We start from the raw sequence: 144,179 nt of genomic DNA, 5'->3' as shown, positions 1-144,179 counted from the left end.
GGTGGCAGGCACTGACCTGTTGTGCTGATAATCTCTACCTCTCCTTCTTCCACCTCTCCTTCTTCCACATCTACCTCCTCCACATGCTGAGGTTGGTGGTGTTTTTCATGTCTGTGCTTCCTTGCCTCCTCCGAATGGTGTCCTCCCATTCTTCTATCCCCTAATAAAATACAATTAAAGGTATACTCAGCACACAGATATTGTAGGGCAGAAATTGAAAACATTGCTTGGAAGTAGGGTACAATTGTCTGTTTGGGATCATTCCTAAAATCATCACCTTTTTGTTTCTAAGGTTCCCCAAGCTAGAAAACTGACGCTTTTAGTCAAAGTGACACACATGGAGGCGCCCCAAAGTATCCTTTGTGTAATACCCTAATAAAAAAGGTTGTTTAGGGGGACACACAGGTGCTCCTGAGTCCAGATGTGTAACCAGCTGCTTATTATCCTCTCCTTTACACTGTGAATGAATCTGGTTTGCATTTCACATTCTAGTAAGTTCGAACAAACACATCTTGACAACAATGTTAATAAACATTGTTTTACGCCAAATAGGCATGACCACGTGGGGTTTTCCAGGATCTGTGAAAAACATCGGATTTTGGAGGAACGATGTTTACTATGAACGTAAAAATACTACACTTTGGCCACTAACTTGAAAGTGGCCATGTTCAAAAGTACAACCAGGCCAAACAAGCACATGGATAAAAAAATGCAAATATATAATATAGAAAATTCAAAAAAAACACATGATAAATACGTACTTTTGTCAATAATTTTCTTGATCTTCCTATACTGCTCCGACTCCCGCAATTTCAGGTCAGACCACCTTTTACGGAGCTGCTCCTTGGACCTCGTGACCCCAAATTTATCGTAAAGACTCCTCGCCACTTTGTCCATTATTTGGGCCTTCCTCCGATTAGGGGTGTGGTATGGGCCATGATCGCCATCGTAATCTTTCCTCCGCAGTATGTCCACCATCTCCACCATCTCTTCAAGTGACATATTTGTGGCTTTGTATCGTCTGGGCCTGGATCGGGACATTCCCGCCTCCGACCTTTCCTCACTGCCATATTGTCGTTTTACACTGAGAAGGGGCGTGGAATAGAGGAAAAGGTCCGTCATGGGTGGGCGAAGAGGGCAGCATTTCACGCATGCGCTGGATATATAAGGAGAACGACGTGACTACGTTTGTTACACGGAGTAAGGACGAGCCGAAGTGCCGACTGACTGAAATGAAGGTAAAAATTAAAATGGGGCCAGCAGTGGCCTATATATACTTGAGTCATGATATCAAGGCAGGGATGGCTTGTTTATGTTGATTGGACCCTTGACCAATTTAATCTACAATATATATATATATGCAAGATTCAAAAACAGATTATTTTACTGTGTGTCAGATCAGGCAATGATTGTGATTGTTGGACAGAGGTAATTAAGCAGTGTATCATCTCATCAATGCAGAGGGGCATGATATACACATGAATGGTGCCTTGATGAATGCTCTCATTACTTTTGCATATGAATGCCGCTTATTTATTTAGATGTAAACACAGGGTCTGCAGGTAAATCATCATTACACAACAATGGAGCAGAGCTGGGCAGCATTTAGTGGCAGCAGTAGACACTGTGTTTAAAGGTCTAGATTGTGATAAGATAAGGACAATTTAAGCTGACCTAGTGTTTATATGTTTTTGGTCTTATCTTCTAGAAATTTACAGTATGGATAAATTACGTGAGCCTGAAAATATGATGAGGTTCACCGAAAAATACAGAGAACTCAGAAACCTGTGGAAGATTAAAAACAAGCATTATTATAACAACAATGTTAGAAGGGCAACAATTGAGCAGTTGGTCATTTATATGCAGACATAGATCCCAGAGATAGATTCCACCAAGATAAACAAAAAAATAAATAACATCAGGAATGCTTACAAGAAGCGATTTAAAGAGGTCTGCGCTTCTCGGAGGTCAGGAGCAGCAGCAGACCAAGTACAGGAGCCAAAGCTGTGGTACTACAAACAGCTCCGTTTTCTAGACGATCAGATAGAGGCCAGAGAATCACTTTCCAGTCTTCCTTCCACCCTTCCCTCCACCGTTCCCTCCAGCGTTCCTTCCACCGTTCCACCCACCCCTGCAGAGGGTGCCGAGGAGCAGGCTGAGATTGAAGAGCCAGATCTGAACATCTTCAGTCAGGTATAGTAGTTTACAACATATTTCTTGGCCTCAAATTATTGTTGGTTTAACGAGATGTTTTTTGAACCTAAATGAAAGCTTGAAACCAAAAAAAAAGTCGTGGGCAGAAATTATTGTGACAGGGATGCCAACTGCAGGGGTCAGAATGAGAGTCTGTTCAATGTAAAATAAAACATTCTAATTGCAACAGTCATGAGCTTTTTAAATGTACGTGATTGATGAAGCAAAAAATACAGGAAGAGCTCAGCCAAGAGGAGGAGGCTCCGGAATGTGGCAGCCAGGAGGAGGAAGGGGTGAGTGGCAGACAAGAGGAGGCTGGGCCAAGTGGCAGTCAGCAGGTGCCCAGGCCCAGTGGGAGCACTGAATCACAGGTGCCTCATCTCCAGATGTGACCAACAAGACCTAAACGCATGTCCCAGCTGGAGGAGGAGTCTCTGTAGGTCATAAGGAAGGCAGCTGCAATCATGAAAGCACCCTTTAACCTTGTAGAGGGCTATAGCTGCTACCTTGCAGACCAGCTGCAGAGAATGGAGGAAGGACAACGGGCACTGGCAGAAGATCTTTTTGCCTCTGTGATTCAGAGGGGAAGAAGGGGCCTGCTGACTGAGACCACACACCTCAGTGACCTGGCCCAGCCTTCTCTTCCTCCTCCTTCTCCTCCTCCTGCTGCCACATTCTCACCACCAGTGCCACAGCCTGCAAGGGGCTGTGGAGGGAGCTGTGGAAGGAACGCTGCAGGGAAGCGTGGAGGTTGTTGTTGGAGTACCACAGCTTAGGGACATGTATGACATCTGCTGCTGCCCCTGATTTCTGTGATTTGGGGACCAGATTGTGATCCCAATTAGAGGGACTCCTCATGTTATTTATTTTGTTGTTTATCATGGTGAAATCTGCCTTTGGGGTCCAAAGTCTGCATATATTTGTCTGATTGCTCAATTGTTGCCCTTCATCTTTAATTTTTTGGTCCAGAATAAATGGAGATTTAATTTAAGTTAAATACTTGTCTATGTTTTTCTGGTGAATAGCCATAAAACATTTCAGAAATACAATGTGTAATTAACAAAGGACACAACCACCTTGAGGGGGGAAAAATAAAAAATAAAATGTTGTGATAACTTGATAAAAAAAAATATCACCTGAAAAAAAAGGAGATGTGGAAAGCAAATTATTAGGGAGATCTGGCTTTTTTTTTAAAAAAAATTTTTTTCATGAAATCACAAGCAAAAATTAAAAGAAGTCAGTATGTGAGAACTCTGTCTAAATACCATCAGCAAAACAACGCCTTTATTCTAGCAATAGAACGAAGAAAAAAATGTGCTGCAATAAACAAGGCATTAATTTAAAAAATTTAGAATGTGCCATCTCCATAACAAACGCTAGTTTTACCAGAACGAGCGCTCCCGTCCCCTAATTTAGTCTGAGCATGCATGGATTTTTAACCGATGGACGTGCCTAAAGACAATAGTTTTTTTCCTATCGGTTAGTTAACCATCAGATAATTTTAAAACAAGTTCCTAGTTTTTTAACCGATGGATAAAAAACCAATGGGGCCCACACTCGATCGGTTAGTCTGATGAAAACGGTCCATCAGAGCTCTTTTATCAGACAAACCGATCGTGTGTACGCGGCATAACTCTGTTGACACAGAAACTGTTTTTTTTTTGTAGCCATACCCTCAGCAAGGAGGGTATCGGAATTGGCGGCTCTTTCGTGTAAAGAACCGTATATGATTATTCATGAAGACAGGGTGGTGCTGCGTCCTCACCCAACTTTCTTACCTAAGGTGGTTTCAGGTTTTCATCTGTCCTACCGTCTTTTTTTTCCAGATCCGCAGTCTACAGAGAAAGAGAGTTTACACTCTCTAGATGTTGTTTAGAGCTGTAAAGGTTTATCTGCAAGCTACAGCTCAGATAAGGAAGACTGATTGTATATTCATTTTGCCACAAAGCCCAAAAATCCACTATTGCAAGGTGGATTCAACAAGTCATTATTCAGGCCTGTGGTATAGAAAAGAACATCCCTCCTTTTCAGGTGAAAGCGCACTCGACTAGAGCAGTTGGTGCTTCATGGGCAGTGCATCACCAGGCCTCCATGGCTCCGATCTGCAAGGCTGCTACTTGGTCTTCGGTCCAAACATTTACTAAATTCTACCAGGTAGATGTGAAAGGTTACGAGGATGCCGCTTTCGGGCGTAGTGTGCTGCAGGTGGCAGTATAGATCCTCTGGCTAAATGGCGGCCTTATTCAGATCTGTGTCTCCCTCCCTCAATTTTAGCATTGCTATGGGACATCCCATTAAGAAATTAAGGCTCTGTGTCCCGTGATGTATGATCAAGAAAATAGGATTTTTAACACAGCTTACCTGTAAAATCCTGTTCTTGGGAATACATCACGGGACACAGAGCTCCCACCCCTCTTTCGAGTTAAATGTGGAACACTTATTGCTTTGATACAAATCTGAGGTACTCTCGATTTGGGAGGGATTTTATAGGGGAGGAAATCCATTTTAATTGGGTTTTCCAGTGTCCAATCACCTGTGGTGACTACATAATCCATTATGCTTGTTACATGTATTGGACCCGGACCGCTCTACTGTATTGGTAGACCTTTCCCCTTCTATACCTGTTCCTCCCTCTTCTCTGCCTGGCCCTTTGGGTGTGCGTGTTCTACTGCCGACACTCACTGGCATCACACCTACTAGGATCTTAGACACGCTGCCACCAATGCTTCTCTCTTTCACCCCTCTTCTATTTTCGTGTTACGTCTTCTTCTATCTGTTAGCCTCGTACACACGATAGGTTAACCAGAGGACAACGCTCTGATGGACCGTTTTCAGGGCTGCCATCAGGAATTATGGGGCCCCTTACACAGCTTCAGGCATGGGCCCCCTGGAGAAGAGAACCGGTGGGGGGGGTTCTGGCACCTGAAATTGAGAAGCGGGGAGGCTGCCATGAATTGAGAAGCGGGGGGCCTATTACAAAAAATTAGAAATAAAGAAAAATATTTACAAAAAGGGGGGGTAGCCATCTGGGGCCCTGGGGACCTCCGACTGGGCCTTTTAATAAAAAGAAAAAAAGAAAAAATATATATATAAAAAATATATATTTAAATATATTTATTTTTAAAAAGGGGGGTTGCCATCTGGGGCCCTGGGGACCTCTGGGCCCTTTAATAAAAAAAAATATATATATATATATATATATATATATATATATATATATATATATATATATATATATATATATATATATATATATATATATACACAATTTTTTTTTTGAAAAATAAATTACAAAAAAGGGGGGTTGCCATCCGGGACCTCTGGGCCCTTTAATAAAATAATAATAATAATAATAATAATATATATATATATATATATATATATAATATATATATATATATATATATATATATATATATATATATATATATATATATATATAAAAAAATAAAAGAAATAAAAAAATATATAAAAAATTAGGGGTTGTCATCCAGGGCCCTGGGCATCTCCCTTTAATAATGTATTAAAAATATATTAAAAAAATATATATTTTTTTATAAAAAATAAATAAAAAAAAGGGGTATTGCCATCTGGGGCCCTGTGGGCCTCCGGCCCCCTAAAAAAAAAAAAGGGGGGTTGCCATACGGGCCCCTGGGGACCTCCGGGCCCCTTACAGGTGTACTGACTGTACCCCCCTGATGGCGGCCCTGACCGTTTTTATCGGTCAAAACCGATCGTGTGTGGGCCCCATAGGTTATTTAACCATCGGCTAAAAAAAAAGCCAACTTGCTTTAATTTTAACCGATGTATTCCTAACCGATGGGAATAAAACGATCGTTAGTAGGCACAGCCATCGGTTAAAAATCCACGCATGCTCAGATGCAAGTCGATGCATGCTTGGAAGCATTGAACTTCTTTTTTCCCTGTTCGTCTTTCAGGACAGGTACTGTAGAGAGACACAGGCTCCTCCCCTCTTAGGAAACACCGCCTTCCAATTAAGGATTTAAGCCTCATCCTCCCTCAGCTCCTCAGTTTATGGTGTTTCCTCCGGCAGGAGACACCGCTGGGGCCGAGAGCCAGACAGCTGGGGAGGCTGGGGCTATGTTTTCTGAGGAGGGGGTCCTGGACTCTCTATTTCTCAGTCCTGCAACTACCTGATTGAGCTAGGGAGCTCTAAAAATCGAAGGTACCTGTTGCGCTGCGTGCCTCGGCGTTCTTGGGGAAGTATTCGACCGAGGAGGTCCTTTTCCTTTCGTCCAGGGGGGCGCTGCAGGCGGCGTGTCGGCTCCCTGTGTAATCACACAGTTAGGTCAGGAGCTGAGACCGGCCGGATGACGGGTGACGTCAGATCCAGAAGGGGCGGGCACTTCCACCGGATACGCGTCTTCTAGGCCCAGACGCGGAAGGGGATAAGGACCACACGCTAGGCTGGTGCGGCCTACGCTTTTCAGCCGTGGGGACGGTATTCGGAGCGTGTCCATCGACCACAGCCTAGACCGGAGATGTCGGAAGCAGAGGCTTCACACGCGCCTCCGGAGGACAGCAGCACCAGCCACTCTAAGGTAGGAACCCTGGGGTGGTGTTCTTTTACCTTCTTTCAGCTTCACTGGTGTTATTCTCCTGGTGGTCGGGGGGTGAGGTAGTGTGTCCCTTGGTGATGGTTGGCTGGGGAAAACACTCCTGGTGGTTTGCTGCTTTTAACGCTGATAGCCTCTCATACCTGCTCTTGCTTTTTACTGTGTTTTACAGAAATCCACAGAAAAATTGGGTCATAGCTCCAAGAAGAGGTGTCCTTCCTGTAAAACTTCTTTAGGAGAGACCTGGAACAAAGCACTGTGCAGACACTGTATTGAGGGGTTAATCAGGGAGAAAGAGGCAGAGCAGGGTTCTGAGCTAGCAACTACAGTGAAAGAGCTTACCAGCACTTTTCAATCTTTTAAGAATCTGTTTGCTGGTTTTCAGTTGCCACAGAGTAGCCCTTCTCCAGTGCAGCAGGTTATTCCACCTAGTCCTGTGGTACTTCCCTCCGTAAGTGGAGAGAACCCAGAGGACTTCAGAGAGGACACTGAGGAAGAGCGAGATAGTGCCGCTTCTGACTCCCAAGGGGAGTCTGAGGGGGAAGGGAAGGAGGGTGAACCCTCAAGGAATTCCCGATACAAACTTTCCCTTGAAGAAGTGGATGACCTCTTAGGGGCAATCCACGCTACGTTGGGGATCCCTGAAGAGAAAAAAGCACTATCGCTCCATGACAGAATGTTCATGGACTTAGGGGAACAAAAGAAAAGAGTATTCCCGGTCCATGAGGTCTTGGTCCAGACCATCAAAAAAGAGTGGCAGGATCCGGAAAGGAAACCCTTCTTTTCAAATGCCTTGAAGCGAAGATTTCCCTTTTCTGAGGAAGAAGCCCTAGTTTGGAACAAAGTTCCCAAATTAGATGCGGCATTCTCACAGGTGTCCAGACACACTGACTTGGCGTTTGAAGACATGGGGGTGCTTTCAGACCCCATGGACAGAAGAATGAATTCACTTCTGAAGAAATCATGGGATTCTTCACAGGGGAATCTCAAGCCTGCCATGGCAGCTACAGTGGTAGCTCGCAACATGGAACATTGGCTCACGCAATTGAAAGCGCACATTGAAGCGGGGACACCCAAAGAAACTGTTCTGGCCTCCTTTCCTACATTACTGAATGGGGTAGCGTATCTAGCAGACGCATCAGCAGAATCTATACGCATGTCTGCGCGCTCTGCGGCCTTGTCCAATTCGGCAAGGAGAGCCTTATGGCTCAAGACATGGCAAGGGGATAGCGCATCTAAGGTTAAATTGTGCGGTATTCCCCTCACAGGAGACCTGCTGTTTGGACCAGGTTTGGAGGCTGTTCTTGACCGAACAGCCGACAAAAAGAAAGCCTTTCCCATAAAGAAAAAGTTTGGGGGACAGGCAAAGAAGAAGTTCTGGTCCCAGAAGAAAGTAGAAACCCCTAAACCAGAAGGGAAAAGGAAGTTTTGGGGGCCGAAAGGTAAGGGGCGCGGAGCAGCGATTTTTCGTGCTCCTGAACAGCCCCAAAAACCACAATGACGAAGTCAAAGTGGGAGGAAGATTGGGGGCCTTTCTCCCACAATGGGAAATGATCACCAGCAATCAGTTTGTGCTGGGGATCATAAGGCGAAAATACAAATTGGAATTCTCAAAGCCTCCCCCGTTAAGACTTTTGATCACCGAGCTACCAAAATGCAAGGATAAATCATTAGCTCTTCTTTCCTCCCTTCAGGAGTTGGAGGATCAGGAGGTAGTGGTTCGGGTCCCGACAGAAGAGACAGGCAGGGGCTTATATTCCCACATTTTTGTGGTTCGCAAACCATCAGGGAAGTTCAGACTTATACTGAATCTGAAGCCCCTGAATCTCTCGGTCACTTACAAAAGATTCCGGATGGATTCAATTTACTCAGTAAGGACCCTTCTCCCCCCCAATTGCTTTATGGCATCAATAGATCTGAAGGATGCCTATTTGCACATCCCTATAGCAGAGGGTTATCAGAAGTTTCTGAGATTGGCAGTAAGGTCCAAGGAAGGGACATTTCACCTTCAGTTCAAAGCCCTTCCCTTCAGTTCAAAGCCCTTCCCTTCGGGCTCTCCTCTTCCCCCCCCGCATCTTCACCAAAGTTATGGTGGAGGTCTTGGCGTTCCTTCGTCTCAGAGGGATCTCAGTGATAGCGTACCTGGACGACCTGTTACTGTTTGCAGGGTCACCGGAACAGCAGTCCCAGGATCTCCGGGTAACAAGAGAGGTCCTGGAAAGCCTGGGATGGCTTTTGAATCTGGAGAAATCCAGTCTAGTGCCATCTCAAAGGGTCACCTTCCTGGGGTACGAACTGGACTCAACCAGACAGATGGTCTTTCTCCCAGCAGAAAAAATACAAAAAGTAGACAGGGCAATGCTACTCCTTCAGGGCAGCTCTCAGCTCACAATAAGGAAAGCCATGTCAGCCTTGGGTCTTCTAACTTCCACACTTCCGGCGGTACAGTGGGCAGGGTTGCATTTTCGTCCCTTACAACTTTACATCTTAAGTGTCTGGGATCGCAACCCAGGGTCCCTGGATGCTCTAATTTCAGTACCGATTCAGGTCAAGAGAGCCCTCTGGTGGTGGAGGAAGGGGGCGAACCTGTTACAAGGGCTGGAGTGGATTTGTCCAATATCCAGGACAGTAACAACAGACGCCAGTGGCACAGGATGGGGAGCACATCTGAATTCTTCTCTGATGCAGGGTACCTGGAAAATAGAGGACTCAAAGAGATCCTCGAATTGGAGGGAGCTGAAGGCTATAGATCTGGCCCTCAGAGCCTTTCAAAGAGATCTTCAGGGTCATCATGTCCGAATCCGTTCGGACAATTCCTCCGCAGTTGCCTATATCAACAGGCAGGGGGGCACCAGGAGCCAGTCTTTGTGGAAGCTGACAGAGTCCATCCTCAAATGGGCAGAGACCAACATTCTGTCTCTTTCTGCGATTCATCTGAGGGGGGAGCAGAATCAAGTCGCAGATTTCCCCAGCAGGAAAAAGCTGAGGGAGGGCGATTGGGTCCTGAACCAAGAGGTTTACGAAGTGATCACTCAAAGGTGGGGAATACCGGAGGTGGATCTGTTCGCCTCAAGGGGAAATACCAAGACACAGCTATTTTTTTCCCTGAACAGGTGGGACGGAGCACTAGGGGTGGATGCTTTAGCACAGACCTGGCAGTTCGTCAGGTGTTATGCCTTCCCCCCTCCGGTTCTGATTCCAGCAGTCTTGAGAAAGCTGCAAGGGGAAAACACAATGCTGATTCTGATTGCACCCCATTGGCCCAGGAGACCATGGTTTTCCATCCTGAAGAGTCTATCAGTAGAACCTCCTTGGATTTTGCCAATCCGGGAAGATCTTCTTACTCAGGGTCCAGTCTGCTGTCCACAGGTGGAGAGGTGGAACCTAGCAGCCTAGCTTCTGAGGAGGAGCTGCTAAAAGGCAAGGGCTTTTCAGAACGACTAATAGCAACCCTTCTAAGCTGCAGGAAGAAGGAGACGCAAGCAATCTATCTTAAAGTTTGGAAGCGTTTTAACAACTGGTGCTTGGAAAGCTCTTTCAAGGTTCATAGCTCGGTAGCAGTATTAGAATTTCTGCAGGCAGGAGCAGACAAGGGGCTGGCCATTAGCACGCTGAAGGGTCAGGTCTCAGCTTTGAGTGTTTTCCTGGAAAGACAGTTAGCGTCTGACCCATGGGTTTCTAGGTTTTTTAAGGCCTTGAGTAGAAGAAGACCAGTTAGAGCCCCTAACTTCCCAGTATGGGATCTTTCATTAGTTCTACAGGCTCTTACAGAGGAACCGTTTGAGCTGCTTGAGAGTAGTACTTTAGAGGTGATCACACTCAAGACGTTGTTCTTGGTAGCGATCACCACCGCTAGAAGAGTGAGTGAACTCGAAGCCCTGTCAATTAGGGCGCCCTTTTTTCAGATTTTTCCAGACCGCATTATTTTTAAGACGGATCCGGCCTTTTTACCGAAGGTATCTTCTAATTTTCATTGAAGTCAAGAAATTACATTGCCTTTTTTTTGTTTGAATCCTGTGAGAGAACAGGAACACAAATTTCACAGTTTAGATGTAAGGAGGTGTGTCCTACAATACTTAAATAGCACAGAGCAGGTCAGGAAAACTGATTCTCTTTTTGTTTTATTTTCGGGGTCCAAAAAGGGGTCCAGAGCCTCTAGGCGCACGATAGCCAGATGGTTAAGATCGGCCATTATTCAGGCATATGTATCTAAGGGGGTGGAGCCTCCACAGGGTATTAAGGCACATTCCACCAGGGCTGTAGCAGCTTCACAGGCAGAGTGTGCTGGTGCTTCCCCGGAGCAGATCTGTAAGGCTGCAACATGGTCTAGTTTCTCGACTTTTGTGAAACACTACAGACTGGACCTGCTTTTGACCAAGGATCAAGCCTTTGGACGCAAAGTACTACAAGCAGTGGTCCCACCCTAGGGTAAGGTGCTCGCTTATCCTCTTTACAGTACCTGTCCTGAAAGACGAACAGGGAAAATTGGGGTTACTTACCGGTAACATCCCTTTTCCAGGAGTCTTTCAGGACAGCACTGGTACCCACCCTTTTTTTCTAGGGGTATTTCTGGAAAACTCATCATACAAGGCCGTCAGGTAAGATGAAAAGTGATATTTGTTTGACGTGTTCTTGTGTCTCCCCAGCTGGCCGGAGGTACTCTGGAAAAACTGAGGAGCTGAGGGAGGATGAGGCTTAAATCCTTAATTGGAAGGCAGTGTTTCCTAAGAGGGGAGGAGCCTGTGTCTCTCTACAGTACCTGTCCTGAAAGACTCCTGGAAAAGGGATGTTACCGGTAAGTAACCCCAATTTTTCAGCACGTCGTTGTGTTTTACGTCACCACGTTCTGACATGATCAGTTTTTTAACCAATGGTGTGTAGGCGCGACGGACCATCAGTCAGCTTCATCGGTTTACCGATGACAACGGTCCATCAGACCGTTCTCATCGGATGGACTGATCGTGTGTACGAGGCTTTACATTTGCTAATGGTATCGTCTCTTATCTCCATCCACATTCTATGATGGGTTCACTTCTCGATTTCTATATCACAACCACATTCATAATCCATCTACATGAACCTCAGACCCCACTCGTCCCTGACGAAACTGTGTTGTTCGGATGTTTGTTAATCCATATGTACTATGTACTTTTGTTCATGTACGTACTTGGCTTTCCTTTTAATTACCATCAAATGAATTGACAAGAGAAATGTCTGTGCTATCAGCAAATGGATTGGGGACAGTAAAAGAAGGGGAGGATCAAACAGCCTTTTTACACAATGTTCAGGATTAACCCCTTAGGTTCCACAGTATAACAAGTATACTTTACTGCATATAAAGACTGATTTTACTGTTGTGGGTTTAGTAACACTTTAATAGCCATGGAAATCTAATATTTACTGTTTAGAAATACGAGATACACAATAATATATAAAAACAATTCTACACGTGGCACATAAATTATTATTTGGCAGAAGATGACCATGCTACTGAGAGGTTATACAAAGACATTACTTCTTTCTGGCAGTACAAATGCAGCAAATAAGCCCTGGTGAAATCAATGCTTTTTCTATCATGAAGACCTGGATCAACTCTGTCATGCAAACATACTGATGAGAAACAGTCATTGAAATCAATACAATAATCCCTTGTTAGCCCGAGGAACAAGATGATGCATTGCTGTGTATGCTATTATGAAAAGGATTTCCACATTTTCAAATATCTCTGACATTTACTTGTTATTTGTGTACAATATATGTGGCTATATCACGTTCTATATACAAACATACTGGGCACAGATGCTATAATATTGTTGTTATTATTATTATTATTATACAGAATTTATTTAGCGCCGACAGTTTGCGCAGCACTTTACAATAGTAGGGCAGACAATACAATTAAAATACAATTAAATACAGGAAGAATCAGAGGGCCCTGCTCCTTAGAGCTTACAATCTAGGAATATGTTATGTAACAGTACAAATGTATTATGTAATCCATATGAATTCTTTACATACTTGTCCAGGGATGGACTGGGACAAAAATATTCAGCCATTCATTCACTGTAATCACAGTGGGGGACAGCTTAATTCTAAAACATGACAGTTATTGTCCTAATTAATTTGCAACCGTGCCTTACCCCTCCAGCTGAGACCACCTGAGCCTAGCCGAGGCCACCTGAGCAAACCCCCCCCCCAGCACAGTCCATCCGAGCACAGCCTATCCGAGTACAGACGATTCCGCCTGAACACAGCCGAGCCTGTCCAAGCACAGCCCACACGAGCACACGCGCCGTAGCACAGCCGAGCCCATCCGAGCACAGCTCACCTGAGCACAGCCAAGCCCGTCTGAGCACAGCCCGCCGAGCACAGTCGAGCCTGTCCGAGCACAGCCCGCTCAAGCACAGCTGAGCTGAGACCGGCCTTGGCCCGAGCCCAGCCGAGTAGAGGTGAGCCAAGACCGCCCCTGGCCAGTAACTTTTTGCTGCTATATGGAGTTGACCTCCCCCAGCCAAGTACACCCCATAACTGGCGTCAGCCGCTGCCTAGTCCACCCCATAAGCCACTGGGGAATGTCTTTGTGCAGGAGGCAGGAGGCAGGACTCGGGAGGGGAGGGGGCGGCTTTCACTGAAACTGCCTGTCACCAAAACTGGTCCACTGAGTCATCGGCCCACAGGGAAACTCCCGATAGTCCCAATGGCCAAGTACATGCCTGTACTTGTCTTATACTGTTTAACCTTTTCCCTGTTGCCCTGTGCTCCACTTCTAACCCAAGGGGACCTGTTCATTTTTATAATATTTTATTTTCAAATGAATAGTTAATTTAGGCTCACGGGTGTGATTGTGCCCTTCGCGTGTTAATGCGCTATAGTACACTAACATGCTAAGGGCGCAATCACACCAGTGAACCAAAATGAAATATTCACACCAAAATAAAATATTATGAACATGAACAGGTCCCTGAGGTTAGAAGTGGAGCACAGGACAAGAACAGTGTACCAACAAACAAAATGTGCATGGCCATATTATAGGTAGTTATGGGGTTCACATGTGTACTTTATTTGTGTGTGTGTGTGTGGGGGGGGGGGGGGGTGGGGGGTATTTAACCAGTTTCCAAAGGTCAAAGACATATATGCAGTGGTAGAGTGGGCTCCAATGCCAAATTAACACACACATGCATCCATGGGGGAGCTGCTCTTCTTTGCTGAGAATGCACTCACTGCATGCTCCTAGCACAGTGATTGAGCTGTCACAGGCAGTTTACGGTCAGGAGCTTTTAATCATGACCAATATGACAGCCAATCACAGAGTTCACATGCTGGAGAAGCCCACCTTTGCCTTGCCAGAACTTTTTAAAGTAACTGTAACTGTAAGCACAAATATGTACTGTAAGTGCACACACTGGCTGAAATGTTATGCTAAATAAGCAATTAGTCCATAAGTAGTTCAAGGGTTAATCATGGCAGATCAATAGCGGCTGCTGTCCTCAGAGAGCTGGCTCTGTGATTGGCAAGAAGAAGGTAGAGAAGGAAACGCTACCTGAGTGTAGTACTTAAGACAGCTTTAATGGAGCGGATCCTGTGGCCATCAGGAAGAAGCTGGGGCCGGCCAGGGGAGGACTCCACAGAGGGAGAAGGGTTGGATGGGCTGGCTACACGCTCAGAGCTACTGCTCCTTCTATTGGCCTAGGGTGGAAGTGTCTGCATGGTGCTATTTATATGCTGGTACTTTGGGACAATACCTCCCAGCGCCGACCATAACGAGCATAGAAACAGGCATTATAGCTGGGCAATGTAAAGTAAAGAAAATATGAAATGTATAAATACAAATAAACTGGATATTTGAAAGTATATAAGAGATAAGAGTACTTTATCACTAAAACCTGTATGGATCTTAAGCTATGGTACTTACTATGACTGTAGATCAAAAATAGGTGATTTCTGCTATAAAGGAAGGAACGAGGGAATATTAATTGGTAGATTATACAACATACATATAAATATACATATATGTACATGTACCCATACATGCATGCGCAGGAGGACACGCACATGTACATACACATGCGGATAAAGGATAAAAGCACATGCACATACGTGTGCGTAACCGTGGACTCACATCTGCGCATGCATGCACACACAAACCTGTGTCATGGGAATATGCAAGACGGAATACATCCATTGGGGGGATATCATGGGCAAACAAGGAGACTCATAACAATGTATGCCCCCCACCAGTGTTAAAGCACCCAAAGAATAGATCCAATATGTTTCCTGCTGGCATAAGCGTTTGTATCGCTCGGACACAGGGTATGTAGCTGGGATGGACTCAATTACCCACACACCAAGGCCAACCGTGGATTGGTTGTGGTGTATAAGGAAGTGTTTAGGGACGCTATAATGATCACGGCCCTTTTCAATGAAGCACCTACGTTCACCAAAGTGTGCCTTAAGTGCTCTGATGGTTCTGCCAACATAAAATAGTCCACAGGGACAGGTAAGACACTATATGACAGTCTGTGGAACAGTTATAGAATTATTTTAAGATGTACTTCTTTCCTTTGACAGCAAATGTTTTTTGGCCATGATGTACAAGCTGGCAGGTTAAACTGTTTTTTTTTTGCATTGGTACATCCCTTTGAGTGGGATAAGAACAGGTTGTGATAAAATGGGTTGAAAAGACTTAAATTTGCTGGGTGCAATTTTGCTTTTTATATTTTAGATTTTGTATATGCCACTTTGGGTTTGGTGTCAACTGTGGCCCTAAGATGGGGATCTTCTGGTAGGATAGACCAGTGTGCCGCTAGTATTTTTTAAATTTTTCTATATTTATTATGAAATCGTGTAATGAATCTTGTTGGTGCTTTGATGGCAGATGTTGCGATACGAGAGACTGTGGGTAAGTTACAGTAGTTGTTGAAGGCCTCATCTACGAGAGAGGTAGGGATTTTTTTTTAAGTAGTTCCACGTGGATGTTGAAGTAAGAGTCTCTAGTGCAATTTCTATGCAATTGTCAAAACTGGCTTTGAGGGATATAACTGACCCACCTGGGTTGGTGGCAGCTATCGTACTGTATAAAAGAATTGCCTTCAGTGGGTTTAATAAAATTCTTTGCGTATATTGTTCCATTGTCAAGTTCATATGTTGTAATTAGGGTTGAGCGAACCCGAACTGTAAAGTTCGGGTTCGGTACGGACTTTGGGTTTTTCCCGAACCCGGACCCGAATAATTGAAAAAAGTTCAGGTCCGGGATCGGAGTTCGGGAAAAAAAATGTGCGGAGGTCCCCGCAAATTCAATAACCAGACCCTTTAGGTCTGGTATGGATATTAAGGGGAACCCCGCCGTCAATTTAAAACAAAAATGACATGGGTCTCATCCCCACAACCCTTGCCCGGTGGTTGTGGGGGTCTGCGGGCGGGAAGTTTATCAGAATCTGGAAGACCCCTTTAACAAAGGGGACCCCCAGATCCTGACCCCCCCCCCCCCGTGTGAAATGGTAATGGGGTACACTGTACCTCTGGAAAAAGGTGGAGTTGCGCTAACAAATATAATAATGGTGTTTATCCCGTAAATAAGGGAAAAATATATAAAAAAAATCAGTGATGAAGAAAAAAAAAATTTTCAATAATAAAAACTGAAGAGTCTTAAGATAAAAATGTGATAACTGAAAAAATCATAAAGTCATTTCTGTGACCAATCAAGTACATAAACAACTTGTTCAAAAAATAGTGAAGATCTGGAATGAAGACAAACAATGGGCATGGATCCCAACTTTCTGGTATTGATGACCCTTACCAGATAAATAGATCCTTATGGATCAGGCCAAGCAAGCAGCCACACAACTGGACTGCACAGGGGATCAGAATCTTTAGGATCTTCCCAATGGTTCTCCAGCAGAATCTCAGAGCCCTAGGAATGGCTAACGCAAACAGCAAATGAAGTGTGTGCAGCAGGAGAGGGACTCATCAGATCGATCCTCAAGCAGATATTCAGGTGGTAAATACGCATGTGGAAGAGAACTCACAATAGTGTGACATCATTTAGGGATTTATTGAATAAAAAAGTAATGCACTTACAGCATGGATGAAAACAATCAGCATAAAACAGTTCCGGCCGGTAATGGAACGAATTCCTCACTCGCGGTGACGTCACGTATACCCCGTGAACAAGTCTGATTGGACGAAACGTTGGGAGGAGGCGTGCTGACGTCACCGCGAGTGAGGAATTTGTTCCATTACCGGCCGGAACTGTTTTATGCTGATTGTTTTCATCCATGCTGTAAGTGCATTACTTTTTTATTCAATAAATCCCTAAATGATGTCACACTATTGTGAGTTCTCTTCCACATGCGTATTTACCACCTGAATATCTGCTTGAGGATGGATCTGATGAGTCCCTCTCCTGCTGCACACACTTCATTTGCTGTTTGCGTTAGCCATTCCTAGGGCTCTGAGATTCTGCTGGAGAACCATTGGGAAGATCCTAAAGATTCTGATCCCCTGTGCAGTCCAGTTGTGTGGCTGCTTGCTTGGCCTGATCCATAAGGATCTATTTATCTGGTAAGGGTCATCAATACCAGAAAGTTGGGATCCATGCCCATTGTTTGTCTTCATTCCAGATCTTCACTATTTTTTGAACAAGTTGTTTATGTACTTGATTGGTCACAGAAATGACTTTATGATTTTTTCAGTTATCACATTTTTATCTTAAGACTCTTCAGTTTTTATTATTGAAAAATTTTTTTTTTCTTCATGACTGATTTTTTTATATATTTTTCCCTTATTTACGGGATAAACACCATTATTATATTTGTTAGCGCAACTCCACCTTTTTCCATTGTTCACTTTTGTTTGTATAAACATTTGAGTTTGCAGCTGTATATTTTTTCACTTGATAAGCGCACTATTTTCCCTTTTGATATACACTGTACCTCTACCATTTCACGAAGGAAGTGAAAAGTATTGTAAAAAAAACACACTGACACCGTAGAAAAAAGTCCTTTATTAATAAAAAAAAAAAAAAAAACTCCAGCGCTGAAAAATCCACTCGTTCCCGGCTTCCAGCGTTGTCCTCATCCTGCGACGGTGATCTCCCGCGATGAGAAGATCCTGCGGTGTCCATGTCATCTTCGATCCATCGCTGAGAAGATCCATCTGGAGCGCAGCATCCCCGACCTCCTCATCGCCGGACACAGCCCAGCGGAATGACGCGCTGGGGCTGTGTGACATTACTTATATAGAAGAGGCAGGGGCACCCGTCACGTGACCCCGCCCCCTCTGACGTACCCTCTGCTACGTCACTGGCGAAGCCCGGCTTCCCTCTTTTTGGGCTTCCCCAGTGACGTAGCAGAGGGTACGTCAGAGGGGGCGGGGTCACGTGACGGGTGCCCCTGCCTCCTCTATATAAGTAATGTCACAGAGCCCCAGCGCGTCATTCCGCTGGGCTGTGTCCGGCGATGAGGAGGTCGGGGATGCTGCGCTCCGGATGGATCGAAGATGACCCGGACGCCGCAGGATCTTCTCATCGCGGGAGATCACCGTCGCAGGATGAGGACAACGCTGGAAGCCGGGAATGAGTGCATTTTTCAGTTTTTTTTAATAAAGGACTTTATTCTACGGTGTCAGTGTGTTTTTTTACAATACTTTTCACTTCCTTCGTGAAATGGTAGAGGTACAGTGTACCCCATTACCATTTCACACAGGGGGGGGGTCAGAATCTGGGGGTCCCCTTTGTTAAAGGGGTCTTCCAGATTCTGATAAACCTCCCGCCCGCAGACCCCCACAACCACCGGGCAAGTGTTGTGGGGATGAGACCCTTGTCCCCATCAACATGGGGACATCCTCCCCATGTTGAGGGCATGTGGCCTGATGCGGTTCAGGAGAGGGGGGGGCCGCACTCTGTCCCCCCCTCTTTTCTGCGGCCGGCCAGGTCAACGTGCTCGGATAATGGGTCTGGTTATGGATATTTAGGGGGAACCGCATGTCATTTTTGTTTTAAATTGACGGCGGGGTTCCCCTTAATATCCATACCAGACCTGAAGGGTCTGGTTATGGATATTTACCGGGAACCGCACGTCATTTTTTTTTTTAATTGACGGCGGGGTTCCCCATAATATCCATACCAGACCTAAAGGGTCTGGTTATTGAATTTGCGGGGACCTCCGCACATTTTTTTTTCTGAAAGTTCGTGTCCCATTGACTACAATGGGGTTCGGGGTTCGGGTTCCCGAACCCAAACTTTTTTTTTAAAGTTCGGGTTCGGACCCGAACCCGAACATCCAGGTGTCCGCTCAACTCTAGTTGTAATACAACTAAAGCATTTGCTCTCATGTGATATTAGGCCACAGTCATATACAGTCTAATACTTAATACATCAAATGCATACAACTTTGGTAGACAGAATGTCCAGTAAAAAGAAAATAATGTACCGTTACTTTATTATTATAGATCAATACTGCTATTTTGTTTTATTATTATTATTATTATACAGGATTTGTATAGCACCAACAGTTTGTGCAGCGCTTTACAACATGAGGACAGACAGTACACTTACAATACAAATCAATCCATGAGGGATCAGAAGGCCCTGCTCATTAGCGCTTACAATCTAGAAGGGATGGTCAAGTAGAACACAAGGTAATAACTGTGGGTGGTAAGCTCATGGAGAAAATGAAAATACAGTTATTAGGTGTGGGTAGGGTAGGCTTCTCTGAAGCGTAGGGTTTTCAGAGATCGTCTAAAAGCTAATAGAGTAGGAGATAAGCAGACAGATTGGGGTAAGGCATTCCATAGGATTGGAGAGGCTCTGGAAAAGACCTGGAGGCGAGCATGGGAGGAGGCGACGAGGGGGCTAGAAAGAGCAGGAGGTCTTGAGAGGAATGAAGAGAACAAGTATGTTGGCATTTAGAGACTAGGCTAGTGATGTAGCTAGTGATAAGCTGCACCTTATTTTCGAAGATAAGTGAACATTCATATTGCTAGGTGCACAGTCCAAAATCCTTTGCTGATGAAGAAGGTAAGGCTGTGCCTTTGAAACACATTTCACGTTTCACGATTGGCCAGACAGTGTGTGTGGCTACACACAGCCCAGGGGCGGACTGAACATTGAGGCACTCGGGCACTGTCCGAGGGCCCCATGCCACTAGGGGGCCCCACCAGGGTTGCCAGGCTCAGTAAAACCAGGGACAGTATGTAAAAATCTGTGTTTTTTTTACATCTGTCCCTGATATGTCTGAAACCGACATGCTTTTGATATGAAAATCCTGAGATTTTAGCTGCCCTGCCTCTGCACTGCCTCCTAGCATGGTGGCCATCTGTAAGCCCAGGGGTCCCATAATCTTCTATCGCCTGGGGGCCCCATGAGTTGTCAGTCCGCCCCTGACACAGCCGATCTCTCCATGAGGCTTACCGAGGCTAACACACAACACTCGTGGATCCCTCAATAGAGACCTCCTGTGATCCTGTGACACTGCGTGTTGCAAATAGCATAAATATATGAATTTTGACCATTCTCTGATTCCAGTCAAACAAGCCAGGATGCCCCCCCCCCCCCTGCAGGAATGCAATATGTTACACTCGACTCCAAGAAGTCTAGGAAAAGACATCTGTTAGGCAATCTCCACAAACGAAAGACATTGATTAGGTCAACAAACTCACAAGGATCAAAGGAACAAAGGAATTTCATTCGGTATTGGAGATGGTATGGTCAAGATTGTCCCCAGTGGCTAGGTAGGGAAGGACAATTAATAACAAGGAAATAGTCACGGAAGTGCAATGATTGGGTGAGTGTCAAATGGGCGGCAATGGGTGTGTGCTTGAAGGGTGGATGGATAAAACTGAATTGCAGTGGGTAAAAATTATCTTTCCACATCATGAGTTCAGCCAAGGAGGATAGCAGCTTTTTAGTATACTTAATATCTTATTTGCCAGTATCGTGTTAGGCCATAGATATTTTCTGTTAGAGCATTGTTTATTATGCAATAGATATTCTCTGTTAGAGCATTGTTTATTATGCAATAGACATTTTCTGTTAGAATAAATATAACTGTTTGACTCAAATGTGTCTGTCTTATTAACTAACTTTTAGCCTTAGGCCTAGGGCACACTTTGGTCTTGTATAAATTAGCAAGCACGGGACTTATGCATTTTAATACAGATGCAATAGTTATACATAAATCATGAGTTACAGTAAAGGATAGACACTTACAGGTAGTGCAGAATTATTAGGCAAGTTGTATTTTTGAGGATTAATTTTATTATTGAACAACAACCATGTTCTCAATGAACCCAAAAAACTCATTAATATCAAAGCTGAATATTTTTGGAAGTAGTTTTTAGTTTGTTTTTAGTTTTAGCTATTTTAGGGGGATATCTGTGTGTGCAGGTGACTATTACTGTGCATAATTATTAGGCAACTTAACAAAAAAAAAATATATACCCATTTCAATTATTTATTTTTACCAGTGAAACCAATATAACATCTCAAAATTCACAAATATACATTTCTGACATTCAAAAACAAAACAAAAACAAATCAGTGACCAATATAGCCACCTTTCTTTGCAAGGACACTCAAAAGCCTGCCATCCATGGATTCTGTCAGTGTTTTGATCTGTTCACCATCAACATTGCGTGCAGCAGCAACCGCAGCCTCCCAGACACTGTTCAGAGAGGTGTACTGTTTTCCCTCCTTGTAAATCTCACATTTGATGATGGACCACAGGTTCTCAATGGGGTTCAGATCAGGTGAACAAGGAGGCCATGTCATTAGTTTTTCTTCTTTTATACCCTTTCTTGCCAGCCACGCTGTGGAGTACTTGGACGCGTGTGATGGAGCATTGTCCTGCATGAAAATCATGTTTTTCTTGAAGGATGCAGACTTCTTCCTGTACCACTGCTTGAAGAAGGTGTCTTCCAGAAACTGGCAGTAGGACTGGGAGTTGAGCTTGACTCCATCCTCAACCCGAAAAGGCCCCACAAGCTCATCTTTGATGATACCAGCCCAAACCAGTACTCCACCTCCACCTTGCTGGCGTCTGAGTCGGACTGGAGCTCTCTGCCCTTTACCAATCCAGCCACGGGCCCATCCATCTGGCCCATCAAGACTCACTCTCATTTCATCAGTCCATAAAACCTTAGAAAAATCAGTCTTGAGATATTTCTTGGCCCAGTCTTGACGTTTCAGCTTGTGTGTCTTGTTCAGTGGTGGTCTTTCAACCTTTCTTACCTTGGCCATGTCTCTGAGTATTGCACACCTTGTGCTTTTGGGCACTCCAGTGATGTTGCAGCTCTGAAATATGGCCAAACTGGTGGCAAGTGGCATCTTGGCAGCTGCACGCTTGACTTTTCTCAGTTCATGGGCAGTTATTTTGCGCCTTGGTTTTTCTAAAAGGTTCTTGCGACCCTGTTGACTATTTTGAATGAAACGCTTGATTGTTCGATGATCACGCTTCAGAAGCTTTGCAATTTTAAGAGTGCTGCATCCCTCTGCAAGATATCTCACTATTTTTGACTTTTCTGAGCCTGTCAAGTCCTTCTTTTGACCCATTTTGCCAAAGGAAAGGAAGTTGACTAATAATTCTGCACACCTGATATAGGGTGTTGATGTCATTAGACCACACACCTTCTCATTACAGAGATGTACATCACCTAATATGCTTAATTGGTAGTAGGCTTTCGAGCCTATACAGCTTGGAGTAAGACAACATGCATAAAGAGGATGATGTGGTCAAAATACTCATTTGCCTAATAATTCTGCACTCCCTGTATAGTTATTATTAACCACTATTATTAATTATTGCATAGTTGATTGATACAATATTTGGCACCCCAGATCTTTGGACATAGAGTTCACAAATCCTAACATATTTTTGTATTGAGTCCATTAAGCTAAAGTCCTCAAATAACCCAGAACTGAAATCATTTCTAGCGTGGATGAAAAACTGGCGCTGGCTCGCGAATCTTGAAACCCTGTTTTGATGATCCAGAGAGTTCTGTAAAATTTCATCAGAAATAAGGACGCGTATGAAACTGGTGAGATTTTTGGCTGATATGTTTGTATGTTAAATGTTTTTTTTTGGTTGTTGTAATGTTTGTGTGTGTTAGGCCTGTAACCAGTGGAGTGCACTGGTGAGTACCTGTGTATATAGCCTGTAGATTGACAGGATAAACCACACATCTTTGCGGAAAAAGTGGGAGAAATAGATTTTTATTTTATTTTAATTTTTTATTATTTTTAATTTTTTTTAAATTTGAAGTTTTTTTATTTTTATTTCATTTTTACCCATGCGGAAGTGAAAAGAGCTTTCTGTTCCTAGAGAGGATCAATGTGGCCTGCAGTCTGACAAATAGTCCCGTTTTTGTTTTATTATTGTTTCCTGTGGATCTATATCTGTTTGTTGGTCTGTGTTTATATTGTCTAAGCAACTGTTCAGTGTATTTAGTTGCAGTTAACATAACAATGGATATTCTTGAACAGTTTACTGAGGAAAATGCTTGTATCCATTTTATTAATACACAAAAGAATGCGGTAGTACACCAATTCCATGATCTATTAAAGCAATGCAATACGCAAAATGAGGCCCTCAAATCTAAAAAGTCTTCCAAAGAAGGCAAGAAAAAGAGGATGGCCAATTTGGTATGCATGTTATTGAAGATGAAAGAGATTGCAGAGCAGACAGATGTAGAATGGTGTAAAGATAGGACTGAATTATTAGGAAGGATAGAAAATGTGAGTAAAGATATTTCAGCTGTAGCGGCGAATGCTGACACAAATGTTTGTGAGTGTGATGAAATGAGGGATGAGATTGAACAATTGGTGACTGAGAATGGCTTGTTGGAGCAAGGAGTGGATGAATGGAAGGAAACATGTATGTTGAGGGAACAATGTATCCCATCTTTAAAAAAGAAAGAGGCTGTGAATGAATCTGTGATAGAAATACTTAAGAGGAAGTTACAGGAATGTAGAACTCAGCTAGCCCAAAAAGATCATGTGTATGGGGGGAACCAATGCGCAAAACCAGCCTAAATGTAAATAATTAAAATATCAACTAAAATCTAAAAGCAGCAGCCACTACTGAAATAGTGCTCACGCACCAGAAGACATATGTAAATTGGGGGTAAATAGAGGCGCTTGCCAAGAATAGCTAAAATAACTAAAATGCCAAATAACGCACAGCAACGTATGGATAATAATGATTAAATCCAAATAATGTTTCACTCCTTGTTTCCAATACCTTCAAAAACATCTACATTGAGATGAATGAGGTGGAAATAGTGAAAATTAATAATCCAGAAAAATAGACTAAAAATAATAATTAATAGTCAACACATTAGTATCAATCTAATAGTGTCATAAAACAGTGATAACTTGACAGTGATAAATCCGTATGGAAGGACCAAAAAAAACACACAGTGTAAAATCTGAGTGATAAATAATGTTAAGAATAAACATCAATGTTTGTGAATAAATAATCTTCAGAATAAAAAATATTATATATATAAAAAAATATAATAAGATATAAGCAAAAAATGTTGAATAAAAAAGATTGATGAAAAAATGTGATAAATAATTTCAAGTTAATTAAAGTGTTTCAAGTCAACCTCCAAAAGTAGTGGAAAGTTCCAAAAGAAAGGTGCAAGAAAAACTTATAATAAGGTGCCAGTCCAAACTCTTCAAAAAAAATGTGTAAATAATAATTAAATAAGTGCTGCCATCCACCGCACAAAATTCCAGTGTAGTTTGTGCAGACTCGTGAAGATAATTCCAGCCTCTCACCTCAAAACAGGTTAAACCAGCCTGTTAGATGTATTGAAGGATCTCCGCTCTCGGCCGCGAGCGGAGATGACGTCACCGTCGGCACTTTCCTTCACCTGACGCGTTGCGTAGCAGATCAACGCTACTTAGTCCTATGACTAAGTAGCGTTGATCTGCTACGCAACGCGTCAGTGAAGGAAAGTGCCGACGGTGACGTCATCTCCGCTCGCGGCCGAGAGCGGAGATCTACTTCTTTACATACAAACATTGGCTGCATGCTGTTTTTACTTCCTGGTAAATGTGAGTGTAATACCTTGTTTTAACCACTATTAAAATTGTGTTGAACTTATTACACTATGGAGTTTACATTTACTTTCATGTGAGTGGTCTGGAGCTTTACCCTTGGTGGACGTTTTGGAGTGACCCATAGAGTCTAGATTGCTGGAATCCTTCAATACATCTAACAGGCTGGTTTAACCTGTTTTGAGGTGAGAGGCTGGAATTATCTTCACGAGTCTGCACAAACTACACTGGAATTTCGTGCGGTGGATGGCAGCACTTATTTAATTATTATTTACACATTTTTTTTTGAAGAGTTTGGACTGGCACCTTATTATAAGTTTTTCTTGCACCTTTCTTTTGGAACTTTCCACTACTTTTGGAGGTTGACTTGAAACACTTTAATTAACTTGAAATTATTTATCACATTTTTTCATCAATCTTTTTTATTCAACATTTTTTGCTTATATCTTATTATTTTTTTTTATATATATAATATTTTTTATTCTGAAGATTATTTATTCACAAACATTGATGTTTATTCTTAACATTATTTATCACTCAGATTTTACACTGTGTGTTTTTTTTGGTCCTTCCATACGGATTTATCACTGTCAAGTTATCACTGTTTTATGACACTATTAGATTGATACTAATGTGTTGACTATTAATTATTATTTTTAGTCTATTTTTCTGGATTATTAATTTTCACTATTTCCACCTCATTCATCTCAATGTAGATGTTTTTGAAGGTATTGGAAACAAGGAGTGAAACATTATTTGGATTTAATCATTATTATCCATACGTTGCTGTGCGTTATTTGGCATTTTAGTTATTTTAGCTATTCTTGGCAAGCGCCTCTATTTACCCCCAAAAAGATCATGCCATCTTATCTTTGAAAGCACAGACAATAGAGAAAGTGCACAGCCATTGTTGTGCTAACAAGGATACACAGTCCAGTGTGACACAGGAGAGGGGGGAAGGGATGCTGATAGAACTAAATTACCCACATGTGATCAGAGAGGATGGGAGCTGGAGGCAGGTTGATATTTCCCTCTGTCGGAGGCATGACCATGACATCCTGTGTATGCCAGGTCAATACACGGTGGTGAATGAGAAGTGTTGGTAAGATGCCTCGCTCTGTGTTCTGGATGGGGAAAACATTGCCATGAAGGGAACACCGGTGTATTATTTGGGACATGGGAGAGTTTGTTTCTTTGTCCTAAAGGATACTGATGTAACGTTAGTCATGGAACTAGGATGTTCTGTGAACATGACACTAGCCAGAGGAGCATGGTGTACCCTTGGCGGTGTCTCTGAAATCCAGACACAGGAGTGGAATTATGTGGTACCGCATATTGCCAAGCTATCTGTGGATATCAACCATAACCGCCCTGCTAATCTGAAAGCCCTGAACCTTGGTATGGGAAGGAAGATACGGGAATGGTTAACAGATTGGGATAGAGATGAGAGCCTTATGAGGACACTACAGCAAGAGAGAGATAATGCTACTATAGTCATCCACCACGATCAAAATGAAATAAAAGAGATAGTGCATCAACTAGAAACTTGGATCTTGGTGGGAGGAAATATTTGGACATTCCAGTAAGGCCAACAGTGTTTTGAATTATTTGATACATCCCATTGTGGTATTGATCATTATTGCTGCAGCGTCGTCATTGGTTCAAGTTGGTATGTGTTGTTGGACTCAACGTTTATATAGGAAAGTCTCTCATTTATCCATGCAAGTTGAGGGATGAATCGGTGGTGAGGTTTCTTCATACAAATTAGAGGCTTTGCTGCCAATTCAGAACACTGAAATACCACCGGCATGCCAGAATTGCGGTAGGGAAGGTCATTGTGAACAAACCTGCATAATCCCGACCCGTATATACAGTGAAGAGTTATAGGAGGTTGGGAGCGGGATACGCGATTTGATGGGTCATATGTATATACAGGGCTTTTTTTCTCAGACAATAGGTGCAGGAACTCCCCCTTTCCAAGTCACCACTTTTCTCCGCCCCCTACCCACCTCCCAGTACCGTCCCTTTTAGACAATATAGGACCAAGTATTATTTTGTGGTGCTAAGTAATTTGTATTGAATTTAGTAATGATATCAAGAAAAGCAGTAAAATAGATCCCCTGCAGCCAGCAACAATAGATCCCCTAATAACAATGGACCACCCACAACAAAATCTCCCCACCAGCAGCAATAGTCTCCCGGCAGCATCAACAGATCTCCGCACAGCCATCATTAATAGACTCTCTGGCTGCCATCAACAATAGACCCCTCCCCAACAGTAGATCTCTTTCAGCAACAACTGACCCCCCCAGCAACAATAGGTCACCCACCAGCAACAATAGACCTCCCCAGCAACATTAGACCACCCTGCAAAAATAGATCCCCAGCAGTGAGCATCAATACCCTGCAGCACACCCCAGCACCCCTTGTCATTACATACAGTCAGTCCAGGAGGTGCCGGAACTGCGTTCCCCCGCTGAAAAAAAGCCCTGTGTATATATGTAAATATTATGGTGATTTATGTCATGGTGTAGTGTGATAACGGTGTGTTTTAGGCTAGTAAGATGGGCAAGAAAGGCCCTCCTCGGGACTCTGTTTCGGAAAGCTGGTTAATATGATGCTCTGAGTGTGTGCTGGTGAATGATGAGCGAAAGGACACCCCTTGCCTTGCCTGTACTGTGCCCCTGCATGAAGATGTAAGAAGAGAAAAAAAGAAGACACGGAATGGTGACCTGGAAGCCGTCACGGAAGTTGATGTGTCACCCAGTAGCAAAGCGGCACGTGTTGGAAAGCACAGCACGTTAAAACCATTATGGACTGTTCCAAAGAGCTGTTTCTGAAGCACATGTTGGAAGACAGTTGAGGACTGTTCCAGAGGTACTGATTCTGAAACAGTTTCCTAGGAGCCGGTTCTGAAGCCTATGGTGAGAGCTCTTTCTGAGACGCATGTTGAAGGATGCAACACATTGAAACAGTGGAGGACTGTTCGGACCATATGGACTGTTCAAGGGGAGCCATGTCTAAAGAAGGATGTTGTGCGCCTTTTTAGGCGCAAAGTGGCATATGTTGCAAAGAGCATAAATATATGAATTTTGACCATTCTCTGATTCCAGTCAAACAAGCCAGGATTCTCCCCCCCCCTGCAGGAATGCAATAAGTTACACTCGACACCAAGAAGTCTAGGAAAAGACATCTGTTAGGCAATCTCCACAAACAAAAGACATTGATTAGGTCAACATACTTACAAGGATCAAAGGAATTTTTTATTCGATATTGGAGATGGTATGGTCAAGATTGTCCCCAGTGGCTAGGTAGGGAAGGACAATTAATAACAAGGAAATTGTCATGGAAGTGCAATGATTGGGTGAGTGGCAAATGGGCAGCGATGGGTGTGTGCTTGAAGGGTGGATGGATAAAACTGAATTGCAGTGGGTAGAAATTCTCTTTCCACATCATGAGCTCAGCCAAGGAGGATAGCAGCTGTTGAGTATACTTATTATCTTATTTGCCAGTATTGTGTTAGGCCATATATATTTTCTGTTAGAGCATTGTTTATTATGCAATAGACATTTTCTGTTAGAATACCGTATTTATCGGCGTATATCGCACACTATTTTCCCCTTAAAATAAGGGGAAAATCGTGGGTGCGCGATATACGCCGATAGCCGCTTCCCGCGCCCAGTTTGAAACCCTGCGCCGACATATACCGAATGCAGTACACTCGGGTACATTCGGCCAGACTCGGCTTCGCTCGTGCTCACGCATAAACGTCAAAGAGCGTGAGCGCGAGCGACACCGAGCCTTGCCGAATGTACCCGAGTGTACTGCACTCGGTATATGTCGGCGGAGGCGTTCGAACTGAGCGCGGGAAGCAGGGACTCGACTTGAGGCACGCGCTGGAGAAGCCGGGAGGACACCATCGAGGCCGCAGACGGACGCCGGACCGGACGATGGACGCTGGGAAGACACCAAAACTGTAAGTAATGAAATCATATAACATTTTTTTTTACAGGAATTTCGGGGGCAACTTTAGGGGTGCGCGGTATACGCGGGAACGCGTTATACCGCGATAAATACGGTAAATATAACTGTTTGACTCAAATGTGTCTGTCTTATGAACTAACTTTTAGCCTTAGGTCTAGGGCACACTTTGGTCTTGTATACATTAGCAAGCACGGGACTCATGCATTTTCCTTGTCAAGAATATCTTTATTAAATGCAAGAATAAATTGTACATGAAGCATACATTCGTTACAGTAATCAGGTGGTTATTATAACATAAGATTGACTAACAGTATCATCTTTCTTAAACAACAATAAATGGGAATATTTTAGCCATGTTCTGTGTACTATCGCAGGAAGAGTTTAAGTAGTTAACATAGCCAAATATGTAATCCTTACAACTTGTCCTAGTGGCTAGTGAATAATATATCAAAGATAATACGTCCTTATTTAATGTAACCTTACTACCTATCAACTTTAAATTTCTAAAATGTGCTACCTTTTCAAAGTTAACGGTAGATACACGAGGGTTCTACCTTATGCAGTATCAGATCAGGAAAAGGAAGAAGGGAAGAAAAGGAAGGAAAATGGGGGGGGGGGTCAGGTAAGGAAGTCTGCAGGGATGGGCTAGGATCCGTTGTCAAAGCATGAAATGTACAACGGTTATTTTTGTATAGGAAAGCTAACATGGCATCATTACACCTTTATTAAAATTTTCTGGTATAGCATATTGTATCCAAGGGTTCCATATTTTTTCAAAGTTGGCGATCGTGTCCGTTTCTAACGCTTCCATTTTGGCGTGCGTCATAGCAATATTCATTCTATTTTTTGTTTCCGTCGTTGATAAAATTGGAGTTTTCCAAGCTTTTGCTATGGTTTGTTTGGCTGCCGTAAAGAGTTGTGTTAGTAGCTTGAAGTGCGTGTGTGTTAGATTGATGGGCTTTAAATTCAGTAGTGCCAATTTAGGGTCTGGAAGTATTCTCAATTTAGTCACCGCATTTGCCATCTTGAAAATCTTATCCCAGAATTTCTGTACTATTTATTGGACACGTTCACCAAGTATGAAAATATGTACCTTCGGTGATGCAACCCCTATAGCAATGTCCGGTGCAGTTTGGTGCATATTTAGCTATTCTGCTTGGCACCAGGTACCATCTCATTAATACCTTATAGCCCGTTTCCAATGCTATTATATTCGAGGAAGCCGATTTAGTGTTTCGCCATATTTGATTCCAATCCGAGGTATTAAGTTCTATACCCAGGTCATTCTCCCATTTCTGAACATAAGGAAGCTTTGTTGTGTTATTGTGGGATAGTGACTGCAAGTGCAGAACCGAAATTGTACCTCTTACATGTGGATTATCTTTACATATACTTTCAAAAGGTGACATCTGGTTTTTCAGAGCCGAAGAAGTCAGATGTGTTTCCACGAAATTTTTTATTTGGAGGTATCGAAACAATTCTGATTGAGGTATACCGTATTTTTTACATACTGTCGGGAAGGGCATGATACCCGATGAATCCAAAAATTTATAGACATATATACAGTCTTTCCTTACCCATTCCTTGAATGTGTTAGGGAAGATCCATGCCGGATAAAATGTTGGGTTTTTATAAAATGAAAGCAGTGGGTTGAGAGGGGACACCAGTGAATACTTGGATTTATAGCTATCCCATAGTGAGAGAGAATGTTTAATAATTGGATTGCAGATTTTCCCGCGTAGCTTGGGAAGAATCCATAGTAAGTTAGCTGGAGGGATGGGATCACACTCGGTTGCCTCAATCGCTGCCCAGAGAGGTGTTTCCTTTTTTGCATGATATTTGGCCAAGGTTAAAATTTGCGCTGCCCTATAGTAGTTTGTAAAATTCGGATATCCTAACCCTCCTTGAGTTTTGGGGAGATGCAAGATTTTTGCCTTTATTCTGGGCCTAGATGTGCCCCATATAAAGGTCGTCATTCTGTTTTGTATTATCCTCAGAAAGTAAGCCGGTATTGGACTCGGGAGCACTCTAAAAAGATACAACAATTTTGGTAATATTGTCATCTTAACTGCGTTGATCCTACCTAACCAGGATAATGGGAGCTGGGACCAGGATTTGAGTAAGTTTGTTATCTGTTTAAGAAGAGGGGGATAATTATAAGAGAATAAATCAGATGTATCAGCCGTTACGTGTGTTCCTAAGTACGGGATGCTCTTATCCGACCATGTAAATGGAAGACCTACTGTGGCTGCACTTAATTCTAGTCTTGAGAGGGATATGTTTAGTGCTACACATTTCTTGGGATTAATGGCTAGACCTGAGAACGTCGCGAATCTATCAAGTATTGGGATGAGATTAGGGCCAGTTACTTGCGGGGAAGAAAGAAATAAAAGAATGTCATCCGCAAATAGGCATAATTTATGTTTATGACCTCCTAATTCTATACCTAGGATAGTGGGGTCTGATCTGATTTTCTGAGCAAGCGGTTCGATAAGGAGGGCAAATAATAACGGGGATAACGGGCAGCCCTGACGTGTTCCTCTTCTGATATCAAATGTGTCAGACTTATATCCTGCGTATTTAACACAAGCTTTAGGGTTATTATAAAGTTCCATAATCCAATTAGTGAAATTAGGGCCAAAGCCCCATTTCTATAGAGTATATTTTAAATACGCCCAGGAAACAGAATCAAAAGCTTGTTTGATGTCCAGAGAGAGAAAACACGCCGGTATACCCCTTTTCTTTGCTATGTTGGCCAAGAGGCATGCCCTGCATATATTATCGCCCGCTTGTCTGGATGGCATGAAACCTACTTGATCTCGATTGATTAGAGTACCGATAAAATTGTTAAGGCGGGTAGCTAGTCATCCGAATGTGGTTTGGGAATCATACAAACCGTTGCTAGCAACGTTTCAGGTCTGAAGGTTTTTTGCTCTAGTAAGTTGTTAAATGCCTCTGCCAGTCTGGGTGAAAGTAACTCAGTAAAAGTTTTGAGGTAGTTTGCCGAGAACCCGTCAGGTCCCGGTCTTTTGTTAATTTTGAGTTCCCGAATGGCTAAAGCTACATCCTCTTGCGTAATTGGTTCTTCCAACTGTTCTTTCTGTGATTGACTTATTTGTGGAAGATTAATTTGTGCAAAAAAGGAGTCAGCTTTAGATTCGTCAAATACAGTAGTTTCTGAGTAGAGTTGTTTTAGATGTGAGCTAAACTTTTGAACTATTTTAAGTGGGTTGCTGGAGAGAACCCTGTTGTCAATTTTTAACTTTATGGGTTTAAAAGTCTTATTGAGTGTGTTTAGCGCTCTAGCTAAATATGTCCCTGGTTTATTAGCTTGCTTGTAGAAAGCATGTCTAGATCTATTAAGTGTTCTATTCGCCGAATCGGTTAAGAACAAGTCGTATTCCAGACGTGCTTTGTCCAGCCGAGTTCTATTAGTTTGAGTTTGGCAGTTTTGTAGGGCCAGAAATGCTAAGTTGAATTCTGTTTCCAATTTTCTTGCCATCAGTGCTCGCTCCTTTTTTAAGATCCCTATTTGCCGCTGGAATGCTCCTCTGAGGACTGGCTTATGTGCTTCCCATAATGTAAGTGCGGATATTTCAGGGCTTGCATTGAGTTCTAGATAGTCTTTTAGAGCTTGTTCAATCATTTGGCAATGGGCAGGGTGTTTGAGTATAATTTCAGGAAGATACCAAGTGGGATCATGGTTTTTCGGAATGGTTGATGCCATTGTGGTGTACACCGCATTGTGATCTGACCAAGGGATGGGTATTATATTTGAATCTAGTATTTCAGGGACCATACCGATTGTCACAAAAATATGATAGATTCGGCTGAAGGATTGGTGTGGGTTTGAAAAGTATGTGTAGTTACGTTTTGTGGGATTGTGCTCTCTCCACAGGTCTAATAAATTGTATTTGGCTAATAAGTTGGGAAGGGTCCATTTAGCTTGGTGTTTAGGTGTGACATAGGGGGTTTCATCTAAGAATGGAAGAAGGACTTGGTTGGAGTCTCCGCAGATGAGGAGAGTCCCTATTTTATGTGAATTAATTATTTGGAAAAGATGCGATAAGAAGGGTAACGGGTTTAGATTAGGAGCATAATAAGATACTATCGTGATCTCCGTATCTAACACTTGTTAATAGTATGTATCTGCCCTCTGGATATTTGATTTCCATTTTTAGAGTGAATGGTGTGGTGCGATGAAAAGCGATAAGGGTTCCCCTTTTTTTGACTGAAGCAGAGGCTGAATAGACTTGTGGATAGGAGGGGTAAAAAATCTAGGAGTCGTGTTCGTAGTAAAGTGAGTTTCCTGTAGGCAAACAATATGGGCTTTTTTGGCCTGAAATGTTCTGAAGGCCTTGGTTCTTTTCTGTGGCACATTCAATCCCTGTACATTTAACGACAATATATTCAATGATGCCATGGTAGCTTTACTTCTCTGTCCATCTTACCGTGATAAACCGGAGGACATCTGGCCAGCCCAATCCCTGCAAACTTGGGGAAAGAAAAGGAAAAGGGGTCTCTGGGGTATTCAACCTTGAAAAGGAAGGGAAACACAGAAAAAATTTGTAAATAAACAGTCAACAATAAACCAATAAAGTTTGTTAGGTTTACCCGTGGCGGGGATGGACTACCCCCGCCAGGGGAAAAGGGGATCCCATCAATCCCCCGCTTAATCTTGCGGGGAACTGAGGAGATCATGGTGGAGCACAGGTTGGTTCCGTGAGGTGGAAAACCGCTGTAAATATGTTCAAGTAAACACCGTCTGAGGTGTTTTTTCTCAACTAAGCTGTTAATAACATTTCGAACAGGATAACACTAACTACTCGCCTTCTGTTGTTTAGGCGAGAGATATGAGAGGGGGTTAACTATCCTTAATTAATTAAATAAAGAGATTGTAGAATTCATTAGCCTATACCAAAGATGTTTTAATTGGATCATGTGAAAAAATTCCTCAAGTAGGTCCAATAGTTTGGGTAAGATTAGGCTTCTATTGATCAGATATATGTCAGATTGGGTATCTACCTATTGACCATTAAAACAATGCAGATTCTACACACCAAAACTCGCCTTGCGCCTGGACGCTGACTGGGCTACTAGTGCACGAGGTGGTGTAATGTGGTGAAGCAACTTTGGATATTATAACTAGAGGAGGATAAGAGAATGGGTTTTAGAGGTGTCTCTTAGGTACCCGGGGTGTAATTAAATGGTGTGGGATGTCATAAGTCTGAGGGACTGTCGTTTCCTCCCCCCCCCTCCTCCCCACCCTGAGGGGAGGAGGAGGTGAGGAAATAAAAATTGGGGGGGAAAGTGGAAAAAAATGGAAAGAAGTAAGAATGTGATAAAGGTAGGAGTGCAAGGTAAAAAATAAAAAATAAGAATCGCAATAAGCGGTGAAAATGAGAATAAAATTGGGTCAAAAGAGAAAAATTTAAAAGTAGAAATTAAAAATAAGAGTAAAAAAAATAAATATAAAAATAAAAAACATTGGCAGGATAAACTCTGTCAAAATGACGCTCCTACCCAGTTTACTTTTTTTATTATTTTCGAACTCTACCTGTGGCTATCCCGAGAGGAGACTTACAGTGTCTACAGGCTGAGGTTCTCCGCTTTATATGGAATAATAAGAGATCTCGGCTGAGCAAACAGACTTTATATGCCCCAAAAACAAAAGGAGGTCTGGGCCTCCCTAATTTGCAAAACTATTTCCAAGCTGCTCAGGTGGCTCAATTAGCTTATACTACAGCGGCTGGTCCCACGCCCCTTTGGGTCTCGATTGAGGCGCTCGCCTGTCATCCTCTAGCTATAGGAACGTTGATGTGGCTTCCCAGTCGACTGCGCCCTCCGATTTTATGCCCTTCTTTATCACATTCATTGGCGGTCTGGGACAGAGTACGCCACCGGGCATCCTTAGCATCTCCACACACTCCTTTAGCTCCTGTTTTTTGTAATCCAGAGTTCCCACCTGGTTTGGCACCACAACCATTTCATTGGTGGTTGAATAAAGGATTGCTTAGAATTGGGGACTTTCTTAATGGTCATCAGATACATTCTTTCCAACATTTTAAGGATGAGTTACAGGTACCTGATAGTGAATTGTTCCGATTTAACCAAATAATATCTTTTGTCAGACGCAAGCTCAATCTTGTTACAGAACCACTGGCTCTCACACCATTTGAGTTGGTTTGCCAGGCAAAGGGGCTAGTAGCAGGACGGGTTTCTGTGGTCTATACGTCCCTCGCCGAACCAAAATCAAAGCTCCCTTATATGAAGCATTGGGAAAAAGATCTGAATATTGTTTTTGAATTGTCAGATTGGCAAGATATGGCTTACAACTTATCTAAAATTTCTATCAATACCACGTTAATCGAAGCCAACTATAAAACTCTTTTACGGTGGTACTTGGTACCGACTCGGGTGGCTAAAATGCATGTATCTGCTTCGCCTAATTGCTTTAGGCATTGTGGTCAATTGGGGACAATGTACCATGTTTGGGGGCAGTGCCCTACGGCGATCAGGTTCTGGATCAGGATTTTTAATTTGATACATTCAGTGACGGGGGTGAATATCCGTAGATCCCCCGAGATAGCTTTATTTCACAGATTGCCTGATGAGGTGCCCAGGACATCAGTGAAATTAATCCTGTACATTTTGCTAGCGGCAAGAATCGCAATAGCCCGTCAGTGGAAACAATTGAGTATCCCCCTAGATTTTGTTAAAAATAAGGTAAATTGGATTATGGTAAATGATAAACTCACGCATATACTCCATAATAAATCGGAGAAATTTGAGAAAATTTGGGACCCCTGGATTCAGTATATTTCGGTTCCCCAATGAGCTCTGAGTTGACCCTCTTCTGCTCTTTTATTCTCATACCCTTTTACTTTTTTCTTGTTCTTATTTTTCCTCTCTTCTTATTTTTAATTTATTTCCTTCCTCCCTCTTTTTCTTTCTTTTCTTCCTTTAATGCTTGTTGTGTTTGACCATACGGTATACTAGGTCATTTTGGAATCTTATCTGATCTTTTGACTCTCAGGAAACGGATAAAGATTCCTTGTCATTTATTGCATGGTATTGCTCATTGACTCTTAATTTACTTGTGTTAGATTGTATAATGGTGCCCAAGCTCCTATTGGGGCTTGCGGTGATTTTGGCCTGTCTCTATTTGGGGCTAATTTTCTATTTTTTTTTGTTTATTGTATCTCTATTTACAAAGCCTTAATACTGTATAATGAATGGAATCGCTATTATTTTTATTTTCTGTTTTCCTTCATTGAAATGTTATTTGTCTAACGAGTGGCCTGTGTATGCCGACTATTCTGTTCTTTTCTTCAATAAAAATATTGAAATATAAAAATAAAAAACATCAAGTTCTCAATCCATGCAATCTGTACATCGTTTCTTGTGAAGTGTTCTTGTGACCAGGGGAAGATGAAATTCATGAGGTCCTCTGGAAGGTGGTCAGTCCATGGTATCCTCTTGGTCTTGGGGTTGAGACACAAATCTTCCTTGTTTGTTTGTGTGATGAGTTCCATTGTTCTTTTCAGGTTGAATGATGCCATTGCGGGAAGATGTTGATGCTGATCTTCTGCGGGAGGAGTTGTGTGTGATACTGTGATCAATGAGCTTCAGATCAATTAAAGCTTGGTGTAATTGATCAGGTGATCTGCACACTATCTTTGAGCCCTGGAATGTAAATCTGAGGGAGAAGGGAAATCCCCATTGGTACTTTATGTTTCGCTGTTGTAATTCCACTAAAAGGGGTTTCATTGCACGCCGTTTGGTAATTGTCAGTTGCGATAGATCGGCGAATATCTGGAAATTTTTTCCCTGGAATGTTAAACTGCTCTTCTCTCTGGCTGCTTCCAGAACCTGCTCTTTTGTTCTGTAGTAGTGGAATTTTGCAATGATGTCCCTGGGGGGTCCCTCAGATTTTTTTGGGGCTAATGCCCTATGTATTCTATCAAATTCCAGGCGTTCTACAGGCAGTCCCGGCACTAGCTCCTGACACAGTGCTAGAATGGTACCTGAAAGGTCCAGGACCGTCTCAGGAATTCCCCATAATCTCAAATTCGACCTCCTGGCGCGGTTCTCAAAATCTTCTAGTTTGCTATGAAGTACCAAGTTCTCCTCTTTAAGCGCATCTAGTTCTGATTGGCAATCTTGAGTGTAAATTTCAATTTCGTCCATTTTTGCCTCTAAAGTCTCTGTGCGGCAGCCCAAGTCTCTTATTTCCTTAGTTAGACTAGTGGTGATTTGCTCTGAGGTGCGCTTTAGCGCTTTATTCAGCATTTTCTCGAATTGACTTAGGAGCTCTGAGGGGACTGTCTTACTTAATGTAGCTATTTGTGGGGTATTAGACAAGTCCTCCTCCTCACTGTCCGTGTCCATGTTCCTCAGAGAAGCTGCGGATTTCATTCCCTTTAACAAGCGTTGCTTGCCTTTCCCCTCAGTATTAGACTCTGAGGTAGCTGAGGTGGCTGAGGAGAATGGCACCTTTTTTACAGAGCCCTTCATCTGCTGGGCCGTGCTATTAGGGTTGGATTTACCCTTATTTCTGGCACCCCCAGCACCATATTTCAATAAAATGGTTCTCCTCACCTCCCGGGAACTCGACCCGTCGTTTTCTGTTAATTTGCAGCTCTATTAAAATCAATTATTTGCGGTTTTCTTTCCCCACAGAGCGGAGCTCTAGTGCAGCATGACTGTGCAGCTAGACCCCGCCTCCTGGCTCCCTCGGGACTCATGCATTTTAATACAGATGCAATTGTTATACATATATCATGAGTTACAGTAAAGGATAGACACTTATAGTTATTATTAACCACTTCCATACAGGGCACTTATACACCTTCCCGCCCAGACCAATTTTTAGCTTTCAGCGCTGTTGCACTTTGAATGACAATTGCGCGGTCGTGCTACACTGTACCCAAACTAAATTTTTATCATTTTGTACCCACAAATAGCGCTTTCTTTTGGTGGTATTTGATCACCTCTGGGATATTTATTTTCTGCAAAAAAAAAAAATGACCGAAAATTTTGAAAAAAAACGTTTTTTTTTTGTTTCTATTATAAAACATTGTAAATAAGTATGTTTTCTCCTTCACTGATGGGAACTGATGGTACTGCACTGACGGGCACTGATAAGGCGGCACTGATGGGCACCGATGAAGTGGCACTGATGTGGTGGCATTAATGGGCACTAATATGCGGCACCGATTTGTGGCACGGATGGGCACTGATAGGCGGCATGCATGGGCTTGGATAGGCGGCACGGATAGGTGGCACGGATAGGCGACACAGATGGGCACTGATAGGCGGCACGGATGGGCACTGATAGGTGGCACGGATGGGCATAGTATGTGTTTTACTAATGGATGCCAATCAGTGCCAAACAATGCCTGCCAATCAGTGATGCCCATTGTGGGCACTGATTGGCATCCATTGCGGCACTGATTGGCATCCATTTTTTGTGTCCTCATCCCTGGTGGTCTAGGATGGCATACCTTTATTTTCCAGTGGATTTCCCTGGTGGTCCAGTGGGCATCCTCAGGGTGGCTGTGCTGATAATCGATCAGCACAAACCCCCCCTGTCACAGGAGCAGCCGATCGGCTCTCCTCTACTCACGTCTGACAGACGCGAGCGAGGAAAAGACGATTACCGGCTTTTCCTGTTTACATCGTGATCAGACGTGATTGGACACGGCTGATCATGTGGTAAAGAGTCTCCGTGAGAGACTCTTTACCTTGATCGGTGTTGCGGGTGTCAGACTGACCCCCTACCACAACGATTGCCGCGATGCGCGCCACCGGGGGCGCGCAGCGGCTCAGAATCCTGAGGACGTCATATGACGTCCAGTCAGGATTCTACAACCACTTTGCTGACGTCAATGTGTCATTGGCGGGAGGCAAGTGGTTAATTATTGCATAATTGATTGATACAATACTGCGCGTGGAAGCTCCTACCCGCTCTAGCACTCTGCAAGTGCTCCAGCATTTTTCACTCAAGTTTTTAGTGTTGTTTTATACTTATATACTGAATAAATTCCTAAACTGTTTAAAGGATTGGCTTGGTGCTTCTCTCGCCTCCTTTTTCTTTCAAAATCCTTTAGTGAATAAACACTATTTGTAATTTGAGACTGGGTTTAAAATCCCAGTCCCCTTAGTAATAAGAAGGAGCAGTTCACAATCCTTTCATTTCACTCCTTACATCTTATGAAAAAAGTTGTCCCTGCATAGGCAGTCAAGTAATGAACAATTTAACTCTGCACAGATGTCCAAGGTTATTTAGGGAACAAATGCATATTCTATCCAGTCGTAAAGCAATAAATATGACAAAGACCGCTCAGCCTGTTCCGAGAACATTTGCTGTGACAACTTTCAGAATTTTATTCTAATCTTTGAAACGTTGAAGCTGCTTGATTACTCGGCAGAAAAATAAAGACATGTAAACACTTAAATGAACAAAAGATATTACAGGCATTAAACAAGATTACTGGCAGTAAGCTAATCTGTTCGACAAGAATATTTTCATGACAGTGTGGTCTTATGCTGCAAGAATGCAACCTGGGACTTTAATTTATTCCGAAAATAAAAGGTTGACATGGCCAGCAGAGAGATAATTGCAGTTTTGTGCCAGAGTGATCTGCGTGCTGGTTTAGTGGCTATTTGTCGGAGTGTGTGTTTTAAACATTAGGACACAATGGGGAGCCCTTCACCTGGGCATATCGGCTCAGTATAGGTGTGCTTCATTACACAAGACTGATGAGGTTTACTAAATGTGCTGAACAGCATGTGGAGACAATCCAGATGTTACATTCATTTGCAGGCAGAACAGAATAGCTTGTGGGAAGAATTATAGCTGTATTTCTCTCTGTTTGCATTTAAGATGTCAAAAGTCGTATGTCTGGTACAGGCTGAAGTAAAAATAATAGTGCTCTCTTGTGATTGCTCTTTCCGCTTTGTTATGTCAGACAGTAAGCACTGTGTACATTCACATGCCCGATGTGTCTTTTATATGCAAGGATAGACATCACTGATCATTGTGCAAGGCTAAGCTATCATGGAACATACTGATATTCTGGCATTGAAAGGAAAAACTATCTGAGGCCTTTCGGGAAAATGTTGCTGTACAAAAGTGTATATACAGTGTATATACTATTGCACATCACAGTCACACAGAAAAGTGTCAGAACTAGCACATTTTAATAAGCATGTTTTCACCCCAAATGAGACATACAATTAATTACATGGCAGGAAATCCTTTATTTTTGTTATCTCCAGATATAAAACTTTGCCTGCTTATCTTTTCAGCAAAAGCCCAGGTTCACACTGAGTTGCAGGAATGAAGTCATGCGAGTTCAGCTGAACTTGCACAATTTCACTCCCACAAGTCAGTCCGGATTTCAGCCACGATTTCAGAGACATCTGTGCAGGTTTCTGCACAGATGTCAATGTAAACCGCAGCCCAAAATCACAAAAAGTAGTACAGAAATTACTTTTTAAATTTCGGTGCAGCGCCGCACTGATTAGGATGGTGCTATTGACAGCAGTTGTCAAAGATTTGACATGCAATTTGACTTTTTAAAATGCTCCAGTGTGAACCAGGGCTAAGATGTTCTAAAATACAGTTCTGTTGATGAATGTCTGTGAAACCTCACATCAAACTACAATTTGACACAGTTCCCCACACACAGGTAATGTGTAAGGTTAAGTCTACAAGTCTGACAAAACTGGCTAAAAGACTGTATGCAAAGAGTAGTGGTTAACGTTTCACACTCTGATTGGTCTAAGGTTATCAGTGGTGTACCCCAAGGTTCATTGTTGGGATCCTTACTTCTGTCTGTTCACTTTACATGATCATTTTACCCAAAGCTTAGTGAATGTGTTAAAAATTACATTTCCAAATACTACCCACTCATGTGCATGGAAAAAAAGGTGCTGCCTCAGCTCAGCCAGTTGTCTGACGGCATCTTCCCCGGCTCATCGCAAACCACAACGAGACTAAAAGCACAGTGAGTTCCTTCACCTGGCTCTCCCTTAATCAAGATCCCCTTCACACCTTTACTCCAGGATGAAAACTTTGCCCCTCACTTAGTTATGTCATACCGAAGCTCATGCTGTTTAATTATATAGTTTGTTGTTATCCTCCCTTGGATTAACCACCAGTCTGCTCTTTAAACAAACACATAACCCTGCAAACTCTTTTTGACTTTCCAGCCATCTGAATCCAAACATACATGAGACTATCCCAAGTTTCTACTCAAAATACCACATGCTTATATTTTTATTTATTTTTTTCTCTCACTCTTAGCACAATGTTTACAAGTGCAACTGAAGATAAAGTTATTTATCTCAGTCTGCTCACTACTACTTCCCCTTTCCACTCTCTAATCCCCTGCTCATCTTGCTGGGACCTTCTCCTTCTTTAGAAGAAAGACAATCAACTCAACAAGGTACTGGATGAGTTACTACCCCAGACAGGAAACAACTCCCTCACCATTCAAAACCCATGTATCATATTCCCTGCGAGTCCACCTAGCTACCCCAATTATGATTACTCACATCTACGTCAAACACATCCCCCATAATTATCCTCTTCCAACCTGTAAATACTAAACCCATCTGTTCCTTATCATAGAGATTAGATAAATGCCAGGGAATTCCTACATGACACTTATCTCCCCACTATTACTATTATGAATAATTTAGTTTTCTACTCTTAGTAATCTGTTCAATAACTTAAGTACTATTTTTACATGTCAAAGATTAGACCTTGCTGAACCTACTCCATTTAATGACATATTTCTCTACTACATGTCATTTACCTTAAACCACTACTAAAGCAATGAAACCAACATACAGCGGACAGTGGGCATTACCCTTCACTTCCCCTTTCTATCTTCCCCTTTCTATCTATGTGAATTGAATTAAATATGCCTTCGGTATGTTCAAATATATTTGACTGTTCTTTTCCTACAGCAGCTATTTGAAGCATTCATGCTCCAATCTCCCTCTCCTCTTTCTAGCCAAGTGATTTCTAACTCCCCATTTCTATACCACAGTTTTATTGTTTTACACCATCCCTCATTAGCCTCTGACCTTAGTGGTGCCGGAGACCCTCAACTAACTACCTTGTTCTTTACCTTGTTCTTTACCACCACCTCACACAGCAGATTCTCAGTAATTGTGCTGACCAATCCAGCTTCAAAGCTTCCTTTTTGGGTGGGAAAGCCGGCCTACTCTAACTTCTGGATACAAGTACATAAAAAATGCATTATTTTCGTTTTCGTTGCTACAACAGTTCGATAAATATAGGAGATTCGACATGACGCTGACAATAGCAATCTGTGTCTATCGAAACTGTGGTCGAATATGCCTAACCTTAACCTATTAGCCAGATTCAGAAAGACTTACGCCGGCGTATCTACAGATACGCGGCGTAAGTGAAAATATGCGCCGGCGTATTTATGTTCCGTGCCCATAGAACAAAATACGCCTGAAAATAGGCTTCCTCCGACCGACGTAACTTTCCTACGCCGGCGTATCGTGGGCGCGTAACTTTCCTACGCTCGACGCATCTTGCGCTCACATTGATTTCCTATTCAAATATGCAAATGAGTGAGATACGCCGATTCACGCATGTAAGTGCACCCGACGCAGGCTACGCGCGGTGCACGTAAGTCATACGTCAGGCCTAAAGTTATTCCATCAAAAAACTGGAATATCTTTGCACCAGACGTGTGCAGGTCAGCTGGAGAGCAGCTACAGCAGCACCGTTACGGACGAGCTGAGCAAGCTGAGCAACCACACTTGCAGGATAACACATCTGTATGCCAACATGCCAGGGGCAGGCGTGGTCCTAGCACTACTTATGGGTCCACCGACTCGTAGGAGGGCACAGGAGAGGATATACCGCACGCGCATGGACGTCTTTGGCATGGGTGATTCCGAGGTGTATCGCATCTTCAGATTCAGCCCTAATGCCATCCTAGAATTAGCCACAACCCTGCATGATGAAATCATCAGCAAGACACATCGTGCACATGCAGTGCAGCCACTGGTCAAGGTACTGGCAACACTGCATTTCCTCGCCAGTGGATCTTTTCAGTGTACAAGTGGAGTTGTGGCTGGGATGTCACAATCCACCATGAGCAGATGTGTGCACCAGGTTGTCCCCGCAATCCTCAAATGCATGTCCCACCACTTCATCAGACCCACCCAGGAGCATCTGCAGCAGAAGGCAATGGAGGATTTCTACAGACTAACATCCTCATGTCTTTTCCCTTCCAGGTGTCTCTGCATATGCACTTGGACCCCATCTCATGACTCCATACCGGACTCCCCAAACCACAGGAGAGCAAAACTACAATTCTGCACACATACGTACCCGTGCAGTGGTGGAACGCACCTTTGGCCTCCCGTTTCCGATGCCTGGATAAGTCCGGGGGGACCCTGTTGTATTCCCCAAACTTTGTGTGCCAGATCATCGGTGCATGTTGCATTCTACACAACTACGCCTTGAGAAAGGGCCTGGAGATTGACATACGTGATGACCTGACCCCCGAACCACACAATCCCCCCCTAACCAAGGGTAACCTGTCTGCTGAGGGAGCAGCAGTCAGGAGACTCCTCACAGAAGACATGTTTGCATGTTAAACACACACATTCATCATGGCACAAGGAGAATGCACGCATGCACACCACGGTGGTCCCTAGCTCACACACCCCACATCCACATCATATTGGATTAGCCCAAGTCCAACATGCAGGACTTGGGAGCAGCAACGCCACGCCAAGGCTCCAATTATGTCGCTGTACATTCATACCACATTCACACGGGTCGTGGGGATAACTTCTCCCCAACGACCGAGGGTGACACCCATTACTGGCAGGAGTGTCACTCCCCCCATTCACACACCACTCACACTGTAGCCAGCAGTCCTCACTGTGTGCTTTAAAAAAACAAAAAAAAAGCTCATGACCTGAGCATAGAAATAAAAATAAAAAAAAAGCTCATGACCTGAGCATAGAAATAATAGTAAAAAAAAAATAAAGGCACTTATTTTGCCTGTCGGGGGCTGTGCCTGGTGGCAGCTTTCTGGCTCCTCAGCTGCCTGGGGGGGAGCCTGGGGTGGGGGGGTGGGACATCTGGAGGTGGCTCATCCCCGGGTGGGCCACTCCTGGCAGGTGATGGCTGCCTGCCTTCCAAGGCCACGGCAATCCGGCTCAGAAAGACATTTGTCTGGGCCTGCATTCTTAGCTGGCGGGTGATGTTATGCCGCTGGTTGCGCTGCCTCTCTCCCCTCCTCATGGATGGCAGCCATGTTGGCATTGACGGCCTCAGTAAGCCTTTCAACCTCGGCCACCAGGTTCACAGTGGTGGCCTACAGCTCCCCCATGCAGGTTACCACTGCAGCACTGTTGGCATTGCCATCCAGCACTGCGTCGTAGATTTGGCCAGTGTTATGTGCCATCTGCTGCAGGTGCCCGGCTATATCCCCCAAATGCCGGGTCTGCTGGCCCTGGTCCAGGGCTATTTGGTCCTGGACACTGATAGGTACACCCCTGGTCTTCCTTGGCGCCTTTCTTGGGGCAGAAGATGCTTGCGAGCGTGTGTATGGTGAGCCCCTTGAGGGGGTTCCCCTGCTATTGGCAGACACAGAGGGGCTTCCCCTGATGGGGGGGAGTTGCGAGAGGGCCCAGGCAGGACACTGGACTCCTCTATAATCAGACCTATCTGCCCTAGGTCCACCGACTCCTCAACCACCTCTTCAAGAGGAGAGGTGTGGGCACTCCCCTCCACCGCTGGATCTTGGGCGTCTTGCTGAGGCTGCTCCCGGAACGATGTGGTGGGACGGCCACCGCCAGCAGATGTGCCCGCTCCCTCCTGCACATCTGTGGATGACATAAACCAGTCACATGTTGGGGGACCCACACACTTGTCACATATTCCCTTCCACCCCCACACATGCTACACACTGGATAGGGGATATAAAACACTTACCTGTCCTCGAGGCCTCATCACGGGAATCAAAGCCCTAAACTCCCTGCAACTGCTCCCTCTGTATACCCCGGGTGACCACCTCCTTATCCAGGGTCAAAACAATATTGCAGGGTGGTCCACCCCCCGTGCCACTCTGGTGCTTCCGAATGGCGGACAGCTTCTCCCGCACACAGAGCTTCATGTCGTTAATTTTCTTGTTAATGTCCTTGCCGCTGCGGGTGGCATTGCCAAGGGCACTAACTTGAGACACAATCGTATCCAGGATTTCCTGCTTCCTGGCGCGGCTGGTATCCCGACTCTGGGCACCATGGAGGAACGTATCATATCTCTCCATGCCAGCAATCACGATTGCCCTCTCCTGGGGAGTAAAATTCTTCTTCCTCTTACTGACTGGAGCAGCCATAGAACAGCAAAAGAGCCAAGAAAGAAAGAACAGCAAAATTACCTTGCTCATGGGGGGGAAAATCAGGATGTAATTTTGCGTCGGACGGGCGCATGTCTGGGCGTATTTATGCGCTCGGCGTTAGCCGGTAGGCTGGCGTAAAACAGGAAGTTCGGCCAGCGTTGTTGTGAGCATGCACAAGGAAGCGATCATACGTTGACATCACTGTGCATGCTCCGTGGAAGATACGCCGGGCGTAATCCACTGCTCCACGCTCGGCTATCATTTGCATAAGTTCACACCCACTTACACTTACGCCGGCTTACGCCTTCACATTTACGTTACGCCGGTGCAACATGGAGAGCAAGTGCTTTGTGAATCATGTACTAACCTCTCTGACTTATCCCGGCGCAGCGCATATACGTTGAGTTACGCCGGCACAAAGATGCGCCCATCTACCTGAATCTGGCTATATTAGTCCAAGAGTATTCTACATAGAGAGGAAAGATTCCAAATAAAGAGAAAATATTTGACATTATAGAGACAATGTTGGGGTAGACAATTTGACATGAACGACAGATTTGACAAAGCAGCAAAAAACATACAAATGTTTAATCTGTCATTGAAGGCTTATGGTGTCTGTTGAAAGTTCTAAGAAGATTCGACAAGCAGCTAAACTGTACGACGCCGCAATCGTACATTTTCAGTCAAATGCTCAGCCCATAGGCTATAGAAGAATTTGAATGTTGGTTGACTAGTAATAATAATTTATAAATATAATTATTACTAGTGTCATACAACATTAGAATTCTTCTATAGCTTGTAGGCGGAACATTCGACCGGAAATGTACGATTGCGGCATCGTACCGTTTAGCTGCTCTGTCGAATCTTCTTAGAACATTAGACAGACATCATAAGCCTTCAATGACAGATTCAACCTTAATTAATTCGGATTTTCAGACAAATGCTTTTTTTTTAACTAATCAAAATAAATAAAAACGAATTAAGAACAAACTAAATAATTGTATTTTTCGGACGAAAACGAAATTCCAAAACAAAATATTTCAGTGTGCACATGTCTAAAAATCACTGCTCTTAAAAAAAACAGCCGTTTTTAAAACGTTTTTTTTTGCATTGATACATGTACCCTGGTGCAGGACCCCAAACAATTTTTTTTGACAATACTATGCATAGATGCCTTTAAAATTAACACTTAATTTTTCATGTTCATGTCCCATAGACTTTAACGGTGTTCACAGGTAGTCTCCAAACTGACAAGTGGCAGCTAGTTTATGTAAAGCAATGAGATAAGTCTTTATGTCCTCCCCAGAATGCTGCCTCCTACTGTAGAAGTTAAACCGCTCTGCAATTTCTAAAAGCTTTGGGTTGTAGTGCTCATGTAGCTTCTGAATTAACTCAGGCAGAGGCTTAGAGGCCGGCTTGTCTGGAGAAATTAGGCCTCTGAGAGTGCCATATGCAGCTTGACCCAATGCTGTATGAGGAAAACAGCAACTTTATTTTCTACAGCCACACTATTTGCTTCCATATACTGCTCCATCCTCTCTACCCAGGAGCTCCATGATTCAGCAGCAGGATCACATGGTTGAATAAACCCTATGAAGGCCATGTGTGCTAAAATCCATATACCTTGTCACCACTGTTATGTCCCTTAGACGCGGGGTCTCTCCGGGTGTTGCTAGCAATGCTGCCAGTATCTGCTCAGCAAGTTACACACAGGCTGGATGCACTACTTAACCAGGGAAGGGTTTATTACTCACTCAGAAACGTGATGACTTTCTTACATGGAGGAGTCTTAATACAACAGGCTTCTGTCATTACCAGATATAATCCCTTCTATGTATCATGCTGCTGCTTCCAGTCCCACACACACTGTGACTGACTTCCTGGTACAGCCCCTCCACCAGCATGCATCAGGAGAAAAGGGTCAAGGGTCACAGTACACAGTACATTAACAAACATCACAAACAGGGAGTTCAAAATATCTAAAATGTATACATAATTGCTTATTAATATTTATATCTGCCTATATTAACCACTAGCCGACCAGCCACTGTATATATACAGTTATACGGCGGCAGGTCAGCTCGGCTGCGCAAAATCACTTAGTTATATGTCATTTTGCATTTCAGCCATTACTGGCACGTCCACTGGTGCCGACGTGGGTCCCGGGTGGGCGCGATCACCGCCGGGCACCCGCGATCGCTCGTTACAGAGCGAGAACCAGGAGCTGTGTGTATAAACACACTGCTCCCAGTCCTGTCAGGGGGAGAAATGCCTAACTGTCTGTTCATACAATGTATGAACAGCGATCTGTCATTTCCCCTAGTCAGTCCCACCCCCCTTCAGTTAGAACACACCTAAGGAACATAATTAACCCCTTCCTCCCCCTAGTGTTAACCCCTTCCCTGCCAGTGTCATTTTTACAGTAATCAATGCATTTTTATAGCACTGATCGCTATCAAAATGCCAATGGTCCCAAAAATGTGTCAAAAGTGTCCGAAATGTCTGCCATAAGGTCGCAGTACCGATAACAATTGCTGCTCGCCGCAAATACTAGTAAAAAAAATGATAAAAATGCCATAAAACTATCCCCTATTTTGTAGACGCTATATCTTTTGCGCAAACCAATCAATAAACGCTTATTGCGATTGTTTACGAAAAATATGTAGAAGAATACGTATTGGCTTAAACTGAGGAAAAAAATAGTTTTTTATATATATTTTTGGGGAATATTTATTACAGCAAAAACTAAAAAATTTATATTTTTTTTCAAAATTGTCGCTCTATTTTTGTTTATAGCGCAAAAAATAAAAACCGCAGAGGTTGTCAAATACCACCAATATGTACCGATATGAAAATAACCTGTCATTCACAGAAATGAAAATGCCATTGTGAGAAATAACTCTAACGTAGTTTCAGAGTGGAGAACTGGTTCAGTTATTGAGAGATATAATACCCCCCTCAGCGGGAGTTATAACCATTATTCCAATAGGTTTATCATAAGTAGAAGATAACCCTGTCCAAGTTATCCGATTGCATGTCCCAAGCTACTATCTTCAAAAACAATAAAGAAAGATGACTAAGTAAGGAGGACTTAGGAAGGGAGAGAAACTAAAAAAAAAGAAAGAACTAGAGATTAAGTAAAGAAAATAAAAGGTAGATAAAGGTTTGTCAGAACCATTGACGTATCTCAGCATAGAGCCTATATATACCGTCAGAATGTTTATACTGAAATATAAAATATTATTGTATTTATGGAAATATGTAAATCTGTGCTTTGGGAGATATACACTTTTCCTACAATACAAGATATCCTAAATTCTTTTATCCGTACTATTTTGAGGACAAGTAACACAAATGAATATTTAAAATATATATTTATTAACTAAAGATATAGTTCAAAAATTAAAATCAGGTACAATTTGTGATAAAACAAATAATTGATATGCTTCTACAATCAGAGATAAGCGATGGTTGAATGTTCAGATAATATTTACATTATATGACAAGGTATATTCATAGCTCTTATTTAAATCATCCTGGTGTATTTAAGACCTGGTGACTTGTAATATAACCTTCCTGTGAATTCCACAGACTAGTAATTAGCATGTGTTTACGTTGACACTGTGTTATCGCTTCTCAATACCAAACAGATCTCTTGCTTACTACTTATTATATATGTGTACAGAACAAATGTCATATTGTACACAAGCTTATTTTAAATTTAGAGAGAATATTATTTCACAGACACACTCACTCTAAAACCAATATAACTGTTGGCACTTAGCTTTTCAAAGCCAAACGTATTGTGTATGTCATTAATATTTGGAATACAATTATCTCATATCTGCAGTTAGAAATAACCAACTCCCAAATTATGTTTGCCAAGTATATTTAAATGGTCTTAGTTGTGTGTATGTGAAAACCTTCTAATTACCAAAAGGTAAATAATCAAAATTATACATTACCAGTAATTAAGAGTTCTTTCTGTTTGAGAAGGGAAAGTCCTAATGAAGGACTTCTTTGAATCATTGCTACATGTTTGCGGTCAATCTCTCCCCTCCAGATTCCTTCAATGATCCTCTCAGAGATCAGAGATCAGATCAGGCTTCCGACATCCAGCTCCAGCCAACAGCCCTCCTAGAGATCCAGAGATCAGATCAAGCAAGCCTCCTCCTGTCCTCTGCAATCACTTTTTATCTCCCCCAAAAGTGGGTGTGTATTTCACTATCACATGACTGACCGTGTCACATGACAATATGTTTTGGTGGGTGACCATTTTGAACCATGCCGATATTAACTTGTAGGGGGCAGTGGTGTATAAGGAATTATTCCTAATGATAGGGTTGATCATGATTTATGGTCCCCCCTGACTTGAGCCTTTAAAAACCGCAATAAGTTGTCCTATATGTCAAATAATTGTCAGACATCCTGGCACTTCGATTACATCTGTTGGATCGGAATGTTTACATATCATTAGCTTATACATGTGTTCAATTCTTAAGACAAGTGAAAACCTTTGAAGTTGTTTAAACTTTAACAGGGAAAAATGGCTGTCCTTTAGTTCATCATATACATGAATATGGAACACTATGAAACATATAAAATGTGCAATTTTATTTGTATTCTTTTTACCCCAAATGTTCTGACAGGTTAAAGACAGAGAGGGGTTCAGGGTTTTTTGCAGAATGGACATCATAGTAACATAATTTGTCAGGTTGAAAAAAAGTCTATCCAGTTCAATCAAAAAACAAAACAAAACTTACAATACCATGTACACAATCCTTCACCCACAGTTGATCCAGAGGAAGGCAAAACAAAAAAAAAAGCAAAGCATGATCCAATTTTCTACAGCAGGGGAAAAAATCCTCCCTGATCCCCCAAGAGACGATCAGATTTTCCCTGGATCAATTTTACCTATAAATGTTTACACAGTTACCCAGTCCCTAGCGACCTTCCTTGTGGCGTGCCCCCCCCCCCTCGCCATTATGGTGAGATTTTGGGATGTGACTGGGGATGGCTCATGGGATGGATGCCTGTTTTTTATATGAAAAAATGTATTGATAATATCCACATTGTAAAATAACACTAATAATGTTCTTTCTATTTATAGTTATGTGGCAAAAATCCATGTGTACCATCTGACAAATATATATTTGTGTAAAGCTCCTGAGGAAGCAGATTTTTTCAAGTGTTTGTGCACTGGAGAGATTGGAATCTATTCAATTATTGGGACTACTTAATAGTATACATTGGCCCGGATTCACAAAGCACTTACCCCGACTTACCCCGACGTACCTCGAGATACGCCACGTAAGTCTATCTATGCGCCGTCGTATCTGTGCGCCGTGCCCACAATCTGAGATACGCCTAAAAATAGGCTTCCTACGACCAACTTAACTTGCCTACACCGTCGTATCATGGGCGCATATTTACGCTGGGCGCATTTTCCGCTCCCATTGATTTTCTATGCACATATGCAAATGAGGGAGATACGCCGATTCACGAACATAGTTGCGCCCGGTGCATTATATACGCGGTTTGCGTAAATCGTACGTCTGGCGTAAAGTTATTCCCCATATAGGAGGCACAACTCATGCAAAGGTATGGACCAGGGAACACAAGCCATCGTATCTTTTGTCGTTTCCGTTGTACGTGAATATGACTAGGCGTAGGTTACGTTCACGTCGTAGGCAGTGATCCGTCGTATCTTAGGGAGTAGTTCCGACGTGATTCTGAGCATGCGCACAGGGATGAGGCCATGGGACAGCGCATGCTCTTCTCATTTTAAGTACTTCTATGATGCTTGGCCCATCATTTGCATGGGGTCACGCCTCATTAGCATGGCTCACGCCCACTTCCACCTACGCTGGCTTACGCCGAGGAAACCCAGCGTATCTTTAACACCGAGTGGGAGCAAGTGATTTGTAAAATCCAGTGCTTGCATCTGTGCGCTGCGCCGGCGTAGCGTAAAAGAGATACGCTACGGCGGCATAAATATGTGCCAATGTATGTGAATCCGGGCCATTGAGTATACTGTGGTGATACTATTTGGATGTTGGACTCATCACTATTTTTTCACACATGAAAACTTATCATTATTTAAATGTATTTTATTATTTGCATTTGTATGGTAAGGAGTGTTTTACACACAATTTATCACGTATCCGCGCCCTCATTTTCCCCCACATTAATTTATATGGGTGGGGACACTATGGGGTTAGCTTCAGCAACTACTCCCATCCCTTGCCCCCACCCCCTCCTATTCTTCGGTGAGGAGGAGTTGGTGAATACACCTGTAGAGCTTTGAGTCTGCTGGAGGCTGCTAAAAGATTCAACAAGGACTGTAAAAACCTTGGGATGAAGACCCATCCATGAACTGTATGTGCCTTTTTAATTTTACTTTGTGCTGAAGTTAAGCAGACTTTATTTTATATTTTTGTACTTGTGTGCTGCTGGAAGTCTTTATTTTATTTGCTTGCTGAAAAAAAAAAAAAAAAAAAAAAAAATATATATATATATATATATATATATATATATATATATATATATATATATATATATATATATATATAAATATATTGATCCATTATATTATTACAGATCTCTATAATAACATTTTATGTATTTTACATCATTTCAATATGGTCATTTACTTTTATAATATATGTAAAGAAAAAACTTTTATAGTGTATTGTACAAGATAATATGTGATATGACAAATATTGTCCTAGGAATTCTACAGTCTATGAGTATACATTTCTAAGTTATTTTTTTAGGAATAATCTTAAACTGTGAGATTAGTTTGAAAACACATAATTTATGCTATGTTTTTGTTAATGTATGATATATTTGTGCATCTCTAAAGTATTGTTTCACTATCTAGTGTTTATTCTTTTTAGAATAATGGAAATCTACTGTTTTTTTATATTATTATTATAATTATTACAAATAATATTATTACAAATAAATTAACTGTTGGTAGTTCATTTACAAAATGGCCTTATAGTAAAAGATTGTTTCAACTGTTTAACAGAGTTTCTTCTCTTTAAGTGGTATCAGTGGCCTCAGGCTCTTAAATCACAAATTTGAAGCATGCTAAAAACATCTTTTCATCATTCAGAATTGCACAGCTGTAAGGATTCATTAAGCAGACACATAGGAGATTATCATAAGTGAAACTGGAATCTTCATTCTGGATGAAAAACTGACCTGTTTATTGCCAGCATCAACTGGGGAAAGGGCCTTTCATTCGAAACTGTGCCAGACACATAATAAAATGGATTTTGAGTAATCTATCTGATATATAAATGTACCTGCAGAAAGCAGATGATGGACTCGAAATCATGAAAGATCCTGTAAAAGAACATAATCTTCATGTCAGTATTGCCTGCATAACACACCAAACTTCCCCACTCCCCAGGCATGAGGCTATTGTTCCTCTGAGATGCAAGTAGCAGTGAGAATGCCTGCAGATCTCATCAGCAAAAAACAATTGGCCCCATTTTTTCAGATACTTGAATGAACGTAAGACACTGTTTTCACAGTAGCCTATTTGTATTTTAAAAATGTTTGCATGGTCTAAACATAAACCTGTGGCCGTGCTCATTAAGAATTTACATATTCTTAACAACCATTAACATATTCTCTCAAAACACCTTTGTAGCTATAGGCACTGTGGAACAATTTGTCCAAAATATCACAGTAGAAGCACTTTTAGAATGATTTGTTACGGTGGCTCAACGTGATTGGCACTGCGCTGACAAGCCATTCACCTCTGCAGCTAGAGGTTCGGATCCCGGTCTCGGCTTCATGTGAATTGAGTTTGGTGGTCTCAGCCCGGCTCCCGGTGGGTGTGCTATGCAAGGTAAGCCTGTGCTTAGTACGCCCACCCCCCTCCCACAAAAAAAAACACCACACCTACACACGCACTCTAAATTGGGTTAACACACGCACATTGACCACGCGGTCTCTAAAGAGAGGCGAAGGACTAATGGGGCTGGTTGAGCGGGCTAATCCTCTCACTCCCTTATAGGGAGTCCCTCTGCCCCGTTGGGCTTCAAAGCGGAGCAGGTAGGGCGGGCTGTGTGGGAGGACCCCCTCACACACCATGGAGAAAGGTGGCAGATTGCCTCTGGGGGAGGCCTGCCTACTCCCAACTCCTGCAGTCCAGCTCCTCTCTCGAGTACACGCACAAAATACACTTAAAAAAAAAAAAAAAAAAGAATGATTTGTTACACTTTGCCTTCAGCTATTGATTGTTAATAATACCTGTATGTAGTTGAAAGTCTATAACCTGACCACATGTTCAAATTTTTTTAACTTAATTTATAAAAAGTGCCTGTATTTATAAAAAAAAACAATAGCAATGTCACAGGATTCTTTACACATGTGTAAAGCTTCCAGTAACCTTGTAAAATTGGTGGATATACGTAGACACATACACCTAGAATAGTGTTATCTAGGATATATGTGGCCTCCCATTGGAACCATCCACGAGTCCTGATTAGTGCATAGATTTTGACACATAATCATATGTGTGCATATGAATAAGACATACATGCACATAAGATGAGCTACAGCAAATTGTCTTCCCTGGAGAATTTTTTGGACATTAGTTTAAAAAAAATTGCAATGTGAATGAAACTTTTTTTTTTTTTTTAATCAAACAGAAAAAAAATATATTTTCATAGATTTCTTTCCCACTTGTTGGTACAGGGCAAAAATTATTTTAGATTTTATATATATATATATATAGCTATACAAAAAAAATGAAGTTTGGCGCATGTGCGGCTCTTCGTGATGGCGGATGTGTTTTAAGAGAGCTCCAGTCCCTTGCTGCTCTCCATCACAACTGTACAGCACCATCATCTCACCATCACCACAGGGGTAAGCTACATCAGCCCCTTAGACCTGTTGGCACCTCATTTTCAAAATCAGAGACCAAAAGCCATACTACCAGACCCCTCCAGCGCTGTGGCCTACCGTCACCATGGACCGCTATCTGATTAGACCTCAATCCCGGTCTCAATTTCACAGGGACACCCGGAAGACTATATCTTCACCCAGATGACAGAGGATAGCTAACATTTAGCGTCCCCTCGCAACTCCCCTCACAACCCAAAAAATATTAATCCCTGAACTGCTGGATATCAAGCTCCAGGCTCTTCCACAGCAGCTCACCAGGGGAATAGGCCAAGAAGTGGGGAAGATCTTCAGGGAACGTAGGGGTGAAATAGATCAGCTTGGTGAGCGTACCGCCACACTAGAGACTAAATTTGATTAGACCATTTTCTACTTGCAAGCTTTGGAAGAGGAGAATGTGTCCCACTCTGTTTCTCAATTACAACTCCAGCAGAGAGAAAATAACCGCTCAGCAGTCTTTAGAGAACCTCCCCACTGGAACCAAACCATGGGTGCCGGCAATGCAATAGTGATGCAAAGATACAAAGGAACTTGGACAGTCATAGCTAGTACAACGCCAGCAGGTAGATCTGGAAAACAGGTGACAATACCTCAGGATCCAAGAAGTTTCAGAAAATGCGTCAGACATTAATATCAGACCATTTCTCCTGGGCCTGTTCAACACTCTTGCACTGGGCAAAGCAGACATTAATTGGCGCCTGGACCTGGCCCACAGATCCCTAGCTCCCAAACCTCTGACAGGTGCTTGACCTCATGATAGTGAGATTCCACTACTATGAGAGAAAGGAAGCACTTACTCTGGCTGCTTGCAACAGTCTCACATTGAGTATAAGGGAGAAATAATACACATTTCTAGAAATCTCTCCCCAATTACCCTGGCCAAAAGGTACTTGTTGAAGCCCATTACTTCTTATCTCCAACAACAAAAGATTCCTTACGATTGGGGCTTCCTGTTCCATCTTAGCTTTGAAGATATTGTCCTATAACGTGAAGGGTCTGAATTCCATCAAGAAACAATGGTCAGTTCTGAAGGAATTCAGGACATCTGGCACGGACATGAACCTTATTCAGGAAACTAATTTCCGTGCCTTAGTTTCCTTAAAATTTGCTTCCAAACATTTCCCAGTTTCTTATATGGCTTCTGACTCATCTGGTAAGGCTGGCATTGCAGTGCCAGTCAGACTCTCCTTCCCTCTCCAGATCAAGTCCTCCCATTTTGACCCACATGGTCAGTATATAATGTTGCAATCACTAGCTACTTCCTTCCGTAAACTTACACTTGCTCACCATCTGTTTGACGCATGGAGGATAAAACATCCCACTAGCAGACAGTTCTCATTCTACCTTTCCTTACAAAATGTTCTGCAGATTAGACTATTATTTTGTTACAGCCCCCCTTCTGCCTTACACATTGTCTTCTGACCAGGGCTCAATCACCTGATTGTATCATGCTCCTCTAACCCTAGACCTTTCCCTTTCCACTGCATTCTCCAGAACATGCCATTGGAGACTTAACGAGTCCTTACTGAATCACTAAAGCCAAAGATAAACTTCTCTCTGCACTAACCAAATATTTCCAACTCAACGCAGCTTCTGTGTCCAGTCCATCCATTCTATGGAAAGCCCATAAGGCATATTTCATAGGAAAATGTATTTCTGTGAGCTCCCATAGGAACAAAGATGCAGCCTTTTTTAAGTAAACTTTAAGAGCTAAATTGCAAGTTACCGAGTGCTCTCTGGTTAATTCTCCCACGATGGCCCGACTGAAGACAGTAACCTCGTTGAGAAATCAAATAAAATCTTTGGACATGTCAGGTATAGCCAAGTCCCTTCTGTCATGCCTTCATTAATAAGGCTCATAATCTTTTCATTGACACTGGTTTAATTCAATTAAATCTATGCTGCCATCTAATGGCCATTCTTTATAACTGCTCTATTTCTATTCAATGCATTCAGTTAGAATAGCTTTGTATTTGGTACATGCAAGCATCCATACTTTCAATCCCATCAGGCCTTGCATCATCCTCTTCTGTCTGTGCCTAGTTCCCTTTCACTCTGGAAGCAAGCACATGGCTGAGTTCTTCGCTACCCATTCAGATTCATCTTCGGTATGTCTATCATTTGTGTCTCTAGCTAGATAGATAGGGAGGCACTAATTGTGTGATTTATTATTAATTGCATTTTGTTTGTATCTGTTAATTTTACTATGTCTTGTATCAATAAAAGTTCAAAAGGATTCTGTGCCTACTGGAATGCATTGGTATGAGAGGAGTTAACAGTGTGACCGAATACACCGACCTCAGTCACGTGTAGTGAGGGGCATAACAGTAAAACAAAGGCTTCTAAACACGGATAGCATACAGAACTTCCAGTAAAACTAAGGCTTCTAAGCACGCCTAGCATACAGAACGCCAGTAAAACAAAGACTTACAGTAAAACAAAGGCTTCTAAGCATGGCTACCATACAGAACGCCAGAGAGACAGCAGTGTTATCAGCTTCCATATAGCGAGACACCATGTCACAAATAAAGTCAGAGCACTTTGCGACAAGGTCAGAAGTCTACTCCACAAGCACAAAGAGGTCAGTGAAAAGCGAAACAATCGCCATTGCTCACGCAAAAGCAGAATCTGCAAAAGTGAAAGATGACTTTGCAGCAAAGGAGGCCGAAGTAAAGGCTGCGTTCGCTGAGGCGCAACTCAAAGTAGAAAAGTTACACATGGAAACTGCTTTAGAGAAACTAGCTGCAGAGAAGGAGTCAGCGGCTGCTGCAGCTGAGGCAGACATCTTAGAAGAACTTGCAAAGCCCACCAGTGAGCGGCTCAGCAACATACTTGGGGAAGAATTCGTCCCTCACGATAGTACAGAGCGTACCTCAGAATATGTGTGGCGACACGCCAAACCAGACAACTGCCCGCTTACAGCGACAAGAGCGGAATCAACTCCCGTCATTCACACGCCTTATATCAAGCAAGAAAGTAAACCCGCACTCAGTCAGTTTTCAGCACATTCTGCATCCAGGCTATCAAAACGCTACGTCACAGTTGACCAAATCGAAAATGGAGAACAACAGGTTAAAAGACACAGCAACAGCATCTCTGATGACCACAACTACCCACCAAGTTCCTGGCACAACAGAGCGTCCCCTGGCTACTCACACAACAATCAAGGTACCTGTATGTCAGATCTCTTCAAGTTCTTAGCACAACGTGAACTGTTAGCAAAGGGACTTGCAAAGTTTAACCCATCGCCCTGAAAGTTATAGAGCATGGCGTTCGTCCTTCAGAAATGCAATTAGGGATCTTGGTTTTAAAGCAAGTGAGGAAGCTGATCTCTTAGTCCAATGGCTGGGGAATGAGTCATCAGAGCATGCAAGGAGAATCAGAGACATTAACATTAATTACCCAACCAAAGGGATGAGCATGATATGGGAGAGGATTGATGAATGTTACGGTTCCCCAGAAGTTCTAGAAAACTCTCTTTTTAAAAGAATAGAGGACTTTCCCAAGATTCCTAACAAAGGCTATCAGAAGCTGAGAGAATTGAGTGACTTAGTGACAGAAGTCCAAATAGCCAACGCAGAAGGAGACTTGCCAGGCCTTGCCTTTCTGGACACAGCCCGTGGCGTTAACCCTATAGTGCAAAAGTTACATTACAGCCTTCAAGAAACCTGGATTACACGAGGCTCCAACTACAAGAAAAGGCACAACGTCCCCTTCCCACCATTCTCTTATTTTGTGGACTTTATTCATCATCAAGCAAAGGTTAAAAATGTTCCTAGTTTTGACATCTCATCATCTGACTCTGCTTTCCCTAGGTCAAGTAAGCCTGCTCTAACCCGCAACTTTAAAGACACACCTGTTGCAGTACGCAAAACAAGTGTATCTCCAGCTGAGAATCCAAGCAGAGAGTGTCCTCTTCACAAGAAGCCTCATTCATTGTTAAAGTGCAGAGGTTTTAGAGAAAAGACTCTCCAAGATCACAGAACCTTCCTCAAAGAAAACAGAATCCGTTACAGGTGCTGTGCATCAACTTCTCACATCGGTAAAGACTGTAAGATGAGCATCAACTGCTCTGAGTGTGACAGCACAGAGCACAACACAGCTCTAAATCCAGGGCCAGCGCCATGGACTTTTACCCCCTCACCCCAGGTGGAAGAGCATGGCGGGGAGCAACAAGACACAGTACCTCCTGTAGTTACACCCCAGTGCACCAAAGTATGTGGAGAAGGTTTGTCTAACCAATCCTGCTCTAAGATTTGTCTTGTTACAGTTTACCCCACAGGTCACAGAGAAAAAGCATTGAAGCTATATGGGATGAGGTGTGCTATGCCCTTCAAATGTCTGTGATGAAGTGCCACCTCTGGTGTAGGGATCTCCTCTCTGTCAGTTGGGAACTGATTGCACTCGATTAGAGTTGGCAGAGGCACGGACAACAAAGGATTCGATTTGGTAACCAATGGTAACCAATGGCTCTTCTCCCAGTTTCTTCACTTACCCCTGTACAAGTTACACCCCAGTGCACCAAAGTATGTGGAGAAGGTTTGTCTAACCAATCCTGCTCTAAGATTTGTCTTGTTACAGTTTACCCCACAGGTCGCAGAGAAAAAGCATTGAAGCTATACGTGATCCTGGACGATCAAAGCAACAGATCACTTGCCAGCTCAACCTTCTTTGACACCTTCAAAATCAAGGAAGCAAGCTCTTCATACTTACTCAAGACTTGTACAGGGGTAAGTGAAGAAACTGGGAGAAGAGCCATTGGTTACCAAATCGAATGCTTTGTTGTCCGTGCCTCTGCCAACTCTAATCGAGTGCAATCAGTTCCCAACTGACAGAGAGGAGATCCCTACACCAGAGGTGGCACTTCATCACAGACATTTGAAGGGCATAGCACACCTCATCCCTGAACTGGATCCCCAGGCTGAGATAGCGCTTCTCTTCGGGAGGGACATCATCAGAGTTCACAAGGTGAGACAACAAATCAATGGTGCCCACAACTCCCCCTATGCCCAGAAGCTAGATCTCCGATGGGTCATCATAGGCAACGTATGCCTAGGGAGTGTTCACAAACCAACCAGTGTGAACTCTCTCTTTACAAAGACACTAGAGGGTGGGCGTCCATCCTTATTTCAGCCTTGCACCAACAGATTCCTCATAAGAGAGAAGCCTGCCAGTGTAATTCATTCCAACCCTTACACCGCTAATCTTCTTTGTGATGAAGACAGAGATCATTTAGGATGATCAGTTTTCCAAAAGACTAAAGAAGATCACAAAATTGCCCTATCTATTGAAGATCATATCTTCTTGGAAATAATGAGACAGAGATTCCACAAAAACAACGAAAACAGCTGGGTAGCACCCCTGCCTTTCAAAGCACAGAGACCCTGTCTTGCTAACAGAGAACAAGCTTTGATGTGCTTTTCTTCCCGTAAACGCAATTTTCAAAAGAAGCCAGAAATGAAAGGGCATTTCTTTTCATTCATGAGTAAGATGTTTGAGGATGACCATGCTGAGATAGCCCCACCTCTAAAAGACAATGAAGAGTGCTGGTACCTACCAATCTTCAGTGTCTACCACCCCAAGAAGCCAGGTAAAATCCGGGTAGTGTTTGACTCCAGCTCTCAGCACGAAGGGGTCAACAACAGACTTCTTGGTGTTCTCATCAGGTTCCGCAAGAAAGCAGTTGCCATAGTTGCAGACATACAGCAAATGTTTCACAGCTTCCAAGTCAAGGAAGAACACAGGAACTTCTTGAGATTCCTATGGTTAAAAGACAATGACCCTACTAAAGACATTACAGATAGTGTTGCTCACGAATATTCGCATTGCGAATATTCGACTCGAATATAGCATATTCGAGAAATCGCGCTATATTTCGAATTTCGCTGTGAATATTCGCAATTCCGAATATTCGCATTTTTTCAATTTGATTTTTAAAACAGATCACATCCTATCGACGTCTAAAAGCATTGCTGGTATGATTAGAGACCCTGGGCCGAGTAGCTAAGCTGAGGCGATCCTTTTATGTTGCCAAATTGAAAAAAAAAAAATTGCGATTTTTCGCTATTGCGAATGCGAAAATGATTGCGAATTTTCGATAACTGTGGTAGGAGAACTCTGATTGTCTCTGATGCAAAAGGGGGGGGCTTTGTGTATGTGTATGTTATGAATATTTGTATGTTTGATATTATTATTTTTTGTAAGAAGGAAAAAATTGCGCATACCTTAAAAAAGGGGAGAATACAGCAGCAACTCAAAAATGTTATACAACATAAATTAATACAAGACAGAAAATGGAGTCGCTCTACACGAATAAAAAATATGTCTAGTGACAAGACATGTGGGCAAATTATAAAATAAGCAAGCGCAAATAACTTGTGAAATACACAGTGAAACAAATATATAAAGAAATATAGTCCCAATAATAGAAAAATAATCTTTCATAAAAATGTCTTTGATATGTGAAGTGAAAAAAAGTCCAAAGCATGCAGCATGAACGTGTTCAATCTTCAAGGTGTTTGATTGACAAATGGCTGTGACAGATGGATAGAGTAAAGAATCACCACCAATGCAAAACACTTTTTATTTTGTATTGTAAAATATCAAGAATATTCTGAGCCAATCAGAGTGCTCCTTCCGCATTTGCCGAATATTCGCAATTATTTTGTATTGTAAAATATCAAGAATATTCTGAGCCAATCAGAGTGCTCCTTCCGCATTTGCCGAATATTCGCAATTATTTTGTATTGTAAAATATCAAGAATATTCTGAGCCAATCAGAGTGCTCCTTCCGCATTTGCCGAATATTCGCAATTATTTTGTATTGTAAAATATCACGAATATTCTGAGCCAATCAGAGTGCTCCTACAGCATTTGTCGAAATTGCGCAATAAATATCGCATTCGCATGTTGCGATATTTCGATAAAATATCACGAATATTCTGAGCCAATCAGAGCGCTCCTCCAGCATTTCTCGAAATTGTGCAATAAATATCGCATTCGCATGTTGCGATATTTCGATAAAATATCACGAATATTCTGAGCCAATCAGAGTGCTCCTACCGCAGTTATCAAAAAATCGCAATTATTTTCGCATTCGCAATAGCGAAAAATCGCAATCATTTAATTTCGATAAAATATCACGAATATTCGAATTTAGCGAATATATCTCGAATATTCGAATATATATTCGAGATATATCGCGAAATCGAATATGGCATATTCTGCTCAACACTAATTACAGAATACCGCATGAAAGTGCACGTTGTTGGTAACAGTCCATCCCCTGCTGTTGCCATCTGCGGACTTAAGCTATCTGTCCAAGAAGGTGAGAAAGACGTTACACAGTTTATTGAAGGAGACTTTTATGTAGATGATGGTCTGAAATCCCTTTCTTCACCCGAAGCTGCAATAAGTCTACTCAAGAGGACTCAAAGCACACTTGCCTCTTCAAATCTTAGACTGCATAAGATAGCATCAAACAGCAAGGTCGTCATGGAGGCCTTCCCTTCTCAAGATTATGCCAGTGACTTCAAAGATCTGGACTTAGCTACAGACTCCCTTCCTATGCAACGCAGCCTAGGACTCAACTGGGACCTCAAGACTGACACCCTTACCTTTCAGGTTGACCAAGAGCCAAAACCCTTCACTCGGCGAGGTGTCTTATCCACCATCAACAGCCTGTATGATCCACTCGGGTTTGCAGCACCGGTGACCGTCCAAGGTAAGATTCTGCTTAGAGAGCTTACTGCAGACACACGTGATTGGGAATCTCCACTACCTCCTGAGAAAGAGACATTATGGGTAACATGGAGAGATTCTTTAAAAACTTTATCCAACCTACACATACATAGACCATACACCCACTTTCCTCCTGAAAGGGTTCAGTCTAGAAAGTTATGTGTATTCTGTGATGCTTCAGTCAAGGCAATAGGATCAGTAACCTACCTCAAGTCAGTAGACATTGAGGGCCAAATTCATATTGGGTTCGTTATGGGCAAGGCCAAGCTAGCACCATGTCCTGAAACCACCATTCCAAGATTGGAACTGTGTGCTGCTGTACTAGCAGTACAACTAGCAGAACTTATTACATCTGAGATGGGTATAGAACTCGAGGATACAGAGTTTTACACAGACAGAAAGGTAGTGTTGGGCTACATTTACAACGAAAGTAGGAGATTCTATGTCTATGTACACAACAGAGTCCTAAGAATCAGGAAGTCTACACAGCCCACCCAGTGGCGTTATGTCTCAACTGATCATAACCCAGCAGATCATGTCACAAGGTCTGTGCCAGCATCCCGTTTCAAAGACGCTACATGGCTCACAGGGCCACCCTTCCTGTACAAGTCAGTGCCTACCACTCCAGAAAAAGAGACATATGAACTGTTAGAACCTGAATCTGACTCAGACATCCGTCCTCAGGTTTCCACACTACATACAACAATTTCTAACCAACTGTTGGGATCCGAGCGCTTCCATAAGTTCTCCACTTGAAAGTCCCTACAAAGAGCTACAGCTTTCGTGGTCCAGAATGCCAGACCCTTGACATCTATACCCAATGATCCTGAAGATGATTTCTTGCTTACACCTTTGGGTCTGATAACCCAAGTGTTTCCTAGTGAAGATGGACACGTCAGGAAAGTTGAACTCAAAGTCATTAGGCAAGGCCAGCCTAAACTTTTCCTCAGACCTGTTTCCGAAATTATTCTGTTACTCTCCTCCGGAGTGCCATGATATGTGGTATCCGTGGGAAACCAGGCGGGGAGTGTCATGCCTTCATTAATAAGGCTCATAATCTTTTCATTGACCTTGGTTTAATTAAATTAAATCTATGCTGCCATCTAATGGCCATTCTTTATAACTGCTCTATTTCTATTCAATGCAGTCAGTTAGAATAGCTTTGTATTTGGTACATGCAAGCCTCCGTACTTTCAATCCCATCAGGCCTTGCATCATTCTCTTCTGTCTTTTCCTTGTTCCCTTTCACTCTGGAAGCAAGCACATGGCTGAGTTCTTTGCTACCCATTCAGATTCATCTTCGGTATGTCTATCATTTGTGTCTCTAGCTAGATAGATAGGGAGGCACTAATTGTGTGATTTATTATTAATTGCATTTTGTTTGTATCTGTTACAGTTTTACTCTGTCTTGTATCAATAAAAGTTCAAAAGGATTCTGCGCCTACTGGAATGCATTGGTATGAGAGGAGTTAACAGTGTGCCTGAATACACCTCAGTCACGTAAGGGGCATAACACCTTCCTTGGGTGTAACAAAAATGTTATGAGTTTTCCAATAGGATGTGGGTCTCCAAACTCAACCCTAGACTCTTCCACTCCTTTCCTGACCACTTAAAACAGTCGGACTGTACGCCTACCCATTGCCCACAGACTATGACTCGGGTCTTTGGCGATTACAACTGGGGGTTAAACAATACAACTGTTTAACCCCTGCTCTCCATCCCCCATTTGACCAAGAGACGTTTGAGACCTTTTTAAAAGATATACAGAAGGGATATGCAATTAGTGGACCCCCAGCTGTTGCCAAACTACAAGTCCCATCATGCCTCTGCCTCTGGGTGTCATGCTTGATGCTGTCAGAGTCTCACTATGCCTCATGGGACTTGTAGTTTGGCAACAGCTGGAGGTCCACTAATTGCATATCCCTGATATACAGTTACCTAAGCTGGTCAAGGCTGACTTACAAATATTAAATCCATCACCGAGAACAAACTGACTTATACTATCAAGCACTTACCCTCATGCAAATCCCCTGGCCCTGACTTATTCTTATAAGAATACTTTTTTTTTACAGATTTTAACGCCCTGTTTGTTATGTCTATACAACTCCCTTCTACAAGGTAAAATGCCTCATCACACGTTTCTACATTCCTGCATTTCGTCATAGCAAAACCGGGTAAAGACCCATCCCTTCCAGATAACTAAAGACCAATTGCGCTTCTAAATTCAGATTATAAACTCTTCACAAAAATCCTGTTCAATCGTTTATCCCAATTTCTGACAAAACTGATCAACAAAGATCAAGTAGGATTTGTTCCCACCAGACACACAGGAGATAATACTAGATGCACTATAGACCTTATACACATGCTGAATAGAGTTTGTAGACCTGCCTTGATCCTCAGTTTAGACGTCCAGAAAGCATTTGATAGACTAAGCTGGCCCTACATGTTCTCCATTCTAATCAAATTTGGATTCCATTGCCCCTTTATATCTGTCTTAAAAACATTTTACTCTAACCCCTCATCCCAGGTTTGAATGGCCTTTTTTTTGTCTCAGACCCCCCAATGTCTAACAGCACTAGACAGGGCTGCCCTCTTTACCCATTACTTTTCATCCTTTGTTTAGAACCCCTAGTGGAGGTGAAGTCACGCTATATGCAGATGACCTCCTGCTATTTATTTGTGATACGCAGGACTCCCTTTGGAAAGCTATGGACATTATTAACAAATTCAACCAATTTTCTGTACTTAAGATAAACTGGGAAAAATCTAGCCCTCTGCCACTAGATCCTCTGGGAGGTCCCTTGCCTAAGAAGGTGGTCCAGATCCAAGTGGTGAATAAATTCAAATACCTGGGTATAATTGTTTCTAGAGACCCTCAACAGTATACAACAGATAACATAGTCCTGTTGGTCAAATTCAGGGGGAAAATAAAAGTGTGGAAACGCCTGCCAATATCTGTGTCGGGTCGTAACTTAATTAAAATGATTTTGATTCTGCAACTCCTCTATGTATTACATAACCCCCCAACCTGGATGTATAAAATGTGGTTTTAGAAGATAGACACCGTGTTCAGGAAACTGATCTGGAAGGGCGGTCCGGCAAGAATTTGGTTAAGTATTTTGCAACTACAGAAACAGGAAGGAGGAGTAGAGCTTCCGCACCCCTTTAGCTATTTTCTAGAGTCACAACTTCAGTACATGGGGGGGTATACACTAGAATGGAGAGGCAGGGAGGAAGATGCTATTATAAAAATACCCTACATTATTTAATAGTTTAAGCCCTTGAGGCAAGATCTTTACCCCCGGGACTCCCCACCTTGAGTCTCATGATGAGAGTGTGGGATACAGTGAAGGTAATATTGAAGTATAGAGGACTCACGGAGTACACCCCTTTATGGGAGAATAGTAAATTTGGAGAATTGCAGAAGATGGGGGCAGTGAGGGAATGGGAAAGATGTGGAATAAAATGTATCACCCAGCTATATCAAGACGGCACCTTGAAAACTTTTCAGGAACTCAGAGACCAATTTGCACTGTGGAAACAAATATTTCTTTAGGTATTTACAGGTCAGGCACGCATTGGAGGAACAGTTTAGAGGGAGGACTCAAGAATGGAGTACAATTCCAGTACTTCAAAAGATAATTAATGCTGAAACAGGGAAAGGCCTAATCTCGAAAAAAAAACCCACATATAAACAATGGGAGAATGGGAGGGATAGAGGCCCCTATGTACATGAGAAAATGGGAAAAAGATATGGGAAACATTTCGGAAACACAGTGGAATAGAATCCTTGAATTTGCCCCACTGGTATCACTGTCCCCCTCTCAGAGGATGTCACACCTGTTCTTACTATATAGAACCTATTACACCCCACGTAAACTTTTTCAGTTTGGCCGCAGGCTGGATGCAAGCTGCCCCAAGTGCGGGGATATAGAGGGGGAAATGGTTCAAATGTTCTGGAGATGCCCGAAGCTGTTCCGCTACTGGACAGAGGTGATAGGAACCATTGATCAGGTGTTTGGAACCTCCACAGAGCTGGAGGCGAAGCGCTGCCTCCTGGGATTAGTGGTAATTCTTATGGAGAAATCGGTATATGTAAAGCAAGGGGTGTTAAAGAAATACAACAATATCTGGAAACCCTGGTGGGAAGAAAGAGGGATTAACATTTGAATATTAATAGAGCAGAAAAGCATTTAAATGATGAGAGGTGACCTAATAGAATCTAGCTTAAGACAAAGGAGAGTGAAAAAGGATGGATGAGTGAGTGAAATGGAGGATGACGAGGGGGGGGGGGGGGGGGGTAGCGACTGGGTAGGAATATTGACTTACATGGAATATCAGACAGGTCTACCTGCATGGCTGGCACCCAGTTGATGGTGGCTTCACATGTCTGACCAGAAGTGCATTCTTTGACCAAAAGTGCCTGAGTTAAAAACCAGGAGTTTAAAACAGGAGGTAAGACAGGAGTCCTCATTATTTTTTTCAATCACTGATCCAGAACAAGCTTGCAGCTAATAAAGTTGGAACTCTTGATATATAGATTCAGCGGTGCAGCAGACGCTCTCACCTTAGTCTGCTCACCCCAGGGATAGTGAGAGCAGGACGCTCTCACACGAGTCGGCTCTCCCCAAGGATAGTGCAGCCAGGCAGGGTCCTCCCAGCTCTCGGCTGCTGCAGACACAGCACAAAAAAACAGGACTCCCATAGTTTAACACAGGGGTACATATCCCCCCCACACCCCCCTAGGCAATTGATCCAGGGTTGCACCGATCGCCCGTTAAGGGGTCAGGAAGGAATTTTTTCCCCCGGTCGCTGCAGATTGGCACAGCACGCCTGGGGTTTTTCGCCTTCCTCTGGACCAATCGGGGAGAGAAGACTCAACGAGTGATGGCTCACTTGGACAGTCTTCCGCCCATCACCATATAAGACCCCCCCCAATCAACATTACTTCCCTGCGTTTTTTTCTGCGACCATGGGTTACCTAAAATACTCTGCAGAAACCATCCGGGAACTAAAACCATTTGCCTCTATACTCCCAGTTGTCACCAAAAAAGCTCCAAGGAATGAGCGACTGTTGAGAATCAATCGACAGTCAAAAACTATGCGCAGGTACCCCAGCCCAAGCGCATAATATGCGATTTGGTCAACACAAGATCGGCAGTAAAACACTGACAAGAAATCTATGATTTCATCCTTCAACACGATCTAGACTGCCTCTTCATCACAGAAAGCTGGCTGACAGCCGACTGCAACACCATTCTAACAGAATTGGTGCCAGCAAATTATCGCATTCAAATGCAAAACAGAGTGGGGCAAAGAGGGGGGGGGGCTGGCGGTGATCCATAAGACTCACCTCTCGATCACCAAACCAGTACTTCAAAACTCGCTTCCATTCATGGAAACCCTCACTCTGCAGCTGCAAACAAATCCCCAAGATACGGTCCATATGCTACTTTGCTATAGACCACCAGGCCCAAAAACGCACCTTCTCACGTCATTGACGGAATTCATCTCCACATATACCCTAAATATCAAACACCTTTTGGTGCTTGGGGATTTCAACCTCTGGGCCAACTCCTCGCTAGACCCAGTAGTCGATGCCTGCATCGACCATCTGGAAGGATTAGGTCTGCAGCAACTAATACAAGGCCCCACTCATGCCTCAGGCCATACGCTCGATCTCATTTTCAAACAAGATGTGGAAATTGACGTCCTGAGAAATGAGCCGCAACCATGGACCGATCACCATGCCATCAAATTCACAATCACCAAAAATGCCAGCTCAAAAAAAACGACAAAACCGGTGACAACTCACTGGACTAGATCTCAGAAGAAGCTCCACTCAGAACTCTTCAAAACAACACTAGGGAACAAAATAAAAACAACCCAACAAAAACAAACAGCCACAGAAACACTTGACGCCATCAACAAGGCGCTACTACAGTCAGCTGACTTAGTAGTACCAAAATGCAAAACTTGCATCCGGAAAAACAACTCCAGCTGGTTTAATGACCAGCTGACGTTGCTAAAGCAAGAGCGTAGAAGAGCAGAAGCTGCGTGGAAAAGGTGCTCTTCAAAACCACACCATTTACAAGATAATAACAAAGAAATATCACAAAGAAATCTTCATGGCCAAAAAAAAATATTTCTTCAACATCATCGCAAATGCCCTAAACCGCCCCCGAGAACTCTTCAAGCTGGTCACTCCAGCTTGTTTAGAGGCCCCCAATTCTGATTCACAAGAATTTTGCAACGAATTATCGGATTATTTAATTAATAAAATTGAAAAAATCCGTGAAAGTATTCAGCAAAATGGAACCGTCACCAACTCCCCCCCCCCCAAATTACAAACCTAATACCCACATAAATCCGCCGCAATCACCAAAATTCACTCTAAAACCCATTTCCATCGATGCCACTAAAAACATCATCGGGACTCTGCGTAATAGCACAGCACCCAATGATATCATCCCCACTAAACTGCTGAAAGAAAGTGCCGATATACTGGCACCAGCTATCACGCAGCTCATTAACCAATCATTCAAGGAGGGCATGGTGCCCACCTTGCTAAAACAAGGTACAATAAAACCAATTCTAAAAAAAACTACCCTCGACCCCAAAGACCCAAACAACCGGAGGCCCATAACAGCTCTAAATGTCTTCTCCAAGGTAATGGAGGAAGTAGTTGTACAACAGCTGCAACTGCATTTAGACACCCATAAATTACTCGATCCGTTTCAATCAGGCTTCCGTCCGGGTCACGGAAGAGAAACGGCGCTGCTCAAAATATGGGATGACGCTCTAGAGGCCGCAGACGAAGGAGAATCTTGTCTCCTGATACTGCTGGACCTAAGCGCGGCTTTTGACACTGTAGACCACAGACTACTACTGGCTAGGCTAGCTGAAGTAGCCGGAGTCGCTGAAGGTGTTTTACCCTGGTTCTCCTCCTTCTTGGAAAACCGATCACAAATCATGAAACTGGGGTCTTTCACTTCTGAAAAACGTACGGTGTCATGCGGAGTCCCTCAGGGATCTCCCTTATCGCCCGTATTGTTTAATATCTATCTTCGCCCTCTCTTTGAAATCATCAGTAACCAGAAGTTACTTTACCACTCCTATGCAGACGACACACAACTGTATTTCCGCATCTGCAACAAAAAGGATCATTCTCTTGGACTAGAGAAATGCCTTACTCTAATAGATAACTGGATGACAAACAGTTATCTTAAACTCAATGGTTTGAAAACAGAACTTCTCCTGTTTCACGCTAACCGGAAAAATCACCCCGCGTCAACATGGACTCCCCCACCCATTCTGGGTAAAACTATCACCCCTAGCACCAAAGTCAAAAGTCTCGGAGTCATTTTCGATACCTACATGACAATGTATGCACAAATAGGGTCAGTAGTCAGCGGATCCCACCATCTGCTGCGCCTACTACGTAGACTCACGCCCTTTATCCCGAAAGAGGACATTGCAGTCGTGGTGGGAACAATCATCAATTCCAGACTCGACTATGCATATGCCCTCTATCTAGGACTCCCCAAATACCAAATCACTTGTCTGCAAGTCGTTTAAAATACGGCCGCTCGACTAGTGACTGGGAAAAAACCATGGGAATCAATCTCACCTTCACTGAAATCCCTTCATTGGTTGCCAGTAAAAGACAGAAACACTTTCAAGGCACTCTGCCTAATACATAAGTGTATTCAAGGAAACGCCCCCCAATATCTATGCGAAAAAATAAAAGCCCATAACCCCAATCACATTCTGCGATCCACCAATCAAAACCTCCTCCAGATACCCAAAGCCAGATACAAGTCCTAAGGAGATCGAAGATTTGCAGTCCAGGGACCTCGTCTGTGGAATGCACTACCAACTACTATCCGACTGGAGTTGGACCACTTGGCCTTCAGGAGAAAGATTAAAACCCATCTCTTCTGAGGTCAAGGGGTTCCTTACCCATGAAATGGATACAGCGCCCAGAGGCGATTCAGTTCGCATGTGTTGCGCTTTACAAGTCTCTCTCTCTCTCTCTCTCTCTCTGCATGACTCCAACCCCCTACCAGGAAACACCCAAGATATCAATGTTTTATTATTATTTTTTTTACCCTATGTTTGGGAAGAATGGGAGGAAGGGCTGGGGTACTTGAGGGGGTGACTGCCTTGTTGTATATTGTAAAAAAAAGAAATACCCTAATAAAGAAATAAAGTGAAAAAAAAAACCCTAGTACAAAATTAACACCTCTAAAAAAGAGGCACTGCCTCTCCACATCCCACCTGAGGAACTATTGTCATTGACACTCATACCCATACCACCGGTACTCCTCCTCCCTAAATACCTTGGTGTGCAAATTACTCGAACCTATTCTATCCTGTATCAGGCCAATTATTTCCCCCTGCTTAAAGACGTAAGTTATATGTTAAAGCGTTGGAACCCAGTTCTGATATCTTGAAAAGGTAGGATCAATGTGTTGAAAATGACTGTCATGCCTAAACTGCTGTATCATTTTTAGACCCTACCAGTTCCTATCCATATGTCACAATTGAAATCAATAAAGTGTTGGTTCCTTAATTTTATTTGGAGTGACTCATAGAGTAGGAAGCTCAGTGATTTTTTTTCCCTCAGACACTGGGTGGTCTGGGTGCCCCAGATATTTATAAATACTATTTGGCATACCACCTTCAGGCAGTGGTGCCCTGGTCTAGCTTGGCAGCACTGAATAGATGGTCAGAGATCAAGATGGGTTTAGAGGGCCTGATTCTCAAAAGAGATACGCAGACTTAACTGCTGTTCAGCCTGCTTATCTCTGTGCCTAACTTTGGAAACGATTCTCAAAAGGCTTTTTCCAAAGTTAGGCAGAAAATCTGACATGTGTAAGACACTTACACGGTCAGATCTTAGGATGCAGTACCGCATCCGCCACTGGGGGCATTTCTCATTGAAATGCAGCTTTGAGTATGCAAATGAGGACTTAAGCAGATTCTCAAAGCATTTCATCATTGTGATTTCTGCGTAAGTTCCGAATTTGCCTGCGCAAAACTAGGGCTGGTTTTACAATGTGGAAAGTTAGTCACACCTTGTAAAAGCCCATTCAAGCGACGGCATTTGGTATGCATTCCTGAGGGAGAACTCCACTGCAATTTTTAAATTCAAAACCGGCATGGGTTCCCCCCCCCCAGGAGCATACCAGGCCCTTAGGTCTGGTATGGGTTGTAAGGAAACCCCCCCTACGCCGAAAAATCGACGTAGGGGTCCCCCTACAATCCATACCAGACCCGTATCCAAAGCACGCTACCCGGCCGGTCAGGAAGGGAGTGGGGACGAGCGAGCGCCCCCCCCTCCTGAGCCGTGCCAGGCCGCATGCCCTCAACATGGGGGGGTTGGGTGCTCTGGGGCAGGGGCGCGCACTGCGGGCCCCCCCACCCCAGAGCACCATGTCCCCATGTTGATGAGGACAGGACCTCTTCCCGACAACCCTTGCCGTTGGTTGTCGGGGTCTGCGGGCGGGGGGCTTATCGGAATCTGGGGGGGGCACTCGCTCGTCCCCACTCCCTTCCTGACCAGCCGGGTAGCGTGCTTTGGATACGGGTCTGGTATGGATTGTAGGGGGACCCCCTACGTCGATTTTTCGGCGTGGGGGGGTCTCCTTACAACCCATACCAGACCTAAGGGCCTGGTATGCTCCTGGGGGGGGAACCCATGCCGTTTTTTTCTTTGAAAATTGGCATGGAGTTCTCCCTCTCAGGAATGCATGCTGAGCAACGCTGTCATTTTTTTTTATAATTATTTGTTTTCCCGGCGCGTATATTTTTTTTCACCCGTCGCAACTTTAGTGTCCCGTCGCAATCTTCAAAGCCGCCCAGTGTTAATTACGTTCGCGCGCTGCACGTCGGGAAAATGACATCACACGCATGCGCAGTATGGCCGGTGCGGGAGCGCGCCTCATTTAAATTTTAAACGCCCCCCGGAGAGGAGGACCGCCTTGCGATGGCGGCACTTAAGTTACACGGCCTGAAATTTCTAGGTAAGTGCTTTGAAGATCGGGCACTTATTTTAAGTCAGTGTAACTTAACTGCTGAAAGTTAAGTTACGCAGCTTTTTTGAGAATTTGGCCCATTGTTTCCAACTCATTTCTGCTCCCTTGTCTTGTCACCCACCCTGATTCAGGATCCCAAACTCCATAGTTTTTGTTTAAGCTCTATGTTGTTTATATTAAGGATATTGTGCACTTGTATCGCCAAATTCTCTCTCTCTCCCCCTTTTTCTAATGTACTCTTCAACCTCCTAATCCCAGACAGTCTATCTCATTCTCGCATGGCCCTCTGGGTGCAGGCTGGCCTGTTTCAACTTTGCCATTTTGTTTATCCAGTCTCCCGTAAATTTCGGGCCCTTTGCTAACCTCCAATCTAAACATCAACTTTCCAAATATCTGCACTACTCCTACCTCCAAAGAAATCATTACCTATCAGCTCTCTCCCCAACCCTCACCTTGCCTAAAACAATGATCTTTGAACTTATTTGTTCCCAAGGTCCCTATCAAACACGATTCATTTCTGCTATCTATCAAATACTTCAGGAATCATCCCCACTCTCTGATGATCATCATAACCTACATGTGAAAATGGTCTCAAATCATACAAAAAACAATCTCTCTCCCTTAGTGGGACAGCATCTGGACCTCCACTTCCATTTCCCAATGCGTGGAGCAGAGAAAGACAGCGTTTAAAGTACTATTTTTCTTGTATAGGAGACCGTTTTGACCTTACCCTGTCCTCTCTTTGCTTGAGATGTGGTAAAACCAGAGGTAACCACTACCAGATATTCTGTCAGTGTGAGTTAATTGCACCTTTTTTGGTCTATGGCAGGGCTGTCCAAACTTTTTTCAAAGAGGGCCAGATTTGATGAAGTGAACATGCGTGAGGGCCAACCATTTTGCCTGAAATTTTTTGATCCATTTAAATGCAGTCTAAGGCCTAGTACACACAAGAGGATTTATCCGTGGATACGGTCCACCGGACCGTTTCCGCGGATAAATCCTCTCGAGGATTTGCAAGGATTTTGATCCGATGGAGTGTACTCACCATCGGATCGAAATCCGCGCCGAAATCCCATCCCCATGACGTGTCGCGGCTTCGCCGCGTCATCATCGCAGCGAAGCCGCGACACGTCATGGGGATGGGATTTCGGCGCGGATTTCGATCCGATGGTGAGTGCGCGACACTGTCATATAAGGAATTCCACGCATGCGTCAAATCATTACGACGCATGCGGGGGATCCATTCGGACGGATTGATCCGGTGAGTCTGTACAGACCAGCGGATCAATCCGTTGGGATGGATTCAAGCGGATAGATTTTAAAGCATGTCTTCAAATTTGTATCCGCTTGAAATCCATCCCAGGGGATAAAAATCCGCAGAAACAGATCCGCTGGATTGTACACACCAGGGGATCTATCCGCTGGAGCCGGTCCGCGGATCAATTCCAGCGGATGGATCCTCTCGTGTGTACGGGGCCTAAGGAGTAGATTCAGGTAGGAAGCGCGTATTTGTGTGCGGGTGTAACGTATCCTATTTACGCTACGCCTCCGCAACTTTGACAGGCAAGTGCAGTATTCACAAAGCAAAGTTGCGGCGGCGTAGCCTAAATAGGCCGGCGTAAGCCCGCCTAATACAAATGTGGAAGATGTGGGCGTGTTTTATGAAAATGACGCTTTTTCCAAACTGCACATGCTCTGTCCGTGAAAGTATCCCAGTGCGCATGCTCCAAATAAACCCGCAAAAAGCCAATGCTTTTGACGTGAACGTAAATTACGCACAGCCCTATTCGCGAATGACGTATTCGACGGAAAATTCGACACTGGCCCGACGTCCATACTTAACATTGGCTGCGCTTCATATATCAGTACTGCGACGGCCGGGCGTACGTTCGTGAATAGGCATATCTAGCTGATTTACATATTCTAGGCGTAAATCGGCGTACACGCCCCTAGCGGCCAGCGTAAATATGCAGTTAAGATACAACGGCGTATGAGACTTGCGCCGGTCGTATCTTAGCAACATTTAAGCGTATCTCAGTTTGAAAGAAAAAAGTGTAATTGAAGGCCTACAATACACCTCCCTGCGCCAACACAGAAAAAACTATTGCAAAATCCAATAACAGATTTCCGCAGGTTACAGAGCAATCTGTATATTACGGTAATGGGAGCAGCCGTTTAAAAAAATAAAAACATAATAAAAATGATCAAAATTAAGAGAGCATAAATGCACAAATATTAAGATCACAAACGGCGCTAATGGTGACAGTTCTAGTGTAGATGCACAAGGCACCACGTCTACACTCCAATGTTGCGTGAAGGAAATCAGTGAGGTATAGGCAAAAAAGTTCCAAATAGAAGTGTGGTCCACTTTAAGAAAGGACAGATAGTAAGCACCTTCCACCCGAACTCCTCTAGAGACACCACGTGGGACACAATAAGCCCCCTCTGGGGTACACACTCACCAGAAAGTAAATAATACAGGGCGATGTATGCGTAACTCCAAACTGATAATCAGCCTTCAAGCAGGGTAATCAAACACATCTGTATAGGAGCTCCAAATTAAACCAGAAAAAAAGACAGAGAAAGTGCCATAGCATAATTCCGTTTTTAATGGATCAAAAATAGTAGCCCACAGAAGCAAAAACCCCTTCAACCATTGAACGTACAATAAAAGTATTTAAAAAGCGCATAATCACCAAATCCTGGATAATAGGTAAAGCGTCGCACTGGTCCTGGTTCAGTCTCACAGAGACTGTCAACTTCCGGTTCCAGCCGAGGCACTGGTGGAGCGCAAACGTTACTTCCTGAGCGTCGTGAGAAGCCACGCCCTGACGCGTTTCGTCATAGGACTTCGACAGAGGGCGTGGCCTCACGACGCAATCCACCAAGTTTAAATATGCAGACTTCTCTCAGACGCTCCAATCGCCGTAGAGAGGTGGGCGGGCAAAGGCGCTTATCCCGCCCACTGACTCGTAGAGCAACGGCGTATGGGGGTGAATGAGAGGCAAATACATACATCATCCGTCCCATAATGACACATAAAGCGGCCAAACTCAGCGGCAACACGCAAAAGGTGACAGGGAACGTACGGACGGAAAACTGTAATATGAACATAACAGTTAATTCATACAACCATTATGCACACCACAGTGTAACCAAAGGGCTATTAATACAAAATCACTTAATAGCATACAATGTAATAACTTCATCAGATAAATAATCAATAAAAATTCATCATAGCTATATACATATAATTAAAACATGCATCAATAACATTAAAATGTGCATTAATAAAAATAATTATAAAAGGTATAACAAGCTAAATAGTAAACAGTGGACCCATTCACAGAATATGTGACATATTATAAACAGATAAATTAACCACAGTCCTACCAGCGCCATCTTGTGGCAGGAAAATATATAGCATACAGATCATCTTTATATTCCAAAGGAAGGAAATGTAGCCATAATTCATTATATAACCTACAGTGAAAATTCGGTCATCTTAAAAGGTAAACACAGCTAAAAAACAGAAGGCCAGAATAATCTCATAATAAAAAGGGCAGGTTAATAATATAGAGAGGGTCACAGTTACCCACCTCATAAAAAAGGGACAATGAGTGGAACATCCTAATCTCAAAAAAAAATATTTGGATTATACAATTAATAATCGCTAATAAAGCAATTGATGTCCAGCTCGATATTCAAGCCCCTAGGGGCAAGAGTATCGGCCGAGAAGATCCATTGGGTTTCTCTCTTTGATAGATCTCTGACCAAATTGTTTCCTCTCCATGCTGGTTTCAAATGGTCCACACCCCAAAACATTAAGCCACTCGGGTCTTGGTTATGGAACAACTTAAAGTGGAGCGAGACATTATGGTCCTTGTAACCCAATAGTATATTGGCAATATGCTCTCCGATGCGCACTTTAAGTTGGCGTTTGGTCCGCCCTATATAGAGCAGACCACAAGGGCACTGGAGAGCATATACCACATGCGTGGTGTTACATGTGATAAATTCACCAATAATAAATTCCTTATTATTAGCACTTGAAGTAAATTTCTTTACAGCTTTCCTAGGCCGATTGGCCTCCCGGCAAGCTCTGCATTTGCGACATGCAAAGAAGCCATCGCAATCCCAGAAACTCGATGGCCTGCTGGGTGGGTCAAGTACCTTACATACCAACTTATCAGCAAAACTTTGGGCTTTTCTATAAATAAAGCCGGGTTTCTCCGGCAATACAGCCATTAAAACTTTATCCATCAGCAAAACATGCCAATGATCAGAAAAGATTGCCTCAACTTCTCTATATTGAGCATGATACCCCGATATGAAGTTCCATTCATGATTGTTCAGTGACCTATTCGAGATTCTATCTGTGAGAAAGAACTCTCTTGGTTGTGCGGCTAATTCACTTATAATGGTGTCAAGCCCATTCTTCTTATACCCCTTCTCTAAAAACTTTCCCTTTATAATTTCTGCTTGATCTAGGAAGTCTGTGGTATTAGTACAGTTCCTCCTTATTCTGGTAAGTTGTCCTTTTGGGATATTTTTTAACCACATCAGGTGGTGTCCACTGCACGTAGGGAGATAGCTATTTGAATCTGTGGCTTTAAAATAAGCCTTTGTAGATAGTCCTGATCCAGCCCTGGATATTTCCAAATCCAAAAAATTCACTCTATCTTTACTAATTGTGCTAGTAAGTACAATATTGTTGTTATTAGAGTTAAGCTCATCTAGGAAAGTTTGCAGCGAAGTGAGTGGACCGTCCCATATAAGCAGGAGGTCATCTATGTATCTCCTGTAGAACAGGAGTGAGGGTCGTGGGACTGAAAAGATGACTTTATCTTCCCACTCTCCCATGAACATATTAGCTATGCTCGGGGCAAAGCGGGCCCCCATAGCTACTCCCCGGCATTGGGAGTAAAACTGACCTCCAAACCAAAAAAAGTTATGTCCCAAACAGAAGTCTAATGCATTCCTAAGGAACACCTTTTTATTGTGAGAGATATCTTCGCGTTGACTCAAACTCCAATTAAGTGCCAGGAGAGCATCATCGTGCTGGATCACAGTATAAAGTGATGTAACATCAGATGTAACAAGATATACTTCCTCCTTGTTTGTCAGATCAATCTCCTGAAGTAACTGTAAGAGACTCTTTGTGTCCTTCAAATAGGCTCTTGTGTGTATAACACTCACCTGGAGATAGAGGTCCAGGTATTGGCCCAACCGGGATGTTAGTGATCCTATCCCATTAACGATGGGACGACCCGGGGGACACTGGGTGCTTTTATGTATCTTTGGGAGAGTATAAATCGGGGGAATTCTGTTAGAACTTGGTAACAGATATCTTTTCTCACGATTATTCAGCACTCCAGATTTAAAGCCCATGTTAATGAGTTTATTCAAATCAATCTCATATTGGAGTGATGGATCCTTATCAAGTAGGACATAAGTTCCAGTGTCGCTTAACATCTCCGTTAACTGGTTATCATAGAATGTCTTGTCTAGGATGACTACTCCACCTCTTTTATCTGCAGGACGTATTATCAGATCCTTTTTCTCTTCTAATGATCTGATACCATCTAGAATATACTGGGGATTGACATTTTTTTGAGGTGCCAGCTGCCGTAGATCCCTCAGAACTAGTCCTATCTCAGTTTGAGCATACGCTTAAAGTTGCGACGGCGCGGATTCGAACTTACGACGGCGTATCTAGAGATACGCCTGTCGTAAGTCTTTCTGAATCCGGGCCTAAGTGTGTTCGTCCAAGCACAAATACACTGCCCAACAAGAATTCACTTGCCTTTGTGGCTGTGTGTGGTAAAGAGATGAGCTTGGGTGTTTTTTTTTTTTTAATATACCGTATTTATTGGCGTATAATACGCACCTTCACTTTAAGAGGGAAGTTTCAGGAAAAAAATTAAATTTTAAATAAAGAACTTTGAAGCAAAGTAAGGGTCAGTAATGCAGCCTAATCGGTGTCCATCTGCAACCTTTACCATTGCCATGAATGCAGCCTCACCATTGCCATCAGTTTAGCCACACCATTGCATCAGTGATTGATGTGTATCTGCAGCCTCGGAGGGGACAGGGGGGGTGGGGTGGGACGACCACCGACAGATTACATACAACAGAATCTCCTGTTTACATGGCAGCCTCTTTAATACAAAGTCCTGCCTCCTATGATAGAAAGAACAGTCATCCAATGGCAGCCCAGGAGAGAAGACTTCCAATTACAGATGCCGCCGTGTAAACAGGAGATTCTCCTGTATGTAATCTGATGGAGCTCATCCCACCTCGTCCCTGACCCCTCCAAGGCAGCGCTGATAAATACAGTATATATCTGTCATGGATCTTGAGATATTAAAGTGTTTCTACTTGACATCTGTTACACAGGAGAGGGACATTCAATGCAAGAACACCGGCTTTTGAAATGCTAAGTGGAACCAGCTTGTGAAATACCTTTTATTGTGTTCTGCAGGTTAAGAGCGGGTGTCGGAGACAGTCCGTCTGGCTAGAATTGGGATTGAAGGTTAATTGAATCTATTATGTATGTTTGAAGATGTATGTGTTTACGCTAAGGGACTTTGTATTGTTCTAAAGGTCAGAAGCCTGTCAGCTGTATTGAATTAGCACTCTATTGTCTAAAAGGAATGTAACCTCTCAGAGGTAGTAATTAAGTAGACCGGGTTATTGTGTACATTGATTACCCCCTGGGGCTTCTGTCTCAATACACAAGTCTTTCTATCCAAGCTATTGGACCAATCCCTGTTGACTATTTCAAGTCCTCATTTTCATGGTCAAGAGGACCTGAGTGAAGACTGCATACTTTACAATTGACCAATAGGAAAGCAGTTGTTGGGAGTGGGATGTTCCAAATTCTGTATAAAAGTGTGCTGTGTACTTGAAAATAAAGAGTCCTGTTTGAACTTACATACAGCCTGCCTGGTGTTTGTTCTTAATGGGTCCGAATGGCACATAGCTGTAATTCGGATCCCGGAACCTTGGATGACTGGACCATCAGACGTTGCAATCTGCAAGCTGACTCACTGGTAGCAGAGGAGTGTCGGGAGAGCAGAACTGGGCGAGAAAGGATCTCGTCACAATATCTTTTGTGGCCTTGAAGGTCACAAAAGATATGCATATCCAAATTACCAGGGGGGGCACATTAAACTGGAACGCTGGTCGCAATTAGCCCGCGGGCTGGACTTTGGACATGCCTGGTCTATGGTGATTTCCCTGCTTTTGGCCTCCTCTTCCATTGAAAAGGTTACATCTCCTCCTGGGCCTCCCTTTTCCAGGTCTAGGGAAAAATTCAAACAAATGTGCTTCATTCATTTTATATGCTGCTATGTATCGGCTGGCCTCCAATCCTCCCTCTCGAGAACAACTCTAAAATGCAATTACTGAAATTTGCATAATGGAGCACATGACGGCTTTAGTAGAAGATGCTATTGACAGGTTCAACAGAGTCTGGGACTTATGGGACAAATCAAAATATGGTTCCCCTCCCTGACTCTGCCTGAATCTCTATAACCCTTTTATTCCTGCCCCTACCTGCTTTAGCCCCCCCCCCATCATTCCCTTGCTGATTTATTTATGTCATCCAGTTTAATACCCCCCAATCCCATGGTCTATATCTGTGATTAATAGTATTTCTATATATATCCCAGAAAGACTTTGTCCAGTATAAATCTGCCCTCCAAATATACAATTTCAGCCTCCTCACTGCCAAGCAGACCTATTTCATTACCCTCATTAAAAACGTATCATTCCGTCCCGTCAACTCTTCTCTACCTTCAACTCTCTCCTTCGTCCTCCATTGCCTCCACCCACTAACTCACTTACTACCCAGGAGATCGCCAATCACTTCAAACAGAAGATTGATACATTTCGTGAGGAGATCTCTACCTTTCAGATACCCTCCACACTTCGCACCTCATGCCCACAGGTACAGTCATTACTTCCCTCTTTCAACCCCACCACTATAGACGAGGTTGCTAAATTACTTGCTAACGTCCATCTTACCACCTGTGCTCTGGATCCTGTTCCCTCACAAATGCTACGTTCACCCTCTGGCTCTATTCTACACTCTCTAACCCACATCTTCAATCTCTCCGTCTCTTCTGGCATCTTCCCTAACTCTTTGAAACATGCACTAGTCAGCCCCATACTTAAAAAGCCCTCACTGGACCCATCCAATCTTGTCAACCTATGCCCCATCTCCTTGCTCCACTCTTTATCCAAACTCCTTGAGCGTCTAGTCTACAACCAACTGAGCATCCACCTTGCATAACCTTCTTGATGCCCTTCAGTCTGGGTTTCATCCTCAACATTCCACAGAAACTGCTCTCCTTAAACTAACAAACGATATATGAACGGCCAAAACAAAGGGACACTATTCTGTACTCCTATTCCTGGACCTCTCTGCTGCCTTCGATACGGTTGACCACCCCTCCTCCTCAAAAAACTCCATACCTTTGGTCTCTGTGATTGTACTCGCTGGTTTTCTACCTAATTATCCAACCGCACCTTCAGCGTTACTTACAACTCTACTTCCTCCTTTCCTCTTCCATTCTCTGTTGGGGTCCCCCAAGGTTCTGTTCTTGGACCTCTCCTATTTTCAATCTACACCTCCTCCATGGGTCAGCTGATAGCCTCCCACGGCTTCCAATACCACCTTTATGCTGATGACACTCAAATCTATTTCTCTACCCCTCAACTCAATCCTTCATTCTCCTCACGTATCACTATTTTACTATCAGATATATCAGTTTGGATGTCACACCACTTCCTCAAACTCAATCTATCCAAAACAAAACTTATAATTTTCCCTCCCCCACGTTGCTCTTCCCCTGATCTCTCTGTCAAAATTGATGGCACAACTATCAGACCATCCCCACAAGGTCAAGGTCAAGGTCCTAGGAGTAGTCCTGGACTCTGAACTGTCCTTTAAGCCTCACGTTCAATCACTGTCCAAATCTTGCCGCCTCAACCTCCGCAACATCTCCAAAATAGGCTAATTTCTAATCAATGACACCACAAAACTCCTAATTCACTCCCTGGTAATCTCCCTCCTCATTGGCTTACCTCTGCCTACTCTAACCCCCCTTCAGTCTATCATGAATGCTGCTGCCAGACTCATCCACCTTACCAACCTCTCTGTCTCTGCTACTCCTCTCTGTCAATCCCTCCACTGGATTCCGCTCACCCAACAAATTTAATTCAAACTACTAACAATTACCTACAAAGCCATCCACAACTCTGCCCCCAGCTACATCAATGACCTAGTCTCTAAATATCAATCTAATCGTTCTCTTCATTCCTCTCAAGACCTTCTACTCTCTAGCTCTCTCATCACCTCCTCCCATGCTCATCTCCAGGACTTTTCCAGAGCCTCTCCAAGCCTATGGAACTCCTTACCCCAATATGTCTGTCTATCTCCTTCTCTATTAGCTTTTAGAGGATCCCTGAAAACCCTCCTCTTCAGAGAAGCCTATCCTTCCCACACCTAACAACTGTATTTTAATTTGAGTCCATCTGATCATCCCCCACAGCTAACTACCCTTTGTTCCACTTGACCCTCCCTTCTAGGTTGTAAGCTCTAACTAGCAGGGCCCTCTGATCCCTCCTGTATTGAATTGTATTGTGACTGTACTGTCTTACCTGATGTAAAGCGCTGCGCAAACTGTTGGCGCTGTATAAATCCTGTATAATAATAATAATATATATCTAGGTATAATATATATCTAACAACAAGTGAATACCTGTTGTAGCCTTTAGATGGTTTGTTTCACATAGTTCTTTATCTAGATACATATTTGTATTAAATTTTAATGTATTTATTATTTTTCTTGTTTGATTTTTATTTATTTTGTTCTGTTTGATTTCTCCAAGCTCTTACTGAGCTTAACATGCTTTATTTGTACTATAAAAACCTTTAATAAAAATACAATTAAAGAAAAAAAGTTGAAGCTTTACATTTAATATTTTATAAATCATCCCTAGGTCACTTAAAAATGTGCACAGTCAGTTTATTACATAGTTAAGGTATCCCTAGATAAAAGGAAGCACATATATACCTCCGGTCATTAGGAATATCTTTCCTATTTGCCTACATGTCATGTATAGTAAGTATAAGAAGACAGCTGTCTGCATTTGTAATGGAAGAATCATATCTGTGTTGGCAAGAGTTCTGTGTATAGGAAATATGTGTTGTAGCAACTGTCACATTTATAAATGGAGACCTTGGTGACAGTCTATTGTGCAGAATTTGGCAATCAACTCAGTGTCAGACTGTAGCATGCCCTTAGGCTGATAGGTCTTAAGGAAAAATTGTCTATCAGAATGGATTTTCCCTGACCATTGCTATTGTTACCCCAAGTTAAAGGTATGCTCAAAATTGCAAAAGAATCCATAATGTGCATAAAGATCGAGAGTCTGCTTGTTAAGTACTAATGTTTTTCATTTTTTTCAAGGATTGCTTTACTGCACTAGATCACCCATTTCTCTGAAACACAAATGCTAGTTATACTTGGCAGTTGGCACCCTTGTTGGTATTTCTTACACATATCCTGATGTACAAAAATAAATGTTTTGTAAAGTACTATTTTGTAAGTATATCAGTACTTAGAATGGCTATCACTTTGGAATGCAATTGGTAATGCATAAATAGAATATTACATAGGCTTCAGTAAGTACACTTCTACTGCCCTTTTATTGATTCTGCATGGAGCTGTTTGTTCACACTATGCTACATTGGTTACATTTAATTGAGGTTTAGCACAACTCCTGTGTTTATTGGGGAGGCTTTGTAGCTCAATTAATGCCTTTGCATGTTGCATGGAAAGGATATTACATGCTTGTATTGGTAGTATCTAAAAACAGCTCTGAAATGCAATATTGGCATGCATGTCTCTCCTCTAATATGGAAAAAAAAAAATCAGCAATTGGATTGTACAAGCACATTTGACTATGATCTGGTGCCTTTGGCTAGCTTAACATTCCACAAGTCACACTGAAAGAGAAGAAGCTGGGTTATTTAAGACATATAAGGTGACCTGAACATGTGGGATGGACATTTGGAATAAAAAAAAATGTGTTTAGTTGGAGCTGTAATGGATGTAATTTATATAAAGTTAATGATGTTATGGTAAAGTACTGTATATACTATGAACTTCCAAAAATATCAGTATTTATTCTTCAGTACACTAATGGGAACACCAATGTTTACTTCATAGTTACATAGTTAGTCAGGTTGAAAAAAAGACACAAGTCCATCCAGTTCAACCATAAAAAATAAAATAATAATATCATAGAATCCCATATACCCAATTCTATACCCACAGTTGATCCAGAGGAAGGCGAAAAACCCCAGCAGAGCATGATCCAATTTACTACATCAGGGGAAAACATTCCTTCCTGATCCCCAGAGAGGCAATCAGATATTGCATGCCATTATTGAGCTTATGATCTAAAAAAAAAAAAAAAAAAAACAGATCCTTCTCCACTACGGATTCCCCCAGTTGTACTCCCCCTAGTATGTCTTATGCATGCATATTCTTAGCCCCCAAGTGCATAACTTTACATTTATCAACATTAAACCTCATCTGCCAAATAGTCGCCCAATTAGACAGTGCATTGAGGTCGGCTTGTATATTGGAGACATCCTGTAAGGACGTTATTCCACTGCATAGTGTGTTGTCATCTGCAAAGACCGAAAGTTACTTTTGAATCCAGACCCAATATCATTTATAAAGATATTAAAAAGTAAAGGTCCCAACACTGAACCTTGGGGTACACCACCAATGACCTTAGACCATTCGGAGTAAGAGTCAATAACCACTACTCTCTGAAGTCTGTCTTCAAATTCATTTTCTTTTAAAAGGTGTCTGAAACTGATTCTTTATTCTTCTGGATATTAAAATATGTTTCAATTTTACTTGCAAAACTTCTTCTGTAATGAAATACTTTATTGCCGTTTTGAAAGATCTAATCACATATTTTGAACTGTGTCCATTTTTTGTTTTAATCTATAGAAATAGAGGCACAGCTACAATATCAGCAAGTTACAACAGAGATATACAGTACAGAGCTAGTGAAGAATGTGCCGGCTTCTAGTAGCAGCTTTAGAATTTATTGTTATGTTTGCAGAGTAAAATCAGTATTGATTATATCTGAAGCTGTAATTGAACCTGGAGGTCTTTTGGGAGTCAGAGCAGTAAGAGGAGATACATGGCACCAGAGAAAAAATATATAACTTTGTGTTCACGGGTTGATTAGGAAGACATGTCTTGAGGGAGTGGATGGGACTTTTATTTATTTATTTGTCTGGATACTAAATAAAGGGATTATTCTCTTGACATTCATTCACATTGACATGTTACTAAAGAGTATTAACAGGAAGACAATTGAAACAGCATTTATAGACCAGCGATTTCCATTAAGCATGCCTTAGACAATGGTCAAAAGATCACTTATAACATATTAGCACATAGACATGCACTTTGGTAATAAAATATGAGGCTTAGCATCAAAGTGAAGTTTTATATATAAAGAAAAAAAAAGAGTAATGCCGCGTACACACGATCATTTTTCGGGTTTTAAAAAGAACGTTTTTTAAAAATGTCATTTAAAACGATCGTGTGTGGGTTTCAAAGCATTTTTCGGGTTCTGAAAAACGGCCAAATATTTTTTCGAATATGCTCTATTTTTTCACGACATTTTAAACATTGTCGTTTTTCGGGTTGTAAAAAATGGTCGTGTGTGGGCTTTAACGACGTGAAAAACCCACGCATGCTCAGAAGCAAGTTATGAAACGGGAGCGCTTGTTCTGGTAAAACTACCGTTTGTAATGGAGTAAGCATATTCATCGCGCTGTAACAGACAGAAAAGCGCAAATCGTCTTTTACTAACACAAAATCAGCTAAAGCAGCCCAAAGGGTGGCGTCATCCGAATGGAACGTCCCCTTTATAGTACTGTTGTACGTCACCGCGCTTTCCTAGAGCATTTTTTTTCACGATCATGTGTAGGCAAGGCCGTTTTAATGATGAAGTTGAAAAAAAATATGTTTTTTCTAGAGCCTGAAAAACATTGTTTTTTACAACCCGAAAAATAATCGTGTGTACGTGGCATAAGGGTGCAGAAAAATGGCAAATTGTAAATGTCCTAGAAATAGGCTTTGATTTAGTCCCAAGGCGAGTAAAAATGTCAAAGTCTCTCCACGAGCCTGGAGAAGAACTAGCTCTGAGGCCTCGTACACACGACCGAACATGTCCGATGAAAACAGTCGGCGGACCGTTTTCATCGGGCATGTGTGCTGGGAGATTTTGGTCTGATGTGTGTACACACCATCAGACCAAATTCCCCGCGTACAGAAAACGCGGTGACGTGGCGGAAACGATGACACGGCGACGTGCGCGAACCAGGAAGTTTAATGCTTCCACGCATGCGTCGAATCACTTAGACGCATGCACGGGATTTCGGCCCAGTGGACATGTCCGATGGGTCGTACTAACCATCGTACATGTCCGACGGACAGGCTTCCAGCGGACAAGTTTCTTAGCATGCTAAGAAACTTTTGTCCGCTGGAAACCTGTCCACTAGGCCGGAAAGCTGTCTTGTAGGCCCTACACACGGTCGGACATGCCTGCGGAAACTGGTCCGACGGACCAGTTTCAGCAGGCATGTTCGGTCGTGTGTACAAGGCCTCACTAAGCAGGGGGTGCACCATACTGCTGTAGAGGCACTGCTGCTTCCACATTGAAAACATTGTTCTTTTTCTGCAGTTCCCTGCCAGGTTAATGACATTTTTGCTGACACTAGATCTAAATTAAAAATGTTTACCATTTTGCTAAACCCTCAGTGTATCTTCATTACTTTTTTTTTTTTTTTTGGATTAAGCCTCAATTGAGCTTTAACAGTAACCTGTAGTGAGAAAAATACAGGGACTGACCTTTTTTTTAGCGATCCTAGATCACTGGCAATCTCTAGCGTCAATCCTTGCTGACCTGAGTTGCTGACCAGATACAAGCATAATGATTAGAAAGTAATAGTGCATAGAGTTATAACTCTAAATACTTGTTCTAGGTCAGTGCTTCCACCTGTTCAAAGTCACTGGAACAGAAAAACAGCTAGATAACTAGAATCTTCACAAGGCGGGGCTTGCCATGTCCATCTGAAGGGCTGTTACACTTCCCTCTATCAACCTGGGATTCTACAACCATCCACTGGGAGTTGTGATAGTTATCTACATGCAGACGGACTGATGTTAACCTCTCCTCATCTGGATTCAGCAGTGGTATCGTTGTACACATTTTTATACCAGTATCATACTTAGCTACATGTTTTTATGACTGCTTTTGGTACCGTTTGGTATTACTCGCACCATTTTTACAGTTTATGTAGCTACATCGATTTTAGCTCCAGTGCAATATTTATTTGGTTACCTACTTGAAGACTATAAAAGTTTTAATGCTATTCCCATCGAGCGCTGCCTTTGTTTTTTCTTTGTATCCTGCTATCCATTTTTCCTGTGGTTGATATCTGCACTGGGAATCAGTCTGCAAGGAGATCAGCCAAAAGTAGTTGGATCTGTATGTGCGTTATAATTAATCGAAATTAGTCGATTAATCGATTAAAAAAACAAACGATTAATCGAACAGAAACATTTTGATCAGTAACCGCCCTACTATATCTCTTTGCATGTTGTGGATAGGTCTGCTAAATCTACCCAATGCTGTTTAACTTCTCTCTTTGTTTCATGCATTACAAATCCAAGTCAAACTTCTGAGGCAGAAGAATCATGAGGAACTTTTTAGTACTCATACATTAGGCTTTTGGTATGTGAAAGACAACAAAAACTCTGAAATGTTTACGTTTGGTCTAAAGTCTCCTTATTCCAATTTTTTTATTTCCTGAAAAGTTTTAAAGTTTCCTTTTTAAGAACTAAACATTCATGTCTTCTATAGTGTAGTCTGGTTATGATATCCCACATATGTGCAGAAATATTTTTAATTGTTGGTCAACACGTCTCTCCCATCAATCAAACTAAAAATGAACTATTCTAGTACACAATTTCCTGGAAAACCACTGAAAACCACAGAAGCTACACATCACACTATATAGCAAACTCACTTATAGATGCAATTATTTCCACAGTTCCAACTTTCACCCCCAACACACCAAACGGGCCATCATACATGACCAGCCATCAGATATCACCAATTATGCTTGGACCAAAAAGACAGAAATAAACATTTTAGAATACTAGCAGACTCCTTCCATATACAATGTTACAAGGTCAAAAAAACATCAATATAAGCACAAACAAGGCCCTGGAAACCTGAAGAGAAAATGTCCTACAATACAAAGAGAGAAAAACAAATAACCGTGCACTTAGCCACATACCATTCAGAACTAGAAGAGATAAGAAGGATAATCAAAGATCATCACCATCATCATCATCATAACAGAGGATGAAACACTGAAAATATTTCAAGAACCCCTAATGCTGGCTTTCAGGGACCCACCAACCTCAGACATAAACTAATAAGCAGGAAACATCATTCTGATTATGAAGTCATATATAAAGAAAAATACTGTGAACTGTTCAGCCAAATAAATTCATTAAAAAAAGAGCCACACACACAAAAGAGACCTTTAACCACTTACCCCCCGGACCATATTGCTGCCCAAAGACCAGAGTACTTTTTGCGATTCGGGACTGCGTCGCTTTAACAGACAATTGCGCGGTCGTGCGACGTGGCTCCCAAACAAAATTGGCGTCCTTTTTTTCCCACAAATAGAGCTTTCTTTTGGTGGTATTTGATCACCTCTGCGTTTTTTATTTTTTGCGCTATAAACAAAAATAGAACGACAATTTTGAAAAAAATGAATATTTTTTACTTTTTGCTGTAATAAATATCCCCCAAAAATATATAGAAAAACATTTTTTTTCCTCAGTTTAGGCCGATACGTATTCTTCTACATATTTTTCGTAAAAAAAAATCGCAATAAGCGTTTATTGATTGGTTTGCGCAAAAGTTATAGCGTTTACAAAATAGGGGGTATTTTTATGGCATTTTTATTAATATTTTTTTTACTAGTAATGGCGGCGATCAGCGATTTTTTTTTCGGTATTGCGACATTATGGCGGACACTTCGGACATTTTTGACACATTTTTGGGACCATTGGCATTTTTATAGCGATCAGTGCTATAAAAATGCATTAGATTACTATAAAAATGCCACTGGCAGTGAAGGGGTTAACACTAGGGGCGGGGAAGGGGTTAAGTATGCCTGGGTGTGTTCTTACTGTGGGGGGGGGGGGGTGGCCTCACTAGGGGAAACACTGATTTTCTGTTCATACATTGTATGAACAGAAAATCAGCATTTCCCCTGCTGACAGGAACGAGAGCTGTGTGTTTACACACACAGCTCCCGTTCCCCGCTCTGTACCGAGCGATCGCGTGTGCCCGGCGGCGATCGCGCCCGCCGGGCACACGCACGGGAGTCGGGGGCGAGCGGGGGGCGCGCGCGCGCGCGCCTCCGGCGGCGCCCGTGCGCCCCTAGTGGCGGCTAATAGGCAGGACGTCCATTTACGTGATCTCGCCTAGGAGAGCCACCTTGTGGACGTATTTCGGCGGTGCAGCGACGGCAAGTGCTTAACATTACAGGATCCTACAGCTGTACTTCCAGTGAGCTTGTGTATCTCATCCAATGTTAAAAAAATAACCAAAGATCTTATGTTGGCAAAACAGGTCAGAAATTACAAACAAGAAGGAATTTACACAGACACACATCATTTCTCACAACCAGACCACAATACGGAAGACATGATGGTTTTAGTTTAGGGAACTTCAAAACTATTCAGGAAAGGAAAGCTTTTTAACTACTGTAAGAATGATACTTTTGACAAAAAGGATAAGTGATTAAAGTGATATTAAAGTCTCAGTTTTTCTTTTTGTTAAAAATAACAAGCATGTCATACTTACCTGCTCTGTGCAGTGGTTTTGCACAGAGCAGCCCAGATCCTCATCTTCTCAGGTCCCTCTTCGGTGCTCTTAGCCCCTCCCTCCTGTTGAGTGCCCGAGCTGAGCTGCAGCTCCATGTGTCCATTCAGCCACCAAAAATGCATTAAAGTGGTTGTAAACCCTTACAGACCACATTGACCTACATGTAAGCCTAGATTAAGGCTTACCTGTAGGTCCAAGAAATATCTCCTTAACTTACACAGTTAAGGAGATATTTCCAAAAAAGACTGCACAGATGTCTATGGCGCATGCACCATAGACAACAGCGAGCAGGCTCACTGAGGGTGTCGCTACTAATGGCATCATGCCGTTAGTGGAGGCTCCTGCGCCTGAGTGACGTCATTGTTGCTCCGGCCAGTCACAGTGCTGGAGCAGAGATACCCGGAAGTTACTCCGGGTATCATGGCGGCGACGGAGGACGAGGACCGCTGCGGGGGCTTCGTTCTCAGGTAAGTAATTCATAATGAGCTAGTATGCTATGCATACTAGCTCTTTGTGCCTTTGTCTTGCAGGGTTTTTGTTTTTTTCTTAAGAGATGGTTTATTTCCCCATTAAGATAAAAAACCTTCTGCCTTTACAACCACTTTAAATGTAGACCTTCTATTTCCTAACCAATATCCAACAGTTTAAATATTCTGCAAAAATGTGTGTATTAGTACTGCTTGGACCTTGAAGAAGGGGGCACATCCTAAAAGTGTGTCCTGAAAATTTGTATGTCAATGCAAAAAAAAAAGTATCACTTAACCACATGCCGACCAGCGCACGGCGATATATGTCTACACCACTACTCGGCTGGGCAAATGGGACCCACAGACTTTATGTCTGCCGCTGTCTTGCGATTGGGTCACAGAAAGGCAGAACGGGGAGATGCCTTTGTAAACAAGACATTTCCCTGTTCTGCCTAGTGACAGGACACTGATCTACTGCTCCCTGTCATTAGGAGCAGTGATCAGTGTCGTGTCACTGGAAGCCCATTCCCTCACAGTTAGAATCACTCCCTTCTGCGCCCCCTAGTGTTTAACCCCTTCTCTGCCAGTGTTATAAGGATTAATAAATATAGTTGTTTAAATATACTACACTATGTGGTACCTTCCCTCTTCATTTACACTTCCCTATGTACATGTGATACTCCACTTATGGGAGGCCGTATAGCACCCTGGTACCGAATATTTGGAGATTAATACATTGGGCATACAGCGTGTGGAACCAGTCTACCAGCGCAACACCAGAGGAGCATATAGCATTTTTATATGCTGTTGCCTCATTGCCTTCAGGTAAGAGGCCATCTGCACTAGTGTGTTCGTCCACGGAAGTGTGCCTGCATAGTAAGGAGAGCAAACAGCCCCATCACACACCTCCCTTCTTTGACCCCAGTTGCACTTTGCACAAGAATAAGAACAGACTTTGTTTTTTTCACGGACTATCAATTTGCATCTTGCATCTGAAGTCGCATGTTATATATTTTTTGGGAAATTTTCTAATTGTTTGCACAATTTAGTTGCAATTTTGCACGTCTGAAGTTGCATGTTCTATTGTTTTGCATTTTTTCTGCATTTTTTTGCACATCGAAGTCGCGCGCTCTGCAATTTTATTTGCACTTCATGACCTTTTTTTGCACTTTAGCATCATTGCACTTTGCCTTCATCTTTTAAACGTATTTGTTTTGTTCAGTATTTGCACTGTTGGCACGCAGTTCGCTGCACGTTTATTTATTGCATAAGTCATTCTATGTTTACATATTTTGCCATTTGCACAGCGTTATTTAGGAATTTTTCCATCATTGATATTGTTTAGGAATGTTTCCATCACTGATATTGTTTAGGAATTTTTCCATCACTGATATTGTTTAGGAATGTTTCCATCACTGATATTGTTTAGGAATTTTTCCATCACTGATATTGTTTAGGAATTTTTCCATCACTGATATTGTTTAGGACTTTTTCCATCATTGATATTGTTTAGGAATTTTTCCATCACTGATATTGTTTAGGACTTTTTCCATCATTGATATTGTTTAGGAATTTTTCCATCACTGATATTGTTTAGGACTTTTTCCATCATTGATATTGTTTAGGAATTTTTCCATCATTGATATTGTTTAGGAATTTTTCCATCACTGATATTGTTTAGGAATGTTTCCATAACTGATATTGTTTAAACAGTGCAGCATCACCCTTCTAAATTATTAATTTCCCTTTGGGTACGGTTTGACCCTTTCGTTGCCTGCAGCAGTTTACCACTAATTAGCTATCTCTATAGTAGCGCGGGAATATACTTGTATCTTAATGAAAAAAGGACATTGTCTGCTTCCTGTTTAAAAGGGTGATTTTAAAGCAAATCTAACCTTCCACCCCCCTCCCCCCAAGAATAAAATAATAATAATAATAATAATAATAATAATATATTGTATCTTACCAGTCCTTTAGGCATGTAAGCAAGGCATTTATTTCCTTATTTTCCCATTTTCCTTTTGGGCTTCTTTTCTCCATTTTTGGATGTACAGTAGAGGATAGTTGCACTTTAAAATATTGAATGGCTAATAGCATAAATGGAAGGTTAAAAAAATACTACAGCTACCTTTTGCCTGCAGCTGTTTAAGAAAATGTCTCTTTAGTTATTAACACAAATGCATCACTTAATTTACTCCTGATCATATTAAACCCATATGTTTGCATGTTTAACATGCTCTCATAATTTGAGCAACCATTGGGATCTCATAACTTGAAATATGTGATTCTTTGGAACATCTGTGATCCACCATATGCTACTGTAAAATAATGAAAATTAACTAAGAAATTTGTAAATATGCAATTCATGTGCTTGTTAAATGAAGTTTATGGTGCATGTAACCCTTACATGACACTGTAACCCAATTTTAGGATGGAAATCCATGAGAGAACAGTAATTAAAACAGAAAAATAATGAAACATATGTAGATCAATTAAAATGATTTACTGACTGGATACCCAGAAAACCCTAAAAAAAAAAAAAAAAAGATACAAGATTATAGTAAATTGAGCCACTGTGTGATGCACAGATGCACCATAAACAGAAATACATTTAAATGCCAAGAAGCTAATCAAGATAGAAAACCCATATGCATTGAAAGCTACAACAGTAATTTAAAAATCTATCTATCTATACTGTAGTGCTGCTATGCTAAGCTTATTCACCAGGCAAAATAGGGAAACCAGGGATTGTGATGGACTTGAGGGAAAAAAATTACACTGTGTTTATTAAAGTACATGCAAATCCAAAAAAATGGAAATCTTATATAAGCTTAAAAATGGTAATACAATTTTAAAGTCATTTTTCTAAACTGAGTTTTAAAAGTGGTTCTAAAGGCAGACTTTTTTTTTCCCTAATGTATTCAATGCATTAATGTTAAACACCCAGGGAATAGGGTTGAGCGAACCCAAACTGTAAAGTTCGGGTTCGGTACGGACTTTGGGTTTTTCCCGAACCCGGACCCGAATAATTGAAAAAAGTTCGGGTCCGGGAATCGGAGTTCGGGAAAAAAAATGCGTGGAGGTCCCCGCAAATTCAATAACCAGACCCTTTAGGTCTGGTATGGATATTAAGTGGAACCCCGCCGTCAATTTAAAAAAAATGATGTGCGGTTCCCCCTAAATATCCATAACCAGACCCTTCAGGTCTGGTATGGATATTCAGGGGAACCCCGCCGTCAATTTAAAAAAAATGACGTGCGGTTCCCCCTAAATATCCATAACCAGACCCGTTATCCAAGCACGTTGACCTGGCCGGCCGCAGAACAGAGAGGGGGACAGAGTGCGGCCCCCCTCTCCTGAACCGCACCAGGCCACATGCCCTCAACATGGGGAGGAAGTCCCCATGTTGATGGGGACAAGGGTCTCATCCCCACAACCCTTGCCCGGTGGTTGTGGGGGTATGCGGGTGGGAGGTTTATCAGAATCTGGAAGACCCCTTTAACAAAGGGGACCACCAGATCCTGACCCCCCCTGTGTGAAATGGTAATGGGGTACTGTGATGCAATTGCCTATATGTCTCAGTCTAATTCTCCCTGCTTGCCCTGTGTAATTCTGTCCTCGGCTAACAGGTTATTGACGTGCTAATGTCCCCTCACTATTTCTAAAGGTTAATTGATCTATTGTGTTGTGTGAAGGAGATCTGTGTTTAAGTGGCTTGTGTTAATTATTCTGATTGCTCCAGTGTGGTAATTATCTCTCTATATGCGGGGTCGAGCGGTCTAGTTAATGTATTCAGTACAACTAGTAATCAGCGTCCTTGATGTCATTGTCTAAAGAAAATGTGTTTTCAGCATCGGCTCCGTCGTGTCTGCCTAATCATCTGTATGGAAGCCCCAGTGTGAGGGGGGCGGAGATTTGTCATTGTAACAGTTTTGGAAATGACATATAAGCTGTGTGTTATAACATTAAAGTCTGTCTTGTTCTAGCAGTAAGCCTGGCCTAATGTGTGGCTTAATGGGCGATCTCAGGAATATTCCTCCTAGTGGAATATTGGGGTGATGTTCTTATGGAAGAAGGGAATCTTTGACGGGGATATCATACCGATACCGTCACAATTGGTTGGCAGCAGTGGGATTTTCCCTTCTATTCCCCTTCACACCCGGATTCCAAGCAGACACTGGAAGAACTACTGGAAGTTCGTGGAAGGATTGCTAGCAACAAAACCAAGCGGGTCATCATAGCAGAATCAATGGAGATAGACCAGGAGGACGGGATTGCAGCAACGCCAGCAGTACAAGAGATGGAGACACCAGTGATTCAGGAGGAGGAATCGCCAGCCAACAAGCTAATGAGAGAGAAGCTAGCATGGTTCGGCCCGAACCCAACGACGGATGTGGTGCTGAAAGTGATGGACCTGTTAGCGAAGGAGGCTAAACAAATAAGAGACGCAGAACTACAGAAGGCTAAACAAATAAGAGACGCAGAGCTACAGTTAAAACTGGCAGCAGTCCAACAAGCAGCCGCACATCCTCCAAACAGTGAGTACAGCACAGCAGACACAAGGAAGATCCCGTTTAGCGCTTTTAAAGCTTTTGATGAAAAGGACTGTGAGATTGATAACTACCTGGCAGATTTTGAGCGACAATGTAACCTGCACCGAATAGCTAGAGGAGAGTGGGTTGCAATATTGTCAGGCAAACTGTCAGGCAAAGCTTCTGATGCTTTCCGGACCGTGCCAGATCAGGATATCCATAGCTATGCCTGGGTTAAAGAAGCGCTCCTGGCTCGTTATGCAGTAACCCCAGAGTCCCACCGACAGAAGTTCAGGGACTCACGCAAAACCACGAAAGACTCTTACGCGGAATGGGCATGCCAGTTGTCCCTGTCGGCCTCCTCCTTAACTGGGTTAACAGCAGCCAGGCCACCACCGCAGAGGACATTTTGCAACTAATGCTCCTGGAGCAATTTTACAATCACATCCAGACGGATGTCAAAAGATTGGGTGAGAGATCGCAGGCCCATGACTCTACCAGAGGCCGCGAAGTTGGCAGATGAATATGCGGATACTCGCAAGACAAACCAGGTCACACCACGGGTACAACCTCCACGACCAACGGCGCCCTCACACCCACCAGCCGCTAGATACCAACCGCCTAACAGACCGATGACATCTAGCCCTCGCTATCCACGCCAGGAGGACAACGAACAACGCTGCTTCCGGTGCAAACAGCTGGGTCACTTCAAGCAGAATTGCCCCATGAACGACAACACCAGGTCAAATTGGTCTCAACCTGGGTACCGCCCACCAGCAGCAGCCCATTGTGTAGACTCGGCTTGGGATCTCCAGGAGCTGGGTCCGGAAGAACCATTGGACACCATTTACGAAGTCCTCACGGTACAATCTGGTATTACGGACAACAGGGAACACCATTGTCAGCTGGTCATGGGCGACAGCCATGAGCCGGAGGGGCCCTGGAGGGAGCGGGGCAGAAAGAGGCACCGCCGGCTACCCCCCAAGAAGAAGAGGTCCTGGAAGCCGTATAACAAGCTGACCTGGGAGGAGAAGAAGCGACTGGAGGAGAGGGAGTCGCAGCGGGCGTCCCAGATGCAGGCCGAGATGTTCGCCAAGGGCCCACCGGTGGCCCCTTACACCACCACCCAGTTCCTGATGATGAAGGACCACGTGGAGAGCCTGCAGGACATGAGCAAGCAGGAGCTGATCCGTGAGTACATGGAGCTGGAGGAGTGCATAAGCCGCATGGAGGAGGAGAACAATCACCTGAGGTCACAGCAGGCTGACCCCCCCAGGCTCCATGAACTGGAGATGGAGCTGGAGAAGCTCAAAGAGGAGAACTGGCGGCTGCGGAGGGAGCAGAGGGTGGCTGACCCTATGGGGCCCTGATTCCCCCCCCCCCGAACTCTGAGCACCGGTGCTACAGCATTTCAACAAATATAACTTTTTCTTTTTATGAATCTCCTGTGACTGTCACTTCAGAGCCATAACCTGCCCCCTCCCATAGCGGGACACCTAGATGGCGGCACACAGACCCATTCGCCGTCTTCACACTGACTTCTGGTGACTTTGCAGATCGCACAAAGACTTGGGGACTGACCGGCGTGTGATCTGACGACCCGGTGGCATTCCTGAGTCTGAAGCAGTTGCCAAGGGAGGTCAGTCACGCCAAACGGAGTTAACCTCGGACTAAAAGCTCTGAACCCGTCAACCCTACTGGACCAGGGAAGGTCCAACCGGGTTTGCCGTAGCAGGGAGAAAAAGGGGGGCCATTGTGATGCAATTGCCTATATGTCTCAGTCTAATTCTCCCTGCTTGCCCTGTGTAATTCTGTCCTCGGCTAACAGGTTATTGACGTGCTAATGTCCCCTCACTATTTCTAGAGGTTAATTGATCTATTGTGTTGTGTGAAGGAGATCTGTGTTTAAGTGGCTTGTGTTAATTATTCTGATTGCTCCAGTGTGGTAATTATCTCTCTATATGCGGGGTCGAGCGGTCTAGTTAATGTATTCAGTACAACTAGTAATCAGCGTCCTTGATGTCATTGTCTAAAGAAAATGTGTTTTCAGCATCGGCTCCGTCGTGTCTGCCTAATCATCTGTATGGAAGCCCCAGTGTGAGGGGGGCGGAGATTTGTCATTGTAACAGTTTTACAAATGACATATAAGCTGTGTGTTATAACATTAAAGTCTGTCTTGTTCTAGCAGTAAGCCTGGCCCAATGTGTGGCTTAATGGGCGATCTCAGGAATATTCCTCCTAGTGGAATATTGGGGTGATGTTCTTATGGAAGAAGGGAATCTTTGACGGGGATATCATACCGATACCGTCACAGGTACACTGTACCCCTACCATTTCACGAAGGAAGTGTAAAGTATTGTAAAAAAACACACTGACACCATAGAATAAAGTCCTTTATTAAAAAAAACCTTCCTGCGTTGTCCTGATCCTGCGACGGCTGCGGGTGATCTCCAGCGATGAGAAGATCCTGTGTCGGGTGATCTCCGCTCCAGCGATGAGAAGATCCATCCATCCAGCGCAACAGCATCCCCGACCTCCTCTCACCGCTGGACACAGCCCAGCGAATGACGCGCTGCAGCTGTGACATTACTTATATAGAGGAGGCAGGGCCACCCGTCACGTGACCCCGCCCCCTCTGACGTACCCTCTGCTACGTCACTGGGTAAGCGCAGGGTCTTTCCTCTTCCAGGGTCTTTCCTCTTCCAGGAAAGACCCTGGGCTTACCCAGTGACGTAGCAGAGGGTACGTCAGAGGGGGCGGGGTCACGTGACGGGTGGCCCTGCCTCCTCTATATAAGTAATGTCACAGCTGCAGCGCGTCATTCGCTGGGCTGTGTCCAGCGGTTAGAGGAGGTCGGGGATGCTGGTGCACTGGATGGATGGATCTTCTCATCGCTGGAGCGGAGATCACCCGACACAGGATCTTCTCATCGCTGGAGATCACCCGCAGCCGTCGCAGGATCAGGATTTTTTTTTAATAAAGGACTTTATTCTATGGTGTCAGTATGTTTTTTTACAATACTTTACACTTCCTTCGTGAAATGGTAGGGGTACAGTGTACCCCATTACCATTTCACACAGGGGGGGGTCAGGATCTGGGGGTCCCCTTTGTTAAAGGGGTCTTACAGATTCTGATAAACCTCCCGCCCGCATACCCCCACAACCACCGGGCAAGGGTTGTGGGGATGAGACCCTTGTCCCCATCAACATGGGGACATCCTCCCCATGTTGAGGGCATGTGGCCTGGTGCGGTTCAGGAGAGGGGGGGGGGCCGCACTCTGTCCCCCCCTCTTTTCTGCGGCCGGCCAGGTCAACGTGCTCGGGTAACGGGTCTGGTTATGGATATTTAGGGGGAACCGCACGTAATTTTTTTTTTTAATTGACGGCGGGGTTCCCCTTAATATCCATACCAGACATAAAGGGTCTGGTTATTGAATTTGCGGGGACCTCCGCGCATTTTTTTTCCTAAAAGTCTGTGTCCTAGTGACTACAATGGGGTTCGGAGTTCGGGTTCGGGTTTCCGAACCCGAACTTTTTTTTTAAAGTTCGGGTTCGGACCCAAACCCGAACATCCAGGTGTCCGCTCAACTCTACCAGGGAACACAGTTAACCCCTTTATCGCCCCCTAGTGTTAACCCCTTCCCTGCCAGTGTAATTTATTCATTGATCAGTGCACTTTTTAGTACTGATCACTGTTATTATGTAACTGGTCACCAAAAAGTGTCACTTGGGGTCAGATTTGTCTGCCGCAGTCCCAATCAAAATTGCAAATTACCAGTAAAACCAATATAAAAAATAAGCCATTAAATCTATCTCATAGTTTGTAGATGCTATAACTTTTGTGCAAACCAATTAATATACACTTATTGTGATTTTTATACCAAAAATATGTAGAAGAATACATATTGGCCTAAACTGGTGAATAAATTATTATTTTTTATATTTTTTGGGGGATATGTATTATAGCAGAAAGTAAAACATATTGTTTTTTTTTTTTCAAAATTATCTTTTTTTTTTTTGCAGAGGTAATCAAATACCACCAAAATAAATCTCTATTTATGGGGAAAAAATGACATACATTTTGTTGAAACAAAAAAAAAAAAACTGAGTAGGTGTTAAGACCGTGTCAGTGGCATAGGACTTTTGTGGTGTGTCGTGTCAAGAGTAGGTGAGCTAATGATTCAAGGTATACCGTTGTATAGAAAAATATCACAATTTATTAAATACATAAAAAGATGGTTGAAAATACAATGAATAAAATCATTGGTTGCCCTGTTACAGACGAGATGCAAGAGAATTAGATGAATAAGATGCTAGTCGCCGACATGTTTCGCAACAAATCGTCTTCTGGGCGCCGCATTCATCTATGATACATTCTCATCTAATAATATGTAAACAAAAAGGAATTAGTCACATATAATATCTGAAGGGCATAAGATGTACATTCATGTAGTTCATTTTTCAATTCATACAAGAAAAGGTAAAGAATACATATACATGCTCACCAGCAACTGTAGAATGTCAAACCACGTCAGCAGAGATAAATGAAACAGGACAAAGGGAAGCTGGATATAATCACAGGGCGGAAGCTTGCCCGAGCAACACCTTAACCCCCTGCGGGAGTCAGATCCGCAGGGTTCTGAGTGAGGCCGTTCCCCTGGTGAGTTGCAAATAGTGCCGGGACCACGGAGACTTATACACCTTGAGGAGGAGGACGCCAAGAGTTAATACCAGCCAAGGTATGGACAACAAGATGCCCTTTGTTTCCCACGCCATTTTCTCTCTTTTCTTGCGGCGCTCTGGTGGTGAACCATTTGAGGTGTTGTGCTGGAGCCTGATGGTCCCTCGATACCTGCCTGCCTGCTATTTTACTAATCTGTATAGGGCATTTGCCTTTCACTTTTCTGTCAGCATATATTGTAAAGGCATATGGTTACTTACCATTAAGCATCCAGGGGGGGAACTCTCGGCCTCATTCCAACACCTCTGTCCCACCTAGCCACTTCTTAAGAGAGTAATAATTGTATTATTCTGCATTATATTTGCAGTAATAACATTCAAATATCAATTATTTAGGTGTGGGATTCCCAGCACTTTTGCCATTCTAGGCACCACGGTTCCTCCTTGGATTTGATCTGACACTTCAGAATCTTGTCTCCACTACTGTGGCCCTATGAGAATTTTAGTGGTTTTAAACTGCAATAGTAGGTATGTTATACAGTATTTACGGTGACTACACACTTTTAATTAGTTATCTTATGTTGTATATTAGTAATGGGATATATCTTGTATATGTCTTATATCTCTCGATGTGGATGCTGTACTTTGTCAGCTAACTATCGTTATATATACTTTAATCTATAGCAATACTTTTATAGATATATATATATATATGACCCCTTATTGGTTACCACTATCATTATCCTTATAGACTCCTTTGCGTTACCCTCCACTATTTGCAACTCACCAGAGGAACGGCCTCACTCAGAACCCTGCGGATCTGACTCCCGCAGGGGGTTAAGGTGTTGCTCGGGCAAGCTTCCGCCCTGTGATTACATCCAGCTTCCCTTTGTCCTGTTTCCTTGTCAAAATTATTTTATTTAGTAATTGCAACAAGAAGTTGTACAAGTAGCATTTGAATGATACAATGTTTAAACAGAATAACATTTTGTGTTCTTGACATTTTATAATCATTCTTAGTTTGTAGGATTAAGGAGAAAAGAACTTGATCAACATATTATGGCAACTGCAGGGAGGATCTTCGCTGCTCAAACTTGTTATACAGGAGTTCTACCTGTGTTGCCAAGTAAACAAATTAGCTGTTTATTAACATTTACTAGTATCTTGTTTAATGCATTTTTAAATAAATGAGAATACAGGATCTAAAGTATGCTACCTTATCTATATTGTTCATATAAGCTATGGTGAGAAAAAAGATTCACTCATATTAACTAACAGGGGGAGGGGTTGAAAAAGGGAGGAGAAGGGGGGGGAATAAAAAAGGGTCTGCAGGAATGGGCCTGGGTCCATTGTCACTAATTGTATTGTGCAATGGTTGTGTACAATGGGCAAGCTACCATGGCATCATCACCCCGTCGTTAAAACTATCAGGTACAGTATATGAAATCCACGGTTTCCAAAGTTTCTCAAAGTTGATAATCGTGTCTGAGTCTAGCGCCTCCATTTTGGCATGTGTCATCGCATTGCTCATTCTATTCTTTACTTCTTTGACTGACAGGTTTGGAGTTTTCCATGCTTTTGCAAGGGTCTGTTTTGCAGCTGTAAAGAGTTGCATTAGTAGTTTGAATTGTGTGCGTGTTATATTGATGGGTTTCAAATTCAATAGGGCTAATTTAGGGTCCTTAGGGATTTTTAAATTGGTTAATTTATTCGCTATGTTAAAAATCCCTGTCCAGAATGTTTGCGCTTTCGGGCACGTCCACCAAGTATGATAGTATGTACCCATTTCAAGGCATCCCCTGTAGCACTGTCCTGAGTAATTTGGTACATACTTTGCTATTTTGGCAGGCACCAGGTACCATCTAGTTAACACTTTATAGTTTGTTTCCAACGCTATTATGTTTGAGGAGGCTGCTTTGGTACTTTGTCATATTTGGTTCCAATCAGAAGTATTGAGCTCTGCATTTAAATCCTCCTCCCATTTCTGAACATAAGATAGTTTTGCTGTGTTGGTATGGGTTAGAGACTGCAAATACAGAGCCGATATTATTCCTCTTGCATGCGGATCTTTTCTACAAGTAATCTCAAAGGAAGACATCTGTAACTGCGATGGTGCTGGAATCATAAGCGACTGAATGAAGTTTTTTATTTGGAGATATCTAAATTGTTCCATGTGTGGAATACCGTATTTTTTACATATTAATGAAAAAGGCATGACATCAGCTGAATCCAAGAATTTATATACATATATGCAATCCTTTTTTACCCATTCCTTGAATGTATTGGGGAAGACCCATGCTGGGTAAAATGCTGGATTTTTAAAAAAAGAGAGCATTGAATGGTGGGGAGATAGTAAGAGGTACTTTGTTTTGAATCTGTCCCATAAAGAGAGTGAGTGCTTGATAATGGGATTGTTTATGTGTCTACGTAGTTTAGGGGGAACCCATAGCAGGTTAGCTGGTGGGATGGGGTCGCTTTCGGATGCTTCTATCAGTACCCATAGAGGCGATTCCTTGATTGCGTGATATTTTGTGAGGACTGAAATTTGTGCTGCCCTGTAATAATTTGTAAAGTTTGGGTGCCCTAGCCCTCCATGTGTTTTGGGGAGATGTAGAGTTTGCGCTTTTATCCTTGGCCTGGAGGAACCCCATACAAACGACGACACTCTTTTCTGTATTATTCTCAAGAAATAAGCTGGGATTGGGATAGGGAATACTCTGAAAAGGTATAAACATTTTGGAAGTATCGTCATCTTTATTGCATTGATTCTTCCAAGCCAAGACAGTGGTAGTTGGGACCACAAATTCAAAAGGTTAGTTACATATTTCAGGAGAGTTGGGTAATTATGTGAAAATAGGTCAGAGGTATCTGCCGTTAAGTGTATTCCTAGGTATGGGATGCTTTTTTCCGGCCATACAAATGGGAGACCTGTTTTGGCTGCATTTAGTTCTAGTTTTGAGAGGGATATATTTAAAGCCATACATTTTTTGGGGTTTATGACTAGCCCTAAGAATGTTGCAAATTTATTTAGAATAGGGATGAGATTAGGGCCCGTTACTTGTGTGGAAGATATGAATAAGAGAATGTCATCCGCAAATAAACATAATTTGTGTTTGTGACCACCTAGTTCAATGCCTAAAATAGTGGGATCTGCTCTAATTTTTTCCGCGAGCGGCTCAATGAGTAGGGCAAATAATAATGGGGACAATGGGCATCCCTGACGTGTCCCCCTCCCGATACCAAAGGTGTCCGATTTATATCCCGCATATTTGACATATGCTTTTGGGTTATTGTAAAGTTCCATAATCCATTTAGTGAAATGTGGGCCAAAGCCCCATTTCTGGAGAGTGTAGCTTAGATACGACCAAGAGATGGAATCAAATGCTTGTTTAATATCCAGGGAGAGGAAACAAGCAGGGATGCCTCTTTTTTTTGCTATGTGCGCCAGTAGGCATGCTCTTCGTACATTGTCACCTGCTTGTCGAGAGGGCATGAAGCCCACTTGATCCCGATGGATCAATTTGCCTATAATTTTATTGAGACGGGTCGCTAATATTTTACCTAATAATTTTATGTCTGTATTTAACATAGATATGGGACGATAATTTGCGCTGAGGGTATCATCTGTATGTGGCTTAGGGATCATGCATATCGTTGCTAATAATGATTCTGGTCTGAATGTTTTTTGTTCTAGTAGGTTGTTAAATGCTAATCTTGGGGAGATTAATTCCTTGAAGTTTTTGAAGTATCGCACTGAGAAACCGTCTGGGCCTGGTATTTTATTTATTTTGAGTTCCTGTATGGCCTTAGCTACTTCGTCTTGGGTAATTGGTTCTTCTAATTGTGCTTTTTGTGACTGGTTTATTTGTGGGAGACTGATTTGTGAAAAGAAGGTATTTGCTTCCAGTTCGTTGAATGTACCAGTTTCCGAGTATAATGTTTTCAGGTGTGAACTAAATTTCTGTACAATTTTGAGTGGGTTGCTGGAGACGACATTGTGTGCTATCTTTAGTTTTATGGGCTTAAAGGTTTTGTTGAGAGAATTTAATGCTCTAGCTCAGTATGTCCCCGGTTTGTTTGCGTGTTTGTAGAAAGCATGTCTGGATCTAGTTTGCACCCTGTTTGGACAAGGCACGTCTGGAGTATTATCTGTTCCCTATCTGATTCTGCAAACGGCTTCTATTACTAGTAGTTTGATTGCTTTGCAGGGTCAGAAAAGCTGAATTGTATTCTATTTCTAACTTCCTTGCCATTTGTATTTTTTCTCTTTTGAGGATCCCTAATTGGCGCTGGAATGTTCCTCTAAGAACTGGCTTGTGTGCTTCCCATAGAGTGAGTGGAGATATATCTGGGCTAGTGTTGAGGTATAGGTAATCTTTTAGAGCTTGTTCAATTAACTGACAATGGGCTGGGTGTTTAACCACTTAAGCCCCGGACCAAAATGCTGCCTAAAGACCCAAGGGGTTTTTACAGTTCGGGACTGCGTCGATTTAACAGACAATTGCGCGGTCGTGCGACGTGGCTCCCAAACAAAATTGGCGTCTTTTTTTCCCCACAAATAGAGCTTTCTTTTGGTGGTATTTGATCACCTCTGCGGTTTTTATTTTTTGCGCTATAAACAAAAATAGAGCGACAATTTTGAAAAAAATGCAATATTTTTTACGTTTTGCTGTAATAAATATCCCCCAAAAACATATATAATTTTTTTTTTCCTCAGTTTAGGCCGATACGTATTCTTCTACCTATTTTTGGTAAAAAAAATCGCAATAATCGTTTATCGGTTGGTTTGCGCAAAATTTATAGCGTTTACAAAATAGGGAATAGTTTTTTTGCATTTTTATTTATTATTTTTTTTTTACTACTAATGGCGGCGATCAGCGATTTTTTTCGTGGCTGCGACATTATGGCGGACACTTCGGACAATTTTGACAAATTTTTGGGACAATTGTCATTTTCACAGCAAAAAATGCATTTAAATTGCATTGTTTATTGTGAAAATGACAGTTGCAGTTTGGGAGTTAAACACAGGGGGCGCTGTAGGAGTTAGGGATCACTGTGTATGTGTTTACTAGTGTAGGGGTGTGTGGCTGTAGGAATGACGTCATTGATCGTGTCTCCCCTATAAAGGAGATGACGCGATCGATGCGCCGACACAGTGAAGCGCGGGGAAGCCGTGTTTACACACGGCTCTCCTCGTTCTTCAGCTCCGGGGAGCGATCGCGACGGAGCGGCTAAAAACAAATAGCCGCGCCGTCGTCCCGGATCGCTCCCCGAGCGGACCCGACCTCCGCATGTACCGGGGGGTCCCGATCGGACCCCCCACCCACGTCTAGCAGAGGACGTACAGGTACGTGATTGTGCCTGTCCGTGCCATTCTGCCGACGTAAATGTACATGAGGAGGTCGGGAAGTGGTTAAGTAATATTTCAGGAAGGTACCAAGTGGGATCATGTTTTTTTGGAATTGCTGATGCTATCGTGGTGTACACTGCGTCATGATCTGACCATGGAATGGGTATGATTTTTGAATGTAGTATTTCCGGTGCCATACCTATCGTCACGAATATGTGGTCGATTCGGCTGAATGATCGGTGTGGATTGGAGTAATATGTGTAATTTCGTTTCGTGGGGTTGGATTCCCTCCAGGAGTCTACCAGATTGTATTTGGATAAGAGGTTGGAAAGGGTCTGTTTAGCTTGATGTTTAGGTGGGGTGTATGGGGTTTTGTCCAAAAATGGGAGTAGAACCTGGTTGGAATCACCGCAAATGAGGAGGGTGCCCATTTTATGAGTGTTGATTGTTTGAAAGAGGTGAGATAGAAAGGGTATTGGGTTGAGATTGGGGGCATAGTAGGAAACTATTGTGATTGCTGTGTCCATTATGTGACCTGTTAGAATGAGGTATCTACCTTCCGGGTCTTTGATTTCGGAATTTAGTGTGAAAGGTGTGGTTCTATGAAATGCAATTAGGGTTCCCCTTTTTTTGACTGAAGCGGAGGCTGTATATACTTGGGGGTAAGAAGGATTGTGGAATTTGGGAGTCGTGTTAGTGGTAAAGTGGGTCTCCTGAAGGCATACAACATGAGCTTTTTTGGCCTGAAAAGATCTAAATGCCTTGGTTCTTTTCTGTGGTACATTTAGGCCCTGCACATTCAGAGACAATAAATTTAATGGTGCCATGGCAGCTTGACCTCCCCGCCTGTCTTACCGTTATCCTTTGCGGATTGGCTGGTCTGCCCATGTCCTGCAGACTTAGGGAAAGAAGAGGGGCGAGGGGTTCTGGAAAAAACAACCTTGAAAATGGGGTGAAATACAAAACAGGTTAGTGGATATGCAATCAATAATAAGCAAATAAATGTAATTTTGTATGCCCGTGGCGGGGGAGAAGAGCTCCCGCCAGGGGAAAAGGGGATCTCGTCAAGTCCCCACATAATATTATGGGGACCCGAGGAGATCTTAGAGAGGCACATGTTGTTTCCATGTGTTGGAGAACCGCTTTATAGAGTATTCTGATAACACCCTTCAGGGTGTTAGTCTTTCTTATCTAAGTATAATCAAAGTAAGAACAGGATGTGAATAGTGTCTTGCACAATATGGTGCAAGAAAAAGGAAGAGGGAGAGGATTGTTATGGTGGATTACTAGGAAAGGTTGTAGAGTGTGTTGGCCTATATTCATATCTAATGATGGTGCTGTGTCGGAATTTAGGATTATGTTAGGGGATATACCTTTAACATTATGTGTTTATCCGTCACTGGGGCCCTATTCTTGGCCAGCTGGATATTTGAGAATTTGGATGGGAATGTATCACCATTACTGGTGTTTCATGTACATTAGCATCTATTATCTAATACTGGACTAGGTGATTGAGGGGACTACTAATTTGTGTTTCAGAAAGTATTTACTAAATTAAACCAGCCAACTTGGGATGGTAAAAGGGAGTATATATTTTAGTTCAGGTTATACATATATGTTATGTTATATGTGCTTTGATAGTATTGCTCATGCACATAAGGGGGTGCTACCGGTAAGGATCCCTGAGGTGCAGGGGATAGATGAGTTCCTTTGGTGAGAAGGAAAGGGCATAGGCGATAAAGGTAAGAAGGAAAGTGAGAGGATGTTGGAGGTGTCTACAATCTGAAGAAAAAGGAATGAAATAGGAAAACCCCTAAGGGTATAGGATAGGCTTAATATCCACCCCCCCCCCCACCCGAAAGCAAGGTGGGGAGTGAGAAAGGAGAGAGGAGAAACAGGTAGAGGAAATAAAAGTAAGATAGCAAGTAGAGAGGTTTCCAGTTCTCTCACTTGGGTTGATCCTGCATTTCGGAGGAAGTGGACTATGGAAGTTTTTCTAGAAAAATGTTCAGTCCATTGTGTCCTCTTGGTCTTGGGGTTGGGGTGCAAATCTGCCCCTTTTGTTGGTGTGTTGTATATCATTTTTCTTTTCAGGATGGGTTGAATTGCTGTGAGAAGAAACAGATGCTGCTCTTCTGCGGGAGGAATTTGATGCGGTGTTACGTTCGATGAGCTTGAGATCAAGTAGGGCTTGATGTAATTGGTCTGGTGATCTGCATATTATTTTAGTACCCTGGTACGTGAACCATAGGGAAAAGGGGAATCCCCATTGGTACTTAACTTGATGATTTTTAAGTTCCATTAATAGGGGTTTCATTGCTCGCCTTTTAGTTATTGTCAGCTGTGAGATGTCAGCGAATATCTGGTAGCTGTGTCCTTGGAATGACAGGCTGCTCTTTACTCTGGCTGCTTCCAATATTTGTTCTTTGGTTTTTATTAATAGTGGAATTTGGCGATGATATCCCTAGGGGGTCCCTCTGATTTCTTTGGGGCTAGTGCCCTATGAACCCTGTCAAATTCCAACCGCTCAATTGCAATTCCTGGCAATAATTCCTGACATATTGCCAGCGTAGTACCTGGGAGATCTATTACTGTCTCTGGAATACCTCTGAACCTCAAATTTGACCTTCTGGCGCGATTTTCATAATCTTCCAGTCTATTTTGAAGTGTCAAATTTTCCTCCTTGAGGGTGTCTATTTCAGATTGGCAGTCTTGTGTTATAATCTCTATTTCTTCCACCTTTGACTCTAAGGTCTCAGTGCGGCTTCCCAAGTCCCTTATCTCTTTGGTAAGGTTTGAGGTGATTTGATCTGAGGTGCGCTTTAATGCTTTATTCAGCATTCTCTCAAATTGTTGTAACAGCTCTGAGGGGACAGCTGCGCTTTGTGCAGCAGCCTGTGAGGTGTCTGACAAATCCTCATTTTTACTATCTGTGCTTTGGGCGCCTGAGAGAATAGCAGGCTTCATTTGTTTAGTAATGCCCCTTTTCTCTTTCCCTGTGAGGAGAGTTTCTGAGGAGGCTGAGGTGATTTGCGCCTTTTTGGATGCTCCCTTTGACTGCTGGGCGCCGCTGCTGGGATTGGATTTATTCTTGTTTCTGGCGCCCCCCAGCACAATTTTACTATTAAATGATTCCCCTCACCTCTCTGTGCTATTTTCGCCGTGTCCCATTCTTCTGCGGCTCCGTTATCAGCTGTTTGTCAGCGGTATTTCTCCCCCATGGAGCGGAGCTCTAGCCTGGCATGACCGTTCAGCTAGACCCCGCGCATGCGCCCCCCTTTGTCCTGTTTCATTTATCTCTGCTGACGTGGTTTGACATTCTACAGTTGCTGGTGAGCATGTATATGTATTATTTACCCTTTCTTGTATGAATTGAAAAATGAACTACATGAATGTACATCTTATGCCCTTCAAATATTATATGTGACTAATCCCTTTTTGTTTACATATTATTAGATGAGAATGTATCATAGATGATTGCGGCGCCCAGAAGACGATTTGTGCGAAACATGTCGGCGACTAGCATCTTATTCATCTAATTCTCTTGCATCTCGTCTGTAACAGGGCAACCAATGATTTTATTCATTGTATTTTCAACCATTTCTTTATGTATTTAATAAATTGTGATATTTTTCTATACAACGGTATACCTTGAATCATTAGCTCACCTACTCTTGACACGACACACCACAAAAATCCTATGCCACTGACACGGTCTTAACACCTACTCAGTTTTTTCTTTTTGTTTTGATATTTTAATTACTAAGGACTGGTGCAGTACTGTCTGTGTTGGAAACCAACCATACAAACCCTTCTAAATATACATTTTGTTGAAGTAAAACATTGCATGACCATGCAATTCTCAGTCAAATCGATGCAGTGACGTATCACAAAGAATGGCCTGGTCATTAAGGGGGTAAATCCTCCTGGGGCTGAAGTGCTTAACATGCAAAGGGAAAAATTACAAAACTGCTCTGATAGGTAAGCGAATAAGGAAGCAGATTTTTAGAACAGAGTCCTAGCACAGCAGATACTGTATGAAGGAAGACTTGGGGTGCATTGTTCTTACACATTTTTAATGAAGTAGAAAGTATATATACACTACATATAGGGTACTAGATTAAAAAAAAAAAAAAACGCTACAAACAGAGATTAATGTGCATAATATATAGCTGTTAACCCCACCATGACTGCTACCAAAGTAGGGTCGGGAATGGGTGTGGTGTTAAAAAGTGTGCATGGCACTGCTATTATCAATATAAACATCATGTGCAAAAAATTGTGTATATACAATAATATAAATATTTTTAAAATTGATAAAGGTGAATACAAGTTGTCTCCTATCAGGTGCATAATACATTTATGTTAGTGTGCAGATAACATATATAAAGTGACCAATGCTGCATATAGTAAAATAAATGTTGGTTTAGCCAAAACCAAAAATAAAAGTGACAAATGCCGTAAACAGTGCTCCAAAACCACATTTAATCCAGTCCTTATTACATGTAATGTGTTTGCTGAACAAAATATTGTGATCCGGTGTAACCAAAATAACACACACACACACACACACACACACACGTGCAGTGTGCAAGGTGTCTCCACTCGTGCTCCACTCACCATAAATCTCTCCTCATATAGGAGTAGCCCACATTCACAGCCATTTCCTGGCTGTATCAAGATTCACAGATCCACAGTTAAATCTGCCTCATGCCTCGTATACACGACCAGTTTTCCTGCCGGGAAAACTGCCATGACCGCTTTTGGCCAGAAAAACTGGCCATGTGTATGCTCTATGGCAGTTTTCCCGACAGGAAAACTGCCATGATTTCCGGCGGGAAAAATGAGAACATCTCTTTTTTCCTGCCAGCAGTTTTCCTATGGGAAACACTGCGGTGAAGCATACACACGAGTTTCCCAGCAAAAGCTCTTATGGCAGTTGTTGGTTTTCCCGGCTGACTTTTTACCGCCGGGAAAACCGATTGTGTGTACAAAGGCATCAGAGTATTCAGTTCCTCTCTTTTGTCCCCACTAGCAATGAGCTTCATGTTCATGTTCGAGTCAAACTCATGTTCGACTCTAACATCGTATGTTCGCTCGTTCGTCGAATTGCGAATGTTATGGGCCGTTCGCGCCAAATTCGAGTGGCGTGTCACGTCCCATAATTCATTGCGGCATCGCAGTGTTGGCTAATGATTAGCCAAGCATGCACTATGACCCGCATGCTTTGGCCAATTACAGCGTGCAAAAAACGAAGAGCCATAATTGGCCAAGGCCAGGGTGGCTTTGGCCAATTATGCCTCAGGGGATTTAGTACATGACTCACACTATATAAGTTCACCTGGAAGTCGGCCCTGTGTAGTGTGTTTTGCGGCGGTGGTTAAAGATAGAGACAGAGAGAGACAGTGTCATTTCATTTGAGTTAGATAGAGCAGGCAGGCAGGCGAGTCCGTTACAATTACAGTGTGTAGAGGATATATATGCATCCCAGGTGTTGTATATATATTAATACACTGTATTGAGTTTAGCTAGATCCGTTCCTGTATGCTCTTCCTAATATACTGACAGGCAGGCAGGTGATTGTGCTAGCTGCAGTATTTTAATTTAGTGTACTGTGTCCTTTGCACAGTGTGCACCTAAAGCTACGTGAATACAATTGCTTGTGTTCTCATATTAATACTACAGGCAGAGATCTGCAAGTTTTTTCACTTGGTGTACTGTGTCCTCTGCACAGTGTGCACCTAAAGCTACGTGAATACAATTGCTGGTGTTCTCATATTAATACCACAGGCAAGGATCTGCAAGTATTTTCACTTGGTGTACTGTGTCCTCTGCACAGTGTGCACCTACTGTAAAAGCTACGTGAATACAATTGCTGGTGTTCTCATATTAATATCACACGCAGGGACCTGCAAGTATTTTCACTTGGTGTACTGTGTCCTCTGCATAGTGTGCACCCAAAGCTACGTAAACACAATTGCTGGTGTTCTCATATTAATACCACAGGCAGGAATCTGCAAGTATTGTCAGTATTTATGCAGCTACATCTCCCTGCAGGCCATTAGTATGTCTGGAAGGAGAACAAGGAGAGGCAGAGAGTCACAAGATGATTAAAGAGGGTAAGCAGGCTCTGCATCTAGAGGCAACAGTGCTGGTCGTGGACACGGTACATCCTCATCAGCACTTGGCCGTGGGACACACTCGTCCATTTTTTCAGCAGCTGGCCATGTTGAGCCGCAACATGTCGAACACTTGATATAGTGGATGACCAAGCCGTCCTCATCCTCTTCATCCTCTGTCACCCAGGCTCAGGGTACTTTGTCTGGCAAAGCAGCTGCCAACGCAGCCTCTTCCCTCTGCTCAATGGCATCAGTCACTCCTTCCCTAGCCCCACCATGTCCTCCGAACTGTTTGACCACAGTGTTGGGTACATGCTGCAGGAGGATGCACAGCGTTTTGAAGGCTCCGATGATGGTACACAGCTAGAGGAAGGCAGTAACGTGAGCCCAGAGAGAGGGGGTGCCCAAGAAGAACAGCAATCTGGCAGTCTTGTTTCCCCATCTGCAGCATACTGCCAGGTTTTCTACAGTGATGAGGAGGGAGGGAATGATGAGGTCACTGACTCCACGTGGTTGCCTGATAGGAGAGAGGAGGAGGAGGAGGAGGCACATCTCCAAAGAGGCAGGATGCCCTCCAGGGGCCGGCTTAAGGGCAGCACACCGACTGCATCACAACGCAGAGCTCCGCATGTGCAGGGCGCTGCTGTCTCTCCACATTATTCCAAAAGTTCTTTGGTGTGGGCCTTTTTTGAGACGAGTGCATCAGATTGCACTGCTTCTATTTGCAACATATGTCGCAAGCGTATCTCGCTTGGCCAAAACATCACCTGCTTGGACACCACATGCTTGACCAGACATATGTCGACCTGCCATGCAGTTCGTTGGCAAGCGTACCTCAAAGACCCACACCAAAGAACAAAGCAAACCTCTCATTGCTCCTCATCTGCTGGGATCTTCAACCCCACTATACCTTCAGTCCTCTCTGAAGCCTGCACTGATAGGACTAAAGGTGTAGAATTAGGTGTGTCACAGCCAAGTACTTGCGGGCAATCTACTATTGGTACACCGATGTCAGATTGTACCAGGCAAATTTCCATGCCCCAGCTGCTGCAGCGCCAAAATAAGTTTTCTCCCAGCCATCCACATGCCCAGCGGTTGAATTCTAGCTTAGCTAAATTGCTAGCACTTCAACTGCTGCTTTTTCAATTGGTAGATTTTTCCCCCTTCCGTAAGTTTGTGAAATGTGCGGTACTTCAGTGGCAGGTTCTCAAATGCCACTTTTTCTCATGGAAGGCGATTCCGACTCTCTACCGGAATGTGGAAGGCAATGTTCATGCCTCGCTGGACAGGGCGGTCAGTGGTAAGGTGCTTATTACCACTAACTCATGGTCCAGCAGGCATGGACAGGGACATTACCTATCTTTCACGGCGCATTGGGTGACTCTGCTGGCAGCTTGGAAGGATGCAGGACAAGGTACAGTAGTGTTGGAGGTTGTTCTGCCACCACGCCTCCAAAATGCTACTACTGATGATTGTGACACACCTCTTTCCTCCATCCCTCCTCTTCTTCTTCCTCTGTGGCCTCTTCCTGTGCTTATTTGTCCTTGGAACTAGCGGTGCTCCGTAGGTGTTCAAGTGGCTAAGCAGGTACGCAGGCAAAAAGATGCCATGCGTTGCTTGAGCTGGTGTGCTTGGGGGACAGGAGGCACACTAGGGCAGAGGTTCTGTCAGCTCTGCATGGGCAGGCTCAGAGGTGGTTGACGTTGACGCCACGCCAGCTTACGCCAGGAATGGTGGTTTGCGACAATGGCACCAACCTCCTCTCCGCCCTCCGACAGGGACAACTGACCTATGTGCCCTGTTTTGCTCATGTCCTTAACTTGGTGATGCAGCGGGTCTTGGGCAGGTACCCGGGCTTACAGGATGTCCTGAAGCAGGCCAGGAAACTCTATGTGCATTTCCGACGGTCATATAATGCCAGTGCTCGGCTGGCAGACCTCCAAAAGGAATACAACTTCCCCAAGAACCGCCTAATCTGTGACATGGCCACCAGGTGGAACTCTATGTCGGCCATGCTGCAGCGGCTGCACACGCAGCAGAGGGCCATCAATGAGTATCTGTGCCAATATGGCACTAGAACAGGGGAGCTTGTTTTTTTTCTCCATGCCAGTGGGCCATAATTAGGGATGCATGCACTGTCCTGTCACCATTTAAGGAGGCCACGAGGATAGTGAGCAGTGACAGTGCATGCATCAGTGACACTGTCCCTCTTATCCACCTGTTGGAGCACACGCTGCATGGAATAATGGACAGGGCACTTGAGGCAGAACAGAGGGAGGGAGAGGAGGACTTCCTTACCTCTCAAGGCCCCCCTTATCCAGACAGTGTTCCTGCTTGCCCGCCTATCACACAGGAAGAGGAGGAGGATTGTGTCAGCATGGAGGTGGAGCCTAGCACTCAGCAGCAGCAGTCTTCAAGGGATCAATTACAGTCCCAAGAAACCCATGCACTTGTACGTGGCTTGGAGGAGGTGGCTGTGGATCATGTCGTCCTCAGTGACCCAGAGGACTCCGCACCGAATGCCTCAGCAAACCTACGCTGCATGGCCTCAAATATCCTGCAAAGCCTGCGGAATGATCCTCGTATTGGTGCTATCAAGGAGAGGGATCATTACTGGCTGGCAACCCTCCTTGATCCATGTTACAAGGGTAAGGTTGCGGACCTTATCTTGCCATCGCAGAGGGAGCAGAGGATGAAATATCTACGGGAGGCCTTGCAGAAAGGTCTGTGAAACGCGTTCCCAGAGACTGGGAAGTTAAAAAATCCTGTCCTGGACAACGTGTTGCTGAGGTTTCGGTCAGTCAAAGAAGGAGCGGTGGAGAAGGTGGCCGTCTGACCGATGTGTTCAGACAATTTTTTAGTTCGCAGCCCCAAGGTATGACCGGTTCCAACAACCATCGCCAGCATCTGTTTTACATGGTGCAGGAATACCTAGGAGCAAGATCAGACTTGGACACCTTTCCCACCGAAAATCCTCTGGCTTACTGGGTCTTGAGGATGGATCACTGGCCAGAGCTTGCACAGTATGTAATTGAGCTACTGGCCTGTCCTGCATCCAGCGTTCTTTCGGAACACACATTCAGTGCTGCTGGATGCTTTGTAACCTATCACAGGGTGCGCCTCTCCACCGACTCGGTCGATCGACTGATCTTCATAAAAATGAATCAGTCTTGGATCACCACCAGCTACCAAGCACCTGATGCTGATGTAACCAAATATTTTTTTCTGAAATGGCAGATCCCTTCAAGACTGCCTATGCTGATGCTACGTGACGATCCTGTTATGATGAGTGATTATCCTGTTATGCTGAGTGACTATCCTCTTCCTCCTCAATGATCATGTTGATAGCTTGTAAGAACATTTTTGGTTCTGTGCACCGCCACCAGTGGCTAAGGCCCAATTTTTCTGGGGAGTGTAATTACAATTTTTGATGTAATACTTTGCAGCACGACTCATTCCTGCACTCCAACCACAGTATCTGTGAGGGGTTGCAGTGTTGTGGCACCAGCACCAGTGCCTAAGGCCCAATTTTTTTGCCCCTGTTTAACAGGGGCGTCTAATTACAATTTTTGATGAAATACTTTGCAGCAGGGCTCATTCCTGCACTCCAACTTGAGTATCTGTGAGGTGTTGCTGTGTTGTGGAACCAGTGCCTAAGGCCCAATTTTTCTGCCCCTGTTCAACAGGTGCATGTAATTACAATTCTTGATCTAATATTTCACAGCAGGGCCCATTCCGGCGCCCACCAAGAGTAACTGTGAGGGCTTACAGTGTTGTGGCAACACCACCACCACCACCATCACCAAAAGCCCAATTTTTCTACCACTGTTCAACAATGGTATGTAGTTACAATGTTTTATATAATTTTTCACAGCAGGGCGTTCCAGCGCCCACCAAGACTAAGTATGAGGGATTACAGTGTTGTGGTAACACCAACACCTAAGGCCCAAATTTCTGCAGAGTATATATGGCAGGCCCCTACTTTCAAACATCCAACTTACAAACAACTTCTACTTGCAAACGGAAGGAGACAACAGGAAGTGAGAGGAAATCTACCCCTAGGAAGGGAAATTCTCTCCTGTAAGAGGTGTCTGTTCTCCACTGCTGCTTTATCACCAATCATTGTTTCACTAAATAACCCAAATTTAAAAAAAACAACATTTGCCATTGGGACAGAAAGTGAGGTGAAATCATCTGAACAGATGCACAGACAGCAAAACAAATGTTACAGGGGTGATAACCCTTCCCCATGTTTTCCAAAAAGCTTAAAATTTTATTTTTTGACTGGAGCTACACTTTAAAAATGTACAATTTCAAAATTACAGACTGCTTCTACTTAACAACAAACCTACAGTCCTTGTCTTGTTTGCACCGCCTGTATACTGCTGTTCAGAGTATATAGGGCCTGGGGGCCCCACGCTTTTCCTTTTTTTTCACACAAAAACGCCTTTCCTTTTTTTAAGTTGGGTGCAGGGTTCCCCTTAATATCCATACAAGACCCAAAGGGCCTGGTAATGGGCTGGGGGGGGTACCCATGCCATTTTTCTCAATGATTTTAATCCATATTGCTGGGACCCGACATTACATTAAAGCCGCAAGCAGTTTTGAATTATTTTTTTCCTATAAAAATGTCATTTTGTGCAGGGAAAGTTCTAAACACGGTAAACACGTGCCACTTCACTATAGACACCCAACAGGTACAATATTTAAAGGAATATTTCACTTTTTTTTCACTTTAAGCATCATTAAAATCACTGCTCCCGGAAAAACGGCCTCCAGTCTCCAGACTGTAATCCAGGAATGAGAAAACAAAAACATTTTTTTCTCCATCCAGAAAAACAATTCTGAAGACCCTGGCATATGTGAGACCCCTGTGTTATCATGAATATCACTACTACACTAGCAGGGTAAACGATCAGTCCAAACAGCAGGAAACAAATGTGGTCAAACAGTCCAGAGTCAGTTACAGAGCAGGCAGAGGTATGTACAGTTAGATGGCAAGCAAAGGCATGGTCAAATAACAGGCCAGGGTCAGTTCAGGAGCAGGCAGCGGCATAAGGGATATATAGGTGAATGGCAGGAATTGAGAATTATGTTTACTATACTTTACTAATAATGTAGAGAAGTATGCTAATGTCGAAAACAATCACCTATGCAGAGGCCTGGTTAGGAAGAACACTGGGGACAACAATAAGTGGTGTCACTTCCAACATCTCCTCTGGAGCACACCCTACATTTTTTTTGGCCTGTTTTCAATTTTTAAATGGAAATGAGAATGTTGCCACACCAATCATTATAAATGTATCTTTTTATAGGTTACCAATAACTTTCCATTCATTTATTGCTTTTTCATGTAACATTTAGAAGTTGAACATGTAATGCAACAATAATGAGGGACCCAACTCTTGTCCTAATCTCCTATTTTGCATGCAAAATATAACTGGTATGCCTTTTTTACATGGTAGAATACCCATGACTAAGTCACGTGACGAGTGACGATACATGTGGGGGAGGAGCCTACAGTGACGGACCATCGGATGTCTATACCGAGTGAGGAGTCCACTTAAACTGAGCGGCAACATACCCTGTCTATATTATAAGTGAGGATACGTGAGTGCACTAAGTGCAACCTTTATCCACATCTATATGGTACAATATTGCGCTATGTTTCCTTTCCTCCTCTTTTCATTGTGACTGAATGAAACTGGAAACATCTGATCGCTGCTGGAGGTTGTTGTAACCTGATCACATTGAAGTGAGAGCTTGGCAATTAGGGAAGGAGCACTGCAGACTGACTGATTCAATCATCAGGACTTTTTTCATGATCTACTCACATATATATTAAGAGTTTTCTCACCAGGTTTTTTGCTTGATTGTATATGTACGATTCACATTGCACATGAGTTAATACGAGCGCATCAGTATTTATTCATGCCTTTTTTACCACTTTTGAAATGTAAATGCAACCTTGCCACAAATGTAGAAGTTATCGGCATTGTTGACACAGTTTTGAGGCATAATATTGTGCAACTGTTCCTTGGAAATGTGAGGCAATGACACTTTTAAGCCACCAGATGTAACTGTATGATGCGTAGATCGGACCAAGACAAATATACCTTGCAATAAAAGAACATAAATTACAGTTAGGTACTGTAATAATCTTTAGTCTTAAAGTGAAGATACATTTATACACTTCTATGTGGCACCATTTTCATTGTTTTACAGTGCTTTGTCAAGAAGTTACAAGCCATCGTGATCATCGGACACTTCCCTACCTTGTGAGTAAAAATACTTGCCTGTGCATAAATCTATATTGTGAAATATCTTGAAAACTTTAGCTAACCAGAACATGTATCACTTGTTTACTAATTAATTTAATCAAAATATGTAAGAATTAGCACATTTTATCCCAGAGGTCAATAATTTCTCAAAATTTGTAGACAAGTGTAACATACATTGGGGTTGTAGGTATGGACTGAGACTATAAAAACAAAACAACTACTAATATTTATTTGAAGTCGCTTCTACAAACACCATAAATAATAGTCAAATTGGGATATGCTAAGATATTTACAATGAAGTTCTAAACTTATCCGTGACAGCAGTATATATATTGGATACAATTTAACCTCTTGACCACTGAGCACTTAAACCCCCTTCCTAACCAGATCAATTTTCAGTTTTCGGTGCTCTAACAATTTGAATGACAATTACTCAGTCAAACAACATTGTACCCATCTGAAATGTTTGTCCTTTTTTTCACACACATAGAGCTTTCTTTTGGTGGTATTTGATCACATCTGCGGTTTTTATTTTTTGCGCTATAAAAGAAAAAAGACTGAAAATTCTGTAAAAATAAAAAAAAATCTAGTTTCTGTCATATTAGCAGGTTATTTCTCACACACAGCATATGCATACTACAAATTACACCCCAAAACACATTCTGCTATTCCTCCCGAGTATGGCGATACCACATGTGTGAGACTTTTACACAGCGTGGCCACATACAGAGGCCCAACATGCAGGGAGCACCATTAGGCGTTCTGGAGCACCCAGGCCAATTCTGACATTTCTCTCCTACATGTAAAAATCATCATTTATTTGCTAAAAAATTACATAGAAACCCAAAACATTATATATGCTTTTTTTTTTCAAAGACCCTAGAGAATACAATGGTGGTTGTTGCAACTTTTAATCTTGCACGGTATTTTCACAGCAATGTTTTGAACGCGTGTTTTTAAAAAAAAAACAGTTTTGTGCTTTAAAAAAATAAAAACAGTAAAGTTAGCCCAATGTTTTTGCATACTATGAAAGATGAAGTTACACTGAGTAAATAGATACCTAACATGTCACCCTTCAAAATTACACACGCTCGTGGAATGGCGCCAAACTTCGCTACTTAAAAATCCCCATAGGCGACGTATTGCAAGGTATTGGAGTATTGGGGTATTGTGGAGTATTGGGGTGTTGTGAAGTATTGAGGGTATTGCGGAGTATGGAGGGTATTGCAGAGTATGGAGGGTATTGCAGAGTATGGAGGGTATTGCAGAGTATGGAGGGTATTGCAGAGTATGGAGGGTATTGCAGAGTATGGGGGGTATTGCAGAGTATGGGGGGTATTGCACAGTATGGGGGGTACTGCACAGTATTGTGCAGGGAGAGATGGCTGGATCTGTGACTGCAATTGTCACAGATCCAGCCCACAGTGCTGCTGCTGCCACCCGCTCCCCCCCTCTCCTCTTACACTGTACCGAACAGTACAGAGAGAAGAGGGAGGAACCGGCGTCATTACATGACGCTGGTTTGTTTACAAGTGATCACTCCGTCATTTGACAGAGCGATCACGTGGTAAACGGCTGCTATCAGCGGCAATTTACCACGAACCGTGATGCGCCGGGTCTTTTAGACCCGGCGCTCACAGATGATTCCAGAGGCGCGCGAGAGGAGGATTCTGGGAGGACGTCCCAGGGACGTCCTCCCTGAACAACTCGACCACGCTGTAGACGTATTTTCTCTATAGCGCGGTGGGAAAGTGGTTAATAACTATTATTATTAATAATTCAATAAAAAAAAAAATCCCTTTTAGACAGCATAACCAATGAGAACTTCTAGGAGACCAACATGTATGTTTTACGGAATACAATGTTATCCTCCTACAGAAAGAATTAGCATCAAAACACGTAATACAGCAAAAGAAAATATAAATATTAACAGAAATAATAAACCTCTAATAACATTGGAAAATTTTAACTATAAGGAGGAGGACTTCAATCATTTATTTTATTATTTTTTCTAAAAATGTTATATTGAGTTTTATATAACTCTTGAAATGTGTCATTTCTTTTCAGACAGTTTAAAGTTGACTTTTTGTTAACAAGTTCTGACACAATGACATCCAATCTTTGGAACAATAGTCAACTGTTTACACAAGGTTGGTTTGTCCTGCCAATCAGTAAAATAGAGAGAAAGATAGTCTTTGTACCTTGCTGTAGAATGCTGGCTTTGTCCACAATACCATGTGTGTGATCTGAAGGTTCTTGTAAGCAAAGAGATATAGTCTGAATGCATTATGCAGTTTTCCTGGGTCATACAACTAGTTGATTTGTTGAGGCCCTATAACCTAAGGTGACCAGATATTTAAATTGAAATCCGGGGACATATTATACTTTTACTAGTAATGGCGGCAATCAGCGACTCTCTGTCGCCGCAACCGCCGCCCGCCTCACAGCCTGTCAAGTCTTACTCTCCGAGCCCCGGCTACTACTGGGTGGGGAGCAAGGACATAAGCAGGCAGGCGGCTGTCTGGGACTTGAGCCAAGGCAAGGCAGAAAAACATGGTAGCGGAGCTCAATGGGCATGTACCCGAAAATAAAGAAATATTCCCTCCGCACCGACCAGCACATGATCATCTGAAAGGGGCACAGATAATGGAAAAAAATACACCCCTCTAAGCTGTAGGAGCGGGGGGGGGGGGGTGTAATTCAGAATTTGTCTTTGAAATTACCCCAACCCCTGTTCAAATCCAATCTGGGGACAAAACCGGCGACAGTGTCCTCAATCCGGGGACTGTCCCCGGAAACCGGGGATGTCTGGTCACCCTACTATAACCATGAGACAATTTTAGCCTAACAACATGTTTATTCTTCTTGAAACTAGGTGTCCCCATGTTTTTGTGTCAATACACTCATCGTCCTGGAGCTTAAACAACCTTTTAGACCTTCATTGGTACTTCGAATCTTATAATCTTCCTGGGTTCAACCTGAGTTCATTCACCAGATTTAATTGAAGAGGTTTATGTTGTGATTATCATATATACAATACATATATACTATATATATATATATATTCCTTTTTTTAAAACCTCTGACACATAGCATTGAAACTTTACTAGGAAGATCCTGCGTAAGTTGTGCCTGCATTTAAAAACCAGAAAGAAGTTTAAATAACATGTTCCAATGCCAAATCATCCTGAATTTAGCATTTTCCTGACATAATGGCAATGAGCAATCTGGATATGAAAAGATATAGCTCAAAGTTTTCTTTCTACCATCAAGTATAAAACTCCCTGATATCTTTGATGCTAACTTTTTCAGGCATTAACCCTTTCACGCCGAGCGTACGCATATATGCGTCCTCGGCTTTCAGGGGTTGTACCGGGATGATGCCTGCAGCCGCAGGCATCATCCCGGTACCGTTGTTTAGAGCGGGCGATCGGCTTTCCAAACATAACAACCGATGCGGCTAAAAGCCGCTCGGTTGTTATGCCGGAGGAGCGGGAGGGGACATCCCCCCCCTCCCGCCGCCTCTCGCCGCTCTGACCGGGCCTCCCGTCCCACCGGGAGACCCGATCCACGATCCGGCGCCTCCAGCGTCTCGGCGCGCTCTGAAACAAAGCCGTAAACGGCTTTGATTCAGTGTGCGCATTGAAACCACGGAAGCGGCGTCATGACGTCACTTCCGGGTTTCTCGGCTGCCAATGGCGCCGGATTTAAAAAAGTACACAATATTCAGAATCACCGTTTTCGGCGATCTGAATACTTTGAAGTGCAAAGGAGGGCTCGGAGGTCTTTTAGACCCCGATCCCTCCATAAAGAGTACCTGTCACGACCTATTGCTGTCACAAGGGATGTTTACATTCCTTGTGACAGCAATAAAAGTGATCAAAATGTAAAAAAAAAAAAAAAAAAAAATGTAATATTAGAAAAAATAAATAAATAAATAAGAAAACAAAAAAAAAAAAATTTTAAAGCGCCCCCCTCCCCGCAAGCTTGCGCAGCAAAGAAAGCGCATACGGAAGTCGCGCCCGCATATGAAAACGGTGTTCAAATAACACATGTGAGGTATCGCCGCGATCGTAAGAGCGAGAGCAATAATTATAGCACTAGGCCTACTCTGTAACTCTAACCTGGTAACCGTAAAAAAAGTTTAAAGCGTCGCCTATGGAGATTTTTAGTTACCGTAGTTTGTCGCCATTCCACGAGTGCGTGCAATTATAAAGTGTGTCATGCTTGGTATCTATTTACTCGGCATAACATCATCTTTCACATTATGCAAAAAAATTGGGCTAATTTTACTTTTTCATTTTTTTAAAATTCATGAAAGTAAATTTTTCCCAAAAAGTTGTGTTTAAAACACCGCCGCACAAATACCGTATGACATAAAATATTGCAACAATCGCCATTTTATTCTCTAGATTCTCTGCTAAAAATATATATATAATGTTTGGGGGTTCTAAGTAATTTTCTAGCCAAAAATATGGATTTTAACTTGTAAACACCAAATGTCATACATAGGCATAGGCATGAAAGGGTTAATAAGGGGTCCTCTGTATATCACCTTTTTTTTAAGGGACTCGGTATTACTTTTAAAAGATTTCTATATGTGTGAAAGTAGCAATACTATGTATCTGTTTAAATTCCCTTGTGGTCTAATTTATATTGTACAGATATCACGGATGGTACATATTCAGAAAAACAAGCATAAAAGTATTATAAGAATGTACTAGCCTACATGACCAGAAGTCACTGAAGGCTTTATGCTTGAACTAAAATTACCTGTATCAGTATGCATTATCTAATGATTGCACTGCTTTTAAGGACATAACGTAAGAGAATAAAGCTATGTACACTGCTACTGGTAAACAGACGTTTAGGAGCAGTTGGGTGTTTTCTTCAGCTGCCCCTGAACTCTCCTCTATGTTATCTCATCAGTACATGTACACAGGGGGCCATATTCTCAAATAAGTTACGCCGGTGTATCTACTGATACACCGGCGTAATTCGAAATTCCCGCCGGCGTATCATTGTTTTGTATTCACAAAAGAAGATACGCTGGATTTAGGCTAGGATCCGACTAGTGTAAATCACTTACACTGTCGGATCCTAAATGCAATACTACGTCGACCGCTAGATGGCGTTTACGTTCAGGTCTCATTTGTTTATGCAAATGAGCCTGATACACCGATTCCCGAACGAATTTGCGTCGCGTAACCATCGTTTGCGTAAGTGTAAGGTTACCCCTGCTATATGAGGGGTAACCCTACGCCAGTCCCACGTATGCCATGTTAAGTATGGCGTCGGGTCCGCGTCATCTTTTCCCGTCGGGTACGTTGTTTTCCTAAGTCGTTCTTGAATACGACTTTAGGTCAATGACTCACAAGTCGGCGTCATTGACGTTTTCCGACGAGAACTGGAGCATGCGCACTGGGCTATTTTTAGCCGCCCCCTTTGAAATACGCGGGGATATGCCGGGCCTTTTACACTACGCCTCCGCAAACTACGGAGCAAGTGCTTGAGGAATACGGCACTTGCTCCAGTAAGTTGCGGCGGCGTAGTGTAAATCGCTTACGCGAGGCCGCCGCAGAATATTGAAGAATCTGGCCCAGGGTCATTTATAGTTAAGTTTAGAAGCATTTTTTGAAAAGCAAAAAAAGTGCATTCAGGACAAATGTTTAGAGGCATTTGAAATGCCAAATGCCTGTAACAGCTTGTAAATATTTTGTTTCATTTATAGGCATTTTCTTTTTCTTTTTTTTTCTTTTACTATCCATCAAGTTAAATCGTTCAGGAGAGGTTGTAAAACATGTTTATTTAACCACTTGAGGACCGCCACACGACGATATATGTCGACAAAATGTCACGGCTGGGCACAAGGGCGTACATGTACGCCTCATTTAAGAGCCCAGCCGGCGGGTCGCCGTGGGTCGCGCAGCGCGCCATCGGCGGCACGCTCGCGACCTGGTCCTCTTCTCAGTGACCGTCCCCGTGGGAACAGCAGACTCGATCGCCGCTGTTGTCCCGCGTTCGGGTCACAGAGAGGAAGAACGGGGAGAAGTAAGTGTAAACAAACCTCTCCCCGTGCTTCCTAGTGTGGCTGTCACTGATTGTATGTTCCCTGTGTTAGGGAACGACGATCATGATACGCACAGCCACGCCCCCCCACAATAAAAACACTCCCTTAGGACACACTTAACCCCTACAGCGCCCCCTCCTGGTTAACCCCTTCACTGCCAGTGCATTTTTATAGCACTGTTCGCTGTAAAAATGACAATGGTCCCAAAATAGTGTCAAAAGTGTCCGATGTGTCCGTCATAATGTAGCAGTCACAAAAAAAATCGCTGATCGCCGCCATTACTAGCAAAAAAAAAAGAATTAATAAAAATTCCATAAAACTATCCCCTATTTTGTAAACGCTCTAACTTTTGCGCAAACTAATCAATAAACGCTTATTGCGATTTTTTTACCAAAAATATGTAGAAGAATATGTATCGGCCTAAACTGAGGAAAAAAAATGTTGATCTATTTTTGGGGGATATTTATTATAGCAAGTAAAAAATATTGTTTTTTTTCAAAATTTTCGCTCTATTTTTGTTTATAGCGCAAAAAATAAAAGCCACAGAGGTGATCAAATACCACCAAAAGAAAGCTCTATTTGTGGGGAAAAAAGGACTCCAATTTTGTTTGGGAGCCACGTCGAACGACCGCGCAATTGTCAGTTAAAGCAACACAGTGCCAAATCGTAAAAAGGGACCAGGTCCTTTACCTGCATAATGGTCCGGGTCTTAAGTGGTTAATTTACACATAATCATTTTCAATCAAACTTGCTTCCTCCACAGTGAAAGCTGTAGCCATAAAGGTAGTTTTAAGCTGCATAGTGGCAAAATAAAACATGGAATAATGCTAGGTTCAAACTTCCATGCTGCAATAGTACACAAATATGTATTGTGTTAAAGCAGCTTGTTCATTTGAATGGGCTGTCTAATACAGCCAAAATGGTACATGCAGAATTTCTGGCAATGCAACATACACTGAGTGAGTGAGTGAGTGAGTGAGTGAGTAACTTGTATAGCGCAGCAAATGCGAACTTAATCGCCTCAAGGCGCTTGGCATCTAGAGTTGTACAGGTCTTTCAGAAGAGGTGGGTCTTTAGCTTTTTCCTGAATGCCCGATGGTTTTCTTCCAAGCGGATGGTCGTGGGTAGAGCATTCCAGAGCCGTGGTCCTTGGACCGAGAATCTTCGTTCTCCTTTCGATTTGTAGCGGGATTTAGGAATTTGGAGAAGGTTTTGGTTGGTTGACCGGAGCATGCGCTTGGTGACGTACGGTTTTATTTTCTCGCTTTAGTATTGAGGAGCTTTTCCCTGTGTACATTTGTGGGTGAGGCAGAGCGTCTTGAATGTCACCCGGTCCTGTACGGACAGCCAGTGGAGGGACCTCAAGACTGGGGAGACTGATTCCCACGGCTTTTTACCTGTTACCAGTCTGGCTGCCGTGTTCTGGACGACTTGTAGACGTGCCATCTGGTATTTTGGTAGTCCTAAGTAGAGGGAGTTTGCGTAGTCGAGTCGTGAGTTGATGATTGTTCCAACCACTACTGCCGTGTCTTCTTTCGGGATAAAGGGGATGAGTCTACGTAGCATGCGGAGCAGATGATAACTGCTGACGACTGATCACACTGGCACATGTTAGGTCATAGCTGCAAGTCATTTGCTTCGACCACTTGTGTGCACAGCCTTATGCATTAGGGTGTGCACCCCAGTGCCCAAATATACATGTGTGTATATCAGCAGAGCAGTGGACTGGTGTCAGTACAGTAGTGGCTTTGCTGAAATATCAAGGGTTTAAACAGAGAGAAAGTGACTGAGGACAGAGCTTCCCTAGTTTTTTTCTCTGCAGCCTCAGCTGCGCTTGACAGTGCACAAATGGGAAGTGCTCTTTGCTGAGTGGCTATTTATTCACAAACTGAAGCATATAAAACATTGTTTATTTTGCTTTAATTAATAAGCACAGGAGTGTTCAGTACAGATCACCCACTGTGTTCATTCATTCATCCATTCTGGCCCTGGCACACCCGCATGCCTATGTCTTTGACAAGTTGCGTTGGGTTGTTATTAGCATAATGCCCAATACTATGCACGTGCATTACTGCAACTCAAAAGTGTGAACAGGGCTTTAGGCTCACCAAATATATTACCTTCAGGGTAATGTTTATAAAACTATGTATTATGAGGACCTAAACTAGCCAATCAGTTTACATCCTTGCACTATATAGTTGGTGGAAGATCAACATTTTCTGCCAGATAACAACATATGTGGGGAATAGTGATAAGCAAAACAAACCTGGGTTCCAAAAATGTTATGAAAGTTTGGGTGCCAAATCGGAATCTTATCAAAGTCAAATTCAAGGGATTGTCAAACAAATAGGTTGGACACTGCCCTAAGGAATATGTACTAAAGCAAAAAAAAACAAAAAAAAAATTATTACCTTTGTCTGGGAGCAGTGATTCTTGTAATAATTAACTACCTCAATACAGGCACTTTCACCCCTTCCTTCCCAGACCAATTTTCAGCTTTCAGCGTTTTCACACTTTGAATGACTCATTGTACCCATATGACATTTTCATAATTTTTTGAGAAATGAAAAATTGCTTTAAGTTTTTCTTAGTTTTCACTGATGTGTGCTGATGGACACTGGTGACACTACACTGATGTTCACTAATGACGCTGCACTGAAGGGCACTGATGGGGACTAGGCAGTGCTGTTTCTTGGTTTAGGCCGACAAGACCCAAGCCAGCACTTTGTGGGGGGGGGGGGAGGTGCAAAAAAGCCACCCCCGCACAAAAAACCCCACCTGTCCTCCCGAGTCCCAACTCCCGTGGCCACCTCCTGCACAAATATAGCCCTCTTGTGGCTGGCTTGTTGTAGCACAGCACTTGCTAATACTAAAGGCAGTCTTTTAGTGTACTTGGTTGGGGAGGGGAGCAACTCCTGCCCCCATAAGACAGCTGATGACTGGCCAGACCAAGTGCACATAAGTTAACTGGCAGAGCCACCACACTGCATGTTCTCCCTGGCCCGGAGTGGGGTCTGTGATAATAAGAGGAGAGAGAGGAGAATGATGGGAACCCCCAGGCAGTGGCCAGGATAGCAGGTACAATTAAGTACTATTACTTTTAAGTCATCATGTGTGTGTGCCAAGCAGACATATAGTGCTCATCGCTCAATATGGATTAGATTAATATGCAGATCGTATTGTAATAAAGTGATTTGTGCAACAAGCTCATTAAACTGTCCATATTAATGAGCAGGGGCGGACTGACCCATCAGGCAATTAGGCACTTCCAGAGGGCCCAGGGGCATTAGGGGGGCCCCATGAGAGGCCCTGCAAGACTGCAACACATCCAGTCTAGCATGGGCAGCAGCTGTAATAAGACCTTTCAAGGCAAGCTGCCAACCCCTCCTTCACTCCCATCCACCCCAGGTGCTTGTACATGACATCACCTGGGATGGATGAGAATAGAGAAGGGGCCAGCGGGGAGTAGCACGCCGTGAGAGGTCTTATTACACGCATCTGGTGAGGCTGTGTACATTTAATTTTTTACAGCAGTCTAGAGACATCGGGCAGCCAGTACAGACGTAGGGGGCCTGGGCCCCAACAGGCTCCATGATACTCTTCTGATTCCCCCAACGGTGTCCCCACACACTGTCCTCCCCCGGGCATCCCCCTGTGTCCCCTATCTGCACTGCGTCCCTCTCTGTCCCCACTGCTTCCCTAATGTACAGAGAGGAACAGGTGGAGCCTAAAGGGGAAGGGGTGTGGTTTACAGATAGGGCGGGTCCTGAACAGGAAGGGGTGTGGCCTTGATGGGAAGAAGTGGGTCATATTTAAATTAGGGGGTGCATGAGTTTAGTCAGGCCTAGGGCAGCACATAATCTAAACACACCACTGGGACTAGGGATGGGAAAACGGTTTGGCCCGAGCATGAGATTGGGCCAAACATTGGCTGTTTGCCCGTTCAACGCACACCCAAATTATCGGGGACTTAGACTTAGTTTTTTCTGCCTGCCAAATTACCACAATGCACTGCACCACTGTATTCCTTCAATAGCAGCCATTTGCAGTGTGATATCAGCATGGAGAGAGATAGAACAGGGCTCTCTTCAGTGCTACTAGAGAGTTAACGTGCTCTATTGTCAGTGTAGAATCTAGTGAGTGTAGTGACCATTTATTTTTACATTAGTGTCAGTTTATTTTGTCAGGGCAGGTTTACTGCAGTATAGTTCAGTGTATTAGTGCACGTCATTTAACGCAGTATATTTTATTGTGTTCTGTGCTGTTTAACCACTTAACCCCCGGACCATATTGCTGCCCAAAGACCAGAAGACTTTTTGCGATTCGGGACTGCGCCGCTTTAACTGACAATTGCGCGGTCGTGCGACGTGGCTCCCAAACAAAATTGGCGTCCTTTTTTTCCCACAAATAGAGCTTTCTTTTGGTGGTATTTGATCACCTCTGCGGTTTTTATTTTTTGCGCTATAAACAAAAATAGAGCGACAATTTTGAAAAAAATGAATATTTTTTACTTTTTGCTGTAATAAATATCCCCCAAAAATATATAAAAAAACTATTTTTTTCCTCAGTTTAGACCGATACGTATTCGTCTACATATTTTTCGTAAAAAAAAATCGCAATAAGCGTTTATTGATTGGTTTGCGCAAAAGTTATAGCGTTTACAAAATAGGGGGTATTTTTATGGCATTTTTATTAATATATTTTTTTAATAGTAATGGCGGCGATCAGCGATTTTTTTTTCGGTACTGCGACATTATGGCGGACACTTCGGACACTTTTGACACATTTTTGGGACCATTGGCATTTTTATAGCGATCCGTGCTATAAAAATGCATTGGATTACTATAAAAATGCCACTGGCAGTGAAGGGGTTAACACTAGGGGGCGGGGAAGGGGTTAAGTATGTCCCTTGTGTGTTCTTACTGTGGGGGGGGGTGGCCTCACTAGGGGAAACACTGATCATCTGTTCATACATTGTATGAACAGAAAATCAGCATTTCCCCCGCTGACAGGACCGAGAGCTGTGTGTTTACACACACAGCTCCCGGTCCCCGCTCTGTAACGAGCGATCGCGTGTGCCCGGCGGCGATTGCGCCCGCCGGGCACACGCACGGGAGTCGGGGGCGAGCGGGGGCGCGCACGCGCCCCCTAGTGGCGGCTCAAAGAGCCGCCGTATAGCTACGGGCTCTCGCCCAGGAGAGCCGACCTGCCGCCGTATAATGACGGTGCGCGGTCGGCTAGTGGTTAACACAGTATAGTTCAGTGCCTTACGTGCCTTTTAACGCAGTATATTTCAGTGTGTTAGTGCCCGTTTAACCTCCTTAGCGGTATTCCCGAGTATTCCTCAGGTTTAAATTTCAGTACCAAAAGCGGTAACCCCAAGCCACACTCAGGATCGCATCGCAGGAACCAGGCAAAGTTACTTACCTTGTCCCCAGGATCCTGCGATGTCTCCCCGCTGTGTGTGCGAGCTGTGTCTTCACTCGATTCACAAGCGGCGTGACACACGGAAACTGGAGATTGTCCATAGCAACCAAAAAGTGTCCCTTTACGTCAAAGTGCTTTTAGACCAATTAGAAAACAGTGATAATAAAATAGAATCACTTGCAGAATTGAGCGATAGCGATTTGTGGGGAAATTCGTCACCAAACACTGAAAGTAATGACAGCGACAATTCTGCAACTGAGCAAATTTCAATGTTTTTGATTTGATTACATTATTACATTTTTATTATAGTATTATTTGTTATAATTATTTATAGTTATTCATTATATTATAATTTATGGCCCGGATTCACATACATCGGCGCATATTTATGCGGGCGTAGCGTATCTAATATACGCTACGCCGACGCAGCGCACAGAGGCAAGCACTGGATTCACAAAGCACTCACTCCCACTCGCTCTTAAAGATACGCTGGGTTTCCTCAGCGTAAGCCAGCGTAGGTGGAAGTGGGCGTGAACCATGCTAATGAGGCGTGACCCCATGCAAATGATGGGCCAAGCGCCATAAAAGTACTTAAAATGAAGGGCGAATGCGCCGTCCCGTGGTCGCATCCCAGTGCGCATGCTCAGAATCACTTCGAAACAACTGCCTAAGATACGTGGAATCCCTGCCTACGACGTGAACGTAACCTACGCCTAGTCATATTCACATACAACGTAAACGACAAAAGATACGACGGCTTGTGTTCCCTGGTCCATATACCTTTGCATGAGTTGCGCCTCCTATATGGGGAATAACTTTACGCCGGACGTACGACTTACGCAAACCGCGTATATAATGCGCCGGGCGCAAGTACGTTTGTGAATCGGCGTATCTCCCTCTTTGCATATGTGCATAGAAAATCAATGGGAGTGGCAAATGCGCCCAGCGTAAATATGCGCCCACGATACGACGGTGTAGGCAAGTTACGTCGCTCGTAGGAAGCCTATTTTTAGGCGTATCTCAGATTGTGGGCACGGCGCACAGATACGATGGTGCATAGTTACACTTACGTGGCGTATCTCGAGATACATCGGCGTAAGTGCTTTGTGAATCCGGGCCTATGATTTCATGTTTCAAACGTTATCATACCCAGGATGTCTACTAGATTCTTGTTTGGACAGATTTAAGTGAGTTATTTCTAAGAATTACAGGCCTAAAATATAAAACGCCAAATTTCCATGCAAAACAATTGTACCAATTTCAGTATCAAAAATCTGATAATCATAATCATACCACCAGGGAGGTCAGACCTCAGACGTTTGAGGTATCATTTGATCCTCCTTGTCATCAAGTCTTTCTGGCAGGTGCCATGAGATCCAGACCCCTCCTTTTTTCTTTCTTTCAATCACAGTTGATCACATGGTAACCAGAAAGTGCTGTTTATCGGCTTTCCTTAATTAGCGCTGGTACAGAAGAGCCGATCAGCGACTTTCCTGAAGGAGGGTCTTCGCTGATAATCAGCACATTGATCATCAGTGCAGACCCATCAGCGATGCCTGCTGTGATGTCCATCAGTGCCTTACCGGTGATGCCCACAACACCAATCGGTGCCCACCTGTTTCCTCATGTAATTCCAATGAGTGCTCCCTAAGCCGTTGTTTACAAAATAAAGAAATCTTGCCGGGAAAATGTAATTTCTTTGGCTTTATAAATGTAATTATTGCTGCAGCACAGTGGTGTTGCTAAGGGGTGGCTATTGGGGCTATAACCCTGAATCTGGGGCCCATAGTCTCTTATCGCAGGTCCCTGCCTAACCAGCAGGCCGCGGCCTCTCTGCAGCCGGACCGTGGGTGCGGCATGTGAATAGGCTGCATGTGAGAGCAGGGCAAGCTGATGAGAGAAGCAACGCACGGACGAGCAGAGATTACATCATCTCTCTCCACCTGCCCTGCATCACCGCACTCCTGCCTTCACTCAGGATCGACTACTGCACCTGCCTCTGTTCTAAATGGACAAGTGCTGCCAGCCTACCACCAATGCAGGAACAATGCATATTTGGTGGCACTGGCTGGCATGGCATGTGACAATACGCAAATAATGGCAGGTGACTTAGCAAGAGACAATCCACATCTGGAGGCAGGCGACAGTGGCAAGTGATAGTCTACATCTGGTGGCAGGCGACGTGGCAAGTGACAATCTGCATGTGGTGGCAGATGGCAATCCACATCTGATGGCAAGCGACGTGGCAGGTAACAATCCACATCTGATGGCAGGCGACGTGGCAAGTGGCAATCCGCATGTGGTGGCAGATGACAATCCACATTTGGTGGCAAGCGACGTGGCAGGTGACAATCCACATCTGGTGGCAGGTGACAGTAGCAAGTGACAATCCACATCTGGTGGCAGGCGACAGTAGCAAGTGACAGTCCACATCTGGTGGCAGGTGTCCGTGGCAATCCGCATCTGGTGGCAGCTGACGGTGGCAAGTGACAATCCACATCTGGTGCCAGGCGATGGTGGCAAGTGACAATCTGCATCTGGTGGTAGGAGATGTGGCAAGTGACACACCCAGGGCTCCCAATGATTCTGCATTATGGTGCGTTGAACCACTTCATTATAACAATAAAAATAACGCGCTTCAATCCCCCTGACACCATATCAATTATGGTGCCTTGATGATTGAAGCGCTAACGCCAGCCAATCCCCGCAAAAAAATTCTTACCACCATGTGCCCCCTGGGCCTGCAAAAAGATTGGTGCCCACTGCTATAACCCCAGATCTTTTGCCAACCTTTAACTCCCCTACTGCAGCAGCTTCTATACACAGTACAGATCTGCCACTTTTCAGGTAGACTAAAGGGACCCCCAGGAACTATATTAACAATAAAAATGAAAAATTCCTTTTATTTCAAATTTTTATGCTTTCACTTTATGCATCAGTAAATCACTGCTCATTTAAAAATGACATATTTTACAAGCTTTGATACTGTACATGTTTCCCAGGGCAGCACTCAGACCCCCCTAAACCTATGCATGCCCAATTACTTGCATAAAAGCCTTCAATATAGGCACTTTTGATTTTTCCAGTTCGGGTCCCATAGACTTAAATGAGGTTCATTATTCAGTTCTGAACTTTTGTGATGTTCTGATGCAAACTGAACAGGAAGTCCTTTGGTCCATCCCTAATGGGGTGTCAGGTCACCCGTGGCCAGGCGACAAGTGCACCCCGTTGGAGTCAGGGATACACCACAGGGTGGTGAACCCTTTAGCCGACTACTGATAGCAGAGACGAAGTGTGAACCCAAGATCACCCAGGGCGCAGAGTCTAAGACCCAGTTTTGTATTCACCAGAGCCCCTGACGGTGGGGATGGCCTTGGCCGCAACTGGATCCAGGTCGCGACCCCGAGATTTCCTAGGTCATACTCTGCAGGGAGAGAGGGGAAGCAGCCAGCAGGACAAACGGTGGTGATGGGTAGGCCGAGGTCAGGGCAACAGGCAGACAAGGATAACCGTGGGACAGGCAAATGGTCAGGGGCACAGGCAGACAAGGATAACCGTGGGACAGGCAAATGGTCAGGGGCACAGGCAGACAAGGATAACCGTGGGACAGGCAAATGGTCAGGGGCACAGGCAAACAGCAGAAGTCAGGAACAAGCCAAAACAGTACACGGAAAGATGATCGTAGCACACTGCAAACGGGAACTAGCAAACTACACTGTTGAACAGCACTGCAGACCTGTAGAGCAACAGTTAATAAAGACTTTCTGGGCTGGCCTGGGTGGGGACATACAGGAAGAGAAAGTGATAAAAAGGGAACCAGAACAGAGTCAGGCCTCTACTGAACAGATGGAAACACAGGTAAGCTGCAGGCTATTGCATATCCATGACAGCTATTGCATATCCATGACATGGGGACTGATGAGGTGACACTTATAAGCTGCACTGGTGGGCACTGATGAGAAGGCAATGGTAGACACTGATTGAGAAAGGAGGGGGGGAAATAACTGGGACTTTAAATGAGACGCAAGGGCCGTTTGCGCCTCCATCACTGTGCTGAAAGCAACATATAAAGGGGGGGAGGTTTTGGGACTTTAAATGAGGTGCAAGTGTGGGGAGACCAAACATATCATGGAGGTAAAAACATATATATGTTTATTACTGAACCAAAACATTGTATAATATATTACATCATGCCATGCATATTACAGTTGTCCAATTACATTGAAATGATTGTTGATTACTTAACCCATGACAATGAGAGATATGCATATTGAATTATAGGCAGAATGTAGTCTGATGAATACGTAAAAGATAAAACCATGTAAAATATCGATATGGATGGATGCAACGTGGTGGGCTCGACGCGTTTTGTGGTCTGTATACACTTGTCGGGAGCCATGCATCCATATTCTATAAAAATAAGAAAGTAGATGACCATTGTAGTCTATTGTATCAAACACCATAAAAAGCTTGGGTTGCTACAAGGTAGCTAGCCATGCCTAAAAGTACTCACATAGGAACTGAGGAGTATGATAGCGTGCGCCAGGGGCCGGTCAATTATGTCTCGCCCGGGAGCTGAGGAAGGTGTCCAATGGCAACCGCCAGGCACACGGCCGTAATTCCCCATAAGGAGTAAGTGCATCATGGAATAATTGATGGGAATTCTACAATATGTGAAATAAAGGGGTAATGTAGTATGGTATAAATAACCATATCAATATGGTAGACACTTATAAGCTGCAGTAATGGGGCTGCACTGATAATCAAGGCACTGATTATCAGTGTAAACATTGTACAAGCTGTGCCCTGATAGATCGGTTTTCCTTTCCTCACATTCTGTTTCCCTGTGAGGAAAGAAGAGCTGATAACTGTAAAGTCTGTTTACAATTGTGTGAGATGTGTTTGGAGACTGCTGATCACGTGGTAAAGGGCCTGTGATTGGCCCTTAACTTAGATCTGTAATCTGCTGTGTCAAAGGCACACAGCGATCACAGACAGTTCCCAATGCGAAGGGCATATAGCCTGGTATGGTTCAGGAGGTGCCATATTTTCACCCCCCCCCCCCCCACCCCTTTGCCTTTCCCCTTAAAATACATTCCAGATCTGTTGGGTCTTGTATAGAATTTGGAGGGACCTCATGACTTTTTTTTTTTTTGCATGGGGTCCTTCTAAATGGTCAAATCTGGCACATGCACATCTAAACTAACTTCAATGAGTGAACGAAAAGCTTCTGAATAGGAATGTTATAAACAAATACATGTGTGTGATAACAGTCAGTGTGAAACTTAATACATCAAATTATCATACAGAAGTGCTATTTAGTAGTGATGTTCGATAAGGAAAATGTGCTTTACTGTGCAAGAAACACATAACGTCTTTAATGAAAGACTGATATCATACCATTTTAATCCTCTATACCTGTCTGTCATTTGGTAATATAAACCCAAGTCTTCTCTCACTATTGTATTAAAAAGTTAAATAGAATTGATATATGAACTCATTCTAAAATCATGTCTGACAACCAATGTTATTTGTCTTTAAACCTCTGCATAACACCCATGGTGCCAAGCCGGATCATTAGGATATTGTTTGTGCTGCTGAGTCAGCAAACCAGCAAAGCTGTACAACATAATAATGAAAAAGGCAAACACAGGAAAATAAAGTATTAAAAGATAGACAAAGATTGAGTAAGGCAGTTTAGGGTCAATTAGAGGTTGAAAGAACCAACGATAGGTGGCATATAACTTGGGGAGGGGGGATAAAAACAAATATATAGGTAAAATACAAGGAAAAATTAGCAAATGTACAGATTCTATATATAAAAAAAGTGAAACAAATTGTCTATTCCATATAACAAGTAATATTATTCAACTGTTTAAATCATAGTTTATATGGGGCAAGTTTATTCTTGCATTGGATATTTTAACAAAAAAAAACATTGTTCTAATGCCGCGTACACACAGTGTTTTTTTTGTGATGAAATAAAACGACGTTTTTCATCATGAAAAAAAAAGCAAATCGCGGTTACGTACAACACGTACGACGGCACTCTGTTCCATTCACTCTGTCTCATAACTTGCTTCTGAGCATGCGTGGGTTTAAAACGTTGTTTAAAACATTGTTTTAGCCCATACACGATCATTTTTTATGACACAAAAAAATAAATTTTCAAAAAAATTGAAGCAGGTTCGAATTTTTTTTGGTCGTTTTTTAGAAGACTAAAAAACGATGTGAAGCCCACACACGATCATTGTGTACGCGGCATTAGAGTTGGATAATATATTGGTTGAGCTGCCTTCCAGATTATCTTGTTATCATCCAAACATGTTCATTTTGCACACAGGTCAATGGAAAATGGAAGAGAGACAATGGACACATTTGTCAGTACCCTTACAGATGAAAAGAATTTGAAAAGGTAAGTGAACCAACAATGCACTAGCTTAAAGGAACCTATTTCGAAAATAAAAAACAAACCTTTACAACCCCTTTAAGCGCTAAATGTGGATCAGAAATTGTAGGATGAGGTCACCAACAAAAATGAAATGAAACTCGGGAGTAGTGCAGCTGACCAATAAAATATGGAAATTATGACATAGACAAACAACAACCAGATGGACTGGATGTATGAATGGGGGGTCAAAAGAGTCAATGTTATGAAGAAAGACAATTGTTTATTCTTCAATGAGCAATGAGGGACCGAGGAATGCAGACGTGGGATGGGGGTGTGCCTGCCAATTGCTATAGAATGGTGTGAGTTATCGAGGAAGGGAAACTGAAGAATCATGGCTCTCTGTCTGGATAAATGTGATAGGCAGCCACTAAAGCCAACCAGGAAGCCAAGCAGAGCTAACGAGTTGGCGCACCTGGATGACGTGACTGCACGGTGCCAACGGGAAGGAGGAAATCCATAACTAGTGTGGAACGTAGGTTTGTATGTCGCTGTTACAACATGTTATGTGTGTGTAGCGCTACCCCCGCAGTAGCCACTGGTTGTTTTTTTTGGGATCGGCCTATTAAGTTACCTCTTACCGTTGTCTAGGGGTGAAGTTGATTAGTAGAATAGTGAGCGAATGTCCAGACAATGAATAAAGGTTTTCTGAATGCTTTATTCTCGGCCCAACATGACCAACATCAACATGAGGTAGAGAGGAAAGGTTGATAAAGTGATAGAGAACTTTGCAGTATCAGGCCTGGATATAAAGTGAGCAATCCTGCTCTCAGTAGTAGTAGATACAGTTTGTTGCCACTCTAGCCTGAGTGGGTGAAGTGCCTTTAGGTTGCTGGGAGGAACAGGTCTCTGCCACAGACCCGGCTCTGGGGATCTCTGCCACAGGCCTAGTACTTGAACGAGCTAAATGGATTGAGCGAATCCTCCCAGTAGATTAAGTTGGGGTCACCGGGTGACAGTTGAAATGTACCTGTCAATGTCCCGGTCACCAGATCCCCGATGGTTCGTTCAAGCCCTATTGGACAACCTTCTCCTCAAGCCGGACCCCCCACCGAACGGCATACAGCCTGGGATCTCCTTAGTAGATGGGGGACCCAGTAAGTCACTGGGGCCCCTTAGTAGCATCAGTTGCTCCAGGCCAGGAGGGCCCAAAGTCTGGAACTCCACAAAGCGCGTGACCCCAGGCCAGGTAGGCCATAGTGGAGGGGCCCGCGATGTGCGCACACCCTAATGGTGGGTGCCGCACCTGGAACCAGGAACCCACAAAGAACACACAAAAATGGCATCTGTCCCAGATATACTCTCCCCCAACATGCCCCACGAGGGAAAACCCCTCTAATTGGCTGCTGGGGAAAAAGCGGCTCTGCCAGAACCCCTCTAGCGCCAACTGTTGCCCAGGGGTGGGATTGGCACCCCTGGAGCGCAGACTGACCTACAGGACAGTTCAGGAATGACAGCAGCCCAAATTTAGAAAATCCTGAATGGGAGCAAAATAACTCTCCCATTCCCCACTAACTTTAGAGTAGTGCCCATACTGAAAGTAAGGGGGTGCTACATGTGCAAATCCCAAAAGCTTGTACATGTATTTAAACTATCAGGTGCTAAAAAGGTGTGACCATATTAACACTACAAATTCTGGATGGACCCTCTGCACACTGCTACACCAGCAATGAAAAAACAGGGATATTTAGTTCTCATATATTGCAATACATGTTTAAGCTGACCAACTACATCAAAGTAATCCCCGCCTTGCCACCGCAAATGCTACAGTGGGCACCATGCCAACATGGACCCACGGTGGGGGAGAGCAACTAGGTTCAGATCTGGTCATTGACCTGCGTTGCAACAGACAAAAGATATACCTGTGCTAAACCACTTTGTATTGTGTCCACCGTAGCATTTGCAGTGGCAAGGCAGTGTAGGACTGGCCAGAAAATGGAATTACTTTAAACCGTGGTCAGCTTAACCACTTGCCGACAGAGATAAACTGTGGCACAATGGTTCTCCTGGGCAAAATCCCATGCGGGTACGTCCTACCCGTTTTCACGGCAGGGGACCCTGTGCTGTCAGAGAAGAGGAGTGATCTTGTTTCTTCCTACGAAGTCGGAAAAATGATATGGCTTCTCTCCTTCTTACATCCCCACACAGTTAGAACATGCCGAGGGAATACACATTTAACCCCTCTATTGCCCCCTAGTTTTAACCCCTTCCCTGCCAGTGACATTTACACAGTAATCAGTGCATTTTCTTTAGCACTGATCGCTGTATAAATGCCAATGGTCCCAAAAAAGTCTCAAAATTCTCAGATCAGTCCGTCGCATTGTCACAATACCACTAAAAATCACAGATCACCGCCATTACTAGTAAAAATGACATGCTATAACTTTTGCGCAAACCAATCAATATAACCTTATTGCAATTTTTTTACCAGAAATATGTAGAAGAATATAAATTGGCCTAAACTGAGGATTTTTTTTTAAATGGGGGATATTTATTATAGCAAAAAGTAAAAACTATTGTTTTCCTAAAAGAAAGCTCTATTTGTGGGAAAAAAAGGACGCAAATTTTATTTGGGTACAGCGTTGGATGACCGCGCGATTGTCAGTTAAAGCGACGCAGTGCCAAATTGTAAAAAGTGCTCTGGTCGGGAGGGGGGAGGGGGGGGAATCATCCAGGGCTGAAGCAGTTAACCACTTTAGCCCCAGAGGATTTGGCTGCCAAATGACCGGGCCACTTTTTGTGATTCGGCACTGCATCGCTTTAACTGACAATGAGACGTGGCTCCCAAACAAAATTGACATCCTTTTTTTCCCACAAATAGAGCTTTCTTTTGGTGGTATTTGATCATCTCTGCGGTTTTAATTTTTTGCGCAATTAACCAAAAAAAAATGTAAATTTTGAAAAAAAAATAACAATATATATAAATACATTTTTTTCCTCAGTTTAGGCCGATATGTATTCTTTTTCATATTTTCTGGTAAAAAAAATCGCAATAAGCGTATATTGATTGGTTCGCGCAAAGGTTATAGCGTCTACAAAAAAGGGGATGGTTTTATAGCATTTTTATTATAATTTTTTTTACTAGTAATGGCGGCGATCTGTGTTTTTTATCGTCACTGCGATATTGTGGCGGACACAGAAAAACCCCACAGATTCCGTTCCTTTAATGCATGTTACACAGCACAGTGCTTGTGTTTAAGTTGGCACCGTGTAAGGCCCCATGCACACGAGATGCTGGTAAATGCATGTTCAGAGGCATTTGGACAGCTTTTTCAACTGCCCCTGAACACATTCAATGTTATCCTATGTGTCCATGCACACAGTCACGTTTTTCTGCGTTTTTCGGCAGTTGCATTTATGCTCGTTTTTTCAGAAGCAAAAAAATTGGATCCAAGTTGGATGAGGAGTCTTCCTGTCCAGCTCTAAACTGTGTTGATGTACAGTTTTAGCCATTCTATATGCATTGGCCAAGAGATGTTGTGGCCGACATATGGAATGCAAGAAAGGCATTTTTTGTATTTGTTTAACCATTGCCGTGGACCATATGGTATGGACATAGACGATGCTGTTAATGTTTTTTTATTTTTCATAAAGATTTTTTATTTATTTTTTTATTATATTTTTTCCTATTTTATTCACTCCCTTTTTTACTTACTTGGCGGGCGTAGGTACAATGACGCTAAAGGGGAGAATAACATTTTATTGTTAATAGTCGATCTGTTTGGATTAGTTTGCCCTTCTCCATCTATCTGGCAATGTTGTGCTAGTGCTCAATTCCTTTGCGCACAGCGCATTTTCCAGCAGTCAAGATGGCGGAGGTACGGCGGGGTGCGATCCACATTGAGGCTGCATCATGTGACTTTTGTATAAATGTGGTGATTCAGAACGCTGCCTGTATCCCGTGACCACGTCCCCTTCGAGACGAAACGTAGGGAGGCAACATTCTGACGTCACCGCGCATTGTGATTGAACCCGGAAGATACAGGCGTTTGTTTTAGAGCTGGCCGGCTTGAATTTTACTGGATGCCTTTACCGACTGACTTGATGTAAGTGCATACCCTTTTATTTCTATTAAAACGTGAGGATTTTACACTATATGAGTCCTTCTTCTTTACATATATTTACCTTGGGTTGGCTGAGATGATCGATCGTTCCGAGTGCTCTGAGTTGGACAAACCTGTTTGAATAACATCATTTCATGCTGTATTGGGTCTCCTTAAACAGAGACCAATAAGATTCGGTAAGAGGCAGTGTTTGTCTTTGGTGGAAGTGCCTTTCTCATCACTTTTCCTGGGATGTTTCATTGATCCTGCACTGGGGACATCTTTATTATGAACTTTCTTCATGGTGGACTTTGGCTCACTTCAATGACTTTATCCACTGAATTTTTCATATTTTTTCACTAAGAGATTTATATTTTTCACTAAGTATGTATATATATGTTATAACATATTTGCATATAGTGTCATTTAATTTGATATTAGCTGCTTTGCACACAGCTCATCATGTATATCAGCGCGATCTGCTCTCTGTTTGTACATTTGTTTGGTGTAGTATAACACTTTTTGGTTGCAGCTTTTTCACTTTTAAATATTTGGGAACGAGCGCAATAATTTCTCCATTTACAACATTGAATGACCACGCAATTATCAGTTAAAGCAACGCAGTGCCGAATTGTAAAAACACCTCTGGTCCTTAGGCTGACAAATGGTCCGGGGCTAAAGTGATTAAAGGTCCCACCATTTTTGTTTTTGTTTGGTATTTTAAAATATTCTGTGTTATCAAAAGTCAGATTTTTTTTTAAATGTGGAATAAACAATAATGTATGCTTTTACAGTGAAGAACCTGTTTTGGTACTGGCGACAAACAAAATGAGAGAGAACTCCTCCCACACAGAAAATTATTATCTGGCCGTTACATAGATGACAGAATGGGGTGGATTTACCAAAACTGGAGAGTGCAAAATCTGGTGCAAGTGTGCATGGTAGCCAATCAGCTTTTAACTTCAGCCTTGACAATAAAATTTGCAAACTGATTGGCCACTATGCAGAACTGCGCTAGATTTTGAATGTTGCAATTTTAGTAAATCGACCCTAATGTTTTTTACTTATATTTATTTACATTTATATTTTAATCAAGTAACGCATATTCTCAAGCTTTAATGTTTGCAATATTCATAAGTATTTACATGCTATAGACACAATTATTGTGGCAAAGTGTTTGCCAGATCTCTTTGCGACTACAATATACCTTTGTGAACACAGTTCATTTCTACAGCTTACAAATTAGACTAGTATCCCTATGGAGAATACATTCTATGCTGTCAGATTTACCAAAAGGTCAGCAGTTTATTAGTCTTACACTGATTTAATAGAAAGTGGAGGTCCTGGGAGATTTAAGGATCATTGATTCTTTCAAAGTGGCAAAACAGGAACATTTTAAAGAGGGATGTGTACATCAGTTATGTAATTGAATGCTACAGCAAAACAGAATGTAACTTAAAGCGGGGTTCCAACCACAATTAGCATTTTTTAAATGTATGTCCTTTCATCATGCGTTTTTATAATATAAATCCGGTCACTTACTATTTTACAATTCGCCGCCGCTCCGCATATTTATTCAAAAAAGATTGTTTATAAAACTATGTCCACACCGTTGTCATTTTGCTTGTGGGCATTGTAAAGCCCACAAGCACTTACTTCCTGGAAGTCTTGGATGGGGAGTGATAATTGGGTAGCGCACTGCAACCTGGGAAATGATGACACACATTTCCCAGGAGCATTAGAGGGAGATGATGTCAGAATCCTAGGTGATTCCAAAGGCAGATTTTGTGGGACCGCATAGCAACAGGCATTTCCAGATGAGTACAATAATGAGCACAATAATGAAAAAAAACTTTGGGATGGAAACAACACTTTAAGAGCTAGAAAAAATAAACAATCCAGTTAGGGTGATCCACCACCCCTATGGACCATATGAAGGTATGAAACATAATCCAAATATATATATATAGATTTTACCGCGATTTGCGTTTTGCGTTTTTTTTTTTTAGCCAGTAATTTTTATTTTTTTACATTTCCTTTAACAACCAGCTATAAACAGGTAAAAAAAAAAACGCAAAGCGCAAATCGCGGCAAAATCACGCCACTTGCGTTTTTTTTAATGCAGGTCCATTGAATTCTATTGCATGCAAAACGCTGCTTTTTGCAGGAAAAAAAGTCCCTGACCCTTTCCAAAAACGCAGAGGCACAAAAAAGCATTGATGTGAATATGTTCCATTGGAAACCATGTTAAAAAATGTCCCTGCATTTCTGCAAAATGCATCAAAAAAAGCATTAGTGTGAATGGAGCCTAACATGAACCATCAAAAAGACTACTCAAATAAATTATGATCGATGCCTGGTACTATAGTTTAGTGTTTCCTAACATGTATTTCCTCAGTCTGGTTAATCAAAAGAGAGGTTCTGCATCAGAAATGATGCATGCAATGGACAGCCATTCCTCTCTGAATTGTAAATGGAAGAATTAATGGCAGTACTCTAATTCAGGCAGTATTGCCATTGGTGTACAGGACATTAGAAACGTTTGGAAAGCACTGCTGTCTGACACTTGTGTGTTCTGAAAATGGACTTATCATTCAGTAAGTCCTATGAACAGTTTCTGTCATGGAAACCGACAGTAATTTCCAATGAAGGCTGAATTTTGTCAGAAAGTGACAAAAATCTTTGCCCTTGTCTACAAATGCATAATATGTCACTTGAAACTCCAGCTCTGAAAGCCACAGATAATTCTCTCTCCTTTCTGATATCTTATTTTTACTGCATTGTTCATCCTCTATTTCTATATCTACAGTAATTTTATTGAATTCTCTACTGATTTTTTTTATGTGCTTGACCACAGCAGGAAAATACCAATTCAGCAAAGTTGCTAATTTCTCTTTTTCATTCCCACGCTTTCTGTTTTAATACTGCAATACATTAGATGTAGTAATAGCATTTTTTAATTTCTTGTGTAAGCAAACAGATTACCAGTACAGAACATCATAGACTGCAGAAATAGATCAATGTCTATGATAACATCTTCCTGATTTTGGTAATCTTGTCATTTATGTGATGACCCCGACATTCAAATGCCATTGCTCCTCTTGTCAAAAGATCCAGTGATTCCTGTTTAAGTTTCATGAACAGATGACTTCTCCAGAGCTGTGATAAATGACTTTCAGAATAGGTTTGCATAATCAAATGCACCTGAATGTCAATTAACATATGCTAGAAGCATGTATATTAAGAGGCGTGCATGTACGGCATTGGAATATTTCACACAAAAGTGCCTTTAGTCTCATTGGTTACAGCAGATTTTACAGTACATAACACCTAGTGGAACATACAGTATGTAAAAAATGACGTGACAAGAAAAAAATATGTGAATCCCTTGGAATTAATTGGTTTTCTGTAGTAATTTGCCATAGAAAATGAACTGATTCTCATCAGCAGGCCCTAAACTTCAAAGTAAATCCACTGCAGACCTTCAGAAAAAGAAAATGTGCTTTTTGAAGTGACCCAGACCTTAATCCCATAGAAATGCTGTGGAATTACCTCGAGAGCTGTTCACACCAGCCATTTTACAAATGTGTCTGAGCTGAAGCAGTTTTGTAAGGCTCTATTCACACCAGCCATTTTACAAATATGTCTGAGCTGAATCAGTTTTGTAAGGCTCTATTCACACTAATGTGTTTTTTGATGCATTCTGCATTTTGCAGAAATGCAGGGAAATTTTTTTAACATGGGTTCCTATGGAACATGTTCACATCAATGCATTTTGTGCCTCTGCATTTTTGGAAAGGGTCGGGACTTTTTCCCCTGCAAAATGCAGTGTTTTGCATGTACTAGAATTCAATGGACCTGCATCCAAAATGCAAGTACCGTGTTTTCCCCGTGATTTTGAAAGATTTTGCCGCAATTTGCATATTTTTTTTATACTGCATATAGCTGGTTTGCTAAGGAAGGGGGCCGGTAAACCGTCCGCCGCGTCCTTAACAACCGATGAGTCATCAGCTGTCAGCTGGCTTCCCGCTCAATGTAAAAAAGGTCCATACCAGGCCCTTGGGTCTAGTATGGATTTGGAGGGGACTCCACACACCAAATAAAAAAAAATGGTGTGGAGTCCCTTCAAAATCCATACCAGAATTGCCGGCAAAAAAAAAAATATTGAGAAAAAAACAGCGTGGGGTCCCCCCCAGATCCATATCAGGCCCTTGGGTCTAGTATGGATTCGGAGGGGATCCCCAAACCAAAATAAAAAAAAAATGTGGGGGTCCCCCCAAAATCCATACCAGACCCTTATACGAGCATGCAGCCCAGCAGGTCAGGAAAGGGAGGGGACAAGCGAGCGCCCCCCTCCTGAACCATACCAGACCGCATGCCCTCAACATGGGGGATGGGTGCTTTGGGGAAGGGGGGCTCTGCTCCCCCCTAACCCAAAGCACCTTGCCCCCATGTTGATGGGGACAAGGCCTTTCTGACAACCCTTGTCAGGTGGTCGTCGGGGTCTGCAGGTGGGAGGCTTATCGGAATCTGGAAGCCCCCTTTAATTATATAGGGGGCCTCCAGATCCCGGCCCCCCTATGTGAATGAGTATGGGGTACATTATACCCCTACCCATTCACACAAAAAAGTAGAGGTGTTAAAAAATACAGTAGACAGTTTTTGACAAGTCTTTTATTAAAAGTATCTTCTTCTCTGCTTCTTCCTCCTGTCTTCCTCCATCTTTATCCTCTGGTCTTCGCCTTCTCCCCCTGCTTCTTCTTCAGCTCGTCTTCTGTCTTCTTTGTCCAGTGTTCTTCTTTCTCTGCCACTGCTCCCGCCGGCCTCCGGATGACATAATCCCATTAGCACCCGCTAACGTTATTTAAGAAATGCAGGACATCTGCGCCGACAGATCAGCGGGAGGCAGCATTGGAGGAGGGTCATCAGCGGGAGCGGTGGCAGAAGAAGAACAACACAAAGAACAGAAGAAGAAGTATGGGGAGAAAGAGAAGACCAGAGGAAGAAGATGTGGGAGGAAGACCGGAGGAAGAAGTGGAGAAGAAGAAGATAAATAAAAGACTTGTCAAAAACTGTCTACTGTATTTTTTAACACGACACTACTTTTTTTGTGAATGGGTAGGGGTCCAATGTACCCCATACTCAATTCACATGGGGGTGGGATCTTGGGGGCCCCTTGTTAAAGGGGCTTCCAGATACCGATAAGCCCTCCGCCTGCAGACCCCGACAACCATCAGGCAAGGGTTGTCAGGAAGAGGCCCTTGTCCCCATCAACATGGGAGCAAGGTGCTTTGGGGTGGGGGGTGCAGAGCCTCCCTAACCCAAAGCACCCATCCCCCATGTTGAGGGCATGTGGCCTGGTATGGTTCAGGTGGGGGAGGGCCCTCGTTCGTCTCCTCGCTTTCCTGACCTGCCGGGGCTGCATGCTCGGATAAGGGTCTGGAATGGATTTTGGGGGGACCCCCACATCATTTTTGTTTTATTTTGGCATGGGGATCCCCTCCGAATCCATACTAGACCCAAGGGTCTGATATGGATCTGGGGGGAACCCCACGCTGGTTTTTTTCTCAATGTTTTTTTTAGCCAGCAATTTTTTTTTTTTTTTTTTAAAGTACCTTTACTTTTTAATATCTTTATAAATAATATAGGGTCTGGGATTAAAAGTAACATTTTTGATTTTGCAGACACCATGCTATGCAATGGATTAACATTCTTACAGGATATTGTCAACTTACAAGCCAGCCTCAATGCTCTGTCTAATTGGGCAACTAAGTGGCAAATGAAATTTAATGTTGATAAATGTAAAGTTATGCAC

Source organism: Rana temporaria, chromosome 8 (genome assembly GCF_905171775.1).
Source record: "Rana temporaria chromosome 8, aRanTem1.1, whole genome shotgun sequence".
NCBI lineage: Eukaryota > Metazoa > Chordata > Amphibia > Anura > Ranidae > Rana > Rana temporaria.
The sequence above is the reverse complement of the archived record's forward strand: the minus strand, read 5'-3'. Positions refer to the sequence as shown.